At 40.6% G+C, this 121896-nt stretch overlaps 1 protein-coding gene across 1 annotated transcript; it reads right to left on the minus strand.

Moving 5' to 3' along the window:
• Positions 1-20896: 20896 nt before the first annotated feature.
• On the minus strand, positions 20897-119976 carry LOC128657380 (gastrula zinc finger protein XlCGF26.1-like). The gene is made up of 5 exons (XM_053711710.1): positions 119386-119976; positions 113812-113919; positions 53269-53373; positions 52265-52372; positions 20897-22412 (listed from the first exon to the last, which is right to left on the minus strand). The coding sequence occupies exons 1-5, from the start codon at positions 119429-119431 to the stop codon at positions 21295-21297; spliced, it is 1485 nt and encodes a 494-aa protein (XP_053567685.1). The 5' UTR covers positions 119432-119976; the 3' UTR covers positions 20897-21294.
• Between the last annotated feature and the right edge of the window lie 1920 nt (positions 119977-121896).

Raw genomic sequence — 121896 nt, forward strand, 5'->3', positions numbered from 1 at the left:
ATTGCATTGTCTTGAGGAGGTGACAGGCAGAGGAAAATCCAATGTTAACAGCAGCAATGAAGAGTCCTGATTTGGAGTAGCAGGATGCAAAGTCAGATCAGCAAGTATAATTTCTACATTATCAAAGGTTAGAGTAAACACAGATTCATGCAGCAAGCATGCCTGATTCAGCAGGTTGAAATAATAACCAAGCAATTTGTGCTAGGAAAGGGAGGCTTTTGAAGCAGGTGAGATGATATCATCAGGTGTCTGTTACCTGGTGATGCTTCTTAAAGTTATATAGATATATTAACTCAGTAGGAATGTAGCACATATAGTGTGTAGCACATTTAAGGCTAGATTACAAGGGGAGCGCTAAATTTACGGGTGCCTGCAAACGGACAAATTTGCCTGTTTGCAGGCACGTGATAATTAACTAGCCATTACAAGTGGCTGGTTATTGCTACTGTGAACTCACGATAGCAATTAATGCTCCAAACATTAACCAGAGATTAGATCTCTGGTTAATTTTCTAAAAATGCCCCAAATGCCCTCAAAATAGAGGGCATTATAGTTTTTATTTAAAAAAATTGTGAAAATATTAATGTGTAAATGGATACACTGTCCTAGATTTCTCCTAGAGTTCTTCTTAAGTTTCCAACAAAACACCTCAGAAAGAAGAAACAGAGGGAGACAATAGTGTAATCCTATTAGGAGAACCAAATGCAAAATTCAGTTTTTCATTACTCATGTGGTTCTGAGCTTTTACCAAGCTCTATCGTATTGGGGCAATGTTATGTTAGGCCCACAGCCAGCCACACCTCCAGTGTATCTTCAAATATATTTATTTTAATAAAATAACAGCAATTCTCTTTTGGGCACATCAGATAACAAATGGTACTTATATTGTATCACTATTCCCAAAAATATTTTGAGGACAAAACAGTATGTCTTCATACCCAAATGTCCCTTCACTTAGCCCAGGATTGATAAATATTCCGACACGTGTTTTGCCTTTCCTGTCTTTTTCAAGTGGTTTTTGTCTTGGTGACTGGTCGGAGTATGGTACTTGTGGGAATCTAAACCTATTTGTTTATGGTGCCTTTGGAGAGTGCTTCTCCTCTGTGGAGTATGGTACCTTTAATCTGTGTGATGTGGGTAGAATCCTTTCTTTTCCAGCAGTATATTGCTGCTTCCCAGCACTATAATGAGCTTCCCCTCTCTGGGGTATGGTAAATTCCTTGTATGGTAACAGTCCAAAACAGCAGCACCGTGTGTCTAGAGGTGTGGATACAATGCACTAACCGATGTTCCCCATAAAGACAGCAATATACTGCTGGAAAAGAAAGGATTCTACCCACATAACACAGATTAAAGGTACCATACTCCACGGAGGAGAAGCACTCTCCAAAGGCACCAGAAACAAAGAGGTTTCGATTCCCACAAGTACCATACTCCAACCAGTCACCAAGACAAACATCTCTAACACAGATAGGGATTAACTCCCTCTAACGCTCCTACATACCTCACATGTATGAGGTTTAAAAAGGTGAGCAACATTTCTTTCTTTGTTGCATTATACTGTCAACTTGTATATTCATACTGCACCATAATTAGTTTTTTCTGTTTATGTTTCTTCCACTCTACGAGCGCTATAGTTTGGAATCCTCAACCTCTACCCATATATATATATATATATATATATATATATATATATATATATACACATATACATACATATATACATATACACATACACACACATACATAGAGAAGCACACTTACAGGAATGAACAACCAGCTCAATGCCATTGTTAGCCTGTTCTATGGTGATTTACCACCTAGGTTCAGCTTTGTTTTTAGCCCAGTAATGCTTTTCACAGAGTAGAACTTTCTTGTAGTATATCAGTCTGATCCCACCTATTACGGTCAGTCCAGCGCTGAAATAGCATGCCTCTCTAAACATGGAACACAGCAACCCCAGATGATTGTCTAACAATGGTATTGAGCTGGTTGTTTGTTCCTGTGAGTGCGCTTCTCTCTATATGTATTTAGTCTCCCTAAGGAAAAAGGGGGCAACCAGACGTTGACTCCTTGATCAGTGTGCTTAGAGGAATATGGCTACACCTCACTGACGAGGCCTAATGAAGGCAGAAACAATTGTCTGGATTTGGAATGGCGGATTGACAAGCTGAGCAAAAAGCTAATGTTATTAAGATGGTCTTGACAAAGGCTTAATGGACAAGCCGACTTATAATGTATGAATTTTGCATATGCTGAATAAATAATACTTGAATATGACAAGTCCTGTGAGTGCCCTCATGTTATTATTATTATTATTATCATCAGGTATTTGTAGAGCGCCAACAGATTCTGTAGCGCTGTGAACATAGTCGGTATACAGGATAGCTTTTGCAGGGATCAAGTGGGTAGAGGGCCCTGCCGAGAGTTTCACTGTTGTAGTCGGCTCTTATGAAGGCGATGTGCAAACAGCTGGGCTCATAGGCTTACATTCTAAGGGGTTCAAGGGGAAAGCAATGGAGTTAGGAAAGGTTAGTGTTGGTTGTAAGCATCCTTGAATAGTAGAGTTTTTAGGGAGCGCTTAAAGCTGTTAAAACTAGGGGAGAATCTTGTGGAACGAGGCAGGGAGTTCCACAAGATGGGGCCAGTCTGGAGAAGTCCTGTAAATGGGAATGTGAGGAAGTAACAAGAGAGGAGGAGATCCTGAGCTGATCGAAGGGGACAGGAGGGAGAGTATCTGGAAACAAGTTCTGAAATCTAGGGGGGAGCAGTGCAGTTGAGAGCTTTGTATGTCAGAGTGAGGATTTTGTGTTTAATCCTAGAGGCAAGAGGAAGTCGTACTCGATCGGGTTGATTTCCGGCGATGTCTGTCCGCCTGCTCAGAGCAGGAGGACAGGTTATGGAGCAGCAGTCTTTGTGACCGCTGCTTCATAACTGCTGTTTCTAGCGAGCCTGCAGGCACGCCAGAAACACAGGGCATCAAGCTCCATTCGGAGCTTGATACATATGCCCCCATAGGTATTATATATCGCTTAGTAAAGCCTTTATTTACCTTAGCGTCTGTTCACTGTTGCAAGCGCGTGTAGGGGAGTTGTCTGGTAACATGATGTGTGACGTTACAAGGATACACCCTCAGTAAGTTATATACTTACTAAATGGCTCACATCCTGACAGGCAATCATAACTAGAGATTGAAATTCATTAATGTGAACAGCATTCCCAGATCCTATGTGTAACATACCAATAAATCTCAAAAAGTATAAAAAAAAATGTAAATTTTTTTTGCAAATAGTCCAAGCTACGGCGCCTACTGTCCCAATCCAGAAGTTAAACAAAGTGAAGTGGGACACCGTTAATACACGCAGAGCTCAATATGATAGAAGAATGTATGAACACCAATACATATCATATCAGTATAAGAAAAAATGGGATATAAAAATAAAAGAGAATGTAAAAATATAAAAGGAAAAAGAAAATTTAAATAAATATTAAAAGGAAGGTAAGACTGCTGACTAATATTATACCCAACAAAATATGTATATCAGGACCTGGAAAAGTGTGTGAAAAAGGGGGGGGGGGGGGAGAGAAGGAAGCCCAAAGAAACTGTGAAAAAATGTGTAGGTATATACTGTATATATCTCTTTGAACATAAAGCCCTGAACAACGATCGGACATCCTTCCCTATTGAGAGAAACTTCCCTCACCAAGAATCACCTATGGGATTGAGATGCCAGGATGAAGACAAAGCGGTGGCCATGTCCTCTCCTTGTACATTTGACTTACCTCATACAATTGAGGTAATAGCGGCTAAGCGTACATCTATCTCTCTGTTTGTGGTATATCTGCACTTGAAATAGAGGTGAAGGTGAACCATATCTTTCACTATGTCTCTAAAATTATTTGCTTAGATCTCCAACAACAAGGACTACTATCTCTGTGCGCTAGTGTCTTATAGATTCTCTCTTTATTTTATAATTTTTTCAGTGTAAGGGATACACTGTGCCTCTGAGGACTGAAGTGGAGTAATTTATTCTCTTCTGTTGATTGAAGCACAGGATTTTAAACGAAAAGTTTGTTTCTCTTCACTGGAAATGCATGTAGCAATTTGGAAGCTGGATACAAATGCTGTTTTCCTTCCTTGGAATAGATTTTATTGAGCGTGTCATGTACACTTATGTGCTCAATTTAGGCTTCTAAATCATCTGTATTAATATTATATTTAGGACTATATCAAGGCTCATACTATTTTTGTATAGTATTTTTTATTTTACACTTTGTGGGTTTTTTGGGGGTTTGTTTAGGATATATGAAGAGGTATAAATAAATACTTTTTGATTAAGGATTTTTTGTGTGCTGCCTTGTCATTCTTCGATATCCATTAATATTGTGGATATCTCTTTCTGTTTTTATTTATGACACTATTAGTATATGACTGCAAGCACCTGATTAAAATCCTGCAACAAGCTAGCACACATCTGTTGTTTTTTAGTTAATAAGTTTTAAATAGTGTTTGTGATGCAGGAGGGTGGCGGTTTAGGGGTTAATAGGTAGTTTATCGGTGTTAGTGTACTATGTAACAGTTTAGTTATGAGTTTTGTGAAACATTTTTGTTACACAAAACTCATAACTACTGCTCTCAGATGGCGGTATGGATCGTGTCGGTATAGGCTGTAACACAAGCTTTTTAGCCTCACCACACAACCTGTAATACCGGCGCTATGGAAATCCCATGCATTGTGTGGGATTGACGTTGCGTTACAGGCTAAAATGCTTGCCCTATAGCTATACCGACACAACTCGTAATGGCTGCGTTACTGTTTTTACGCTAAAATTGCCATTTCTTCAGTGTTAAAAAACGTAACCCACAACTCGTAATCTAGGTGACATTTAGTAAAGGTATGAAGTTGTTCAGGGGACTCAGCTTCTAAGGTAGATTTAGGGACAGAATCAGAAAGCTCCATTATAGCATTGAACAGCATACAATATAACCCCTTAAAGAAGATCTTGAAGAATGAAAAACGTACCTCCCCTCCTAAAGAAGCTAAATAAAAGAACATACAAATTCAAAGCGCGCTAAGCCAAACTGAAAAACAACACAGGGGACAAGAAACTCCACATCTGAAGCTCAGATAATACTCAGCTGAATGGGAAGATGCGCCCAAAAACTCAACTGTTATAAGAGAGATTAACTTGCCTAAGATGACATGCTCATACCAGAGGGCATTTGTGCTCTAACCTGAAAGCTGAAATGCAGGAAAAAACTAATACCCCAGAGCTTGTACGGAAAAAAAACCCGATGTGCACAATCCCAAGGGCTTATGAGCGCTAACCTGACGCACGTTAAAAAATTCTAACTAAAGTTGTCAGTCTGGGGGGTATTTTAGGCCTTTATCAGAGGCATCATTACTGAAGAATCTGCCAAAATTAACAAAATAAGAAATAATAGGATTTTGCTGCTTAGACAAGAGATTAGTACTCTGGAAACTCAAAAACAAACTTTACCTTGGTAGTGGCTGACTCTTTGAGTAAGAAAAAACTAGAATTAGATAAAATATTAACAGATGACACTCGTAGACCTATCAAAATGATTGATGCCAATTATTTTGTTTATTCAATATAGATAGACTATTGGCACTTAAAGATATCACAAGAGCAATAGCAATACCCCAAATACAAAAACAGAATGGTAGTACAACTAATGACCTGGAGGAAATAGACACATTCACTAAATATTATCAAAAATGATATATTTATATAGTCCAGAAATAATAGTTATATAGATCAGGTTAAAACAAGGGAATTCCTATTTTAGCAATAGAGGCATTAGAGTAATTAAATTACCCCATTTCAGTATCTGAGGTGGTATTAACCATCAAAAATTTGAAACCCTCCAAGGCCCCGGGACCTGATGGTTTCTCAGGCCTATTCTATAAAACGTTTTCAGCAGATTTAGCCCCACATTTGACTGTATTCTATAACCACATTATGAAAGGAGGGGAAATTCCTAAGGAACTATCAACAGCTACAATTGCTGTGATTTCTAAACAAGGAAAATATAAATGTCATTGTCAGCATTACAGACCTATCTCTTTTATCAATCAGGACCTCAGACTGTTTACTAAAATACTTGCCACCCTAATAATTTTTTACCGGACCTAATATTGTTAGACCAAGTTGGATTTATTAAATAACGAGAAGCCACTGATAACATTAGAAAAGTGATAGATCTAGTGGATTATGCAACTAAAAAAAAAGATGCCTTCTCTGTTTCTTTCCTTAGATGCAGAGAAGGCATTTGATAGGGTCTCATGGACATATATGTTTCAAGTATTGGATGCATTTGGTATCAAGGGACCTTTCCAGGACGCTATAAAAATCGATCTATTCTCTCCCAACAGCATTTATAAAAATAGCAGGATATCAATCACAAACAATTACTATTAGGAATGGTACAAGACAGGGGTGCCCGCTATCCCCTCTCCTATTTGCCCTTAGTATAGAGCCTTTAGCTGCAAAAATAATATTAGATCCCGATATTTCTGTTAGAGAAGAGATCTAGACTAACTCCTTTACAAGTACTAATCCCTGAAGTGGGTAAGGAAGTTTTTAATATATGGGCAAAGGATTGTACCACATTGCGGACTGTTTAAAACAAGAACACCCACTCACACATATACAATATTAGGAACTACTACCTAGCTCACCTGATGCCTGGTTTCATTACTTGCAATTATTTACAAAAATTAGAAAAGTAACACAATTGGAGAATACTCTAAGATTTACTTGGAATTTCTATGTTTATCCAACTCAAGAGTTAAGGTGCTATTTCTGGCCTCTTTCCCATTTTTAACAACCACAATGACACCAATAAGTTAACTTATATGACTAAATGGGAAACAGATCTACAAGTTTCAGACTCACTCCCAGAATGGTTGAAGAATATACATAGAGGAGAGGCGCTAACCTCATGGAGAATTACATTAAGGTACTTTATCATTGGTACATGAGCCCAGTGAGGTTAAATCATATTTTTGCAGATATACCATCTAGCTGTTTCAGAAGATGCCACGACACAGGTACTTATTTTCATATGTGGTGGACTTGCCCCTTAGTGAGTCATATATGGGAAAAAGCATCAAAACTAATTGGGGAAATACTAGACCAAGATTTCTCTCTTACACCAGCTCAAGCCTTACTACACTTCCCAGTTAGGGGGATTATTAATAGGCCAATTAACAAACTCGTTTCTTTAATATCTACAGCTGTGCACACTACAATAGCTAGATTCTGAAAAACATTGATTTCTGATTTTGAAGTCGTAATGAACAAAATTAGGTTTTATCGATCAATGTCAGAACTATCCTGTATATTTTTGGATAACAAAAAGCAAGAATTAGCTATCTGGGAGAGATGGATTGCATGGGAGGAAGGGGAGAGGAGAAACAGAACAGCTTTATAAATATACAAATATTTCTCATAACAAAAAAAGTGGCTACATAGAAGAAGGGGAAATTTCTACAAAAATCCAGGTTGGGCAATAAGATTGTTGAAAACTGAAACCCCTCTCTCTGAAGAATCAAATACACATCTTAATTCTTCAACCACCTCCAGCGGGGGCAAAGACAAGACTGAGGTACCTGCAAGGTGGGAGGGGTTTTATCGAGCTCTTGGGAACCTTTGCCTCCTCCTAGTGGTAAGGAAGGGTAATTCCCCGGAGTAATGGATCATGGACTCTCAGCACCTGTTTCAAAGAAATTATGTTTCTACTCACACACAAACATATAGTATAGGGGTGCTATACTAGGAGCAGAGTCTCCATTTTTAACTGCTTGGGAATACTTATATTCTATTTTTACTTTATATCTAATGCAGTGTTTTTGCATACCCTTGTGATAACACTACAATACAATGGTAACATTAATATAGCTCCCGCATTGTATCAGCTTAGCCTTACATAGGGGCTGAACTACAGGTGATGCAAACCGTGCAGTGGCGGTAGGGCACGAGTGTGAGAGGGCCCCAGCAAGCAGGACATCAGCATGCTTTTCACTTGCACCCAGAACAAACATTTTTAAAAATGTTAATTACCTACATGCAGGCACAGAGATAGAGTCTTTGTGGTGAAAGTAGAGGTGGGTGGTGCACTCTCTCTCCGTCACAGTGCAGCTTAGATGTCTCCTGCTTTGCACACACCCTTACCTCCCCAGTCCCCCTCCAGCATAGAGCCGTCATTGTCTGTTGTGAGTTTGACATACAGAGCAGGAGTGATGTATTATGCAAGACGATACTGAAGGTAAGAGCTGTGTCTGCTGTGTCTTATACTTTGAGCAGTGGCTCAGAATACTTTTCTTTACCCTTGCTGCTGTTTTTTTTTTTATTATTGCAGCCTTACTGGTCTAGAAATTATGGGTGTGTGTAAATAAATATATTTCTGTATAGATCTATAAATATATATTTAATTTATAATTTTCTATTGCACACTGTTTATTGACTATATTATACAGCTATATAATATATATCATGTATATCGATGTGTGAATAAATTTAAGAAAATTATATATATATATATATATATATATACATATACACATACATACACACATATACACATACATACACACACATATCTATAGCTATATCTACATATATATATATATATATATACACACACATCTATATCTATATATACATACATATATATCTATCTATATATATATATATATATATATATATATATATACATACATTCGTTGGGCAAATCCTCCTGTTCCCTTTCTATTTCAGCTTGACGTATGTACTTTGTTTTGCCTGCCACTCTACGCTGCATTAACCTGACCTCTCGCTGTATACCTGCTCTTATTTCTGCTTGAGTGACTTTACTTATTTTCATCTGCTTTACCTATTAACAGCTTACAACCGCATACCGCTTGTTAATGCTCTTATGACGACCTGCTCTATTTCTGCTGTTGGGCACCTAATCAAGTAGTGCATTATCTACCTTGGGGACTTTGCATCAGTCACTATGGCATTAGTCTGGAGGACTGTTTAACATCTTAAGTCCCTAAAGGAATCCACTTTGAATACATCATTTATGCCTACTTGATCAATATTTTATATTGATTGCTTTATGTTTGTGCTGTGCTATTACATCTTGTCATGCTTTGAGCTTATTCTGCTTACAACTGTTATTATAAGTATGACAAGTACTGTATTCTGGAACGTAAGTTGCTCTGTCTATAGGTGTCTCAGTTTTCACTAAAACCTCTATTAGGTCTGATGCACACCAGAGAGCCTCCCTTCCACCTACAGCACTATGTTGAGCTAATTGCTTCACATGCTAACTATATTTGTGTCTAGCTCTATCCTGCATGGGTAACACTTGGGCCGGCCCACTGGTGTAATTATTTATGTTGACTATAGGTTAACTAATTGTTACTATATATTTTGGTTCTGGTTTGTACTATCTATGCTACTGCCTGGGTAGATCTGGCCTGGTCCGGACCTACTGGCTACACAATAAAACCACTTTTTTGAAAGTAATGTTTCCACAAGTGTCTTATTTAAAAGAGTGCTGTATTCCCAGTCTTTTGTGAATGTCACTATTTTGTGCCATTCTTCTCTATTTGTTATTGTTATTATTGTGATATATATATATATATATATATCAAAATAACAAGAGTATTGCATTGAGCAATGATACTTTTTTTATTGGACTAACTATACATTAATAAGTTGACAAGCTTTCGGAAGAGTTCCTTCCTTTATCAAGTCTGAAGCAATACTGACCAATTCAATGGAATTTACAGATTGTATCTTAAAACACAGAATAGCTAAGAAGACAGAAAGTGCAGGGAGAGGAGGAGGTGTCGTAAAAATCATGAGGGGGGTTTAGGTAACAGGCAGACAGTGTCCAGTGTAGGAGAACAGACAGGGGAAATATATAGCTTTACATGGAGCATATACTGACATAAAGTTATATATCAACATTGAATCAATATATATAAAGATGTGAAATTGTATATACAGGGGGAATACAAAAGTTAAAAAAAGACAAAAGTGTGGACATAGGCTTACCTGTGTACCTATGTATAAAGAATGTGGAATATACAATGTAATTGACTAAATGAAAGTACATTACAAAAAATGTTGATAATGTGTTAAGAATCCAGAGTCCACATTTAGTCCAGAATTAAACAGGTTGAAGTGCATTATCATTTTCATTTCAAAGGTTTTTCTTTCCATGGTGTTTTTGAAGTTGCCTCTGAGAATTTTGAGGTTTTGGATGGAGTGGTCAGGTTGGGTGAAATGGTGACCAACAGGGGTGCAGTATTTTGTTTCACAGTGGTTTTTGATTGAGTGTCTGTGTAAGTTCATCCGAAGGTGCAGTTTTTGGCTTGTTTCTCCAATATAGCATCCCACTTCACATGCAGTGCAATGTATCATGTATACCACATTTGCAGATATACATGAATATGCCCCTTTAATGTTATAAGATTTATTATTGTGATTTGCTGTGCTGCTTTCACAAACGTGTTGACACAGTTTGCAGAGAGCTTTATAGCAGCACTTGGTTCCATTCTGAGTGTTCTTTTTCTCAAGGGGTAGCTTCCTATGTACTAGTTTCTGCTTTAGGTTAGGTGGTTGTCTGTATGCCAGGATTGGGGGTTTTGGAAAGATTTTTTTGAGTGTGGGATCCTCTAAGAGTAGTGGCTGTAAGTCTTTTATGATTTTTCGTATCCCTTCCACAGCAGGGTTGTATTTGACTACTAGTGGGATACGTGATATGTTTTTCTTCTCCCTGTATTGTAGTAAGTGTTCACGTGGAGTATTGAGGGCAGAGTTAATTTTTTTTATTTATAATCCTTGTTTTGTAACCTTTTTCTCTGAATGATTGGGACAGTGTGATGAGGTGTTTGTCACGGTCCTTGGTATCTGAGCAAATTCTGTGGTATCTTGTAGCCTGACTGTAGATTATGGATTTTTTAATGTGATTGGGGTGGGAGCTGGAGCTGTGGAGGTAGCTGCATCTATCTGTTGGTTTCCTGTATACAGATTAGTGCAGTTTTCCATTTGTGATGGATATTGTTGTATCCAGGAAGCTGACACAGTCTCTAGAAAAGTTCATTTTAAGCTTGATTGATGCATGAAATTGATTAAATGATTTATGAAAATGTTCAAGGTTTTTTTCTCCTTCTGTCCATATGATGAAAATATCATCGATGTAGCGAAAGTATTTGAAGGGTTTGTGAGGGTGAGTGGCTAGGAATCTCTGCTCTAAGTCAGCCATGAAGAGGTTTGCGTACTGTGGTGCCATTTTGGTGCCCATGGCTGTTCCCATGATTTGTAAGTAGATGGAGTGGTTGAAGATGAAATAATTGTAAGTATAAATTCTGTAAGTTTACTGACTGTAGAAGCACTATATGTCTGGTTAGGGCTGTTGGAGGAAAGAGAGTTTAAGCAGGCATCAATACCATCTTTATGTGGAATATTGCTGTACAGGAATTCCACATCCATTGTCACAAGTAGAGTATCCTCTGGCAATTCTGTTATCTGGCTGATTTTGTTAAGAAAATCAGTGGTGTCTTTTATAAAGCTAGTGGTGTTAATAACTAAGGGCTTAAGAATATTCTCCACTAGGCCCGATAGTTGCTCAGTCAGAGTGTCCATGCCTGTTATTATTGGTCTTCCTGGGTTCCCTGGTTTGTGGATTTTTGGGAGCATGTAAAATGTCCCTATGCTAGGGTTAGAGGGCACCAGTTTGTCCATTTAAAACACCAAATGCAAGATAACAGAGCTCCAGGTGACAGATCAACTACAACAACAAATGACCAAACTTCCACAGACAATAACAGCACCTCATTCAAAACACAAACTGTCAGCAACCAAGAAAACCACACAGAAAACTCAGGGATTGTGAACCTTTCAAACTACCACCTGTCAGGGCCAGAGATATCAGTACTGTGTAAAGGATTATCATTCTGTCCAAGTACAAATCTAGACAAAATCCAACTGTACTCAGACTTAGAAGAATTCTTCAGGAGATTGCGGCTAAAAGAATTCTTCTATGACAAAGAAAATACCAGCACTATGGAGGACTACAATGGAAAGAAAAAGAACACAATCTTCACACCTGCACCAGGACGCAACACAAAATTGGACAGCTATATTGAAAGCTTCCGGTTGAGAACTGCATCTCTACTCAACACACAGCAGAAAAAAATAATGTATAACCTCTCACACTTAGAAAAAAATGCTATAAAAAAACTTAAGAAATAATGAAAATATTACCATTAAGCCTGCGGACAAGGGAGGAGCAGTGGTGATCATGAATACACAGGACTACATCACAGAGGGAAATAGACAATTATCAGATCAAACTTATTACAAAAACTGGAAAATGACCCCACCCAGAAATACACTTTGCAACTTAGAAAACTAATTAAAACATTTCCTAAACACACGCAACATAAAATGGACAAACTGGTGCCCTCTAACCCTAGCATATGGACATTCTACATGCTTCCAAAAATCCACAAACCAGGGAACCCAGGAAGACCAATAATAACAGGCATAGACACTCTGACTGAGCAACTATCGGGCCTAGTGGAGAATATTCTTAAGCCCTTAGTTATTAACACCACTAGCTTTATAAAAGACACCACTGATTTTCTTAACAAAGTCAGCCAGATAACAGAATTGCCAGAGGATACTCTACTTGTGACAATGGATGTGGAATCCCTGTACAGCAATATTCCACATAAAGATGGTATTGATGCCTGCTTAAACTCTCTTTCCTCCAACAGCCCTAACCAGACATATAGTGCTTCTACAGTCAGTAAACTTACAGAATTTATACTTACTCACAATTATTTCATCTTCAACCACTCAATCTATTTACAAACCATGGGAACAGCCATGGGCACCAAAATGGCACCACAGTACGCAAACCTCTTCATGGCTGACTTAGAGCAGAGATTCCTAGCCACTCACCCTCACAAACCCTTCAAATACTTTCGCTACATCGATGATATTTTCATCATATGGACAGAAGGAGAAAAAAACCTTGAACATTTTCATAAATCATTTAATCAATTTCATGCATCAATCAAGCTTAAAATGAACTTTTCTAGAGACTGTGTCAGCTTCCTGGATACAACAATATCCATCACAAATGGAAAACTGCACTCATCTGTATACAGGAAACCAACAGATAGATGCAGCTACCTCCCCAGCTCCAGCTCCCACCTCAATCACATTAAAAAATCCATAATCTACAGTCAGGCTACAAGATACCACAGAATTTGCTCAGATACCAAGGACCGTGACAAACACCTCATCACACTGTCCCAATCATTCAGAGAAAAAGGTTACAAAACAAGGATTATAAATAAAAAAATTAACTCTGCCCTCAATACTCCACGTGAACACTTACTACAATACAGGGAGAAGAAAAACATATCACGTATCCCACTAGTAGTCAAATACAACCCTGCTGTGGAAGGGATACGAAAAATCATAAAAGACTTACAGCCACTACTCTTAGAGGATCCCACACTCAAAAAAATCTTTCCAAAACCCCCAATCCTGGCATACAGACAACCACCTAACCTAAAGCAGAAACTAGTACATAGGAAGCTACCCCTTGAGAAAAAGAACACTCAGAATGGAACTAACACGGCTACTCCAATCAACGTATATATATATATATATATATATATATATACACACACACACATATATATATATATATATACAATATATATATATATATATACACACACACACACATATATATACACATATATATAGACATTATATATATATATATATATACACATATATATATATATATATATATACACATATTTATATATATACACACACACACACACATATATATATATATGTTACAAACTGCTGTTTGTAACTGGCCCTTTAAATGAAAAATTGCCCTGCTTCCCTGGATTTTGGAGAAGCCTATTTGCCAGCCTCCTTCCACATGACTATGGCCCCTGGAAGATTGTGCCCCTGAGGACATATTGACTTTTGTTGGGTGTGTGTGGCCCTTTAAGAACCATCTGGGGACATATTGTGACTTTGATGAACAATGCCCCTTTAAGACTATGTCCCCAGACCTGTGAAATGACTTGTCCCTGGCTTTCTCCCACTTGGTTCAGTTTCATTGTGTGCCATTAAGAGTTAAATTTTGTTCAGCTTCAAGAAACCTATTCTAAATACAAGTCTGCTGGGATTAGCTCTAATTAGGTTTAGTGATCAACTTTCCCATTGTCTAATCAGACTAGTATTGATAAGGTGGACTGCATTGTTTTATTGTGTGTAATGTTATCTGCTGAAGTAAATGTTGTGGCCTGTCAAAGGGAGTGTCTCTCTATCTAATATCAAATGTGTGATGGGGGATTTTATGCCTCCCCCTGAGAGTGTCCTGTTTGCATGTAACCTGAATAAAAGCAGGCTGTGTGCTCCAGCACATCAGACCTATTTCTGACCCTCTAACTTGCAGCTTTGACTCATGTTTGTAGGGGACAGCTTCAGCTATAATCACTACAGGGATTGCTATGCTTTTCATACTCCCTTAGCTACAGGGATTGCTACAGAAGGAAGAGGTTCACCTACTGGAGCCTGGTCGTAGGTCCAGGGCGCAGAGCAGACGGCGAGATACCAGCCCAGCAGCGGTGGTTCGTGGAGTCTGCGTTACTTATGGTGGCTACGCAGCAGTTATAGTGTCTACGGTGCTGCTGCTCCTTTGGTGAGTGCTAGGAGCATCCTTTTCTACGGTCCAACTTCCAGCCAGCCTGGAGGCAACCGTAACATTTGGCGGCAGCGGTGGGATTGGCGTCCTAGCGCAAGGAGCAGCACCACAACAGCACTGGTATCGTAGGAGAGTAATTGAGGGCAACGCTAGCCACTGCGCAGCGTCCCTACCTACAGCAGCATGGAGCTGACAAGATACTGGTCAGAACCATGTGAAGAGCACCTCAACCGGATCCGTCGCTATGAGGGCGCGGATTTCGTTCCAGAGGTAAAGAGGCGGCTAGTCCGATATGGTCCAGACCCTGCGCAGGAGGTAGTCAGTCGCATCATCCGGGAATTGGATACGGAGAACAAAGCGGCACGAGCCTTTGAGCGCCAACTGTGGAGTTTGAGGGTATGGACACCTGGTCTCTCTCCCCAGCCACAGCATGTTCCACAGGGAGAGGGGAGCAGCGACCTCCCTCCCCAGCGGCAGTATACTGTGCAGAGGGAAGAGACAACCGGTCTCCTTCCCCAACCCCAAACAGAGATACCAGAGGCAGCAGGCCTCATAGACTGGTCCTGGGAGGACCCCCAGCAGGCAGGTGGAGATGGGACCGCAGTCTCTCTACCGGCTCTACAGGGATGCTGGGCAGGCGGCCCAGATCCCCAGCGACAGACCCAGCTACAGGGAGGGGAGAGCATCGACCTCCCTCCCCAGCCGGAGTGTGCCTTCCAGGGAGAGGAGACAACCGGTCTCTCTCCCCAGCCGCAGCATGTTCCACAGGAAGCGGAGAGCATCGACCTCCCTTCCCAACGGCCGCCGGAGTATCAGGAGGAGGAGGTAAGCCAATCTCCCCCTCCCCAGCTAACTCCTAACTTGGGCCCAGGGTTAACAGTGGAGATGTTGGCCCCCACTGACCCCCACGTTCCCTTTGCCACCGGGCAGGACTATGCCCCAATTCCCCCAGCAGAAGAGCTGGCATCAGGACAGAGCGCTGCTGGCCTCTGCCCTACAGACCTTGTCCTTGTTACAGAACTGACCTGCAAACCCCTCACCCCAGCAGAAGCGCTGGCACCAGGGCAGAGTGCCGCTGGCCTCTGCCCCCCAAGTACCATCAGCTATTTGCCCAGCTGCGCCAGGAAGGCCGAGGATGCTGCACTTTCATCCTGCAACCTGGAACTTACAGGCCAGTACTACGTATTGTGGGGGGGCTACTTTGCTGCTAGCGATTATTTGTGGGTGGGTTGCGAGACTAACTTGGGCACTGACCGGCAGAAGGTCAGGTGCCTGGTTAGTCTCCCTCCAAAAGGGGAGATATGTTACAAACTGCTGTTTGTAACTGGCCCTTTAAATGAAAAATTGCCCTGCTTCCCTGGATTTTGGAGAAGCCTATTTGCCAGCCTCCTTCCACATGACTATGGCCCCTGGAAGATTGTGCCCCTGAGGACATATTGACTTTTGTTGGGTGTGTGTGGCCCTTTAAGAACCATCTGGGGACATATTGTGACTTTGATGAACAATGCCCCTTTAAGACTATGTCCCCAGACCTGTGAAATGACTTGTCCCTGGCTTTCTCCCACTTGGTTCAGTTTCATTGTGTGCCATTAAGAGTTAAATTTTGTTCAGCTTCAAGAAACCTATTCTAAATACAAGTCTGCTGGGATTAGCTCTAATTAGGTTTAGTGATCAACTTTCCCATTGTCTAATCAGACTAGTATTGATAAGGTGGACTGCATTGTTTTATTGTGTGTAATGTTATCTGCTGAAGTAAATGTTGTGGCCTGTCAAAGGGAGTGTCTCTCTATCTAATATCAAATGTGTGATGGGGGATTTTATGCCTCCCCCTGAGAGTGTCCTGTTTGCATGTAACCTGAATAAAAGCAGGCTGTGTGCTCCAGCACATCAGACCTATTTCTGACCCTCTAACTTGCAGCTTTGACTCATGTTTGTAGGGGACAGCTTCAGCTATAATCACTACAGGGATTGCTATGCTTTTCATACTCCCTTAGCTACAGGGATTGCTACAGAAGGAAGAGGTTCACCTACTGGAGCCTGGTCGTAGGTCCAGGGCGCAGAGCAGACGGCGAGATACCAGCCCAGCAGCGGTGGTTCGTGGAGTCTGCGTTACTTATGGTGGCTACGCAGCAGTTATAGTGTCTACGGTGCTGCTGCTCCTTTGGTGAGTGCTAGGAGCATCCTTTTCTACGGTCCAACTTCCAGCCAGCCTGGAGGCAACCGTAACAATATATATATATATATATATATATATATATATAGATATATAGCAAAAAAGGATTCCGGAGTCCCAAAGAAAAAGAGGGGTCTAAAGCCCATAGTTTAGGGCACACATTTCCAAACTTTAGTAGTTGTTATCAGGTATAGACACTATGCACACTGCACTTAGATAAGATAAACATAGAAAATTTATTGCAGATAATAGTATAAAAAACTACTGGATGTTGAAGTACAATGGATTTTTAGGTTGGAAACAAAAGAACCAAAAGGTATCAATCTTAGGTGGGACCTTGATCTATACCAAGGAATGTAATTATTATCTAAGAACCAGTGAGACACTACAGTGAGGATAAACAAGGTGAATTTTTTCACCCAAGTAATTAAGTACTAGTCTATATCACTCAAATATGTAGTTTATCTCCTTTTTGTACTAATAGGAAATTGCACTGCTCTTTGATTTAAACTGAGCCCAAAAAAAGGCATTATATATTGCTCTCTTTATTCGAGGATAATCTGAATTATTCCTATTTCTCACTATCACTATTATTTTTATGTATGTAAAATAATTTTTTTCTCTCCAATTGGAGTTTTTACAACATTATGATAATTGTTTTCCTTTTTGCACTGTTGTTTGCTATTTTGTATCAGCAGCTCTGTATGTGCTGATTCTTAGCCGCGTGGACGGCGGCCATTGGTCTCCCAGGAATAGAGAGTTTTCTTTGTCCGTTTACCTTACTACCTATATTTATATAGATATATATATATATATATATATATATATATACATACACACATACATATTTATACAACACTATAAGAGAAGAAAAAAAGCCTCAATCTAATATTAGGCCTTTAAAAAGACAGGGAATACAGCACTCGTTATATTTATATAAACACATATTTATTGTTACACAGTTCTAATTCCAGAACTGAAACAAATCAAGCAAATATTGGTAAAGCTGAACAAATATACATATATATATATATATACACAAAGTATCAAGTACTCACACATTGCATTCATTCAACATACATACTAAAACACACTATGCATCAGCATTGAAATCTATACCTAATCACAAAAATCTTATGTGGCCACAATGACTAGGAAATAACAGCGCTGTTACTTTAAGAAGAAATCTTTGCAAAGATAATAAAAAACTGCAAACAGTCCATTTCCAAAAAGTAATACTATAGTAGTGTCTAATAGTAACTTTATGTTGATGAAGTCAAAATAGGTCTCCAAGCATGTGTGTCAGGAAAAGCATTAGTATGGTGAACAGGCAAGCAGGATAATAAGCAGAAAATAAGCATTTAAATGTCCAGCTCCTTATTGCAATGCTTTTTAAGCCTTATAATAAGCGTTAATATGAAAAAACAGGCAAGCAGGTTACTGAGCAGGAGATAAGCATATGTATGTGCAGTTCCTTATTACAATGCTTCTTAAGCTTTATGGTGTATATATTGTGAAAATAGGGACCGTTACCTTCCGCAACTGGGCTTCACAGGAATTTACCACAATGTGTCTCATAACATGGTATGATATTACCTGGAACCTCCAGCCCCTTCCTTTGCCACACCTTTGATTTTAAGTTCTGTTACCTGCAGTCTCTCTCCAAGAGTTTAAACAAACGCACTGCTTAGCCTGTACCTCTATCTTCCAAATGCTTCCAGCGTAGTCTTGCCAGACCTGTTATTCATGTAGCTCCACTTCACAGCAGCAAACTTATTTCTTCAACTCTGTGAAAAAACTCCTTGTGGAAGCTGCATTCATGTGAGAACTTCACAATCAAATCCAAAAACAGCCAACATACGTTTCTCCCAGAATCCTTTGCAAAAAAGGGCTTCATCAGGGCTGTCCATCAACCTGTGTGCTAGTTTTTTAAAGAGTAAAACTCCTCCTCTTCTTTCTTTTACATTGTTACTTCTACAAAAAATGGGGAGTAGCTACTCTCACCATCAAACAAACACAGGTTAAAAGCTTTTTTTCCCCTTTCATTCAAAACTTACACATTCACACTAAGAATCAAAATCTCTTTATTTTGTAAACACTTCTTTTTGAACATATCACCATTTCCTCTTTATAGACATTTTAAGGATAGAATACACTTGTATAATCTTATATTACTGTATGCAATACCATACATAGAGAACCATTCTATTATATGTCCTTTTAATAAACATACAAATAGCTCTATATTTATTTAGATGCATCATATCCAATGCTAAATAGGTACATACACCTTTAAAATATCCAATATTGAAAAATACACTCCTTCAAAATTACATTTTGTATGATGCTGTATGAGCATATTTAGATATGTTAAAAAACAACAAATCTAACCTTAATGTAACTCTTTAATGGTGATTTTATATATATTCAAAGGAAATAGTATTGGAAGTGCATAGTAAGTTCTTATATCTAATTCCTATTACATTTAGTCTAATGCTGTATGAGTATACTTACGTATCTTAAAGGGACAGTCTAGGCCAAAATAAACTTTCATGATTCAGATAGAGCATGTAATTTTAAACAATTTTCCAATTTACTTTTATCACCAATTTTGCTTTGTTCTCTTGGTATTCTTAGTTGAAAGCTTAACCTAGGAGGTTCATATGCTAATTTCTTAGACCTTGAAGCCCACCTCTTTCAGATTGCATTTTAACAGTTTTTCACCACTAGAGGGTGTTAGTTCACGTATTTCATATAGATAACACTGTGCTCGTGCACGTGAAGTTATCTGGGAGCAGGCACTGATTGGCTAGACTGAAAGTCTGTCAAAAGAACTGAAAAAAGGGGCAGTTTGCAGAGGCTTAGATACATGATAATCACAGAGGTTAAAAGTATATTATTATAACTGTGTTGGTTATGCAAAACTGGGAAATGGGTAATAAAGGGATTATCTATCTTTTAAAACAATAAGAATTCTGGTGTAGACTGTCCCTTTAAAGCAACAGGTCTAAGCTTAATGTAATTTTTTAATATTCATTTTGTGTATATTGAAAGGAAATAATATATTTATTTAGATGCATCATATCTGATGCTAAATAGGTACATACACCTTTAAAATATCCAATATTGAAAAATACACTCCTTCAAAATTACATTTTGTATGATGCTATATGAGCATATAGCATCATATATGTATAACACTGCTGATTTGCATTCTCAATTCCTTTAATATCTTTTTATATCCCTTTCCTGTTTTATACAGTTCAACTACCTTTTCCCGCAGATCCTTTGACAATTCTTTTGCTTTCCCCATGACTCAGAATCGTCAGTGCAGCACTGGATGAAAGATGCAAGGGTCTGTCAGGACTCCAGAAACTCATTGACCTTTTTTACACACAAACACTCTAATTACAAGAAAACAGATCACAGGTGAGGATGGTTACCTTTAATAGCCATTCAAACCCCTTTGTGTCAACTTGTGTGCATGTTATCAGGCCAAAATCACCAGGGTATGTGAACTTTTGATCAGGGTCATTTGGGTAGTTTCTGTTGTCATTATGATTTAAAAAGAGTAAACACAGTTGATTGATAATAAATGGCTTCAGCCAAACACTAACCATGAGTGAAAGAAAAGTTTTTGTGTTATCATTCACATTCTCTGAAAAATGGCAAAGAAATCAAATTCTGCCAGGGTATGTAAACTTATGAGCACAACTGTATATATACACACACATATTAAATCGACTGTACATAACATGCCCCATAGCATGCAAATATCTGATACACTAGTAATGGAGCAACAAATGTTTCAGGTAATTATATATGTGTACATGTATGTAAAGATTGTCTTTAATAATATCTAATACAGTTCTGAATTCATGCTATAGGTTCCAATTTATTTACTTACACCCCTGGAACATTAAATAAAAATAAAATAAAAAGGATAACAGATATAGATGTAAGTGCACATGGTTTTATACATTTTTATAATGTTGTCTTTATACATATATACATACAAACATACATATATATATACATAAACAAGTGATATGCTTTTATGCAAGTGCAGGATGTCTTGGCAAGCTCAAAAAAAAATTCTTGCACCAGGGCCCTCTGTCCATTAGGTCCACCACCGGCCTTAGATCAGCTTTTATTCTTGTGATAACAATTTCAAATGTATATAGAGACCCTGGATCTTCCTGGGGATAATTAATAAAATCGGCCACCTGGTAACCGCTTGAGGTGCAGAAGGGACCTCAAATAATTCCAAAATGTGTGCCCCCAGAGGACAACATGTAGTCATTATCAGCACTAGGTATTGTGTGGGTGACAACTACGTGTCCCTCTGAACTTAAGAGGTTAAATTCTGGTTTTCTTGATTTCCTTTAATATGAATTTTCTGATGCCTTAAAAGAGTTGCTTTCAGAGTAAAACATTTCCCACATTCAGAACATGAAAATCTTTTTTCTCCTGTATGAATTTTCTGATGAGTAACAAGATGTTCTTTACGGTTAAAACATTTCCCACATATAGAACAGGAAAATGGCATTTCTCCTGTATGAATTTTCCGATGTCTATAAAGATGTGATTTTTTAAGAAAACATTTCCCACATTCAGAACATAAAAATCCCTTTTCTTCTGTATGAAATTTCTGATGAGCAACAAGATGTTCTTTACGATTAAAACATTTCCCACATACAGAACAGGAAAATTTATTTTCTCCTGCGTGAATTTTCAGATGTCTATAAAGATGTGATTTGCTGAGAAAACATTTCCCACATTCATAACATAAAAATTCCTTTTCTCCTGTATGAATTTTCTGATGATCAACAAGATTACCTTTACGGTTAAAACATTTCCCACATATAGAACAGGAAAATGGCGTTTCTCCTGTATGAATTTTCTGATGAGTAATAAGTGTTGATTTCAGAGTAAAACATTTTCCACAGTCAGAACATGAAAATGCTTTCTCTCCTGTATGAATTTTCTGATGGACAATCAGATATGATTTCCGAGTAAAACATTTTCCACATACAGAACATGAAAATCCTTCTTCTGCTGTATGAATTTTCTCATGAACAACAAGATTTTCTTTACGGTTAAAACATTTCCCACATATAGAACAGGAAAACTTATTTTCTCCTGTATGAATTTTCAGATGTCTATAAAGATTTGTTTTATAAAGAAAACATTTCCCACATTCAGAACATGGAAATCCATTTTCTCCTGTATGAATTTTCTGATGAGCAACAAGACTTCCTTCATGGTTAAAACATTTTCCACACTCAGAACATGGAAATATTCTCTCTCCTGTATGAATTTTCTGATGACTAATAAGATGTGATTTCTGGGTAAAATAAATCCCACATTCAGAACATAAATGCCCCATGAGGCTTCTTTGATTTTGAAGAAGATTTAAAGAATCATTTGTACTTTGACCATGACTAGGATTAATGCTTGTGAATTCACCTGTTGATAAAAAACACAATGGGAGCAATGTTATTTATTAATGACATTTATTTTATCTTGATAACATTTTAACTGTGACCTATACAGCTTTTATTGGACATTAGGAATGATTTTTTTAAGGATTTCCATGTATACCCTATTAGTCAACCACTAAACTAAATAAAATTAATGTTGTAATTTTCTACCTATTATTTTTCTTTAATGTATTTAGAACTTTTAAATTTGTGCTCACAGAAAAGATTAGTAACACAATTATTGTAGTCCCAAAACTATTCTTTATAACTACTGCTTGTGTCAAAACAAGGGTGATTCTAGGGGGTGGAGCACAGTGTTCCAGACAGCATGGCTATTTTAAGTATTTTGCCTTATTTTTGAAAATTATTTTCAAATACTTCCCAACAATTCTTAAACAATTTTTTTCTGCAAATTATTTTTACTTAATAAGCCCTTTTAGAATATACACAGATCTCAACCTGTTTTATGGCACTTTAAAGGGACATTATAAACTAATTTTTTCTTTGCATAAATGTTTTGTAGATGATCTTTTTATATAGCCCATAAAGTTTTTTTGTTTTTTTTAAATGAATAGTTTTGTTTATTTTTAAATAACATTGCTCTGATTTTCAAACTCCTAACCAAGCCCCAAAGTTTTATGAGAATACCGTCAGCTACCTACTCCAGCTTGCTCCCGTTTGTGTAAAGGGTCTTTTCATGTGCAATAGAAGGGGGAGAGGGGAGTGCCTTATTTCCCACTTGCAGTGGGCTTTCCAACTACCGTTTCAACAGAGCTAAACTGAGAGCTTCTAAGTAAGTTTTTAAACAGTTTTATACTGGATTTTTATATCAGTATCGGTGCATTTTATTCTTTATAGTACTGTCTATTACATGCAGTTATATGAAAAACATAATTTATGTAAGAACTTACCTGATAAATTCATTTCTTTCATATTGGCAAGAGTCCATGAGCTAGTGACGCATGGGATATACATTCCTACCAGGAGGGGCAAAGTTTCCCAAACCTCAAAATGCCTATAAATACACCCCCACCACACCCACAATTCAGTTTAACGAATAGCCAAGAAGTGGGGTGATAAGAAAGGAGCGAAAGCATCAACAAGGAATTGGAATAATTGTGCTTTATACAAAAAAAATCATAACCATCACAAAAGGGGTGGGCCTCATGGACTCTTGCCAATATGAAAGAAATGAATTTATCAGGTAAGTTCTTACATAAATTATGTTCTCTTTCATGTAATTGGCAAGAGTCCATGAGCTAGTGACGTATGGGATAGCAAATACCCCAGATGTGGAACTCCACGCAAGGGTCACTAGAGAGGGAGGGATAAAAATAAAGACAATTCCGCTGAAAAAAGAATCCACAACCCAAATCAAAAAGTTTTAATCTTTATAATGAAAAAACTGAAATTATAAGCAGAAGAATCAAGCTGAAATGGCTGCCTGAAGAACTTTTCTACCAAAAACTGCTTCTGAAGAAGAGAAAACATCAAAATGGTAGAATTTAGTAAAAGTATGCAAAAAAGACCAAGTTGCTGCTTTGCAAATCTGATCAACAGAAGCTTCATTCTTAAAAGGAATGTAGAAACTGACCAAGTAGAATAAGTCGTAATCCTCTGAGGCGTGGATTTACCCGACTCCAAATAAGGATGATGAATCAAAAGCTTTAACCAAGACGCCAAAGAAATGGCAGAAGCCTTCTGACCTTTCCTAGAACCAGAAAAGATAACAAATAGACTAGAAGTCTTTCTGAAATCTTTGGTAGCTTCAACATAATATTTCAAAGCTCTTACCACGTCCAAAGAATGTAAAGATCTTTCCAAAGAATTCTTAGGATTAGGACACAACGAAGGGACAACAATTTCTCTACTAATATTGTTGGAATTCACAACTTTAGGTAAAAATTTAAATGAAGTTCGCAAAACCGCCTTATCCTGATGAAAAAACATAATTTATGTAAGAACTTACCTGATAAATTCATTTCTTTCATATTAGCAAGAGTCCATGAGCTAGTGACGTATGGGATATACATTCCTACCAGGAGGGGCAAAGTTTCCCAAACTTCAAAATGCCTATAAATACACCCCTCACCACACCCACAAATCAGTTTAACGAATAGCCAAGAAGTGGGGTGATAAGAAAAAAGTGCGAAAGCATAAATATAAGGAATTGGAATAATTGTGCTTTATACAAAAAAATCATAACCACCACAAAAAAGGGTGGGCCTCATGGACTCTTGCTAATATGAAAGAAATGAATTTATCAGGTAAGTTCTTACATAAATTATATTTTCTTTCATGTAATTAGCAAGAGTCCATGAGCTAGTGACGTATGGGATAATGACTACCCAAGATGTGGATCTTCCACGCAAGAGTCACTAGAGAGGGAGGGATAAAATAAAGACAGCCAATTCCGCTGAAAATAATCCACACCCAAACAAAATTTAAAACTTATAATGAAAAAAACTGAAATTATAAGCAGAAGAATCAAACTGAAACAGCTGCCTGAAGTACTTTTCTACCAAAAACTGCTTCAGAAGAAGAAAACACATCAAAATGGTAGAATTTAGTAAAAGTATGCAAAGAAGACCAAGTTGCTGCTTTGCAAATCTGAACAACCGAAGCTTCATTCCTAAACGCCCAGGAAGTAGAAACTGACCTAGTAGAATGAGCTGTAATCCTTTGAGGCGGAGTTTTACCGGACTCGACATAAGCATGATGAATTAAAGATTTCAACCAAGATGCCAAAGAAATGGCAGAAGCCTTCTGACCTTTCCTAGAACCGAAAAAGATAACAAATAGACTAGAAGTCTTTCGGAAATTCTTAGTAGCTTCAACATAATATTTCAAAGCTCTAACTACATCCAAAGAAAGCAATGATTTCTCCTTAGAATTCTTAGGATTAGGACATAATGAAGGAACCACAATTTCTCTACTAATGTTGTTAGAATTCACAACCTTAGGTAAAAATTTAAAAGAAGTTCGCAACACCGCCTTATCCTGATGAAAAATCAGAAAAGGAGACTCACAGGAAAGAGCAGATAATTCAGAAACTCTTCTGGCAGAAGAGATGGCCAAAAGGAACAAAACCTTTCAAGAAAGTAATTTAATGTCCAAAGAATGCATAGGTTCAAACGGAGGAGCTTGAAGAGCCCCCAGAACCAAATTCAAACTCCAAGGAGGAGAAATTGACTTAATGACAGGTTTTATACGAACCAAAGCTTGTACAAAACAACGAATATCAGGAAGATTAACAATCTTGCTGTGAAAAAGAACAGAAAGAGCAGAGATTTGTCTTTTCAAGGAACTTGCAGACAAACCTTATCCAAACCATCCTGAAGAAACTGTAAAATTCTCGGAATTCTAAAAGAATGCCAGGAAAAATGATGAGAAAGACACCAAGAAATATAAGTCTTCCAGACTCTATAATATATCTCCCTAGATACGGATTTACGAGCCTGTAACATAGTATTAATCACAGAGTCAGAGAAACCTCTTTGACTAAGAATCAAGCGTTCAATCTCCATACCTTTAAATTTAAGGATTTGAGATCCTGATGGAAAAAAAGGACCTTGTGACAGAAGGTCTGGTCTTAACGGAAGAGTCCACGGTTGGCAAGAGGCCATCCGGACAGGATCCGCATACCAAAAACCTGAGAGGCCATGCTGGAGCCACCAGCAGAACAAATGAGCATTCCTTCAGAATCTTGGAGATTACTCTTGGAAGAAGAACTAGAGGCGGAAAGATATAGGCAGGATGATACTTCCAAGGAAGTGACAACGCATCCACTGCTTCCACTTGAGGATCCCTGGATCTGGACAGATACCTGGGAAGTTTCTTGTTTAGATGAGAAGCCATCAGATCTATTTCTGGAAGACCCCATATTTGAACAATCTGAAGAAATACCTCTGAGAGAAGAGACCATTCGCCCGGATGAAACGTGTGGCGACTGAGATAATCCGCTTCCCAATTGTCTATACCTGGGATATGAACCGCAGAAACTAGACAGGAGCTGGATTCCACCCATACCGGAATTCGAGATACTTCTTTCATAGCCAGAGGACTGTGAGTCCCTCCTTGATGATTGATGTATGCCACAGTTGTGACATTGTCTGTCTGAAAACGAATGAACGATTCTCTCTTTAGAAGAGGCCAAGACTGAAGAGCTCTGGAGTTCCAAAATATTGATTGGTAATCTCACCTCCTGAGATTCCCAAACCCCTTGTGCTGTCAGAGACCCCTACACAGCTCCCCAACCTGTAGGACTTGCATCTGTTGAAATTACAGTCCAGGTCGGAAGAACAAAAGAAGCCCCCTGAACTAAACGATGGTGATCTGTCCACCACGTCAGAGAGTGTCGTACAATCAGTTTTAAAGATATTAATTGAGATATCTTTGTGTAATCCCTGCACCACTGGTTCAGCATACAGAGCTGAAGAGGCCGCATGAAAAACGAGCAAAGGGGATCGCGTCCGATGCCGCAGTCATAAGACCTAGAATTTCCATGCATAAGGCTACCGAAGGGAAAGATTGTGACTGGTTTCGACAAGCTGATATCAACTTTAGACGTCTCATGTCTATCAAAGATAGAGTCATGGATACTGAATCTATCTGAAAACCTAAAAAGGTTACCTAAGTCTGAGGAATCAATGAACTTTTTGGTAAATTGATCCTCCAACCATGATGTTGAAGAAACAACACAAGTCGATTCGAATGAGATTCTGCTAAATGTGAAGACTGAGCAAGTACCAAGATATCGTCCAAATAAGGAATACCACAATACCCTGTTCTCTGATTACAGACAGAAGGGCACCGAGAACCTTCGTAAAAATTCTTGGAGCTGTAGCTAGGCCAAACGGCAGAGCCACAAACTGGTAATGCTTGTCTAGGAAAGAGAATCTCAGAAACTGATAGTGATCTGGATGAATCGGAATATGCAGATATGCATCCTGTAAATCTATAGTAGACATATAATGCCCTTGTTGAACAAAAGGCAGCATAGTCCTTACAGTTACCATTTTGAATGTTGGTATCCTTACATAACGAATTCAATATTTTTAGATCCAGAACTGGTCTGAAGGAATTTTCCTTCTTTGGTACAATGAAGAGATTTGAATAAAACCCCAGTCCCTGTTCCAGAACTGGAACTGGCAAAATTACTCCAGTCAACTCTAGATCTGAAACACATTTCAGAAATGCTTGAGCCTTCGCTGGGTTTACTGGGACACGGGAAAGAAAAAATCTCTATGCAGGAGGCCTTATCTTGAAGCCAATTCTGTACCCTTCTGAAACAATGTTCTGAATCCAAAGATTGTGAACGGAATTGATCCAAATTTCTTAGAAAAAACGTAATCTGCCCCCTACCAGCTGAGCTGGAATGAGGGCCGCACCTTCATGTGGACTTAGGAGCTGGCTTTGATTTTCTAAAAGGCTTGGATTTATTCCAGACTGGAGATGGTTCCCAAACTGATACCGCTCCTGAGGATGAAGGATCAGGTTTTTGTTCCTTGTGGTGACAAAAGGAACGAAAACGATTATTACCCTGGAAAGAAAGGGAAAGCAGAGTAGACTTAGAAGACATAACAGCATTCCAAGTCTTAAGCCATAAAGCTCTTCTAGCTAAAATAGCTAGAGACATATACCTGACATCAACTCTAATGATATCAAAGATGGCATTACAAATAAAATTATTAGCATGTTGAAGAATAAAAATGCTATGAGAATTATGATCTGTTACTTGTTGCGCTAAAGCTTCTAACCAAAAGATGAAGCTGCAGCAACATCCGCTAAAGATATAGCAGGTCTAAGAAGATTCCTGAACACAAGTAAGCTTTTCTTAGAAAGGATTCAATTTTCCTATCTAAAGGATCCTTAAGGAAGTACCATCTGCCGTAGGAATAGTAGTACGCTTAACAAGAGTAGAGACAGCCCCATCAACTTTAGGGATTTTGTCCCAAAACTCTAATCTGTCAGATGGCACAGGATATAATTGCTTAAAACGTTTAGAAGGAGTAAATGAATTACCCAAATTATTCCATTCCCTGGAAATTACTTCAGAAATAGCACTAGGGACAGGAAAAACTTCTGGAATAACTACAGGAGATTTAAAAACCTTATCTAAACGTTTAGATTTAGTATCAAGAGGACCAGAATCCTCAATTTCTAATGCAATTAGGATTTCTTTAAGTAAAGAACGAATAAATTTCATTTTAAATAAATATGAAGATTTATCAGCATCAACCTCTGAGACAGAATCCTCTGAACCAGAAGAACCATTATCAGAATCAGAATGATGATGTTCATTTAAAAATTCATCTGAAAAATGAGAAGTTTTAAAAGACTTTTTACGTTTACTAGAAGAAGGAATAACAGACATAGCCTTCTTAATGGATTTAGTAACAAAATCTCTTATGTTATCAGGAACACTCTGAGTATTAGATGTTGACAGAACAGCAACAGGTAATGTAACAGTACTAAAGGAAATATTATCTGCATTAACAGTTTGACATGACAAAACAGTACAAACAACAGCTGGAGGAACAGATACCATAAGTTTACAGTAGATACACTTAGCTTTGGTAGCTCGAGCCCCAGGCAGCGATTTTCCAGAAGTATCTTCTGACTCAGTTTCAACGTGGGACATCTTGCAATATGTAATAGAAAAAACAACATATAAAGCAAAATTGATCAAATTCCTTAAATGACAGTTTCAGGAATGGGAAAAAAATGCCAGTGAACAAGCTTCTAGCAACCAGAAGCAATAAAAAATGAGACTTAAATAATGTGGAGACAATAGTGACGCCCATATTTTTTTAGCGCCAAAAATGACGTCACATCCGGAACGCCGACACTTTTGGCACAAAAGAACGTAAAAAATGACGCAACTTCCGGAGACACGTATGACGCCGGAAACAGAAAAAAAAATTTGCAGCAAAAAAGTCCGCGCCAAGAATGACGCAATAAAATGAAGCATTTTCAGCCCCCGCGAGCCTAACAGCCCACAGGGAAAAAGTCAAATTTTTAAGGTAAGAAAAAAAAAATGATTTATTCATATGCATTATCCCAAATATGAAACTGACTGTCTGAAATAAGGAATGTTGAACATCCTGAGTCAAGGCAAATAAATGTTTGAATACATATATTTAGAACTTTATAAAAAAGTGCCCAACCATAGCTTAGAGTGTCACAGAAAATAAGATTTACTTACCCCAGGACACTCATCTACATGTTGTAGAAAGCCAAACCAGTACTGAAACGAAAATCAGCAGAGGTAATGGTATATAAATAAGAGTATATCGTCGATCTGAAAAGGGAGGTAAGAGATGAATCTCTACGACCGATAACAGAGAACCTATGAAATAGACCCTGTAGAAGGAGATCATTGAATTCAAATAGGCAATACTCTCTTCACATCCCTCTGACATTCACTGCACACTGAGAGGAAAACCGGGCTCCAACCTGCTGCGGAGCGCATATCAACGTAGAATCTAGCACAAACTTACTTCACCACCTCCATAGGAGGCAAAGTTTGTAAAACTGATTTGTGGGTGTGGTGAGGGGTGTATTTATAGGCATTTTGAGGTTTGGGAAACTTTGCCCCTCCTGGTAGGAATGTATATCCCATACGTCACTAGCTCATGGACTCTTGCTAATTACATGAAAGAAATCAGAAAAGGAGACTCACAAGAAAGAGCAGATAATTCAGAAACTCTTCTAGCAGAAGAGATGGCCAAAAGAAACAATACTTTCCAAGAAAGTAATTTAATGTCCAGAGAATGCATAGGCTCAAACCGAGGAGCCTGTAAAGCCCTCAAAACCAAATTAAGACTCCAAGGAGGAGAAATTGGCTTAATGACAGGCTTGATACAAGCCAAAGCCTGTACAAAACAATGAATGTCAGGAAGATTAGCAATTTTTCTGTGAAACAGAACAGAAAGAGCCGAGATTTGTCCTTTCAAGGAACTTGCAGGCAAACCCTTATCCAAACCATCCTGAAGAAACTGTAAAATTCTAGGAATTCTAAAAGAATGCCAAGAGAATTTATGAGAAGAACACCATGAAATGTAAGTCTTCCAAACTCGGTAATAAATCTTTCTAGACACAGATTTGCGAGCCTGCAACATAGTATTAATCACTGAGTCAGAGAAACCTCTATGACTAAGCACTAAACGTTCAATTTCCATACCTTCAAATTTAATGATTTGAGATCCTGATGGAAAAATGGACCTTGAGATAGAAGGTCTGGCCTTAACGGAAGTGGCCAAGGTTGGCAACTGGACATCCGAACAAGATCCGCATACCAAAACCTGTGTGGCCATGCTGGAGCCACCGACAGTACAAATGAACGCTCCATTATGATTTTGGAAATCACTCTTGGAAGAGGAACTAGAGGCGGAAAGATATAAGCAGGTTGATAATTCCAAGGAAGTGACAACGGATCCACTGCTTCCGCCTGAGGATCCCTGGACGTGGACAGATACCTGGGAAGTTTCCTGTTTAGATGAGAAGCCATCAGATCTATTTCTGGAAGCCCACACATCCGAACAATCTGAAGAAACACATCTGGGTGAAGAGACCATTCTCCCGGATGTAAAGTCTGGCGACTGAGATAATCCGCTTCCCAATTGTCTATACCTGGGATATGGACCGCAGAGATTAGACAGGAGCTGGATTCCGCCCATGCAAGTATCCGAGATACTTCTTTCATAGCTTGAGGACTGTGAGTCCCACCTTGATGATTGACATACGCCACGGTTGTGACATTGTCTGAAAACAAACGGTTCTCTCTTCAAAAGAGGCCAAAACTGAAGAGCTCTGAGAATCGCACAGAGTTCCAAAATATTGATTGGTAATTTCGCCTCTTGAGATTTCCAAACCCCCTGCGCTGTCAGAGATCCCCAGACAGCTCCCCAACCTGAAAGACTTGCATCTGTTGAAATCACAGTCCAGGTTGGACGAACAAAAGAGGCCCCCTGAACCAAACGGATATTAATTGTGATATCTTTGTATAATCCCTGCACCATTGGTTCAGCATACAAAGCTGAAGAGGTCTCATGTGAAAACGAGCAAAGGGGATCGCATCCGATGCTGCAGTCATGAGACCTAAAACCTCCATGCACATAGCTACTGAAGGGAATCACTGAGACTAAAGGTTCCGACAAGCTGAAACCAATTTCAGACGTCTTTTGTCTGTTAGGGACAAAGTCATGGATACTGAATCTATTTGGAATCCTAAAAAGGTTACCCTTGTCTGAGGAATCAAGGAACTTTTTGGTAAATTGATCCTCCAACCATGTCTTTGAAGAAACAACACTAGTTGATTCGTGTGAGATTCTGCAGAATGTAAAGACTGAGCAAGTACCAAGATATCATCCAAATAAGGAAACACAGCAATACCCTGCTCTCTGATTACAGAGAGTAGGGAACCGAGAACCTTTGATAAGATCCTTGGAGCTGTTGCTAGGCCAAAAGGAAGAGCAACAAATTGGTAATGCTTGTCTAGAAAAGAGAATCTCAGGAACTGATAATGATCTGGATGAATCGGAATATGAAGATAAGCATCCTGTAAGTCTATTGTGGACATGTAATGCCCTTGCTGAACAAAAGGCAGAATAGTCCTTATAGTCACCATTATGAATGTTGGTATTCTTACATAACGATTCAAAAGTTTTAGATCCAGAATTGGTCTGAAAGAATTCTCTCTCTTTGGAATAATGAACAGATTTGAATAAAACCCCAGACCCCGTTCCAGATATGGAACTGGCACAATTACCCCGGATAACTCCAGGTCTGAAACACACTTCAGGAAAGCCTGAGCCTTTACTGGGTTCACTGGAATGCGTGAGAGAAAGAAACTTCTCACAGGCAGTCTTATCTTGAAACCTATTCTGTACCCTTGAGAAACAATGTTCTGAATCCAATGATTTTGGATTGAATTGATCCAAACATCTTTGAAAAATCGTAGTCTGCCCCCTACCAGCTGCGCTGGAATGAGGGCCGCACCTTCATGTGGACTTGGGGGCTGGTTTTGATTTTGTAAAAAGCTTGGATTTATTCCAGACTGGAGAAGGCTTCCAATTGGAAACCGTTCCTTTAGGGGAAGGGTCAGGTTTCTGTTCCTTATTCTAACGAAAGGAACAAAAATGGTTAGCGGCCCTAAATTTACCCTTAGATTTTTTATCCTGAGGCAAAAAGGCTCCCTTCCCCCCAGTGACAGTTGAAATTATAGAATCCAACTGAGAACCAAATAATTTATTACCTTGGAAAGATAGAGATAGCAACGTTGACTTAGAAGTCATATCCGCATTCCATGATTTAAGCCATAAAGCTCTTCTAGCTAAAATAGCTAAAGACATATACCTGGCATCAATTCTAATGAAATAAAAATGGCATCACAAATGAAATTATTAGCATGTTGAATTAGCTTAACAATGCTATACACATTAGGATCTGGTACTTGTTGCGCTAAAGTTTCCAACCAAAAAGTTGAAGCCGCAGCAACATCAGCCAAAGAAATAGCAGGCCTAAAAAGATGACCTGAACATAAATAAGCCTTCCTTAGATAAGATTCAAGCTTCCTATCTAAAGGATCTTTAAAAGAAGTACTATCTGCCGTAGGAATAGTAGTACGCTTAGCAAGAGTAGAGATAGCCCCATCAACTTTGGGAATCTTTTCCCAAAACTCCAATCTATCAGTCGACAAAGGGTACAGTCTCTTAAACCTTGAAGGAGTAAATGAAGTACCCAGACTATTCCATTCCCTAGAAATTACATCTGAAATAGCATCAGGAACTGAAAAAACCTCTGGAATAACTACATGAGGTTTAAAAAAACGAATTTAAACGTTTACTGGTTTTAATATCAAGGACTAGTCTCCTCCATATCTAATGCAATCAACACCTCTTAATAAGGAACGAATATACTCCATTTTAAATAAATATGAAGTTTTGTCAGTGTCAATATCTGATGCAGAATCTTCTGAACCAGATAGATCCTCATCAGAGATAGATAAATCAGAATGCTGTCGGTCATTTAAAAATTCATCAAATTTATGAGAAGTTTTAAAAAACCTTTTACGTTTATTAGAAGGTGGTATAACAGACAGGGCCTTCTGAATAGAATTAGAAACAAATTCTCTCACATTAACAGGAATATCCTGAACATTAGATGTTGAAGGAACAACAACAGGTAATGGACATATTGTCTGCTTTTGAAAGTTTATCATGACAACTAACACAAACTACAGCCGGAGGAACAGTTACCACAAGTTTACAACAAATGCACTTAGCTTTGGTAGAACCGACATCAGGCAGCAGCATTCCAGAAGTAGATTCTGAGACAGGGTCAGATTGAGACATCTTGCAATATGTAATAGAAAAAACAACATATAAAGCAAAATTATCAATTTCCTTATATGACAGTTTCAGGAATGGGAAAAAAATGCAAACAGAATAAGCCTCTGGAAACCAGAAGCAAAAATACATGAAGACTTAAATAATGTCAAAAAGTCTGGCGCCAAATATGACGCCCACAACTGACAAAATATTTTTTGGCGCCAAAAACGTCTAACAAACACGAGCGTCAGATGACGCAACTACGCGAAAATTCTCGGCGCCAACTAAGACGCCGGAAATGACGAAAATACGTCAACAAACGTAATTCTCGCACCAAGAATGACGCAATACATTATAACATTTTGCGCACCCGCAAGCCTAACAGCCCGCAATGTAGAAAAAAAGTCAATATGAAAAATTTCAGGTAAGAATTTTTTTTTTTTTTTTTTTAATATGTGCATTTCCCAAAATGAAACGGACAGTCTGCAAAAAAGGAAATATACTGATAAACCTGAATCATGGCAAATATACATTTACATTTAAAGTGCCAAACCATAGCTAAGAGTGTCTTAATAAAGGAAAACATACTTACCAAAAGACACACATCTACATAAAGTAGATAGCCAAACCAGTACTGAAACGAGAATCAGCAGAGGTAATAGTATATAAGAGTATATCGTCGATCTGAAAAGGGAGGTTAGGATGACCATTGCATTCAATAGGTAATACTCCCTTCACATTCCTCTGTCATTCACTGCACTCTGAGAGGAACCGGGCTTCAGCATGCTGAGAAGCGCATATCAACATAGAAATCTAGCACAAACTTACTTCACCACCTCCATAGGAGGCAAAGTTTGTAAAACTGAATTGTGGGTGTGGTGGGGGGTGTATTTATAGGCATTTTGAGGTTTGGGAAACTTTGCCCCTCCTGGTAGGAATGTATATCCCATACGTCACTAGCTCATGGACTCTTGCCAATTACATGAAAGAAATGAGTGTATACTGTCCCTTTAAGGACCAGGCATTTCAGAGTAAAACTTCCCCAAAAGACTAGATCATTTTTAGCATTTTTGCCATCACTACATTTAAACAGAAATAGAGCCTTTTTATTTATATTTACCTATCAAAACTATATATATTTTTTTTAGTAGACAACCCAAATTATTGATCTAGACCCATTTCGGTATATTTCATGCCACCATTTTACCACCAAATGCAAAAAAAAAAACAAAAACAAAAAAAAAAACTTTTTTGGCAAACTTTAGGTTCTCACTGAAATTATTTACAAACAGCTTATGCAATCATGGCACAAATGGTTGTAAGACTTCTCTGGGATCCCCTTTTTTCAGAAATAGCAGACATATATGGCTTTGCCATTGCTTTTTGGTAATTAGAAGGCCGCTAATTGCAGCTGCGCACCCAACTTTTATTATTCCCAGCAGTGAAGGGGTTAATCAGGTAGTTTGTAAGGTTAATTTTAGCTTTAGTGTAGATTACCCTCCCATCTGACACTTCCCACCCCCTGATTCCTACCTGATCCCTCTCAGTCTGCAAAAAGGAAATATACTGATAAACCTGAATCATGGCAAATATACATTTACATTTAAAGTGCCAAACCATAGCTAAGAGTGTCTTAATAAAGGAAAACATACTTACCAAAAGACACACATCTACATAAAGTAGATAGCCAAACCAGTACTGAAACGAGAATCAGCAGAGGTAATAGTATATAAGAGTATATCGTCGATCTGAAAAGGGAGGTTAGGATGACCATTGCATTCAATAGGTAATACTCCCTTCACATTCCTCTGTTATTCACTGCACTCTGAGAGGAACCGGGCTTCAGCATGCTGAGAAGCGCATATCAACATAGAAATCTAGCACAAACTTACTTCACCACCTCCATAGGAGGCAAAGTTTGTAAAACTGAATTGTGGGTGTGGTGGGGGGTGTATTTATAGGCATTTTGAGGTTTGGGAAACTTTGCCCCTCCTGGTAGGAATGTATATCCCATACGTCACTAGCTCATGGACTCTTGCCAATTACATGAAAGAAATGAGTGTATACTGTCCCTTTAAGGACCAGGCATTTCAGAGTAAAACTTCCCCAAAAGACTAGATCATTTTTAGCATTTTTGCCATCACTACATTTAAACAGAAATAGAGCCTTTTTATTTATATTTACCTATCAAAACTATATATTTTTTTTTTAGTAGACAACCCAAATTATTGATCTAGACCCATTTTGGTATATTTCATGCCACCATTTTACCACCAAATGCAAAAAAAAAAACAAAAAAAAAACAAAAAACTTTTTTGGCAAACTTTAGGTTCTCACTGAAATTATTTACAAACAGCTTATGCAATCATGGCACAAATGGTTGTAAGACTTCTCTGGGATCCCCTTTTTTCAGAAATAGCAGACATATATGGCTTTGCCATTGCTTTTTGGTAATTAGAAGGCCGCTAATTTCAGCTGCGCACCCAACTTTTATTATTCCCAGCAGTGAAGGGGTTAATCAGGTAGTTTGTAAGGTTAATTTTAGCTTTAGTGTAGATTACCCTCCCACCTGACACTTCCCACCCCCTGATTCCTACCTGATCCCTCTCTAACAGCTCTCTTCCCTCCCCGACCCCCCCCATCTTAATTACTGGCAGAAAGTCTGTCAGTATGAAAATAAGACAGCTGTCTGCAAGTACTCAGTATGCTATAATTTTTATTTGTTTATTAAAACAAAAAAGTTTTTCTGTAGTGTAGCTGTCTCCCTCATTTCCCTACCCCCTCCCTCTTCCAGATCGCTTTCCCACCATCTAATCCCCTTTCCACTATAGGAACCCACCCTCTCCCTGCTTCCCCTCCTTTCCACTCACTGCCACTCTACACATTTTATTTCTGTAGCGTAGCGGTTTGATCCGCTCCTGCACCCTTATAGCGATGGGCTGCCCACCTGCCTCCCTCCTAACCCTCCCACACCACCAACGATCTGCACCACCGCTGTCCGATGCAGAGAGGGCCAATCGGTAACTCTGTTTGTCTATTTCTGCACTACCCTACTCGTGGGACATGCAGAAAACATAATTTATGCTTACCTGATAAATTTATTTCTCTTGTAGTGTATACAGTCCACGGATCATCCATTACTTGTGGGATATTCTCCTTCCCAAAAGGAAGTTGCAAGAGGATCACCCACAGCAGAGCTGCTATATAGCTCCTCCCCTAACTGTCTTATCCAGTCATTCGACCGAAAACACGGAGGAGCAACAGGTTTAAACACAGGCTTAATTCTAACCAAAGCCTGGCAAAATGCCTGAACGTCTGGAACCTCTGCCAGACGCTTGTGCAAAAGAATAGACAGAGCAGAAATCTGTCCCTTTAAGGAACTAGCTGATAATCCTTTGTCCAAGCCCTCTTGGAGAAAAGACAATATTCTAGGAATCCTAACCTTACTCCATGAGTAATTCTTGGATTCACACCAATAAGGATATTTACTCCATATCTTGTGGTAGATTTTCCTGGTAACAGGCTTTCGTGCCTGTATTAAGGTATCAATGACTGACTCGGAGAAGCCACGCCTTGATAGAATCAAGCGTTCAATCTCCATGCAGTCAGTCTCAGAGAAATTAGATTTGGATGATTGAAAGGACCTTGTATCAGAAGGTCCTGTCTTAGAGGCAGAGTCCATGGTGGAAAGGATGACATGTCCACTAGGTCTGCATACAAAGTCCTGCGTGGCCACGCAGGTGCTATCAGAATCACCGATGCTCTCTCCTGTTTGATTTTGGCAATCAGTCGAGGGAGCAGAGGAAACGGTGGAAACACATAAGCCAGGTTGAAGAACCAAGGCGCTGCTAGAGCATCTATCAGCGTCGCTTCTGGGTCCCTGGACCTGGATCCGTAACAAGGGAGCTTGGCGTTCTGGCGAGACGCCATGAGATCCAACTCTGGTTTGCCCCAACGATGAATCAATTGAGCAAACACCTCCGGATGGAGTTCCCACTCCCCCGGATGGAAAGTCTGACGACTTAGAAAATCCGCCTCCCAGTTCTCCACGCCTGGGATATGGATTGCTGACAGTTGGCAAGAGTGGGACTCCGACCAGCGATTATTTTTAAGACTTCTAACATCGCTAGGGAACTCCTGGTTCCCCCTTGATGGTTGATGTAAGCCACAGTCGTGATGTTGTCCGACTGAAATCTGATGAACCTCAGTGTTGCTAACTGAGGCCAAGCCAGAAGAGCATTGAATATCGCTCTTAACTCCAGAATATTTATTGGAAGGAGTTTCTCCTCCTGAGTCCACGATCCATGTGCCTTCAGGGAGTTCCAGACTGCACCCCAACCTAGAAGGCTGGCATCTGTTGTTACAATTGTCCAATCTGGCCTGCGAAAGGTCATACCCTTGGACAGGTGGACCCGAGACAACCACCAGAGAAGAGAATCTCTGGTCTCTTGATCCAGATTTAGCAGAGGGGACAAATCTGTGTAATCCCCATTCCACTGACTCAGTATGCATAATTGCAGCGGTCTTAGATGTAGGCGCGCAAATGGCACTATGTCCATTGCCGCTACCATTAAGCCGATTACCTCCATACACTGAGCCACCGAAGGGCGCGGAATGGAGTGAAGAACACGGCAAGCATTTAGAAGTTTTGATAACCTGGACTCAGTCAGGTAAATTTTCATTTCTACAGAATCTATAAGAGTCCCTAAGAAGGAGACTCTTGTGAATGGGGATAGAGAACTCTTTTCCTCGTTCACTTTCCACCCGTGCGACCTCAGAAATGCCAGAACTATCTCTGTATGAGACTTGGCAACTTGAAAGTTTGACGCCTGTATCAGGATGTCGTCTAGATACAGAGCTACTGCTATGCCTCGCGGTCTTAGAACCGCCAGAAGTGAGCCCAGAACCTTTGTAAAGTTTCTCGGGGCTGTAGCCAACCCGAAGGGAAGAGCTACAAATTGGTAATGCCTGTCTAGAAAGGCAAACCTTAGAAACCGATGATGGTCTTTGTGAATCGGTATGTGAAGGTAGGCATCCTTTAGGTCCACTGTGGTCATGTACTGATCCTCTTGGATCATGGGTAGGATGGTTCGAATAGTTTCCATTTTGAAAGATGGAACTCTGAGGAATTTGTTTAAGATCTTTAGATCCAAAATTGGTCTGAAGGTTCCCTCGTTTTTGGGAACCACAAACAGATTTGAATAAAATCCCTGTCCTTGTTCCGTCCGCGGAACTGGATGGATCACTCCCATAATTAGGAGGTCTTGCACACAGCGTAGGAATGCCTCTTTCTTTATCTGATTTGCAGATAGCCTTGAAAGATGAAATCTCCCTTGTGGAGGGGAAGCTTTGAAGTCCAGAAGATATCCCTGAGATATGATCTTGAACATCTCTTGCCCATGCCTGGGCGAAGAGAGAAAGTCTGCCCCCTACTAGATCCGTCGCTGGATAGGGGGCCGTTCCTTCATGCTGTCTTAGAGGCAGCAGCAGGCTTTCTGGCCTGCTTGCCTTTGTTCCAGGACTGCTTAGGTTTCCAGGCCTGCTTAGATTGAGCAAAAGTTCCCTCTTGCTTTGAAGCGGAGGAAGTTGATGCTGCACCTGCCTTGAAATTTCGAAAGGCATGAAAATTAGACCGTTTGGCCTTTGCTTTGGCCCTGTCCTGAGGAAGGGTATGACCCTTACCTCCAGTAATGTCAGCAATAATTTCCTTCAAACCAGGCCCGAATAAGGTCTGCCCCTTGAAAGGAATGTTGAGTAATTTAGACTTCGAAGTCACGTCAGCTGACCAGGATTTAAGCCATAGCGCCCTACGCGCCTGGATGGCGAATCCGGAATTCTTAGCCGTTAGTTTAGTCAAATGAACAATGGCATCAGAAACAAATGAGTTAGCTAGCTTAAGTGTTCTAAGCTTGTCAATAATTTCAGTCAATGGAGCTGTATGGATGGCCCCTTCCAGGGCCTCAAACCAGAATGCCGCCGCGACCGTGACAGACGCTATGCATGCAAGGGGCTGTAAAATAAAACCTTGTTGAATAAACATTTTCTTAAGGTAACCCTCCAATTTTTTATCCATTGGATCTGAAAAAGCACAACTGTCCTCAACCGGGATAGTGGTACGCTTTGCTAAAGTAGAGACTGCTCCCTCCACCTTAGGGACCGTCTGCCATAAGTCCCGTGTAGTGGCGTCTATTGGAAACATTTTTCTAAATATAGGAGGTAGGGAAAAAGGCACACCCGGTCTATCCCACTCCTTGCTAATAATTTCTGTAAGCCTTTTAGGTATAGGAAAAACATCAGTACACACCGGCACCGCATAGTATTTATCCAGCGTACACAATTTCTCTGGTACTGCAACTGTGTTACAGTCATTCAGAGCAGCTAATACCTCCCCAAGCAATACACGGAGGTTCTCAAGCTTAAATTTAAAATTAGAAATCTCTGAATCAGGTTTCCCCGAATCAGAGACGTCACCCACAGACTGAAGCTCTCCGTCCTCATGATCTGCATATTGTGACGCAGTATCAGACATGGCCCTTACAGCATCTGCGCGCTCTGTATTTCTCCTAACCCCAGAGCAATCGCGCTTGCCTCTTAATTCAGGCAACCTGGATAATACCTCTGACAGGGTATTATTCATGATTGCAGCCATGTCCTGCAAGGTAATCGCTATGGGCGTCCCTGATGCAATTGGCGCCATATTAGCGTGCATCCCCTGAGCGGGAGGCGAAGGGTCTGACACGTGGGGAGAGTTAGTCGGCATAACTTCCCCCTCGTCAGAATCTTCTGGTGATATTTCTTTTATAGTTAAAGACTGATCTTTACTGTTTAAGGTGAAATCAATACATTTAGTACACATTCTCCTATGGGGCTCCACCATGGCTTTCAAACATAATGAACAAGTTGTTTCCTCTGTGTCAGACATGTTTAAACAGACTAGCAATTAGACTAGCAAGCTTGGAAAACACTTTAAACAAGTTTACAAGCAATATAAAAAACGTTACTGCACCTTTAAGAAACACAAATTTTTGCCAAAATTTGAAATAACAGTGAAAAAAGGCAGTTACACTAACAAAAATTTTACAGTGTATGTAACAAGTTAGCAGAGCATTGCACCCACTTGCAAATGGATGATTAACCCCTTAATACCAAACACAGAATAATAACTGACAAAAACGTTTTTTTTTTTTTTTTAAATAGTCACAACAACTGCCACAGCTCTACTGTGGCTTGTTACCTCCCTCAAAAACGACTTTGAAGCCTTTTGAGCCCTCCAGAGATATCCTGGATCATGCAGGAAGAAGCTGGATGTCTGTGTCTGTAATTTTTGCTGCACAAAAAAACCCCTCCCACTCATATTACAACAGTGGAAAGTCAGGAAACTGTTACTAGGCAGAATTCAAGCCAGCCATGTGGAAAAAAACTAGGCCCCAATAAGTTTTATCACCAAACATATATAAAAACGATTAAAAATGCCAGCAAACATTTTATATTACATTTTTATAAGAGTATGTATCTCTGTTAATAAGCCTGATACCAGTAGCTCTCACTGCATTTAAGGCTTTACTTACATTAGTTCAGTATCAGCAGCATTTTCTAGCAAATTCCATCCCTAGAAATATATTAACTGCACATACCTTATTGCAGGATAACCTGCACGCCATTCCCTCTCTGAAGTTACCTCACTCCTCAGAATATGTGAGAACAGCCATGGATCTTAGTTACTTCTGCTAAGATCATAGAAAACACAGGCAGATTCTTCTTCTAAATACTGCCTGAGATAAACAGTACACTCCGGTACCATTTAAAAATAACAAACTTTTGATTGAAGAATAAACTAAGTATAAAACACCACACTCCTCTTACGACCTCCATCTTGGTTGAGGCTTGCAAGAGAATGACTGGATATGACAGTTAGGGGAGGAGTTATATAGCAGCTCTGCTGTGGGTGATCCTCTTGCAACTTCCTGTTGGGAAGGACAATATCCCACAAGTAATGGATGATCCGTGGACTGGATACACTTAACAAGAGAAATAGCGAGATCTCGCTATTTTTAGTGAGATTGCGGCAGAGAGAGGCCCAGGACAGCAGCATCATACAGGGTACGATGCTGGTCCTTAAGGGATAACGACCACGGTCGGAAAGCGTACAGCACTGGTCGTTAAGGGGTTAAAAGGTAAATTAAAACAAGAACATGGGTAATAAATAATAAAGGTAAAACAATACTTAATCAGAAATCTAGCATTTTTAGATTTACTGCTAAGGCACAGGGTAACCTCTGCAGGGCAGTGCCATATTGTAACTTAGGTTTAGCTAACGCTCTATAGCACATAGGCAAATGATGAATGTCATAAGGTTGTTCATAGTGGCGATTAGTAACTAGTAAAAAGGAGACTTGCTTGCGGGTTTAGGACTAACAAACAAGGTACTTCTTTAAAAAATGTGTTTATAATGCTATTTATGGATGTGTAACTTTACTTGGCGTACTTGGTTGTTACTGTTTAGTGTCCCTTTAAAACACTACTGCAATCCATAATTACTGCACTGATTTAAGCAATGTGTGTCTGTACACTCGCAGTATTTACTTGACCCTTTAGTTGCCCAGAAGATCCCACAAGAGTAATCTAACCCCTGCTTGTCCTAACACACATGGGCAATCACAGCTTTAAATCACACAAACAGAAGTGTGTGTGTGTGTATGTATGTGTTTGTGTGTGTGTGTGTGTGTGTGTGTGTGTGTGTGTGTGTGTGTGTGTGTGTGTGTAGCACACAAGAATAAACTGACCTTTACTTCTGGGTCACACATGGCAAAAATAGTTAGAGGGAACAGAGCATTGGGTATGTCTGCTGCAAGGAAAGACAGAAGCTGGGAAGTGACAAGTGTCAGAAGTACAGGCAATGCAAAGGGGAGAGGTGTGGCTGTCCTGGAGCAAAGATCAAAGCATTTTCCCGGTGCAAGAGCCCATTTTTGCAGACACTGCTGGCACTGCGGTTAATCTAGCCCTTGGCAATTATTCTAGACTTGCTCCTGGTTTAAACTCTATGGTATTTATATTTTGACTGAGATTATAACAAATTAATCCACACAGTGTAGAGGAACTGAATGTGGTGGCATACCCGAGGGTTTACAGCATGTGCCTGTTGTATTCATTCCAGTTTTCAGCAATAATTCTAAAGAAAAGTGTGTCTTTTTGGAAATAATATAAACATTTTCAACAGTGTTGACATTTTAGAAAGTCTAAACCAAATTAAAGGACCATTAAACTTGACATTTCATTAACACATTAAAACAGAATTTATGTTTACCTGATAAATTACTTTCTCCAACGGTGTGTCCGGTCCACGGCGTCATCCTTACTTGTGGGATATTCTCTTCCCCAACAGGAAATGGCAAAGAGCCCAGCAAAGCTGGTCACATGATCCCTCCTAGGCTCCGCCTACCCCAGTCATTCGACCGACGTTAAGGAGGAATATTTGCATAGGAGAAACCATATGGTACCGTGGTGACTGTAGTTAAAGAAAATAAATTATCAGACCTGATTAAAAAAACCAGGGCGGGCCGTGGACCGGACACACCGTTGGAGAAAGTAATTTATCAGGTAAACATAAATTCTGTTTTCTCCAACATAGGTGTGTCCGGTCCACGGCGTCATCCTTACTTGTGGGAACCAATACCAAAGCTTTAGGACACGGATGAAGGGAGGGAGCAAATCAGGTCACCTAAATGGAAGGCACCACGGCTTGCAAAACCTTTCTCCCAAAAATAGCCTCAGAAGAAGCAAAAGTATCAAACTTGTAAAATTTGGTAAAAGTGTGCAGTGAAGACCAAGTCGCTGCCCTACATATCTGATCAACAGAAGCCTCGTTCTTGAAGGCCCATGTGGAAGCCACAGCCCTAGTGGAATGAGCTGTGATTCTTTCGGGAGGCTGCCGTCCGGCAGTCTCGTAAGCCAATCTGATGATGCTTTTAATCCAAAAAGAGAGAGAGGTAGAAGTTGCTTTTTGACCTCTCCTTTTACCGGAATAAACAACAAACAAGGAAGATGTTTGTCTAAAATCCTTTGTAGCATCTAAATAGAATTTTAGAGCGCGAACAACATCCAAAGTGTGCAACAAACGTTCCTTCTTTGAAACTGGTTTCGGACACAGAGAAGGTACGATAATCTCCTGGTTAATGTTTTTGTTAGAAACAACTTTTGGAAGAAAACCAGGTTTAGTACGTAAAACCACCTTATCTGCATGGAACACCAGATAAGGAGGAGAACACTGCAGAGCAGATAATTCTGAAACTCTTCTAGCAGAAGAAATTGCAACCAAAAACAAAACTTTCCAAGATAATAACTTAATATCAACGGAATGTAAGGGTTCAAACGGAACCCCCTGAAGAACTGAAAGAACTAAATTGAGACTCCAAGGAGGAGTCAAAGGTTTGTAAACAGGCTTAATTCTAACCAGAGCCTGAACAAAGGCTTGAACATCTGGCATAGCTGCCAGCTTTTTGTGAAGTAACACAGACAAGGCAGAAATCTGTCCCTTCAGGGAACTTGCAGATAATCCTTTTTCCAATCCTTCTTGAAGGAAGGATAGAATCTTAGGAATCTTAACCTTATCCCAAGGGAATCCTTTAGATTCACACCAACAGATATATTTTTTCCAAATTTTGTGGTAAATCTTTCTAGTTACAGGCTTTCTGGCCTGAACAAGAGTATTGATAACAGAATCTGAGAACCCTCGCTTCGATAAGATCAAGCGTTCAATCTCCAAGCAGTCAGCTGGAGTGAAACCAGGTTCGGATGTTCGAACGGACCCTGAACAAGAAGGTCTCGTCTCAAAGGTAGCTTCCAAGGTGGAGCCGATGACATATTCACCAGATCTGCATACCAAGTCCTGCGTGGCCACGCAGGAGCTATCAAGATCACCGACGCCCTCTCCTGATTGATCCTGGCTACCAGCCTGGGGATGAGAGGAAACGGCGGGAACACATAAGCTAGTTTGAAGGTCCAAGGTGCCACTAGTGCATCCACTAGAGCCGCCTTGGGATCCCTGGATCTGGACCCGTAGCAAGGAACTTTGAAGTTCTGACGAGAGGCCATCAGAACCATGTCTGGAATGCCCCACAGCTGAGTGACTTGGGCAAAGATTTCCGGATGGAGTTCCCACTCCCCCGGATGCAATGTCTGACGACTCAGAAAATCCGCTTCCCAATTTTCCACTCCTGGGATGTGGATAGCGGACAGGTGGCAGGAGTGAGACTCCGCCCATAGAATGATTTTGGTCACTTCTTCCATCGCTAGGGAACTCCTTGTTCCCCCCTGATGGTTGATGTACGCAACAGTTGTCATGTTGTCTGATTGAAACCGTATGAACTTGGCCCTCGCTAGCTGAGGCCAAGCCTTGAGAGCATTGAATATCGCTCTCAGTTCCAGAATATTTATCGGTAGAAGAGATTCTTCCCGAGACCAAAGACCCTGAGCTTTCAGGGATCCCCAGACCGCGCCCCAGCCCATCAGACTGGCGTCGGTCGTGACAATGACCCACTCTGGTCTGCGGAATGTCATCCCTTGTGACAGGTTTTCCAGAGACAGCCACCAACGGAGTGAGTCTCTGGTCCTCTGATTTACTTGTATCTTCGGAGACAAGTCTGTATAATCCCCATTCCACTGACTGAGCATGCACAGTTGTAATGGTCTTAGATGAATGCGCGCAAAAGGAACTATGTCCATTGCCGCTACCATCAACCCGATCACTTCCATGCACTGAGCTATGGAAGGAAGAGGAACGGAATGAAGTATCCGACAAGAGTCTAGAAGCTTTGTTTTTCTGGCCTCTGTCAGAAATATCCTCATTTCTAAGGAGTCTATTATTGTTCCCAAGAAGGGAACCCTTGTTGACGGAGATAGAGAACTCTTTTCCACGTTCACTTTCCATCCGTGAGATCTGAGAAAGGCCAGGACTATGTCCGTGTGAGCCTTTGCTTGAGGAAGGGACGACGCTTGAATCAGAATGTCGTCCAAGTAAGGTACTACAGCAATGCCCCTTGGTCTTAGCACAGCTAGAAGGGACCCTAGTACCTTTGTGAAAATCCTTGGAGCAGTGGCTAATCCGAAAGGAAGCGCCACGAACTGGTAATGCTTGTCCAGGAATGCGAACCTTAGGAACCGATGATGTTCCTTGTGGATAGGAATATGTAGATACGCATCCTTTAAATCCACCGTGGTCATGAATTGACCTTCCTGGATGGAAGGAAGAATAGTTCGAATGGTTTCCATCTTGAACGATGGAACCTTGAGAAACTTGTTTAAGATCTTGAGATCTAAGATTGGTCTGAACGTTCCCTCTTTTTTGGGAACTATGAACAGATTGGAGTAGAACCCCATCCCTTGTTCTCTTAATGGAACAGGATGAATCACTCCCATTTTTAACAGGTCTTCTACACAATGTAAGAATGCCTGTCTTTTTATGTGGTCTGAAGACAACTGAGACCTGTGGAACCTCCCCCTTGGGGGAAGTCCCTTGAATTCCAGAAGATAACCTTGGGAGACTATTTCTAGCGCCCAAGGATCCAGAACATCTCTTGCCCAAGCCTGAGCGAAGAGAGAGAGTCTGCCCCCCACCAGATCCGGTCCCGGATCGGGGGCCAACATTTCATGCTGTCTTGGTAGCAGTGGCAGGCTTCTTGGCCTGCTTTCCCTTGTTCCAGCCTTGCATTGGTCTCCAAGCTGGCTTGGCTTGAGAAGTATTACCCTCTTGCTTAGAGGACGTAGCACCTTGGGCTGGTCCGTTTCTACGAAAGGGACGAAAATTAGGTTTATTTTTGGCCTTGAAAGGCCGATCCTGAGGAAGGGCGTGGCCCTTACCCCCAGTGATATCAGAGATAATCTCTTTCAAGTCAGGGCCAAACAGCGTTTTCCCCTTGAAAGGAATGTTAAGTAGCTTGTTCTTGGAAGACGCATCAGCCGACCAAGATTTCAACCAAAGCGCTCTGCGCGCCACAATAGCAAACCCAGAATTCTTAGCCGCTAACCTAGCCAATTGCAAAGTGGCGTCTAGGGTGAAAGAATTAGCCAATTTGAGAGCATTGATTCTGTCCATAATCTCCTCCAAAGGAGGAGAATCACTATCGACCGCCTTTATCAGATCATCAAACCAGAAACATGCGGCTGTAGCGACAGGGACAATGCATGAAATAGGTTGTAGAAGGTAACCTTGCTGAACAAAGATCTTTTTAAGCAAACCTTCTAATTTTTTATCCATAGGATCTTTGAAAGCACAACTATCCTCTATGGGTATAGTGGTGCGTTTGTTTAAAGTGGAAACCGCTCCCTCGACCTTGGGGACTGTCTGCCATAAGTCCTTTCTGGGGTCGACCATAGGAAACAATTTTTTAAATATGGGGGGAGGGACGAAAGGAATACCGGGCCTTTCCCATTCTTTATTAACAATGTCCGCCACCCGCTTGGGTATAGGAAAAGCTTCTGGGAGCCCCGGCACCTCTAGGAACTTGTCCATTTTACATAGTTTCTCTGGGATGACCAACTTGTCACAATCATCCAGAGTGGATAATACCTCCTTAAGCAGAATGCGGAGATGTTCCAACTTAAATTTAAATGCAATCACATCAGGTTCAGCCTGTTGAGAAATGTTTCTTGAATCACTAATTTCTCCCTCAGACAAAACCTCCCTGGCCCCATCAGACTGGGTTAGGGGCCCTTCAGAAATATTATTATCAGCGTCGTCATGCTCTTCAGTATCTAAAACAGAGCAGCCGCGCTTACGCTGATAAGTGTTCATTTTGGCTAAAATGTTTTTGACAGAATTATCCATTACAGCCGTTAATTGTTGCATAGTAAGGAGTATTGGCGCGCTAGATGTACTAGGGGCCTCCTGAGTGGGCAAGACTCGTGTAGACGAAGGAGGGAATGATGCAGTACCATGCTTACTCCCCTCACTTGAGGAATCATCTTGGGCATCATTGTCATTATCACATAAATCACATTTATTTAAATGAATAGGAATTCTGGCTTCCCCACATTCAGAACACAGTCTATCTGGTAGTTCAGACATGTTAAACAGGCATAAACTTGATAACAAAGTACAAAAAACGTTTTAAAATAAAACCGTTACTGTCACTTTAAATATTAAACTGAACACACTTTATTACTGCAATTGCGAAAAAACATGAAGGAATTGTTCAAAATTCACCAAATTTTCACCACAGTGTCTTAAAGCCTTAAAAGTATTGCACACCAAATTTGGAAGCTTTAACCCATAAAATAACGGAACCGGAGCCGTTTTTAACTTTAACCCCTTTACAGTCCCTGGTATCTGCTTTGCTGAGACCCAACCAAGCCCAAAGGGGAATACGATACCAAATGACGCCTTCAGAAAGTCTTTCTAAGTATCAGAGCTCCTCTCACATGCGACTGCATGCCATGCCTCTCAAAAACAAGTGCGCAACACCGGCGCGAAAATGAGGCTCTGCTTATGCTTTGGGAAAGCCCCTAAAGAATAAGGTGTCTAATACAGTGCCTGCCGATATCAATATATCAAAATACCCAGATAAAATGATTCCTCAAGGCTAAATATGTGTTAATAATGAATCGATTTAGCCCAAAAAAAGTCTACAGTCTTAATAAGCCCTTGTGAAGCCCTTATTTACGATCGTAATAAACATGGCTTACCGGATCCCATAGGGAAAATGACAGCTTCCAGCATTACATCGTCTTGTTAGAATGTGTCATACCTCAAGCAGCAAGAGACTGCACACTGTTCCCCCAACTGAAGTTAATTGCTCTCAACAGTCCTGTGTGGAACAGCCATGGATTTTAGTGACGGTTGCTAAAATCATTTTCCTCATACAAACAGAATTCTTCATCTCTTTTCTGTTTCTGAGTAAATAGTACATACCAGCACTATTTCAAAATAACAAACTCTTGATTGAATAATAAAAACTACAGTTAAACACTAAAAAACTCTAAGCCATCTCCGTGGAGATGTTGCCTGTACAACGGCAAAGAGAATGACTGGGGTAGGCGGAGCCTAGGAGGGATCATGTGACCAGCTTTGCTGGGCTCTTTGCCATTTCCTGTTGGGGAAGAGAATATCCCACAAGTAAGGATGACGCCGTGGACCGGACACACCTATGTTGGAGAAATGTTTCATTATTGCAAGTGAAACATTATTGAAATATACATTCATTATTTATTTTGCTGCCTTTTGTTGTAAAATACATCTAAAATTTGTGCTTGTTTTACTTTCTCCAAGGAAGTTTTGGGTTATACTTAATACTTATAGGTAATTTATGCAAGATTTTGTTTACTTCACCCTCCCCCTACGATGCCACATGTTTGTAAAGGGTGGATTATCAGTATTGCTTCAACAATCATGATGTGAGAATCATTCTTTGCAATAGTAACTAGGTTGAATCAGTGCTATACCCCCTTAGGGGAAGAGATAAGGGCAGGGTTCCTCAGTCTGCCTCAACTGCACATGTGCAAACAGAGTTTATGCTATATCTGAATATTAGTTTGTGATTGGTTAGCAAGGATTCTTTAGTTCTGGGGGACAGGGAAATCAGTGAAATGAACACACATAAAACAATATACTCATCTGACAAAATAAAGCTGCATTTTTTATTGTAAAATTATTCTTAGTTATGAAGGTTCAAAATCATGTAGTTTACAATTTGTGTTTAGTAGTCCTTTAATAGTATTTAAAAAAAAAGAGGAAGGAGCAAATAACTGACATCCAATTGATAAAAATAAATGGCAAAGTAGCAAATTGTATATTTAAGAAAAAAAGTGGGCTATTGATTTAATCAATTTGACAATTATTATGTTAGATGCTTTAAAAGTAGGTAAGCACTACACTAATACAGCAGGAAAAGCCAGCAGGATAGTAGGTTGTAAATAAAGTGGAATAGCAGAAAAAAGTGAGACACTTCATAGATTACAAGATCTAGAGACACCATTTATAGAAGCAGATACATTATAAATTCTATAAAGGGAGGCTTCTAAACAGAACATGATTTCTAAACTATTTATAAAGAAGGACTTAAAGGGACAGTCAATACCAGAATTTTTGTTGTTTTAAAAGATAGATAATCCCTTAATTACCAATTCCCCAGTTTTGCATAACCAACACAGTTATAATTATACACATTTTACCTCTGTGATTACCTTGTATCTAAGCCTCAGCAGACTGCCCCCTTATTTCAGTTTTTTTGACAGACTTGCATTTTAGCCAATCAGAGCTGTCTCAATGGTAAATTCACGAGAATGAGCTCAATGTTATCTATATGAAACACATGAATTAATGCCCTTTAGTGGTGAAAAACTTTCAAAATGCATTTAGATTAGAGGCGGCCTTCAAGGTCTAAGAAATAGCATATGAACCTCCTAGGTTTAGCTTTCAACTAAGAATACCAAGAAAACAAAGCAAAATGTGTGATAAAAGTAAATTGAAAAGTTGTTTAAAATTACATGCCTTATCTGAATCATGAAAGTTTTTTATGGACTTGACTGTTCCACATGTATAGCATGGGGCGACAGAATGTACAACAGTGATATGACAGAAAATGTCACATATATCAAGGGTTTTATAAAGTCCCTCATACACAACACAGGTGCACTCACCTGTGCCCTGCGTGTCTCAGACACATCAAAGAGGTCTCACATGAATACTCACCTGTTCCCTGCATCTCTCAGGGCTGTCACACGTAAGACACCTGTGCCCTGCATCCCTCAGACTCATCACACACACGTACATTCACCTGTGCCATGCATCCCTTAGACACATACACTCACCTGAGCCCTGCAACTCTCAGACACATTAGACACACACCCTTACCTTGGCCCTGCATCCCTCAGACACACACACTCACCTGTAACCTGCATCCCTTAGACACACACTCACATACACTCAGGATCTACATTAGACACACCCCTTCCCCTCAGGTTAAACATATATGTACCTGTGTGTGTGTGTAATTTGTAATATGAGCAATAATAGCACATTGTGCACTATCTTTTTAAAGTATAGGGAGCACTAAAAATAATGTTGGTTACATTAAAATGCTCTGGTAAACCTTTTTAACCTTTCACTTATAATACCAGATTGTGCGCTAATGGGCTAATGTACCCTGTGCTATCGATTGCACTCCATTTGTTATCTAGCCCTAAATAGTTAGGAATGGAGCACAGTTACACTTGAATTATTTTAACCCTTTCCACTGGGACCTCCTGGCAAAAACTATATTTTTATTTTTATTTTTTTAAGTAGACAACTCAAGGTATTGATCTTGGCCTATTTTGGTATATTTCATGCCACCATTTCACCGTCAAATGCTATCAAATAAAAAAAATGGTACTTTTTTCACAAACTTTGGGTTTCTCACAGAAATTATTTACATACTTCATGTGCAATCATGGCACAAATGTTTGTAAAAGTTTCTCTGGGATCCCCTTTGTTCAGAAATAGACATATATGGCTTTGCCATTGCTTTTTGGTAATTAGAAGGCCGCTAATTGTAGCTGCGCACCACACTTCTATTATTCCCGGAAGTGATGGGGTTAATTAGGTAGTTTAAAAGGTTAATGTTAGCTTTAGTGTGTACCTGACACCCCCTGATCCCTACCTGATCCCTCCCAAACAGCTCTCTTCCCTCTCCCACCCCCCCCCCCCCCCACTGGTAACCCCATCTTAGGTACTGGCAGACAGTCTGCCAGTGTGAAAAAAATAAGGCTTTTTTTATTAATAAAATGTTTTTTTGGGTTTTTTTTTTTTATCCAGTGTAGGATTCCCCCCAACAGCTCTCTAAACCTCCCCCCTCTAACTGTTAGGCGCCATCTTAGGTACTGGCAGCTGTCTGCCAGTATCTATAAAACCGTTTTTGTTGTTTTAATTTTTTGTTGTTTTTTTTATTTTTTATTTTTAGCCTAGTGTCCTATCCACACACCCCCCCCCACCCGAGATCTTTTATTTAGGGCCCCCACACCCCCAGATCCCCTGCTTTAGGTAGCGTAGCTGCTCAATCCCACCTTGTCCCTGTATTATGATTTTTTTCCATAGCGTAGGCCCCCTCCCATTTCCTCCCGCTTCCCCTGTTGGGCCACCCACCCGCCTCCCGCTCACACCTCCCGCCGGCACCAACAGAAGATCGTTACAGACTGACAAACACAGTGTCACCGTCTTTAACGATCAGGCATCTTTCCTCATATAGAGGCGGAGCACCGATCGCGCTCCGTCTCCATATGCGGCAGATGCCTGAAGCTTCAGGAGCTCCAGCTCTCGTTCGTGAAGCGACAACGTATATACACGTCATGCGGTACGATAGCCAAAGTAACGCACAATGTATATATACGCCGTATTGGGTTAAGGGGTTAAATTCTTAAGCTGCACATTAACCTCTGTCTGCTGTGTAACTGTCTATTAAATATAACTGTCATTTACACTAGACAAAATATCACCATCACAGAGTCTTCCCTTGACTTAATATGCGCTAATCACCTGTATTTATAGGAACTTCATCTTCCTCAGTCTTCACCTGAACACACACATATGGTTCTCCTCCGTGCTCAACCACTGAGTCATCTGAAGGCATCACATCCATATAACCTGTACAGTGAGAATGCACGTTTGTGTAAGTAGTTTTTAGTGTCTGTGGAATTCATTAATATATCTCTCCTTATATATATAAAAATCATTTAAAATTACCCAGAAATTACTATGGGCATCTGAGAAAATTATTTAGTAGATCATCACACTTACTATGCACATTCGCCTATGAACCAAAAACCTGACACAACAAAAAAGTTAACACTCACCTGTAACCCACGTACCTCACACACAGTAAATGTGGACACTTACCTGTTACCCACGTACCTCACACACAATGACCTAAATTACAAGTGGTGCCCTAACACTTGAACACAAGCAAAATCGGGATTAGAGTGCTCAAATTACAATTTGAAAGTAAACTTCTAACCAGCGTACCTCACACACAATATAAGAGCACACTCACAACTTGTGTATCTCAGACACAACAAATGTACCCACCTGTAACCTGCATCCCTCAGACACAATATACATGCACACAACTGTAACTTGCATCCCTCATAATCACTTGTAACCTGCGTCCTAAAGACACAACACAACACAAGTGCACGTTCACATAGGCTTATATTGTCACTGGTTTCCTCATCTGTAACTCATGTGCTTCACACACACAATATGCATGCACACTCATCTGTAACTCGTATTCCTCAGACACAACATAAAATACACATTAATTTGTAAACCAGATACCTCACACACAACAAATGTGCACACTCACCTGTAACCCACGTACCTCACACAACAAACATGCACAGTCACCTGTAACCCAGATACCTCATACACACACACACACAACCCGTGCACACTCACCTGTAACCTGCATATCTTAGACACAACACATGTGCACGCTAACCTGTAACCTGTGTACCTCAGATACAACACACATGCACACTCACCTGAGTTGATGCTGTCACTGGTTTCTTCATCTGGTGCTTCCAGCTGATGCCTCAAACACAGATCTTCTGTTATCTCAACTTTCACTATATCAGAGGTATCTGCGTCTGTACAAATAAAGCAGATTTGTTTTTATATCACATTATCTATTTTTTATAACTTTAGCATAAAGCAGTTTGTGTATTGGGAGCGGAGCTGAGCGGTGACCAAAGATGGTCACATAACATGGAGCTTCAGTGCCAGGAGAGGACTAAGAGCTCCTTGAACAGCAGTACCTACATGCACTTTGTAGCACACAGACCGCGGAAAGTCCAGTAATGGTGGTGGTTCATTTAGCCACTCTCCACAGCCCCTGTATGTCTGTTCTTAGCAGGTAATGAAGCACAGTGCGGACACTGCCTAACCACGCTACTAGAGACCACATGGCTCTACAAACACTTTGGAGCCATCACTTCTATGGACACCATCTTACACTGAAGTATGTACACTGTCTATTCCTTTATAGGAAATTATTAGGAACTGTCACGAATACCTCAGGATTCAGCTAAGAAAGGGTTAATTCCTGTTCAGCTTGTGAACTAAGAACCATTGTTTGTCTTTTAAAAATAGCTGTGTCCTGGGTTTGTGTTTCTTTGAAGTGCCAGGGGCATCATAAATGCTTGGCAGTGTAAACAGGATAGAATTTTATGGCTTAGACTGTCAGGAGAATACATGATAGAAAACAGGGCATCAGTCACAGAAAACTTATAAGGTCACTAAAAACAGAATTTATGTTTACCTGATAAATTACTTTCTCCAACGGTGTGTCCGGTCCACGGCGTCATCCTTACTTGTGGGATATTCTCCCCCCCAACAGGAAATGGCAAAGAGCCCAGCAAAGCTGGTCACATGATCCCTCCTAGGCTCCGCCTTCCCCAGTCATTCGACCGACGTAAAGGAGGAATATTTGCATAGGAGAAACCATATGATACCGTGGTGACTGTAGTTAAAGAAAATAAATTATCAGACCTGATTAAAAAACCAGGGCGGGCCGTGGACCGGACACACCGTTGGAGAAAGTAATTTATCAGGTAAACATAAATTCTGTTTTCTCCAACATAGGTGTGTCCGGTCCACGGCGTCATCCTTACTTGTGGGAACCAATACCAAAGCTTTAGGACACGGATGAAGGGAGGGAGCAAATCAGGTCACCTATATGGAAGGCACCACGGCTTGCAAAACCTTTCTCCCAAAAATAGCCTCAGAAGAAGCAAAAGTATCAAACTTGTAAAATTTAGTAAAAGTGTGCAGTGAAGACCAAGTCGCTGCCTTACATATCTGATCAACAGAAGCCTCGTTCTTGAAGGCCCATGTGGAAGCCACAGCCCTAGTGGAATGAGCTGTGATTCTTTCAGGAGGCTGCCGTCCGGCAGTCTCGTAAGCCAATCTGATGATGCTTTTAATCCAAAAAGAGAGAGAGGTAGAAGTTGCTTTTTGACCTCTCCTTTTACCAGAATAAACAACAAACAAGGAAGATGTTTGTCTAAAATCCTTTGTAGCATCTAAATAGAATTTCAGAGCACGAACAACATCCAAGTTGTGCAACAAACGTTCCTTCTTTGAAACTGGATTCGGACACAAAGAAGGCACGACTATCTCCTGGTTAATGTTTTTGTTAGAAACAACTTTCGGAAGAAAACCAGGTTTAGTACGTATCAACGGAATGTAAGGGTTCAAACGGAACCCCCTGAAGAACTGAAAGAACTAAATTGAGACTCCAAGGAGGAGTCAAAGGTTTGTAAACAGGCTTGATTCTAACCAGAGCCTGAACAAAGGCTTGAACATCTGGCACAGCTGCCAGTTTTTTGTGAAGTAACACAGACAAGGCAGAAATCTGTCCCTTCAAGGAACTAGCAGATAATCCTTTCTCCAAACCTTCTTGAAGGAAGGATAGAATCTTAGGAATTTTTACCTTGTCCCAAGGGAATCCTTTAGATTCACACCAACAGATATATTTTTTCCATATTTTGTGGTAAATGTTTCTAGTTACAGGCTTTCTGGCCTGAACAAGAGTATCAATGACAGAATCTGAGAACCCTCGCTTTGATAAGATCAAGCGTTCAATCTCCAAGCAGTCAGTTGGAGTGAGACCAGATTCGGATGTTCGAACGGACCTTGAACAAGAAGGTCTCGTCTCAAAGGTAGCTTCCATGGTGGAGCCGATGACATATTCACCAGGTCTGCATACCAAGTCCTGCGTGGCCACGCAGGAGCTATCAAGATCACCGATGCTCTCTCCTGATTGATCCTGGCTACCAGCCTGGGAATGAGAGGGAACGGTGGGAATACATAAGCTAGTTTGAAGGTCCAAGGTGCTACTAGTGCATCTACTAGAGTCGCCTTGGGATCCCTGGATCTGGACCCGTAGCAAGGAACCTTGAAGTTCTGACGAGAGGCCATCAGATCCATGTCTGGAATGCCCCACGAGTGATTTGGGCAAAGATTTCCGGATGGAGTTCCCACTCCCCCGGATGAAATGTCTGACGACTCAGAAAATCCGCTTCCCAATTTTCCACTCCTGGGATGTGGATTGCAGACAAGTGGCAGGAGTGAGTCTCCGCCCATTGAATGATTTTGGTCACTTCTTCCATCGCCAGGGAACTCCTTGTTCCCCCCTGATGGTTGATGTACGCAACAGTCGTCATGTTGTCTGATTGAAACCGTATGAACTTGGCCTTTGCTAGCTGAGGCCAAGCCTTGAGAGCATTGAGTATCGCTCTCAGTTCCAGAATATTTATCGGTAGAAGAGATTCTTCCCGAGACCAAAGACCCTGAGCTTTCAGGGGTCCCCAGACCGCGCCCCAGCCCACCAGACTGGCGTCGGTCGTGACAATGACCCACTCTGGTCTGCGGAAGCTCATCCCCTGTGACAGGTTGTCCAGGGACAGCCACCAACGGAGTGAATCTCTGGTCCTCTGATTTACTTGTATCGTCGGAGACAAGTCTGTATAGTCCCCATTCCACTAACTGAGCATGCACAGTTGTAATGGTCTTAGATGAATGCGCGCAAAAGGAACTATGTCCATTGCCGCTACCATCAAACCTATTACTTCCATGCAATGCGCTATGGAAGGAAGAGGAACAGAATGAAGTATTTGACAAGAGTTCAGAAGTTTTGATTTTCTGGCCTCTGTCAGAAAAATCCTCATTTCTAAGGAGTCTATTATTGTTCCCAAGAAGGGAACCCTTGTTGACGGAGACAGAGAACTTTTTTCTACGTTCACTTTCCACCCGTGAGATCTGAGAAAGGCCAGGACAATGTCCGTGTGAGCCTTTGCTTGAGGAAGGGACGACGCTTGAATCAGAATGTCGTCCAAGTAAGGTACTACTGCAATGCCCCTTGGTCTTAGCACCGCTAGAAGGGACCCTAGTACCTTTGTGAAAATCCTTGGAGCAGTGGCTAATCCGAACGGAAGTGCCACAAACTGGTAATGCTTGTCCAGGAATGCGAACCTTAGGAACCGATGATGTTCCTTGTGGATAGGAATATGTAGATACGCATCCTTTAAATCCACCGTGGTCATGAATTGACCTTCCTGGATGGAAGGAAGAATAGTTCGAATGGTTTCCATTTTGAACGATGGAACCTTGAGAAACTTGTTTAGGATCTTGAGATCTAAGATTGGTCTGAATGTTCCCTCTTTTTTGGGAACTACGAACAGATTGGAGTAGAACCCCATCCCTTGTTCTCCTAATGGAACAGGATGAATCACTCCCATTTTTAACAGGTCTTCTACACAATGTAAGAATGCCTGTTTTTTTATGTGGTCTGAAGACAATTGAGACCTGTGGAACCTCCCCCTTGGGGGAAGCCCCTTGAATTCCAGAGGATAACCTTGGGAGACTATTTCTAGCGCCCAAGGATCCAGAACATCTCTTGCCCAAGCCTGAGCGAAGAGAGAGAGTCTGCCCCCCACCAGATCCGGTCCCGGATCGGGGGTCAACATCTCATGCTGTCTTGGTAGCAGTGGCAGGTTTCTTGGCCTGCTTTCCTTTGTTCCAGCCTTGCATTGGTCTCCAGGCTGGCTTGGCTTGAGAAGTATTACCCTCTTGCTTAGAGGACGTAGCACTTGGGGCTGGTCCGTTTCTGCGAAAGGGACGAAAATTAGGTTTATTTTTGGCCTTGAAAGACCTATCCTGAGGAAGGGCGTGGCCCTTGCCCCCAGTGATATCAGAGATAATCTCTTTCAAGTCAGGGCCAAACAGCGTTTTCCCCTTGAAAGGAATGTTAAGCAATTTGTTCTTGGAAGACGCATCCGCTGACCAAGATTTTAACCAAAGCGCTCTGCGCGCCACAATAGCAAAACCAGAATTTTTCGCCGCTAACCTAGCCAATTGCAAAGTGGCGTCTAGGGTGAAAGAATTAGCCAATTTGAGAGCACGAATTCTGTCCATAATCTCCTCATAAGAAGAAGAATTATTATTGATCGCCTTTTCTAGCTCATCGAACCAGAAACACGCGGCTGTAGTGACAGGAACAATGCATGAAATTGGTTGTAGAAGGTAACCTTGCTGAACAAACATCTTTTTAAGCAAACCTTCTAATTTTTTATCCATAGGATCTTTGAAAGCACAACTATCTTCTATGGGTATAGTGGTGCGTTTGTTTAGAGTAGAAACCGCCCCCTCGACCTTGGGGACTGTCTGCCATAAGTCCTTTCTGGGGTCGACCATAGGAAACAATTTTTTAAATATGGGGGGAGGGACGAAAGGTATACCGGGCCTTTCCCATTCTTTATTTACAATGTCCGCCACCCGCTTGGGTATAGGAAAAGCTTCGGGGGGCCCCGGGACCTCTAGGAACTTGTCCATTTTACATAGTTTCTCTGGAATGACCAAATTCTCACAATCATCCAGAGTGGATAACACCTCCTTAAGCAGAGCGCGGAGATGTTCCAATTTAAATTTAAATGTAATCACATCAGGTTCAGCTTGTTGAGAAATTTTCCCTGAATCTGAAATTTCTCCCTCAGACAAAACCTCCCTGGCCCCCTCAGATTGGTGTAGGGGCCCTTCAGAACCAATATCATCAGCGTCCTCATGCTCTTCAGTATTTTCTAAAACAGAGCAGTCGCGCTTTCGCTGATAAGTGGGCATTTTGGCTAAAATGTTTTTGATAGAATTATCCATTACAGCCGTTAATTGTTGCATAGTAAGGAGTATTGGCGCGCTAGATGTACTAGGGGCCTCCTGTGTGGGCAAGACTGGTGTAGACGAAGGAGGGGATGATGCAGTACCATGCTTACTCCCCTCACTTGAGGAATCATCTTGGGCATCATTTTCTCTAAATTTTGTGTCACATAAATCACATCTATTTAAATGAGAAGGAACCTTGGCTTCCCCACATTCAGAACACAGTCTATCTGGTAGTTCAGACATGTTAAACAGGCAAAAACTTGATAACAAAGTACAAAAAACGTTTTAAAATAAATCGTTACTGTCACTTTAAATTTTAAACTGAACACACTTTATTACTGCAATTGCGAAAAAGTATGAAGGAATTGTTCAAAATTCACCAAAATTTCACCACAGTGTCTTAAAGCCTTAAAAGTATTGCACACCAAATTTGGAAGCTTTAACCCTTAAAATAACGGAACCGGAGCAGTTTTTATATTTAACCCCTTTACAGTCCCTGGTATCTGCTTTGCTGAGACCCAACCAAGCCCAAAGGGGAATACGATACCAAATGACGCCTTCAGAAAGTCTTTTCTATGTATCAGAGCTCCTCACACATGCATCTGCATGTCATGCTTCTCAAAAACAAGTGCGCAATACAGGCGCGAAAATGAGACTCTGCCTATGATTAGGGAAAGCCCCTAGAGAATAAGGTGTCCAATACAGTGCCTGCCGGTTATTTTACATAATTCCCAAGATTAAAATAATTCCTCAAGGCTATGGAGTATAAAATATAAATCGATTTAGCCCAGAAAATGTCTACAGTCTTAGAAAGCCCTTGTGAAGCCCTTTATTTCTTTCTGTAATAAAAATGGCTTACCGGATCCCATAGGGAAAATGACAGCTTCCAGCATTACATCGTCTTGTTAGAATGTGTCATACCTCAAGCAGCAAAAGACTGCTCACTGTTCCCCCAACTGAAGTTAATTCCTCTCAACAGTCCTGTGTGGAACAGCCATCGATTTTAGTAACGGTTGCTAAAATCATTTTCCTCTTACAAACAGAAATCTTCATCTCTTTTCTGTTTCAGAGTAAATAGTACATACCAGCACTATTTTAAAATAACAAACTCTTGATTGAATAATAAAAACTACAGTTAAACACTAAAAAACTCTAAGCCATCTCCGTGGAGATGTTGCCTGTACAACGGCAAAGAGAATGACTGGGGAAGGCGGAGCCTAGGAGGGATCATGTGACCAGCTTTGCTGGGCTCTTTGCCATTTCCTGTTGGGGAGGAGAATATCCCACAAGTAAGGATGACGCCGTGGACCGGACACACCTATGTTGGAGAAAGGACATTGGTATTATGTATATATGTGTTTAAAACTGTTATGACATTAAATGAAGGGAAATCTGTCATATCTGGTATCCAATTGATTCTCCCAATGAAACCAAGAGAGTACCAATCAGTATATCCGACTATAGAGTGGCCTATCAGAAATTATAATGGGTTCTATAATTTCAGGCAAAAAAAACTTAGTTTACTGAAGGTCATAAAGACAGGGGGGTTTCTTAGCCCACCCAGGAGGGTGTGGTCAGGCAACTTGATCTATGGAAAAGAGGTATAAGAATCTTTTTCAGCTATGAGAGCCATTCTTACAAGGGGAGCTGTTCCACAGAGTGAGAATCCATCGCTTCATGCCAGACCCTGGCACAGATCTTGAAACTAGGAAAGTATTAAATTCTGTTTTTCTCCTTTTTTATTTTAAACACTGTTTGCTAATGTGTTATTTTATTTGTACCAACTTTTTATTAATAATGCATTGTGCATAATATTTTTGGTATAATAAATAATTCTTTTATTAAGTTTGGCCTTTGTCTAATAATTGAACCACGTTACTGAAAGAGACTGGAATATTAGAACTGTATAATTTAGGTTATTTTTCTGCTAAATTGTACCCAGAGAGTTAATGTGTAAGTCTGGGTTTTTCTTTAGGATTTTCCCTTTAATACAATTTAAGTGGTGGCAGCTGAGATATTGTAGTTAGTTAGTGTGGGTGGCATTAAAGGAGTTTTGGGGCATTTCTTTTACGTCTAGTACAGACTGGAGAGTGTTGTTAACCCTTGCACCCACTGAACTAAATCACAAGCTGGCCTGGTGTGGCTAGATTGTGACCTATCAGTGAGAGTAAAAGGGGTCTGATAACCCTTTCTGTGCCAAATAAGTGACTGGCGCAGGGTTGGATAACCTTGGTTCGTCACAAATTGGTGGGCAGCGGTGTAGATAATTTTTGTTATTAGATTTTAGTGCCTGTGGATTTGCTAGGGTGAAAATCCCGGTACTAAAAGAAATTGTTTCTTACAATTTCCAAAGGCTAAAACTCAGTGCATTATATAGTCACACATTGCAGTCCCCTTCCCTATTCTCTGTTTTTCTTTTCTATTTTATTTTTGCTATGGAATCATACGAGCAACAGACTAAAGAAGCGTTGGCACTCTTATGCCAGGAGCGTGATATTCCAACACGTGGAAAGAACAAAGATGTACTAATACAAGCTCTTCTTGAATATGATAACAGCCAAATCACACCAGTTGAGGTCTCAGGAGAGATGTCTGCAGCTGGGGGCAACAATTTATCAGGATCTGGGGATCCATTGGACTTATTTGCAAACTGTTTTTAAACATATGGGCTCAGTGGATGCAAGTTTGCGCATGGAACTGATTACAAAATGTTATGAGAGACAAGCTGCTGTGGCTGAGAGACAGGCTGCTGTGGCTGATACACAGGCGGCTAGGGAAGCTGAGAGAGAGTCTCTGGCAGCTGAAAGACAGGCTGCTGAACGACAGGCGGAGAGAGAGTATCAGCTACAGCTTGCATGGTTGGAGAGAGGGATGGTCTCCCCTGTTAGTGAACCTAGGGACCCACCTGCTCCAGAGTGCGTGTAGAGAATTTTCCCACTCTGGAGAAAGATGGAGATGTGGATGTATTCCTACGTAGCTTTGAGAGAGTTTGCAGACAGTTCCAGTTGCCAAGGGAGCAGTGGGCCAAGTACCTTACCCCTGGCCTGAAAGGTCCTGCACTGGAGGCGTTTGCTGAACTACCCCCAGAGTTTGATCAGGACCATGATTCCATTAAAGCTGCACTGCAGAGGAGGTATAATCTTACTCCTGAGGTGTAGAGGAAGAAATTCCGTTCTCTGCAGAAAAGTTTGTCAGAGAGCTATACCACAGCTGTTGGGGACTTGATGACAGCCTTTAAACAGTGGGTCAGAGGATTAAAAGTTGCCACTATGGAGGGGCTGGAGGATTTGATCGTGAAGGAGCAATTTATGCAGCTGTGCCCAGCAGAAGTTCAAGAATGGGTTTTGGACCGTAAACCCATAACAGCATTGGAAGCTGGTGAGCTGGCAGATTTTTACACAGCCAACAGGTCACCAGGGAATGGGAGAAAATCCTTTTCTAAGGGGGGATCCACCTGGAAAGGAGCTGCTGCATGACCCCCCTTCACAAAACCTGCTGCGCGTTTGTTTCCTGTGTCTTTTCCCCCTGGGAAAGGAGGGGCGAGTGCTGCATCTGGGCAGGGGGATACCCGCAGATGTTTTGCTTGCAACAAAGTGGGCCACATCAGCTCCACTTGCCTAGAGAGGATTAACTTGGAGCAATCAGCTGGAGGGGGTAATCCCTCAGAAGTACCAGCATCTGTTTTGTTTGTTTCCCATCCAGAGGAAAACAACCATGAGAACTTGCAACCTGTGACTGTTGGAGACAAGGTAACCTTGGGGCTTAGGGACACGGGTGCAGAAGTGACTATTGTGTGTCCAAAGCTAGTGAACTCTGAGAACATTATCCCTGGAAAGACTAGCAGTTAAAGGGATTGGGGGAATGAAACTTGCAGTGCCTATGGCACATGTTTATCTTGATTGGGGAGCGAGGAGAGGTTTAAGAAATGTGGGGGTATCTGAAAATATTCCTAATGATGTTTTACTGGGTACTGATTTGGGTAGATTGTTATCTCTTTATGTGCCTGACAATGCTACATGTGACCTAGGGACATTAGTTGTAGATCCTTATGTGAAAAGGGCTGTGTGTGGAAATGCTCAGAGACATTATGACCAGGAGAGAGGACAGAGTGCATGGGTGCAAAGTGCTGTGCCTGAACTGGGGGTGTCTGTGCTGAGATGTGAAACTGTACAGTGTGAGACTGATGGTGGAGAAAGGCAGATAGATGGTGTGGGTCTGCCTGTGCCTGAATCGAGTTTAGCTGTACAGGGAGAAACTGTCTGTGAGAGGAGGCAGATGAGTGGTGAGTGTCTGTTTGTGATTGAATCAGTGGATTCTATAGAAGGAGGTGAGATTGACGGGGGAGAGAATGACTGGGTGACTGGGCTGCTGGATGATGTGTGCCAGTCTGTGCCAGGGCCAATTCAGTTCCCTGGGAAAAGACACAATATAGGGGATAAATGGCAGAAGGAAGATGTGTGCTTGTCTGCACCAATGTCAGAAGGATCCCATATGCTGTGTGAGGACGCAAAGTGGCAGACTGACTGTGAGAGAGAGCAGGGGGGCAAGCTAGCCCACTCTATGACAGAAGCCGCAGAGCCACAGAATTCGGAGTGTGTGGGGGAGGAGGGTACAGGATACTCTTTGAGGGACCCCCAGAGTGAGTGTGAAAGATTGTGGGTGACAGAGACCCCAGTAACCTCAGCTGTGACCTATAAACAGACTGCACAGACTAGGGGACAGAGACTGACACAGACTGCAGGCACGGGGGGGGGGGGAGTACAGAGAAGTGTATTTACACAGCCCCACAGTGCCATTCAGCAAATACATTGATAGGTGTGCAGCATCGGAGTCCCCAGCAGGCTCAGCTACTAGGACCCACAGTGGAGAGGAGGGGGGCAGTTAGTCAACCCCCTACCAACCATAACAGAGTGCAGGAGTACAGGAATTCTACTCCAGTGGGAGGGCAAGAGCCCGTGGTAGTTAAGCAGCAACTGACAGCACACAATATGTTCAGAGAGCACACAATAGGTAACAAGACCCTAGGTTTCACAGGCACCTCGGTAACAGGGAATGATGTGTTATTCAGGGATAAGATGCAAGCCTTATTGGTGGAGGTACCTGCAAAACCCAGAGATGCCATATTCCCACAAAAACAGTTGCAGGATTTTACTGCCAGAGAGGGAGTATATGAGATGGGGCAAAATGTTCTGGTACTAACACCCATGAGGCAGAACCAGCTACAGGCTGCCTGGCAGGGGCCCTGCAATATATTGAATCTGTTGGGTAGAGCAACTAGTGTGTCACTTTTAAAAGGAGGGCATCCTGCTGGCAAAACTGCTATGTGCAATTTGTCTGGCAATGGTATTATCACCGCAAGGGGAAACTCCCTTTGATACGCATCGGGAGTGGCTCATAGCCACCCCCTTTTGCGTCTCTTATTGAGGGAGGTGTCACGAATACCTCAGGATTAAGCTAAGAAAGGGTTAATTCCTGTTCAGCTTGTGAACTAAGAACCATTGTTTGTCTTTTAAAAATAGCTGTGTCCTGGGTTTGTGTTTCTTTGAAGTGCCAGGGGCATCATAAATGCTTGGCAGTGTAAACAGGATAGAATTTTATGGCTTAGACTGTCAGGAGAATACATGATAGAAAACAGGGTGATCAGTCACAGAAAACTTATAAGGTCACTAAAAGGACATTGGTATTATGTATATATGTGTTTAAAACTGTTATGACATTAAATGAAGGGAAATCTGTCATATCTGGTATCCAATTGATTCTCCCAATGAAACCAAGAGAGTACCAATCAGTATATCTGACTATAGAGTGGCCTATCAGAAATTATAATGGGTTCTATAATTTCAGGCAAAAAAAACTTAGTTTACTGAAGGTCATAAAGACAGGGGGGTTTCTTAGCCCGCCCAGGAGGGTGTGGTCAGGCAACCTAATCTATGGAAAAGAGGTATAAGAATCTTTTTCAGCTATGAGAGCCATTCTTACAAGGGGAGCTGTTCCACAGAGTGAGAATCCATCGCTTCATGCCAGACCCTGGCACAGATCTTGAAACTAGGAAAGTATTAAATTCTGTTTTTCTCCTTTTTTATTTTAAAACACTGTTTGCTAATGTGTTATTTTATTTGTACCAACTTTTTATTAATAATGCATTGTGCATAATATTTTTGGCATAATAAATAATTATTTTATTAAGTTTGGCCTTTGTCTAATAATTGAACCATGTTACTGAAAGAGACTGGAATATTAGAACTGTATAATTTAGGTTATTTTTCTGCTAAATTGTACTCAGAGAGTTAATGTGTAAGTCTGGGTTTTTCCTTAGGATTTTTCCTTTAATAAATTTTAAGTGGTGGCAGCTGAGATACTGTAGTTAGTTAGTGTGGGTGGCATTAAAGGAGTTTTGGGGCATTTCGTTTACGTCTAGTACAGACTGGAGAGTGTTGTTAACCCTTGCACCCACTGAACTAAATCACAAGCTGGCCTGGTGTGGCTAGATTGTGACCTATCAGTGAAAGTAGAAGGGGTCTGATAACCCTTTCTGTGCCAAATAAGTGACTGGCGCAGGGTTGGATAACCTTGGTTCGTCACAGGAACCATAAGGCGCTATCAGTACCCAATATCTATACAAAGGACACTTTCTTTATATGCAACCACAAGTTCTCTAGGAATATCTGAAACCCATGTACTGTTTATGCAGCTTATATTTTTTCTCTCCTTCCTTTTACACAAGTGCTGCCTCTAACACTTATTCTCTATGCAACTTATACACAAGGAGATAGTATATGAAATAATTAAAGTATGTCCTCCAAAAGGCACTTCTACGATGCTGTGGGGAAAAATACCTTTTTTTTTAAAAAAACACTTTTAGACCTTTTGACAAGCTACTCCTAAAAAAAAGCCACTAGAGGTCCCTGTACCCTTGGTATCTTAACCCCTTAAGGACCGACGACGTACAGGGTACGTCGTACAATAAAACAGTCGTTAATGACCAACAACGTACCCTGTATGCTGTCAAGGAATTCAAGCGGTGGAAGCGATCAGCCACTTTCATGCTATTGCAGTGAATAAAACAAATTTAGGCACCCGTTGGTGGGTGGGAGCAGCAGCAGGGAGGCGGGTTGGTAGCCATCTCTGGTAGTTATCTGGCAGAGGGGGGCGGGATCACGTGCGGGGCACCAGGCGTGCGGGCACGCAAGCAGGTGAGCACATGGGCGCAGGAGTGGGTGGGAACCCTACACTATAGAACTAAGGAGGGAGAGAGGAGGGGGGGAGAAATTGGATCTAAGCGATCTGGGAGGGGCTTGGGGGGTAGGTCATTGGGGGGGCAGCTACACTACAGAAAAGTTTAGTTTTTTCATTATAATGCAATAGAAAAACAACTAATTATATGCAAAATGGGTAATGGCAGACATCTGCCAGTACCCAAGATGGCTGACAATAAGGTAGAGGGGGGAGGGATCCTACACAGCAGAATATATCTTTTTAAAAAAAAAAAAAAACACCTTTAATTTTATTACTGGCAGACTTTCTGGCAGTACTTAAGATGGTGGGGACAATTGTGGGGTTGGGGAGGGAAGAGAGCTGTTTGGGAGGGATCAGGGGTGGGATGTGTCAGGTGGGAGGCTGATCTCTACACTAAAGCTAAAATTAACCTTTCAAGCTCCCTACAAGCTACCTAATCAACCCCTTCACTGCTGGGCATAATACAAGTGTGGTGCACAGCGGCATTTAGCGGCCTTCTAATTACCAAAAAGCAATGCCAAAGCCATATATGTCTGCTATTTCTAAACAAAGGGGATCCCAGAGAAGCATTTACAACCATTTGTGTCATAATTGCACAAGCGGTTTGTAAAAACTTTCAGTGAGAAACACAAAGTTAGTGAAAGTGAACGATTTTTTTTATTTGATCGAATTTGGCGGTAAAATGGTGGCATGAAATATATCAAAATGGGCCTAGATCAATATTTTGGGTTGTCTACTACACTACACTACAGCTAAAATTAACCCTACAAGCTCCCTAATTAACCGCTTCACTGCTAGGCATAATACACGTGTGGCGCGCAGCGGCGTTTAGAGGCCCAATTACCAAAAAGCAATGCCAAAACTATAAATGTCTGCTAATTCTGAACAAAGGGGATCCCAGAGAAGCATTTACAATCATTTGTGCCATAATTGCACTAACTGTTTGTAAATAATCTCAGTGAGAAACCTAATGTTTGTGAAAAAGTGAACAATTTTTTTTATTTGATCGCATTTGGCGGTGAAATGGTGGCATGAAATATAACAAAATGGGCCTAAATCAATACTTTAGGTTGTCTACTAAAAAAAAAAAGATATATTCATGGATTCCTGACAGATATCAGTGTTCCAATGTAACTAGCGCTAATTTTGAAAAAAAAAATGGTTTGGAAATAGCAAAGTGCTACTTGCATTTATTGCCCTATAACTTGTGAAAAAAGCAAAGAACATGTAAACATATTTCTAAACTCAGGACAACATTTAGAAACTATTTAGCCTGGGTGTTTTTTGGTGGTTGTAGATGTGTAACAGATTTTGGGGTCAAAGTTACAAAAAGTGTTTTTTTTCCATTTTTTCATTATATTTTATAATTTTTTTTATAGTAAATGATAAGATATGATGAAAATAATGGTATCTGTAGAAAGTCCATTTAATTGCAAGAAAAACGGTATACAATATGTGTGGGTACAGTAAATGAGTAAGAGGAAAATTATATTTAAACACAAACATCGCAGAAATGTAAAAATTGCCCTGGTCCCAAACGGTCAGAAAATTGAAAAGTGCTGTGGTCCTTAAGGGGTTAAAGGGATAGTCTTGTCAAAATTAAAAACTGATTCAGACAGAGAATACAATTTTAAGCAACTTTGTAATTTACTCCTATTATCAATTTTTCTTTGTTCTCTTGGTATCTTTATTTGAAAAAGCTGGAATGTAAGCTTAGGAGCCGGCTCATTTTTGGTTCAGCACCCTAGGTAGTACTTGCTGATTAGTGGCTACATTTAGACACCAATCAGCAAGCGTTACCCAGGTGCTTAACCAAAAATGGTCCAGCTCATAAGCTTTCATTCTTGTTTTTGTCAAATAAAGATACCAAGAGAATGAAGAAAAATTAATTGGAGTGAATTACAAAGTTGCTTAAAATTGCATGCTCTGTCTTTAATTTTGGACTAGATTATCCCTTTAAATAGTGTTTAACTTTTTATGTATTAGCCACTAGTTACTACATCAGGACTGCCATTTTTACGCAATCTCAGCAATCACAAATTGATTTCACTAAATAACTGCTTTCTGAAGCAAGTACAGACATTACTAGCTAATTTACTCTACAAAACACTGTATTAATATGGCCTCTAAAAAAAACATCTAAACTAGAAAAGTCTTAAAGGTTGACATCTTCCAATATGACTACATTCTACAGATCCTCCATGTCTACAGGGACCCCAGGTGGTCAAACTGACACTGCTTTAACCCCAGCATTTTGAGGGTGCACAGGTGGAAGATTTCTCTGCAATTCTTACTAAAGCTGACTTACTGGCTCTACACGCCCAAGCAGATATGGAAGATATGATCTCCAGAGTTGTACAGTGCCTTAAAGGGACACTGAACCCAATTTTTTTCTTTCATGATTCAGATAGAGCATGCAATTTTAAGCCTTCTAATTTACTCCTATTATCAATTTTTCTTCGTTCTTTTGCTATCTTTATTTGAGAAAACATAATTTATGTAAGAACTTACCTGATAAATTCATTTCTTTCATATTAGCAAGAGTCCATGATCTAGTGACGTATGGGATATACATTCCTACCAGGAGGGGCAAAGTTTCCCAAACCTCAAAATGCCTATAAATACACCCCTCACCACACCCACAAATCAGTTAACCGCATAGCCAAGAAGTGGGGTGATAAGAAAAAAGTGCGAAAGCATAAAAATAAGGAATTTGAATAATTGTGCTTTATACAAAAAAATCATAACCACCACAAAAAAGGTGGGCCTCATGGACTCTTGCTAATATGAAAGAAATGAATTTATCAGGTAAGTTCTTAAATAAATTATGTTTTCTTTCATGTAATTAGCAAGAGTCCATGAGCTAGTGACGTATGGGATAATGAATACCCAAGATGTGGATCTTCCACGCAAGAGTCACTAGAGAGGGAGGGATAAAATAAAGACAGCCAATTCCTGCTGAAAATAATCCACACCCAAAATAAAGTTTAAATCTTATAATGAAAAAAACTGAAATTATAAGCAGAAGAATCAAACTGAAACAGCTGCCTGAAGTACTTTTCTACCAAAAACTGCTTCAGAAGAAGAAAACACATCAAAATGGTAGAATTTAGTAAAAGTATGCAAAGAAGACCAAGTTGCTGCTTTGCAAATCTGATCAACCGAAGCTTCATTCCTAAACGCCCAGGAAGTAGAAACTGACCTAGTAGAATGAGCTGTAATCCTTTGAGGCAGAGTTTTACCCGACTCGACATAAGCATGATGAATTAAAGATTTCAACCAAGATGCCAAAGAAATGGCAGAGGCCTTCTGACCTTTCCTAGAACCGGAAAAAAAAACAAATAGACTAGAAGTCTTTCGGAAATTCTTAGTAGCTTCAACATAATATTTCAAAGCTCTAACTACATCCAAAGAATACAAAGATCTCTCCTTAGAATTCTTAGGATTAGGACACAATGAAGGAACCACAATTTCTCTACTAATGTTGTTAGAATTCACAACCTTAGGCAAAAATTTAAAAGAGGTTCGCAACACCGCCTTATCCTGATGAAAAATCAGAAAAGGAGACTCACAAGAAAGAGCAGATAATTCAGAAACTCTTCTAGCAGAAGAGATGGCCAAAAGAAACAAAACTTTCCAAGAAAGTAATTTAATGTCCAGTGAATGCATCGGTTCAAACGGAGGAGCTTGAAGAGCCCCCAGAACCAAATTCAAACTCCAAGGAGGAGAAATTGACTTAATAACAGGTTTTATACGAACCAAAGCTTGTATAAAACAATGAATATCAGGAAGATTAGCAATCTTTCTGTGAAAAAGAACAGAAAGAGCAGAGATTTGTCCTTTCAAGGAACTTGCAGACAAACCTTTATCCAAACCATCCTGAAGAAACTGTAAAATTCTCGGAATTCTAAAAGAATGCCAGGAAAAATGATGAGAAAGACACCAAGAAATGTAAGTCTTCCAGACTCGATAATATATCTTCCTAGATACAGATTTACGAGCCTGTAACATTGTATTAATCACAGAGTCAGAGAAACCTCTTTGACTAAGAATCAAGCGTTCAATCTCCATACCTTCAAATTTAAGGATTTCAGATCCTGATGGAAAAAAGGACCTTGCGACAGAAGGTCTGGTCTTAACGGAAGAGTCCACGGTTGGCAAGAGGCCATCCGGACAAGATCCGCATACCAAAACCTGTGAGGCCATGCTGGAGCCACCAGCAGAACAAACGAGCATTCCTTCAGAATCTTGGAGATTACTCTTGGAAGAAGAACTAGAGGCGGAAAGATATAGGCAGGATGATACTTCCAAGGAAGTGACAATGCATCCACTGCTTCCGCCTGAGGATCCCTGGATCTGGACAGATACCTGGGAAGTTTCTTTTTTAGATGAGAAGCCATCAGATCTATTTCTGAAAGTCCCCACATTTGAACAATCTGAAGAAATACCTCTGGGTGAAGAGACCAATCGCCCGGATGTAACGTTTGGCGACTGAGATAATCCGCTTCCCAATTGTCTATACCTGGGATATGAACTGCAGAAATTAGACAGGAGCTGGATTCCGCCCAAACCAGTATTCGAGATACTTCTTTCATAGCCAGAGGACTGTGAGTCCCTCCTTGATGATTGATATATGCCACAGTTGTGACATTGTCTGTCTGAAAACAAATGAACGATTCTCTCTTTAGAAGAGGCCATGACTGAAGAGCTCTGAAAATTGCACGGAGTTCCAAAATATTGATTGGTAATCTCACCTCCTGAGATTCCCAAACCCCTTGTGCTGTCAGAGACCCCCAAACAGCTCCCCAACCTGTCAGACTTGCATCTGTTGAAATCACAGTCCAGGTTGGAAGAACAAAAGAAGCCCCCTGAACTAAACGATGGTGATCTGTCCACCACGTCAGAGAGTGTCGTACAATCCGTTTTAAAGATATCAATTGATATATCTTTGTGTAATCCCTGCACCACTGGTTCAGCATAAAGAGCTGAAGAGGTCGCATGTGAAAACGAGCAAAGGGGATCGCGTCCGATGCAGCAGTCATAAGACCTAGAATTTCCATGCATAAGGCTACCGAAGGGAATGATTGAGACTGAAGGTTTCGACAAGCTGAAATCAATTTTAGACGTCTCTTGTCTGTCAGAGACAGAGTCATGGACCTGAATCTATCTGGAAACCTAAAAAGGTTACCCTTGTCTGAGGAATCAATGAACTTTTCGGTAAATTGATCCTCCAACCATGATCTCGAAGAAACAATACAAGTCGATTCGTATGAGATTCTGCTAAATGTGAAGACTGAGCAAGTACCAAGATATCGTCCAAATAAGGAAATAACACAATACCCTGTTCTCTGATTACAGACAGAAGGGCACCGAGAACCTTTGTAAAAATCCTTGGAGCTGTTGCTAGGCCAAACGGCAGAGCCACAAACTGGTAATGCTTGTCTAGGAAAGAGAATCTCAGAAACTGATAGTGATCTGGATGAATCGGAATATGCAGATATGCATCCTGTAAATCTATTGTGGACATATAATGCCCTTGCTGAACAAAAGGCAGGATAGTCCTTATAGTTACCATTTTGAATGTTGGTATCCTTACATAACGATTCAATATTTTTAGATCCAGAACTGGTCTGAAGGAATTCTCCTTCTGTGGTACAATGAAGAGATTTGAATAAAACCCCAGCCCCTGTTCCAGAACTGGAACTGGCATAATTACTCCAGCCAACTCTAGATCTGAAACACATTTCAGAAATCCTTGAGCCTTCGCTGGATTTACTGGGACACGGGAAAGAAAAAATCTCTTTGCAGGAGGCCTTATCTTGAAGCCAATTCTGTACCCGTCTGAAACAATGTTCTGAATCCAAAGATTGTGAATTGAATTGATCCAAATTTCTTTGAAAAAACTTAATCTGCCCCCTACCAGCTGGGCTGGAATGAGGGCCACACCTTCATGTGGACTTGGGAGCTGGCTTTGGTTTTCTAAAAGGCTTGGATTTATTCCAGAATGGAGATGGTTTCCAAACTGATACCGCTCCTGTGGGTGAAGGATCAGGCTTTTGTTCCTTATTGTGACGAAAGGAACGAAAACGATTATTAGACCTAAATTTACCTTTAGATTTTTTATCCTGTGGTTAAAAAGTTCCTTTCCCTCCAGTAACAGTTGAAATAATAGAATCCAACTGAGAACCAAATAATTTATTACCCTGGAAAGAAAGGGAAAGCAAAGTTGACTTAGAAGACATATCAGCATTCCAAGTTTTAAGCCATAAAGCTCTTCTAGCTAAAATAGCTAGAGACATATACCTGACATCAACCCTAATGATATCAAAGATGGCATCACAAATAAAGTTATTAGCATGTTGAAGAAGATTAACAATGCTATGAGAATTATGATCTGTTACTTGTTGAGCTAAAGCTTCTAACCAAAAAGTTGAAGCTGCAGCAACATCCGCTAAAGATATAGCAGGTCTAAGAAGATTACCTGAACATAAGTAAGCTTTTCTTAGAAAGGATTCAATCTTCCTATCTAAAGGATCCTTAAAGCAAGTACTATCTGCCGTAGGAATAGTAGTACGTTTAGCAAGAGTAGAGACAGCCCCATCAACCTTAGGGATTTTGTCCCAAAACTCTAATCTGTCAGATGGCACAGGATATAATTGCTTAAAACGTTTAGAAGGAGTAAATGAATTAACCAAATTATTCCATTCCCTGGAGATTACTTCAGAAATAGCATCAGGGACAGGAAAAACTTCTGGAATAACTACAGGAGATTTAAAAACCTTATTTAAACGTTTAGATTTAGTATCAAGAGGACCAGAATCCTCTATTTCTAATGCAATTAAGACTTCTTTAAGTAAAGAACGAATAAATTCCATTTTGAATAAATATGAAGATTTATCAGCATCAACCTCTGAAACAGAATCCTCTGAACCAGAAGAATCATTATCAGAATCAGAATGAAGATGTTCATTTAAAAATTCATCTGAAAAATGAGAAGTTTTAAAAGACCTTTTACGTTTACTAGAAGGAGAAATAACAGACATAGCCTTCTTAATGGATTTAGAAACAAAATCTCTTATGTTAACAGGAACACTCTGAGTATTAGATGTTGATGGAACAACAACAGGTAATGGAACATTACTAAAGGAAATATTATCTGCATTAACAAGTTTGTCATGACATTCATTACAAACAACAGCTGGAGGAACAGATACCACAGGTTTACAGCAGATACACTTAACTTTGGTAGATCCAGCACCAGGCAGCGATTTTCCAGAAGTATCTTCTGACTCAAGGTCAATCTGGGACATCTTGCAATATGTAATAGAAAAAACAACATATAAAGCAAAATTGATCAAATTCCTTAAAAGACAGTTTCAGGAATGGGAAAAAATGCCAGTGAACAAGCTTCTAGCAACCAGAAGCAATAAACTAAGAGACTTAAATAATGTGGAGACAATAGTGACGCCCATATTTTTTAGCGCCAAAAAAGACGCCCACATTATTTGGCGCCTAAATGCTTTTGACGCCAAAAATGACGCCACATCCGGAACGCCGACACTTTTGGCGCAAAAAAACGTCAAATGACGCAACTTCCGGCGACACGTATGACGCCGGAAACGAGAAAAAAAAAATTTGCGCCAAAAAAGTCCGCGCCAAGAATGACGCAATAAAATGAAGCATTTTCAGCCCCCGCGAGCCTAACAGCCCACAGGGAAAAAAAAGTCAAATTTTAAGGTAAGAAAAAAATTGATTTATTCATATGCATTATCCCAAATATGAAACTGACTGTCTGAAATAAGGAACGTTGAACATCCTGAGTCAAGGCAAATAAATGTTTGAACACATATATTTAGAACTTTATATAAAGTGCCCAACCATAGCTTAGAGTGTCACAGAAAATAAGACTTACTTACCCCAGGACACTCATCTACATGTAGTAGAAAGCCAAACCAGTACTGAAACGAAAATCAGTAGAGGTAATGGTATATATAAGAGTATATCGTCGATCTGAAAAGGGAGGTAAGAGATGAATCTCTACGACCGATAACAGAGAACCTATGAAATAGACCCTGTAGAAGGAGATCATTGAATTCAAATAGGCAATACTCTCTTCACATCCCTCTGACATTCACTGCACGCTGAGAGGAAAACCGGGTTCCAACCTGCTGCAGAGCGCATATCAACGTAGAATCTAGCACAAACTTACTTCACCACCTCCATAGGAGGCAAAGTTTGTAAAACTGATTTGTGGGTGTGGTGAGGGGTGTATTTATAGGCATTTTGAGGTTTGGGAAAGTTTGCCGCTCCTGGTAGGAATGTATATCCCATACGTCACTAGCTCATGGACTCTTGCTAATTACATGAAATAAAGAAGGCATCTAAGCTAAAGAGCCAGCCTGAATTTGTGGTTCAGAACCATGGACAGCACTTGTTTATTGGTACTGTCCAATCAGCAAGGACAACCCAGGTTGTTCACCAAAAATGGGCTGGCATCTAAGCTTACATTCTTGCTTTTCAAATAAAGATACCAAGAGAATGAAGAAAATTTGATAATAGGAGTAAAATAGAAAGTTGTTTAAAATTGCATGCTCTATCTGAATCACAAAAGAAAAAAATTGGGTACAGTGTCCCTTTAAGGAGGAGTTGGATAACCTTAAACACAACAACATCAATTAACTAGGTTTTCAGGTACAGGTGCTTGAAGATGAAAGGGAATCTTTTGCTAAAGACATTGACTCCACTGTCACCCTAGTGGAAAAACATGATCAAATTATTCAGAATTGAAAGATAAGATAGATGATCTGGAAAATCGAAGCCGGATAATCAATTTAAGAATTCGGGGAATCCCAGAATCTTTTCCTCCTGACTCACTTCAGACAGACATCGATAGCATTTGTATAAAGAGGATTCATGGAGCTCTTCGACAGCGACCTAAAAAACAAAATGTATGCTTACCTAATAAATTATTTTCTTTCCTGGCATGGAGAGTCCACAAATTCATTCTAATTACTAGTGGGAATTCAACTCCTTGCCACCACGTGGAGGTAAAGAACACCCCAGAAAAGCTTTAAGTATCCTTCCACTTCCCACAATCCCCAGTCATTTGGCCGGGGTCGTGGACTCTCCATGCCAGGAAAGAAAATAATTTATCAGGTAAGCATACATTTTATTTTAAAAATATATAAAAATATAATTAGTGCGCCAACGGTCTAGATGTTGCTAACACTATAAATGTGATTATAAAGTGTATATAGAAAAGACAATCAAATAGTGATGGTTGCAAAAATAAAACTAAATAAAATTGAATAAAGTGATTCCTAGGTCAAAACTCAAATAACATTGAATGCTAGTGAATTAATGTGATCTTAACAATATACTCCTTATCATAAAAGGGGTACTAACATTAAAATGCAAAGCAATGGTCAGTAGTAAACACAATGATATAGTGTTATCGTCCCAAAAACAAAGTTCTTATGATTGTAAATGTGGTGGGTATATTGTCCAAATCACAGGAGGCAAGCACTTCTTCAAACGATCCCTGTTGGTGGCCCAGGGGTAGATACTAGATAGAAAAGGAGATAAAAGAAGGCGCCAACATAGTGCGATTACCAATGAGATGGGACACGCAGTGCAAGTAAAATCATATACTCACAGGATAAAGGACACATGAAAAGTGTCACAAGTGCATCCTGGACCCTCAGAGTCGTCCAGCTAACTCCCACTCCACTGTGGTAGTAAGAAACCGCTCATCACTGCCAATCGAGGTAGCTACGCTGGTGGTCTCAGCTACGCTGGTGGTCTTGGCTGCAGTCAGTGTTACAAAGGGACTGACTAAAGATCCACTTGATTCAGGATGTAACAGTTCTAATCCGTATTCTCCAAAGAGGAGTTAGACAGCAAGGCAAATTTGAAATTAGTAATAAGATGACAAAATCAAATTTTACCAATGGTAGAAAAGAAAGTTCGTGGCTACAATCTTAAAATGTATAAGACTTTAACCCCTTAATGACAAGTGACGTACCAGGTACGTCCTGCAAAAACTTGCAGTTAGTGACAATGGACGTACCTGGTACGTCACTTGTCTAAGAGAGTGCTGGAAGCGATCGCAATCGCTTCCAGCAGCTCTCAGGGTATTGCAGTGATGCCTCGATATTGAGGCATCCTGCAATACCCTTTAGAAAGCATCCGATGCAGAGAGAGCCACTCTGTGGCCCTCTCTGCACCGGTAGCGATGCGGCCGGTTCGTTGGTGGGTGGGAGCGCAACAGGGAGGCGGGTGGGCGGCCCATCGCTACCCGGCATCCGGCTCCTGTTAGTGCAATGTGCACGCCGGGTGCCGGGAGCGTGCGGGGGCGCGCGTGCGCGCGCGCGATTACCTACCCACACTGACACCAATGAGTGGGAAGAGGGGGGAAAAATTAAATATATGAGGATCTGGGAGGGGGAGGGGGTTGGGGTATTGTGGGGGGCTGCTACACTACAGAAAAAATTAAAATGGTATTAAAAGATAATATAAAAAACACTTTTTTGGGGGGCAAATTGGGTACTGGCAGACAGCTGCCAGTACCCAAGATGGCGGCAATTAGGTAGGGGAGAGGGTTAGAGAGCTGGGGGGGGGGGATCATGGAGGTTGGGGCTAAGGCAGGAGTCCATCACAGCTAAAACATTTTTTTTTTTTTTATTAAAAAAAAGAAAAACTCCTTTTATTTAGTACTGGCAGACTTTCTGCCAGTACTTAAGATGGCGGGGACAATTGTGGGGTGGGGGAGGGAAGAGAACTGTTTGGGAGGGATCAGGGGGTGGGATGTGTCAGGTGGGAGGCTGATCTCTACCCTAAAGCTAAAATTAACCCTGCAAGCTCCCTACAAGCTACCTAATTTAACCCCTTAACTGCTGGGCATAATTTACGTGTGGTGCGCAGCAGCATTTAGCGGCCTTCTACTTACCAAAAAGCAACCCCAAAGCCATATAAGTCTGCTATTTCTGAACAAAGGGGATCCCAAAGAAGCATTTACAACCATTTGTGCCTTAATTGCAGAAGCTGTTTGTAAATAATTTCAGTGGGAAACCTAAAGTTTGTGACAAAATTTGTGAAAAAGTGAACTTTTTTTTTTATTTGATGACATTTGGCGGTGAAATGGTGGCATGAAATATACCAAAATGGGCCTAGATCAATACTTTGGGTTGTCTTCTAAAAAAAAATATATACATGTCAAGGGATATTCAGGTATTCCTGACAGATATCAGGGTTCCAATGTAACTAGCGCTAATTTTGAAAAAAAGTTGTTTGGAAATAGCAAAGTGCTACTTGTATTTATGGCCCTATAACTTGCAAAAAAAGTAAAGAACATGTAAACATTGGGTATTTCTAAACTCAGGACAAAATTTAGAAACTATTTAGCATAGGTGTTTTTTGGTGATTGTAGATGTGTAACAGATTTTGGGGGTCAAAGTTAGAAAAAGTGTGTTTTTTTCAATTTTTTCCTCATATTTTATATTTTTTTTATAGGAAATTATAAGATATGATGAAAATAATGGTATCCTTAGAAAGTCCATTTAATGGCGAGAAAAACGGTATATAATATGTGTGGGTACAGTAAATGAGTAAGAGGGAAATTACAGCTAAACACAAACACTGCAGAAATGTAAAAATAGCCATTGTCATTAAGGGTAAGAAAATTGAAAAATGGTCCGGTCATTAAGGGGTTAATGGCACAACGTTTCTCGGTCTGTACGTGACCGTTTCCTCAGGTGCATAAGTGTATAATTATACACTTATGCACCTGAGGAAACGGTCACGTACAGACCGAGAAACGTTGTGCCATTAAAGTCTTATACATTTTAAGATTGTAGCCACGAACTTTCTTTTCTACCATTGGTAAAATTTGATTTTGTCATCTTATTACTAATTTCAAATTTGCCTTGCTGTCTAACTCCTCTTTGGAGAATACGGATTAGAACCGTTACATCCTGAATCGAGTGGATCTTTAGTCAGTCCCTTTGTAACACTGACTGCAGCCAAGACCACCAGCGTAGCTGAGACCACCAGCGTAGCTACCTCGATTGGCAGTGACGAGCGGTTTCTTACTACCACAGTGGAGTGGGAGTTAGCTGGACGACTCTGAGGGTCCAGGATGCACTTGTGACACTTTTCAAGTGTCCTTTATCCTGTGAGTATATGATTTTACTTGCACTGCGTGTCCCATCTCATTGGTAATCGCACTATGTTGGCGCCTTCTTTTATCATACATTTTATTTTCTTTCCAATGGCATGGAGAGTCCACAAATCCATTCTAATTACTAGTGGGAACCAATACCCAAGCTAGAGGACACAGAATGGAAGGGAGGGAGAACAAGACAGGCGGACCTAAACAGAAAAACAGAATTTATGCTTACCTGATAAATTACTTTCTCCAACGGTGTGTCCGGTCCACGGCGTCATCCTTACTTGAGGGAATATCTCTTCCCCAACAGGAAATGGCAAAGAGTCCCAGCAAAGCTGTCCATATAGTCCCTCCTAGGCTCCGCCCACCCCAGTCATTCGACCGACAGACAGGAGGAAAAAAACAGGAGAAACTATAGGGTGCCGTGGTGACTGTAGTTAGAGAAAATAATTCATCAAACCTGATTAAAAAAAACCAGGGCGGGCCGTGGACCGGACACACCGTTGGAGAAAGTAATTTATCAGGCAAGCATAATTTCTGTTTTCTCCAACATTGGTGTGTCCGGTCCACGGCGTCATCATTACTTGTGGGAACCAATACCAAAGCTTAAGGACACGGATGAAGGGAGGGAGCAAATAAGGTTACCTAAACAGAAGGCACCACGGCTTGCAAAACCTTTCTCCCAAAAATAGCCTCTGAATAAGCAAAAGTATCAAATTTGTAAAATTTGGCAAAAGTGTGCAGTGAAGACCAAGTCGCTGCCTTACATATCTGATCAACAGAAGCCTTGTTCTTGAAGGCCCATGTGGAAGCCACAGCCCTAGTGGAGTGAGCTGTGATTCTTTCAGGAGGCTGCCGTCCTGCAGTCTCGTAAGCCAATCGGATGATGCTTCTAAGCCAAAAGGAAAGAGAGGTAGAAGTCGCTTTTTGACCTCTCCTTTCACCAGAATAGACGACAAACAGAGAAGAAGTTTGTCTGAACTCTTTTGTAGCTTCTAAATAGAATTTTAGAGCACGGACTACGTCTAAATTGTGTAACAAACGTTCCTTCTTTGAAACTGGATTCGGACACAAAGAAGGTACAACTATCTCCTGGTTAATATTTATGTTAGAAACAACCTTTGGAAGAAAACCAGGCTTAGTAAGTAAAACAACCTTATCTGGATGGAACACCAGATAGGGCGGAGAACACTGCAGAGCAGATAACTCAGAAACTCTTCTAGCAGAAGAAATAGCAACCAAAAACAAAACTTTCCAAGATAACAACTTAATATCTATGGAATGTAGAGGTTCAAACGGAACCCCTTGAAGAACTGAAAGAACTAGATTTAAACTCCAGGGAGGAGTCAGAGGTCTGTAAACAGGCTTGATCCTAACCAGAGCCTGAACAAATGCTTGAACATCTGGCACAGCTGCCAGTCGTTTGTGTAATAAGACAGATAAAGCAGAAATCTGTCCCTTTAGAGAACTCGCTGATAATCCTTTATCCAAACCCTCTTGAAGAAAGGAAAGGATCTTAGGGATTTTGATCTTATTCCATAAGAATCCCTTGGATTCTTTGGAGTTCCGGGGGAGGAGCAATAGCAGAAGGTCACGCAAATGATTGCTCCCTGACTCCCAGTGAGCTGTTGGCAGAGAAAGCTTGTGCCGAAAACCTTGGACCTAAGGCGGCTCACCTAGCAGCAGCATTCTGCTACCGATACTCCAGCAGTGCCAGAACATCGCACAGAATGTTTGAAGGACTCTATACGCCCCTACCACCTCTGGGCTAGAGTAACACCTAATCAGAGACTTACCTCCCCCCTTGTTACCCACATATGGGGAAGGGGGCTGACAGCAATCTTATGGCGGATCCCTGATATCAATCTAGATACAATCTAGTTCGGAAGCCGATTAACCCTCTCTCTCCCAGAGCCATAGGAGTGAAGCACCTGGGTAAAATCAATCTGACTGTACGTCTCCCTCTGGATTAGACTCACATGCTGATACACTGCCTTGTACAGAGCGCCGCAAACTTGTGACACACCAGGCTTAAGTGAAAACACTGAAAGACTCCCTGTGCTGAAATACGGCTCGATACAAGCTACTTCTGAGCCGATATTAGAGAGCAGGAGTGGCGCCTTTGTCCCTTCCCTCCCACCGGTGTTGCGAGAGGGAGGGCCTACCTGCCGCGGCCTCCGGTGTGGCTGTGTCCTCTCGCTGCTTGGCGTGCACGGGAGTGGTGCGGTACCCCTCTTCCTTTACTATTACTGCAGAAGGGGGGATCTATCTGGCACGTATCGGCACTACTGTGTTTCTTACTTACCTGGTCTGCCTTTGCCTTGGATGGGATCTGCACCTGGCTGTTGAACTCACCACCTGGCGCTAAGTGGCTATCTGCCTGTGGATCGATAGGAGTGGCTCCGGGAACCGTGTTGGAAATCACGAGCGGTTTGTGCCTCTGCTTTGGAGCCTATACTAGGGACTAGGAGCGGTGCTCCGTCCCCTCCCTCCCACCGGTGTTGCGAGAGGGGGGGCCCTCCTGCCACGGCCCTCGGCACTGCTGCCTTTCTTTGCCTCGTATACGCTGGAACGGTGTTCCTTTCCTCCCCTCCCACCGGTGCTGCGAGAGGGGGGGTTTACTTGCCACGATTGCCGCATCTTCTCCTTGCCTGGTTCACCCTTGCCTCGGATCTATCTGGTTGCTGAGGCAGGCCTGCTCTGTTTTCTACCTCCATCTCAAAGGTGCTGTAAGAGGAGCTCCTGGTACGCTCCTGAAACTGAAGGCTTTGAATCCTGGTTCTGATCGTCAGTAAAGTTTATTCATCTCCCTGAACTGGGTCAGGTACTGTTACCTTTTTTTTTTAAGGTCAAATGTGAACTGAGTACTCTGGGCCATATTAGGACTGGGCCGCAAGTCGAGTGTTAAAGTGGAAAACCAATTCTATCCCTCTCTGTCGACCCTGGGCTTTTTGGGAGTTATTAGAAAGTAACTTCTTCACTATACTTCAGGTGTGGTATCCTGGATTGTGGTTTTGCATACCTAAGACTCATAATATCATTCAGCTTCTTTGATACTGGGATGAAGATTGTTCTTTTGTATATATCTGGTTATTTAAAAATTGACTGTATGGTTAAATTGTTACCCCATCTAACTAAACTTCCTGGAGGCTGGGTATAACTCACTTAGAGAAGGGCTGGCATGCTGTGTTTATACTGTCACCAACGACATAATAGTTCTTAGTTGGTGTCGAATTTAAAGTATTAAAGGGGCATCATACTTATAGTTGTATTAAAAGGGCACTAGACTCACTGTCTCCCTCTTTTAGTTCAAAGGGAGTAAACAAATTTGCAAGCGTATTCATCATTCGATAGTCATCTCCCTGTCTCCACCATGACTGTCATCCGTCACTGATTCACTTTTGCTTGATTATATATACACATATTTTTTTTTTTTTTTTTTTTTTCTTCACATCACCCCACCCCTGTAATTATTAATCCTTCCCTTTTCACTTCTCTCCAACCACCAAGGCACGGTTCACAATCCTTCACCTTTGCACTTCCATTGCACCATCAGTCATGATGTTTAGACAAGGGAATAAAAAATAAAAATCATTAAAAGTAAAACTTATAAAATACATAGACACTCTTAACCCCCCTTTAAATATTCTAAACTATTGTTGATACTACAGTGAATGCTCGGCAAATTGTATGGATAAATACTTAGAGTCATTTAAGATGACCTCAAAAAGTAAAACAAGTGATAGAAGGGCTAAACAAAACCCTGAAACACAAATTACGGCCCAACCACCCTCGCCAGGTATAAATGTGAACATGAGTGAAACTCATATCATAGTTCAACAAATCTCTTCACTGTTTCTACCAAAGATAGAAAGTCTCCAGAAAGGCGTAGATAATATCTCTGAGGAACTTAAACAGTTCTCAGTGAGAATGCTTGAAATAGAAGAAAGAGTCTCTGAGTTAGAGGATACATCCGTTACAAACGCAAAAAAAATGGAAGATTTGAATCTTCAAAATATTATATTACACCAGCGCCTAGAAGATCTTGAAAATAGATCCAGACGCAATAACCTGCGTTTGGTGGGTATACCAGAAACTATAAAGAATAATGAGCTTCTCACCTTTGTGGAAAACACTATCCCCACTCTATTAGGCTTAGAGTCTGCCCCTTTTAAACAAAGTGTGGAAAGAGCACATAGAATTGGACCTGAGAGGTCTGTGGAGAAAGGTAATTACCCTCGCCAAGTAATGGTTAGATTTCTACACTTTCAGACGAAATTAGTTATTCTAAGAGCATATCGTCTTACGCCTGCTATAATGTATAACAATGCAAAAATCTCCCTATTTCAAGATTACTCGGTAGAAGTATCAAAACGCCGTAGGGAATTTTCACCAATATGTACTTCTCTTAACAAAGAGGGTCACAAGGCTTACTTGCTCTACCCAGCAAAATTGAAATTACTTACGTCAACGGGCCCCAAATTCTTCGATTCTCCTGGAGAGGTTACAGAATATCTTAGATCCATTGAAACCCCCCCTAGACGCTCACCCAATCAGGTCACGCAGAATGAATTAGGTTGATGAGAATACATTATTTTGAAAGATCAACCCTCACTAGAGAGGGATATATCCATGATCTGTCATAAAGAGTAAAATGGTTATAAGAGAAATGTTAATTTTAAAGTTTGATTTATGGTTATGGTTGATGATTAGGGATCTTACTGTAGATTGTAACAAATGTGCTCTGAAATGTTTCTTTAAAGAAGATGCACATCAGTCAGAAGTCAGTATAGTGATTTGGGCTTGTGTTTTTTTTTTTTTTTTTTTTTTTTTTTTATTTTATCTCTCCTCTCCCTTCTCCTGGACCCCCCCCCTTTCACTTATGGAGCAACCCCCCTTCCTCCTTCTTTCAATTACTAAAGATATATGATAATTAAATTTTGCTCATGGAACGTTGCAGGAATCCACTCACCGATAAAAAGAAAAGCAATCTTGACACACATGCGCAGACTTAATGTAGATGTAGCGATGTTACAGGAAACTCACCTCGATGATAAAGAGCACGAAAAACTAAGGAAGGACTGGGTAAGTGAGCTCCAATATGTATCATACACTAAGGCTAGTAGAGGTCTAGTAATTCTGTTTGGAAAAAGAAAATCAATTGTTATTCTACAAAAGATAACCGATCCAGAGGGTAGATATTTAATTGTCCAAGCTAAGATAGACACTCATATATACACCTTATGCAATATATATGCCCCTAATAAAAAAGATAAATCTTTCTGGCACAATCTTACTCAAAAAATGATGCCATTCTTGGGCACACATATGATCATGGGGGGTGATTTTAATCTAACCCCGAATCCATTGTGTGATAGGATGTCGGGTCTTCGAGGTTTTAAAGTGGGCAGCAGCTCGACAGGTAAATTCGAAAAATCAGTCTTTGCTAGGCTTTGCTCAGACCTATTGGTTAGCGATATTTGGAGACTAAGACACCCTACAGATAGAGATTTTACGTGTGTATCAAAGGCATGGGCTTCAAGCTCACGCATAGACCTATTTTTAATATCGGATGCTTTGATTCCGAACGTACACTCGGACAAAATACATAACGTTTTTTTATCAGATCATGCACCGGTTGAATTTGCTCTTGCATACAATGGCCCAATATCAAATAGAAACACACTAAGATTCCCCGTGCATCTATATAGATCAGATGCCTTTCGTGAATTCCTATTGCACGCCTGGACAGACTTCATCACTGACAACAAAGAACATATCGCATCCCCAGAGTTGTTTTGGGAGACTGCTAAAACGGTGTTAACCGGCAACATAGTTTCACATATAGCACACATACGCCGAAAAGCACAAACAAGATTTACTATCTTGAGTAAAGAGGTAACACATACATATCAGAAGTTTTGTGAAACTAAATCTAGATCTCACTTTAACCTATACACAGAAGCTAAGATATCCTTAGATACCTTTGTAAAATGTCAAGCAGCTCAGGGACTTCTTAAAAGAAATGCCGCATATTTACGATATGGAAATAAGGCAGGTAAGCTTATGACCGCCTTAGTAAATAAAAGATCTACAAAAAAAAAACATTGCTCTTATTTCTCATAGAGGGAAAACTTTCACAAAAACCCAGGATATCCTTACCTGCTTCGAAGATTACTATAAGCAATTATATACTAGACAGGTAGATAGTGATCAGACTAGCAAGGTACCGTTCTGGGAAAATGTTAGATTACCCCAATTAACACAAGAACAATTATCTAACTTAAATACTCCTATCACTATACAAGAAGTAAATAATACAATATCTTCTCTCGCACTGGGAAAAACTCCTGGGCCTGATGGCCTTCCAATTGAATTTTATAAGATTTTACAATCGCAGCTATCTGATTCTTAACTTAAACTGTTTAACACATACTTCATAGAAAAGGCCACTCCATCGGTATTTTTCTCATTAGCCAATATCACTCTTATTCCAAAAAAAAACAAAGATCATACAATGACCGAAGCATATCGGCCGATTTCACTTCTTAACTCAGATTACAAAATATACATGAAAATACTAGCTTCTAGGTTACAACCACTTTTACCAGTTATGTTACACGATGATCAGACGGGCTTTGTCACAGGCAGATCCTCGGTTGTGAATCTGCGTAGAGTGCTACATATAATTAATCACTATTGGGCTAGCAGAAATGAATCAGATACACTGGTCAAGGAGGCCTTCCTGCTATCCTTGGATGCAGAGAAGGCCTTCGATCGCGTGGAATGGCAACACCTTTTGAAGACCATGAGACTCTTTAACATACAGGGTCCTTTTTTACAGGCTGTTGCCAATATCTACACAGCACCAAAGGCAAGAATAATGGCCAATGGTTTTTATTCAGGTGATATTCTCCTCCAAAGAGGAACCAGACAAGGCTGTCCACTCTCACCCCTCCTCTTTGATTTAGCACTTGAACCCTTGGCCCATAAACTACGTCAAACATATGAAGGAATCAACATTAAGGATTCCTATCACCACTTAGCACTCTATGCAGACGATATGTTACTTTTTGTAAATAATCCTGCAGAATCCATTCCCAAAATTCTCAATATTATAGAAGAGTTTGGCACCTTTTCAGGTTATAAAATAAACATATCAAAATCTGAAATATTATGGTTAAGAAAGTGGCCGCATAGTAAGACAACCTACCCTTTCAAAGAAGCCACCCCATTTCTAATCTATTTAGGTATCTCTCTCCATCAGAATCCCAACCTTATCTATCAGTTTAATATTACCAAACAATGCATACATAGTGCCCAGCAGCTTGATAGCTGGTCGTTGTTACCGCTATCCCTGTCAGGCCGTATTAACTTAATTAAAATGGTCATACTACCACGAATTTTATATACTCTATCTATGCTTCCTTTTACACTTCATAGAAAGGATCTCCTACTATTGAATCAAGCTATTAGACGTTTTCTCTGGAAAAATAAAAAATCACGTATAGCAGTGGGAAGACTCCGTCTTCCATACCTTGATGGTGGATTGGGTCTACCAGATTTTAGACTCTATAACTGGGCACTTCTTTTAAGACTGGTATTCGACTGGCAACTGAATACTGCACATTTCTACCACAAAGATTTGGAACAGGCCGCTCTGGGGGATATCAATATATCTTCCTTACCCTACATGCACAATACTAAACTCCCGCCAGTGGTTAGAAACAACATCTTATACAAGGATCCACTACGAGCTTGGAAACTAGCTCTTAAACATTTGAGTATCTTTCAACCTGATCCTAAATATATACCTTTAATAGGAAATCTGGACTTCCCTACAGGCACAGATTCTGCTCCATTTCGTGTATGGGAGAGTAAGGGGCTAAACATGGTTGGCTGTTTTTTGGATCAGTCTACTCACACTCTGAAATCTTTTCAGGAATTAAATGAACAATTTAACATACCTCATACTCACTTTGTTGCCTATTTACAGACAAGACACTACATTAATAATCTCAAAGACAAAAATAAAAACTTTTGGTCTCCGTCACCATTTGTACCCATACATACTGCATTCAAAGGTGGACGATACTCAATTACACTAATATACCAAATTTTATTGCGTAAAAATGTATCAGAATTTCAAGAATCTCTTTTAGACAAATGGAAGCTAAGGATTGGTAATATAACTACGTCACTTCTCAAATCAAGCCTAGACAAGACTAAAAAAGCTACTCTATCCTCACAACTGAGAGAGTCTCAGGTTCGCATGTTGAACCAAGACTACCTTACCCCTAAACGTATCTCATATTGGAAACCTTCAATTCTTAATCAGTGTGTTAAATGTGCAGCCTCTGCCCCAGACCTTTATCATTATTTCTATGATTGCCCTCGTATTAAGAACTTCTGGAGCAGATTACAATACTGGCTAGTAATAACCTTTAAGCTCAAACTCACTATTGGGCTAGAGACGATTTGCTTCTTAAATTGGGATACTAGTCTCAACAGGCTTTGTCCTATTCTATCTTTAATTTTTCTTCTAGCCAGGAACTGTGTTCTATCTCGGTGGATAGAGAGAAAAGGCCCTATGATAAAACACCTTATTCACAAACTGTGGATACATTTACTCACTGAGCAATACGATGCTCAATTGGACTCAAAACAACGCTCACTACAGTTTCTTAAAAAATGGGAATGCTACATAAAAACGTTAGACACACCAAAACAAAAACAAATACTCTTTCCCTTTCTACAAACTGAGTACATGCTTAATGCCCACTTGAGAGGTGAATGGTCCTTGGTGTACAAGGATTGAGAGAGAATGGATCAGTGTCTATATAACCTGCGGCGTGGGGGGGGGGGAATGGGGGGCCGAGGAGAAGGAAATCTATATCACTATGCTTCTGTGCTTCTGTTAATTTTTCTTTCTGGGTTTTGTTGGTTTTTTTGTTTTGTTTTTTTTTTATTTTATTTTTTACTCCTCTGTTTCATAGTGGATTCACTGATTAAGATAGCTAAATACACTAACCAATATCTAATACCTAGATAGGGCACAAGGGGAAGGGAACAGAGGGGGAAGGGTAAAGAGGGAACCTGGTTACTACTCCGAAGGTATTACTACCCAAGGAGAGGATATCTATAAATAAAAAAATAAAAAAAAAGGGGAATAAGGAAATTTATAAGAGGACTCAGGCAGCATAAGGATAAATGGGTTAATGTAAATAATCATAGATTCAAGCTTGTATTGACTAGTTATTGTATCATTTCTTAACTCAGTGAATGTGAAACTGAACAACTGTCGAAATGTCATTTTATTTGTCTTGTTCTTTATGTTCGTATCTTAAGACATGCTGTATACCGGAAACCTCTTTAATAAAAAAGGAATTTAAAAAAAAAAAAAAAAAAAAAGAATCCCTTGGATTCACACCAGCAGATATATCTTTTCCATATTTTATGGTAAATTTTTCTAGTTACCGGTTTTCTGGCTTGAACTAGAGTATCTATCACAGAATCTGAAAACCCACGCTTTGATAGAATCAAGCGTTCAATTTCCAAGCCGTCAGCTGGAGGGAGACCAGATTTGGATGTTCGAATGGACCCTGTACAAGAAGATCCCGTCTCAAAGGTAGCTTCCATGGTGGAACCGATGACATATTCACCAGGTCTGCATACCAAGTCCTGCGTGGCCACGCAGGAGCTATCAAGATCACCGAGGCCCTCTCCTGCTTGATCCTGGCTACCAGCCTGGGAATGAGAGGAAACGGTCGAAACACATAAGCTAGGTTGAAGGTCCAAGGCGCTACTAGTGCATCCACTAAAGTGGCCTTGGGATCCCTGGATCTGGACCCGTAGCAAGGAACCTTGAAATTCTGACGAGACGCCATCAGATCCTTATGTGGAATGCCCCATAATTGAGTCAACTGGGCAAAGTCTTTCAATTCTGCATTACACAGTCTTGTTAGAAATATGGCTAGTCATACCTTAACCAGAAAAGTCTGCTAACTGTTTCCCCCAACTGAAGTTACTTCATCTCAACAGTCCTATGTGGAAACAGCAAACGATTTTAGTTACTGTCTGCTAAAATCATCTTCCTCTCACAAACAGAACTCTTCATCTTTTTCTGTTTCAGAGTAAATAGTACATACCAGCACTATTTTAAAATAACAAACTCTTGATAGTAGAATAAAAAACTACAACTAAAACACCACATACTCTTAACCATCTCCGTGGAGATGTTGCCTGTGCAACGGCAAAGAGAATGACTGGGGTGGGCGGAGCCTAGGAGGGACTATATGGACAGCTTTGCTGGGACTCTTTGCCATTTCCTGTTGGGGAAGAGATATTCCCTCAAGTAAGGATGACGCCGTGGACCGGACACACCAATGTTGGAGAAAGCACCATCTATAGAAAAACTTCCTCCCAAAAGCAACCTCAGAGTGGCAAAAACCTTGAAATTGAAGAATTAGGAAAAAGACGCAACAAAGACCAAGTGGCCGCCTTGCAGAATTTACCACAAAATCCTTGTTTTGAAAGGCTCAGGAAGAAGAGACCGTCCTAGAGAATAGAGCCATAATCCTCTCCGGAAACTGACACCCAGCTGTCTCATAGGATAACCAAAAGACACTCCTCAACCAAAAGGAAAGAGGAGTTGACGCGGCAATCAGGCCCTCACTCAAGAAAATACTACAAAATGGGTAGAAGAGAAACGAAAATCCTTAGAAGCTTAGAGTCCAGGATGAGAAAAAGACAACTCTTCCAATAAGAAGAAAGGAAGAGACAAAGAAGGAACCCTTAGAAGGGATCCTAATCTGCAATAACAAATCTTATCCGCATGGAAAAAGGATAAGGAATCACACCGTAGAGCCGAAAATACAGAGACTCTACTTTCTTTCCAAGACAATAATATCAGAGAAAGCCTAAGCTCAAATTGAGCCTACTGCAAAACCTGAAGAACAAAATTAAAATTCCAAAGTGGAGCAACAGGAAAATAACAGTCCGGATTCTGACCAGGGTCTGAACCAAGGACCGAACATGAGGAAAGTCAGCCAAACTCTTATGTAATAGGACAGAAAAGATAGTCAGTTTCTCGGTAGGATCAGTTTTCTAACAGGCCCTTCTCCAGACCCTCCTGGAGAATATAGGTACTCTAACTTAATACAAAAGGAAAGCCCAGAGGAACGCACCAGTAAAAGAATGTGCGTCAAATCCCTGGAAAATCTTGCGAGAAACCGGCATACGAGCCTGGATTAAGCATCAATAACTCATGCATAAAAAAAACCTAGTTTATACTCAAACTAGGCATACAATCTCCATGCAGTCAGCATCAGAGATTTAGATTGGACGTAGCAAAGGACCGTGAATGGCAATAGTGAGACTATAATCACCAAAGGATGCAAGATACCTCCATCATCGATAAGGAACTCCATGTTCCTCCCTGATAGATGATATAAGACACCACAAAGAGTTGACCAATGAAGACTGATAAACCGGACCAAACTCAGTTGGGACCCGGCTATTAGGACAAAGAAAATTGTTCTCAGCTATATAAAATTATCGGAAAACCAGACTCCGACCGAGTCCAGATTCCCCGAAACATTAAAGGACCAAACCGCTCCCCAGCCTAAAGGCCGTCACCGGTAGGAACAATCTTCCAATGATTCAATGAGCATAAGTCTTGAGACAAAAGATCCTGGAACAAGCCACGAGGACAGATAGTCTCTCGTCGGATTGTCAAGGACCATCCACTGAGGAAGGTCTGAGTGGACTCCATTTCGGAGAGAGAAAAAACGCTACCTAAGTCAAGTAGGCCAGTTGAGAGAAGGGAAATATTACTGTGATATTCATGGAGAATATCAGCTACTATACTAGCACATACTCTTCCATCTCAGAAAATGCCTAAGAAGGTATTAAACCCAGGGCGGATGGATAATTACTGCTGGACTACCAGGGAAAGAAAAATAGGCAGGTAGACTACCTGTTCCTAAGAGGAAAAATAAGATACTTGTTAGCACCTGGATTCAAAAGAAAGCATGACCTAGACGTGATCCGAACACGTCACCTTCTGATCTTGATTCAGACACACTATCGTTGCGCTACAAGGTCTGACTTCAAGAACTAACTAGGCCTGACCCTGCTCAGCTTCCGAGATCAGACTAAATCGGGCGCATTCAGGGAGAAATCGCCGTAGGCCCCCGCAAAAGAAATGTATCTGATATACATTAGCTATATAGAAAAAAAGGAGGAATAAAACATGAAATGCTTAAATCCCTAACAACTACCATAATATTAATAGTAGGAAAAAAAACATAGAATAAGCAGACATAATGCTTATAATAATATTCAGAATATACCTCTACTGTAAAAATATAGGGAAGAAAACATGAAAAAACATGCTTACATTCCCTAAAGACACACATTAATATGTATGCAAGAAAGATGTCAAAAAAATATACCTCTGAGACAGAGGAATTTGTTTTAGAATATGTACAGTAGAAGAGGGACAAGATAAGCAGAAACGTTGCGTATAACAATATTCAGATATACTATAATAAAAAGGTAGGGATGAAACATGAAAAGGCTAAAAAATCTGTACAAACACACAATGAACAAGTACAGAATAAAAGATACGATAAGCAAACATATATATATATCACATCAGAATATTATGATGTCATAGATATTAAAGGACAAACAGCCCCAGCAGTTGGAGACAAAACAACAACCCTGGAAATGCCAGCCCTAAAAGTGTCCTAAGGGACCAGTGAATGTCATTTTTTAAACAGCTTGTGAACCCACATTCAATGTGCAAGTAGCTGCAGCTGGTTTCAAACTGCAAACCTTCTGCTTGTTAGGCTGCTAAGCTAACCATCAGGTTACTACAGCTGGCTCCGACCATAGAGAATATCATCTCAACATGAGAAGGATTATAATATTGTATTCCTATAAACAAAACATAGAAATTAATATACTAGTGTCTTAAAAACACTAACACCTAGATTTAGAGTTCTGCGGCCAAAGGGGTGCGTTAGCTATGCTGGCTTTTTTCTGGCCGCACCTTTTAAATACCGCTGGTATTTAGAGTTCACAGAATGGCTGCGTTAGGCTCCAAAAAAAAAAAAACGTATAGCATATTTACTGTGTCAGGATTCTATCGATGCATGCATTTACCTTTAAATTTCTACCTGCTTTCCTTAAGCCCTGCCTACAGAGTCTTTAAATCACCTGTTCCTGCAAGCGCAGGTGCTTAGTATTTTGTTGCTATGTCTGAGTAACTGCTGCTCATACTGAGCTCTCTTATTCTTATCAGAATAATTAGCTTTTTCCAACTATCTGTGGATTACAAATTCCTTCACAGTGTTTATTTATGCTTGCAGTTCCCTTACCAATGGAAGAATCATTTCCTTGCAACTCACTGCCTCCGTTTTCTACTACTGCGGCTCTTGCCGTCTCAAACAGAGGATTCGCTACACTACTGCTTACCTATGTGTTTTAAGAGAGATTGACTTCCACTGAAAGTCAAGCTTCCGTCCCCTCTGGGAATCTTTCCAGCAGCTCAACCGAGACTCAACTAGCCACAACCGGCTTCCACTGAATACCGGGACAAGGGAACCTCCTGCGCTGTCAATCAACCAGCGCGTCTGTTTAAAGTCTCCTCCCCGCTCTGTTACTTTCAGTGCGCTGAACGCTGCTTGCTGCAGCTACAGAGGTATTGGAACTGTTTATTTTCTCGTGTGAAGATTTCTATTGGATTCATTTCATACAACAGCTTCATTCTGTGTGCTAATCTCCAGAGGGGATCCTCTAAGACGAACTGTCCTCTCTCATAAGCCAGTACTGATAACATTTAATAATTGTCCTTCATCCTGTGAATCTGATTACGCCTTGGGTCAAAGAATACAGATCTGTTATTTTCACCACTCTCTTACATTTGAGTGAGACTGAATCTTTCCCTAAGGCAGTGCAATTTCATATAATCATATTAACTCACTCTCTTATCAACACCTGATATCACTACCAATTATAGTGATACCAAACCAAAAGGGGTGAAACATTTTATTTACTATATCTAATCTCTGCAGTTGTGTTCCACAATTCAAAAGTCCATTGTGCCATTACATACCGCAACTTCAACTCTCGATACCAGCGGTGCTTACGGACGCGGCCAGCTTCAAAAACGTGCTCGTGCACGATTCCCCTATAGAAAACAATGGGGCTGTTTGAGCTGAAAAAAAACCTAACACCTGCAAAAAAGCCGCGTTCAGCTCCTAACGCAGCCCCATTGTTTGCTATGGGGAAACACTACCTACGTCTGCACCTAACACTCTAACATTTACCCCGAGTCTAAACACCCCTAACCTTACACTTATTAACCCCTATTCTGCCGCCCCCGCTATCGCTGACCCCTGCATATTTTTTTAAACCCCTAATCTGCCACTCCGTAAACCGCCGCTACTTACATTATCCCTATGTACCCCTAATCTGCTGCCCCTAACACCGCCGACCCCTATATTATATTTATTAACCCCTAATCTGCCCCCCACAACATCGCCTCCACTTATTAACCCCTAATCTGCCGAGCGGACCGCACCGCTATTATAATAAAGTTATTAACCCCTAATCCGCCTCACTCCCGCCTCAATAACCCTATAATAAATAGTATTAACCCCTAATCTGCCCTCCCTAACATCGCCGACACCTAACTTCAAACATTAACCCCTAATCTGACGACTGGAGCTCACCGCTATTCTAATAAATGTATTAACCCTTAAAGCTAAGTCTAACCCTAACACTAACACCCCCCTAAGTTAAATATAATTTAAATCTAACGAAATAAATTAACTCTTATTAAATAAATTATTCCTATTTAAAGCTAAATACTTACCTGTAAAATAAATCCTAATATAGCTACAATATAAATTATAATTATATTATAGCTATTTTAGGATTTATATTTATTTTACAGGTAACTTTCTATTTATTTTAACCAGGTACAATAGCTTTTAAATAGTTAAGAACTATTTAATAGCTAAAATAATTACAAATTTACCTGTAAAATAAATCCTAACCTAAGTTACAATTAAACCTAACACTACACTATCAATAAATTAATAAAATAAAATACCTACAATTACCTACAATTAAACCTAAACACTACACTATCAATAAATTAATTAAATACAATACCTACAAATAACTACAATTAAATAAACTAACTAAAGTACAAAAAATAAAAAAGAACTAAGTTACAAAAAATAAAAAAAATATTTACAAACATTAGAAAAATATTACAACAATTTTAAACTAATTACACCTACTCTAAGGTGACGTATGGGATAATGAATACCCAAGATGTGGATCTTCCACGCAAGAGTCACTAGAGAGGGAGGGATAAAATAAAGACAGCCAATTCCGCTGAAAAATAATCCACACCCAAAACAAAGTTTAAATCTTATAATGAAAAAAACTGAAATTATAAGCAGAAGAATCAAACTGAAACAGCTGCCTGAAGTACTTTTCTACCAAAAACTGCTTCAGAAGAAGAAAACACATCAAAATGGTAGAATTTAGTAAAAGTATGCAAAGAAGACCAAGTTGCTGCTTTGCAAATCTGATCAACCGAAGCTTCATTCTTAAATGCCCAGGAAGTAGAGACTGACCTAGTCGAATGAGCTGTAATCCTTTGAGGCGGAGATCTACCCGACATAAGTATGATGAATCAAAGACTTTAACCAAGATGCCAAGGAAATGGCAGAAGCCTTCTGACCTTTCCTAGAACCAGAAAAGATAACAAATAGACTAGAAGTCTTTCTGAAATCTTTAGTAGCTTCAACATAATATTTCAAAGCTCTAACTACATCCAAAGAATGCAACGATCTTTCCTTAGAATTCTTAGGATTAGGACACAATGAAGGAACCACAATTTCTCTACTAATGTTGTTAGAATTCACAACCTTAGGTAAAAATTTAAATGAAGTTCGCAACACCACCTTATCCTGATGAAAAATCAGAAAAGGAGACTCACAAGAAAGAGCAGATAATTCAGAAACTCTTCTAGCAGAAGAGATGGCCAAAAGAAACAAAACTTTCCAAGAAAGTAATTTAATATCCAGCGAATGCATAGGTTCAAACGGAGGAGCTTGAAGAGCCCCCAGAACCAAATTCAAACTCCGAGGAGAAATTGACTTAATAACAGGTTTTATACGAACCAAAGCCTGTACAAAACAATGAATATCAGGAAGACTAGCAATCTTTCTGTGAAAAACAACAGAAAGAGCAGAGATTTGTCCCTTCAAGGAACTTGCAGACAAACCTTTATCCAAACCATACTGAAGAAACTGTAAAATTCTAGGAATTCTAAAAGAATGCCAAGAAAAATGATGAGAAGAACACCAAGAAATGTAAGTCTTCCAGACTCGATAATATATCTTCCTAGATACAGATTTACGAGCCTGTAACATAGTATTAATTACGGAGTCAGAGAAACCTCTATGACTGAGAATCAAGCGTTCAATCTCCATACCTTCAAATTTAAGGATTTGAGATCCTGATGGAAAAAAGGACCTTGCGATAGAAGGTCTGGACTTAACGGAAGAGTCCACGGTTGGCAAGTAGCCATCCGGACAAGATCCGCATACCAAAACCTGTGAGGCCATGCTGGAGCCACCAGCAGAACAAACAAACGTTCCTTTAGAATCTTGGAAATCACTCTTGGAAGAAGAACTAGAGGCGGAAAGATATAGGCAGGATGATACTTCCAAGGAAGTGACAATGCATCCACTGCTTCCGCCTGAGGATCCCTGGATCTGGACAGATACCTGGGAAGCTTCTTGTTTAGATGAGAAGCCATCAGATCTATTTCTGGAAGTCCCCACATTTGAACAATCTGAAGAAATACCTCTGGGTGAAGAGACCATTCGCCCGGATGTAACGTTTGGCGACTGAGATAATCCGCTTCCCAATTGTCTATACCTGGGGTATGAACCGCAGAAATTAGACAGGAGCTGGATTCCGCCCATTGCAGTATTCAAGATACTTCTTCTTTTATAGCCAGAGGACTGTGAGTCCCACCTTGATGATTGACATATGCCACGGTTGTGACATTGTCCATCTGAAAACAAATGAACGACTCTCTCTTTAGAAGAGGCCACAACTGAAGAGCTCTGAAAATTGCACGGAGTTCCAAAATGTTGATTGGTAATCTCGCCTCCTGAGATTCCCAAACCCCTTGTGCTGTCAGAGAAACCCAAACAGCTCCCCAACCTGTCAGACTTGCATCTGTTGAGATCACAGTCCAGGTCGGAAAAACAAAAGAAGCCCCCTGAACTAAACGATGGTGGTCTGTCCACCACGTCAGAGAGTGTCGTACAATCGGTTTTAAAGATATTAATTGAGATATCTTTGTATAATCCCTGCACAGCATACAGAGCTGAAGAGGTCGCATGTGAAAAAGAGTAAAGGGGATCGCGTCCGATGCAGCAGTCATAAGACCTAGAATTTCCATGCATAAGGCTACCGAAGGGAATGATTGAGACTGAAGGTTTCGACAAGCTGAAACCAATTTCAGACATCTCTTGTCCGTCAGAGACAGAGTCATGGACACTGAATCTATCTGGAAACCTAAAAAGGTTACCCTTGTCTGAGGAATCAACAAACTCTTTGGTAAATTGATCCTCCAACCATGTTCTTGAAGAAACGATACAAGTCGATTCGTATGAGATTCTGCTAAATGTGAAGACTGAGCAAGTACCAAGATATCGTCCAAATAAGGAAATACCACAATACCCTGTTCTCTGATTACAGATAGAAGGGCACCGAGAACCTTTGTAAAAATCCTTGGAGCTGTTGCTAGGCCAAACGGCAGAGCCACAAACTGGTAATGCTTGTCTAGGAAAGAGAATCTCAGAAACTGATAGTGAGCTGGATGAATCGGAATATGCAGATATGCATCTTGTAAATCTATTGTGGACATATAATGCCCTTGCTGAACAAAAGGCAGAATAGTCCTTATAGTTACCATTTTGAATGTTGGTATCCTTACATAACGATTCAATATTTTTAAATCCAGAACTGGCCTGAAGGAATTCTCCTTCTTTGGTACAATGAAGAGATTTGAGTAAAACCCCAGCCCCTGTTCCAGAACTGGAACTGGCATAATTACTCCAGCCAACTCTAGATCTGAAACACATTTCAGAAATGCTTGAGCCTTCACTGGATTTATTGGGACACGGGAAAGAAAAAATCTTCTTGCAGGAGGCCTTATCTTGAAGCCTATTCTGTACCCTTGTGAAACAATGTTCTGGATCCAAAGACTGTGAATCGAATTGATCCAAATTTCTTTGAAAAATCGTAATCTGCCCCCTACCAGCTGGGCTGGAATGAGGGCAGCACCTTCATGTGGACTTGAGAGCTGGCTTTGGCTTTCTAAAAGGCTTGGATTTATTCCAGACTGGAGATGGTTTCCAAACTGATACCGCTCCTGTAGGGGAAGGATCAGGCTTTTGTTCCTTATTGTGACGAAAGGAACGAAAACGATTAGCAGACCTAAATTTACCTTTAGATTTTTTATCCTGTGGTAAAAAAGTTCCTTTCCCCCCAGTAACAGTTGAAATAATAGAATCCAATTGTGAACCAAACAATTTATTACCCTGGAAAGAAAGGGAAAGCAAAGTTGACTTAGAAGACATATCAGCATTCCAAGTCTTAAGCCATAAAGCTCTTCTAGCTAAAATAGCTAAAGACATATACCTGACATCAACCCTAATGATATCAAAGATGGCATCACAAAAAAAGTTATTAGCATGTTGAAGAAGATTAACAATGCTATGAGTATTATGATCTGTTACTTGTTGTGCTAAAGCTTCCAACTAGAAAGTTGAGGCTGCAGCAACATCCGCCAAAGATATAGCAGGTCTAAGAAGATTACCTGAACATAAGTAAGCTTTAGCAAAAGTAGAGATAGCCCCATCAACCTTAGGGATTTTGTCCCAAAACTCTAATCTGTCAGATGGCACAGGATATAATTGCTTAAACCGTTTAGAAGGAGTAAATGAATTACCCAAATTATTCCATTCCCTAGAAATTACTTCAGAAATAGCATCAGGGACGGGAAAAACCTCTGGAATAACTACAGGAGGTTTAAAAACCGTATTCAAACGTTTAGATTTAGTATCAAGAGGACCAGATTCCTCTATTTCTAATGCAATTATGACTTCTTTAAGCAAAGAACGAATAACTTCCATTTTAAATAAATATGAAGATTTATCAGTATCAACCTCTGAAACAGAATCCTCTGAACCAGAGGAATCATTATCAGAATGATGATGTTCATTTAAAAATTCATCTGAAAAATGAGAAGTTTTAAAAGACCTTTTACTTTTACTAGAAGGAGGAATAACAGACATAGCCTTCTTAATAGATTTAGAAACAAAATCTCTTATGTTAACAGGAACATCCTGAATATTAGATGTTGATGGAACAGCAACAGGTAATGGAACATTACTAAAGGAAATATTATCTGCATTAACAAGTTTGTCATGACATTCATTACAAACAACAGCCGGAGGAACAGATACCACAAGTTTACAACAAATACACTTAACTTTGGTAGATCCAGCATCAGGCAGCAATTTTCCAGAAGTATCTTCTGATTCAGGGTCAATCTGAGGCATCTTGCAATGTGTAATAGAAAAAACAACATATAAAGCAAAATTGATCAAATTCCTTAAAAGACAGTTTCAGGAATGGGAAAAAATGCCAATGAACAAGCTTCTAGCAACCAGAAGCAAATAAACAATGATACTTAAATAATGTGGAGACAATAATGACGCCCATATTTTTTAGCGCCAAAAAAGACGCCCACATTATTTGGCGCCTAAATGCTTTAAGCACCAAAAATGATGCCACATCCGGTAACGCCGACATCTTTGGCGCAAAAACGTCAAAAAAATGACGCAACTTCCGGCGACAAGTATGACGCCGGAAATGACAAAGAAAATTTTTGCGCCAAAAAAGTCAGCGCCAAGAATGACGCAATAAAATGAAGCATTTTCAGCCCCCGCGAGCCTAACAGCCCACAGGAGAAACAGTCAAATTTTAAGGTAAGAAAAATTGATTATTCAAATGCATTATCCCAAATAATGAAACTGACTGTCTGAAATAAGGAATGTTGAACATCCTGAATCAAGGCAAATAAATGTTTAAACACATATATTTAGAACTTTATATAAAAGTGCCCAACCATAGCTTAGAGTGTCACAAAAATAAGACTTACTTACCCCAGGACACTCATCTACATGTAGTAGAAAGCCAAACCAGTACTGAAACGAGAAACAGTAGAGGTAATGGTATATATAAGAGTATATCGTCGATCTGAAAAGGGAGGTAAGAGATGAATCTCTACGACCGATAACAGAGAACCTATGAAATAGACCCTGTAGAAGGAGATCATTGAATTCAAATAGGCAATACTCTCTTCACATCCCTCTGACATTCACTGCACACTGAGAGGAAAACCGGGCTCCAGCCTGCTGCGAAGCGCATATCAACGAAGAATCTAGCACAAACTTACTTCACCACCTCCATGGGAGGCAAAGTTTGTAAAACTGATTTGTGGGTGTGGTGAGGGGTGTATTTATAGGCATTTTGAGGTTTGGGAAACTTTGCCCCTCCTGGTAGGAATGTATATCCCATACGTCACTAGCTCATGGACTCTTGCTAATTACATGAAAGAAATATAATATTGTATTCCTATAAATAAGAATATCATCTCAACACTGACATAATTGAATCCCATGATCCTTAAAAGTATATGTATGTGACAAAGAAATGATACAAAGTCACAGACCTTAGCCGAAATTTCCCCAATAAGAGGAAAAATAAATCAGCAACATATAACATTAAGGATAAAAAAACAACATAAGATCACTAATAAATAGATCTATGTTATGAAGCGTGTCACATACATTAGGTAGAGATTATCTTGTAGAGACTCTATACTAAAATAGGGTAACAAATAAAAATAAGTTAGTGTCCTATTACCACTAAATATAGATATATATGTATGTCACCTAGGACAATTCCTTATGACCACCTCAATATGAGGGATTACAATTCATATACATAAAATGTGAAAGGTATGACCAAGATTAGGATATAGAAGGATAACATAGAAAAAACATTATTATGAATAATGTACAGATATAAAACGTTATCCTAACAGCGCGTCAATCCCAAACTATGAAAGAGATTGAAATAGGCTGCACACACACAAAATATAAAAATTTTAATTAATTATAATAGACACCATCAAGAATGGTATTGCACGTGTAGCAATTAATCTTACTTAAAAACTACATATTAAGGCAAGGGACAACACCCTCAAAATATTACAACTAATTACACTAGCACAGAATACCCAACAAGAAATGGCTTTGGTCTCAACGGACGCAGAAAAAGCCTTTGACAGGGTGGACTGGGATTTTCTCAGGGCCACCCTGCGGGGCATGAATATAGGCGAAAACTTTATAGGAAAGATCTTCTCATTGTATTCCAACCCAACAGCAAAAGTTAACGCTAACTCAGTCCTATCCAGACCTTTCAAAATCAGTAACGGTACACGGCAGGGCTGCCCACTTTCACCCATATTATTCGCAATTTCCATAGACGTACTAGCATGTAACATAAGAACTAATGGGGATATCAAAGGTGTACATACTAAAGAGAGCGAATACAAATTAGCAATGTACGCTGATGACGTACTTCTAACACTAACAAATATTGACAAATCACTACCAGCACTACTAAAAACATTAGAAGAATATGGCAAATTGTCAAATTTCCACTTAAATCTAAACAAATCAGAACTGCTTAATATCAGTGCCCCGACACACATATTAAACGAGGTAAGGAAAACATGTCCCATCAAATATCAACCGACACAATTAAAATACTTAGGAATACTAATCACGCGCAATACACAAGACCTACTCTCAGCAAACTACAGACTACTGTTAAAAGAAATAACAAATGACCTCTCACGATGGAAGAATAAAATCATCTCATGGATAGGAGGATACATGTAATAAAAGTGAATGTGCTCCCCCGCATACTTTATATCTTACAGATAGGGATGCACCGATACCGATACTAGTATCGGTATCGGTACAGATACCAAGTATTTGCATGAGTACTTGTACTCGTGCAAATGCACCGATACTTAAACCGATACCTCCACTGCCTACCTTCCTACCCATACGCTATCTTGTGGTGTTTTTTCAAACTGTATGTTCCCATTTAAATTTAAACTGGAGAGGATACTAAACTAAAAATTGTTTACTACTGTTCTGCCAATACAAATTGCTGTTATTTGTATTATTGTAGGAGAGATCACTGTACCTCGTTCAGACAAACCCCTGAAGTACTGGGCAGTTAAACAGATGTCCAGCTCTGGCTGAAATGGCCCAAAAATATGTTTCTGCATCATGTAGTAGTGTGGAAAGGGAAAGACTGTTCAACTTAGAGTCGAACCTCCATACACATGTCAGATTGATGTTATATAACAGCCCTACAACCCAATTGTATCACCCCTTTAAATTTAATATTTTATTGTAATATTTTTTATTTATTAACATGTTCAGTGAACTTTTTTATTATTTCATAATGTCTTTTGAATTACAGTCCTTTATAATTATAAAGAAGGAATCTTAAATAATTAGTCTGTATTGTGTTTGGTAAACTGTCACATGACATAAAAAAAGAAGTATCGGTAATTGGTATCGGCGAGTATTTGAAAACAAGTATCGGTACTTGTACTCAGTAATAAAAAAATGGTATCGGTGCAACCCTACTTACAGACATTACCGATACCAATGACGACAGATTACCTCTCCCAAATACAACATAACAGAGCAATTCATCTGGAATGGAATTAAACCAAGGGTACCAAGGAAAACGCTGCACATGACAAGAGATAATGGGGGACTGGGGCTACCAGACATAAAAAAATACAGATTAGCCACGCTGATACAAAGGATAATCGATTGGAGCCATAACTCCGGGTCCAAACAGTGGATCCAAATAGACAGAAATATTGCAAATAGGGAATGCAGGCTGGTTAGCATGGCTTCAGGCAAAACATAGACCTAACATTATTAAGAAGTTCCCATTACTGGAGGAGCTCTTCACCCAGTGGGATGCTCTGATAAATACTAACTCAAATGTCACTACCAGACCCGCACCATTAACACCATTGTTAGCAAACCCAGAAATGCCCTCTATACTACAGGCTAACATTAAACCAGGAGATGCACCACATCTGAAGGACTACATAATCAAAAACATTCTGTCAGGAGAAAAGGTAATCCCATGTGAGGAATTAGCGACAATAACAGGGGACACGCCACTAATCTGGTTTACGCATGCAGAAATGTCACACTACATAAAAATGCATAAACAAAAGCCCAGCATGACGAGACAACTTACTCCGTTTGAAACCTTGTGCACATCATCACACTACCCCCGACACATAGTATCAAAGCTATATAAAATGCTCCTCACTATAGAAGGGGAACAGCTCCCTTCCTACTGCTATAAATGGCATAAGGAACTACACATAGATCTAGAACACACAAAATGGTCAAAGATATTTCGAAACCATAAGAAAGCTTCGGTTTCAGCCAAAACACAAGAAACTAATTTCAAATTTCTGTCCTGCTGGTACCTCACACCAGTGAGACTTCAAAACATTTACAAGCAAGCTAATAGCCAATGCTGGAGAGGTTGTGGAGAGAGAGCAGACATGTATCACGTGTGGTGGGGGTGCGAGAGGGTGAGAACCTTCTGGGGAGACGTAATAAAACACATTAGCAAAATATTAGACACAAAAATACCTGATGACCTCAGTTTGTTACTGTTTCATGACATCCCGAACCTAAAAGATGAGGTAAAAAGGAACTTACTGTTTGTCATGCTCAATAGCGCAAAAGCGCTTATACCTCTAAAATGGAAATCCACAGAAGTACCCGACATAATAATATGGAAACAGCAGGTAGAACAACAACTCATCATGGAAAGATACCATTTCCTCAAAATAGGCAAAATAAACACACACGAATATATGACTTTAAGATGGAATGCGCACAAGGATAGCGGTTAGACTAAGTAATAGACTCAATGACAACACCTTTAGTCCCTGTAGATCCATAACAAATACTATACCAAACACTTAGACACCGGGGTTAACGACAAACAAGCAACTAAAAAAAATATGCGCGGGCCCCCAGAATACCATTAAGCAGATACAATCACTGGAACATTACACTTGCACTTCTAACCCCCTCCCTCCTTTTCCCACCCCCCCATCCCATTTATGTATATAAAAGTATCTAAATACAAATTTTTCACACTAGTCTTATAGAAATGTTTACAATGTTTACATGCAAAAAAAAAAAAAAAAAGAAGAAAGGAAAGAAGTCCTCCTAACATACCCGCTCATTCCCAAGCTATGGACAATCAGACTTTGACCCATGAGTGGTCAAGTAATATACCAATGAGTGCGGTAAAGGGATCACCTTAAGCTCTATGTAGAACTACAAACTCAAGTGGGCCATGCCAACTTTTGCAACCTTAGTTCAGCAAGATGTTTAGACTATACTCAAGATGTTATGATAAAGAACGGCTCACATTGTAACCCGAGCCCAGTTTGTACCTTAATAAGTTTTTCCAATAAAGCTCCTTCGAAAAAAAAAAAAAAGGAAGTTTACTATGAAATCTCATGAGAGTTAAGTGAAATCTCATGAGATTACAGTAAAAGAGTTCATGACCTCAGCACTGTTGATGCCGATTGGCTGCTGTTCATTTCTTCATTTTACCTGCAGCTGAAGTATAACTTTTTACACAGAACTTACTCTGGTGAGCTGAGGAAATTGGGAGGTAAAATATCTTCCTTTTTTACATAGAGATGCTCAGGTGATATTTTCCTGTCAGCTTGTTACAGTTATACTGCATCAGTTAAAAGTGATTTAGCATATGAGTATTATGTCCCTTTAAGCAAAATTTGGATACAGCTTGAACCATTTTTCCTAGTAAACCTTATCTGTATGAGTTACATGACAGAGAATAAAGAGTATGCATTAGCATTGAGGTGCTACCAGATGGCGGCAAATACTAGGAAAACACTATTTTCCATGAGAAATACGTCCTGAAAATTAAAACTGCAGGAACATATATTTTCTTTATATTATTTTTATCTTTTATACAAATTCACTCCAATGTTCTTGTGGCAGAAATGAACATATTATCAGTACCCAAAAGCTGAATAAATAACTAGGATGAATTGAGGCTCAGACAAAGATCACACTGAACACTCCGTTCAGAAGCAATTTAAAATGCTATCAAACCTCACTGCTCGAGGTGGGAAATAGGATTGCTATTTCCCAAAATGGCGCCAATACATATCTGCAGTCAGTGGATCTAACATGAAGCAAAATAAGTTGCTGATTAAAAAACAAATGCAAACAGTTTTTTTTCTGAGTAAAACTCAACTCATAAAAGGGATCCTTAATACTGAGCGCACCCCTGCACTGACAAAGATGCGCTGTTGCATCCGCCTACAATGGCGGTTCTCCCTAGAATAAGGATATGTGCATACTGCCGTAAGGAGCAATAAGTGCTACATAAACACACCATAACATGATTAGTGACTGTACACTGAGCGTAATGTGTCTCTCACTAGATAGCCGAGGAGGGGATATCTGACAGGCATAGCAGATTAGCAGTTTGAGTGCAATCAGCCATAGCCTGCGCAACAACTATCAGGCGCTCCGATAACTGTGCCATAAACAGTCCAAATCAAAAATAGGGACATTAAACAATCCCAAAAATTACTGTGCCCATTAGAACATCTTAAAAATCTGTAAAAACGGATCGTGCAGGGAAGACAAGTGAGAATGAGAATAGCACCATGACACTCAGGGGCTATAGCTGACCACAAACCCTCTTAGTTCCAAGGGCAGCCGTATCCCACACACCATAAGCTTGGCCTTAACTGTAGAAATGCCCGGAAATGGAAGCGGCAAACTCCCCTGTCCCTGGCATAAAGCCGCACCATATCCCATAACGGATATATAAAAGTAAACCAACCCCTTCTGAGGGTAGCAGGTCCCACTAGGTCCCTGATTTCCCACTCCTTCTTGATATCTTCCATCCTGTGAAATATATATTAAAAAGAAAGACTTACCCTCCAGGGTATTCTACTGTGGAGCAGTCACAGCAGCTCCAGGTCTGTTAGTCTCACCTGACGGCTGACAGGGACCTGAAGCTACAAGAAAAACAGAGTAACCAACCCTGGTTTTCTATATAGGGGTTAGCGTATATTGTTGAAGTTAAAGTAAGGACTACCTCACCGACCTCCAACAGCTAATAGCCACCATTACTCTTACTAAAGATGATTACATGGACACAGCATTTCCCCAATCCTTGCTTCCAGGGAAAAGTACCCATTAAAGGATTAAAATTTGATTTTCTTCAGACACCATCTTCGCACACCACCTACAATGTACACACGCAAAGAATGACTGGGAATTGTGGGAGAACACTTAAAGCTTTGCTGGGGTGTTCTTTGCCTCCACCTGGTGGCCAGGAGTTGAATTCCCACTAGTAATTAGAATGGATTTGTGGACTCTCCATGCCATTGGAAAGAAATGGCCAACCACCCAGAGATGTTATTGCCCATTTTTTTTATTTTTCTAACAAAGAAAACATTATCCTTGGCAAGAAAAAAACTTGAACTTTCAGTTTCAAAACAAACAGATACAAATATTTTCAGATCTTTCCTCTTTCACTCTTCAACGTTTAAAAGAACTCTCCCAATTGTCCACTATATTAAGAGATAAGTAAATTCCATATCGCTGGAACTTTCCATTTATTTTGTCTGTTCTCCACATGGGGAAGAGACTACCATGTAAAGCTCCCTCAGAGATTCTGAACTTTTGCTCCTTGCTTGGGCTACAACTACCAGACCCACAACATCGAACCACTTCTTCTCAACAAACAGCTTCATCACCACCTAACTAAACCAGTGCCCCCTCACAGTCTTCCGTAGATTCTTGAAACAGGAGTATTTTTCTCTATTTGTTCCAAGAGCTAGCTATTATTATATACCTACTTTAACTAGCAGTTAATTAAAAAATGTGCCATTTAGTCACTTTATAGAGACTGACCCTGTTTTCACAGTTTTTCTATTTCCCCTATCCGAATACCTTCCCACTTCTCTTTTCCCCTCCTACACCCCTCTCATGAAGCAAAGGAGCCTTGGCCTACTACCTGGATACTACATCCCTTTTTTCAGGCACTCCATTATTATGGTATGCTTGCGTACTATGCACTATTTCCTTATTTCTAATTCTTGTTTTTTTCAGTTTGTTGTTTCTGTTCTTGGTTTTACTTAAAGCTAGTAGTGGGCGTGCAAATAAAACATTATGGGACAAGACTACATTATGCGTTTATACTGTAATGCTTTTGGTCTTTACAATGGTATGTGTTTTATCCACAGGCCTCTCTGATATCAATTGCATTCCCTATTCTCATCTCCATCAGGTCTTTTAGCCATTGGAAACCTCAGATCAGAGATCACTCCAACTTATAACTGGTTAAATTATGATGCTTCCTCACACTACTACATCCACTAAAATTTAAATATTTACACTCCTCAAACGCTCAATAGCACTTTATGACTTCAGTAAGAAAAGAGCAGATACACCTACTAGAGTCTCATCACAAACACATATCAAAATATCATTTCCCCACACAATTTTATAGTTCCAACTCTATGAAGACAAAAACGGGGTAGAAATATTTTTTCATAAAGATATACCATTTGAAACATTCACCTTAGACGCAGATATAGAAGGGAGTCAATATATGCCCCACACGCAGCCCATGATCCTTTTTCAAACAAGTTATGAATAGAGTAAGGACTTGGTTAAGGGCCCTCTGTTCAATGGAGGGGATTTCAATCTACCCCTTATTCCTAGTCGACAACTACAATGGTAGATTCCATCTATCTAAAAACTCTATTAAATCTGTGTGGAAGGCCCTGTTAACTATCCCCATTTTTTTTGGCGCACCTTGCATTCCAACAAAAGAGATTATATTATACCCCCCCCCCCAAAATGCTACTTCCTTATTTATTTACAGACCCCACGGGTCTTGCTTTAGTGTCTAAATCTCATCTCTCTCATACAACGTGGTCTGATCACTTCTCCATGTCCTGCTCTCTTGATTGGCCTACAGCCCCGGCTAACAAATATATCTGGAGACTAGACAATTCTATTTTCTTAGACCCTCAGATTACTCATCACATACATACTAACCTTCAAGAATTTTTTTCTATAAATGACCCAGCAGATACTGATCACTTTAACAACTGGCAGGCCCATAAATGCACAATAAGGGGAGACTTAAAGGGACAGTCAACACAAAAATTACTATTACTTATTTAGATTAGTTAATTAATGATCTTTACATCAAACTCTAGCCCAATTTTCATCTAAAAAATCTTTGGCAGAAAATACACTTACTAGATCTCATGTAGCTGTTTTGAAATGGCCACCTGACTCCTCCTTCTCTGACGTCTCCCAAAAGCTTGAACTTCAGCACTAGTGTTCAGGATTCTCTGGAGTCTCGTCCCTGCGCGCTCCTTTCAATCAGTTCAGTGAGACGCCCCCCTCACACTATTTCCTCTCACTTCCTTTCAGTTCTGTCTGCACAAACACACCCACACGCTTACGAGCAGCAGAAGTATGATGGAGAGGCAGGCAATGGTTGTCTTTATATAATTTTTACTCAAATATATGCTCAAACCAAAAGTAAAGACATGAATGGACAAAAATCGTTACTGTATGTGAACTATTGAAAATATGTTCTGACATTTGCATTGTAACGCAACGTAACAGTGACACCCTCTCCGGTTATTAGTTTGTTACCAGAGCTGCTGTATTCATATTACAGTATCACCTCAGTCACTTGTCATTTGTAAACAGAACATGTTGCTCAGCGTTGTTATAGTGGTGCGCAGCCTGTGACTCTGGTTTGTCCTTGCTAGATGCCGGTAAGTACACAGAGCTGTCACTGAAATACTGAGATATAATAAATAGGGTGTTCGGACTTATTGTGTATTATTTGCATAATGCGGCTGGTATTAATTTAACATATTAATAAATAGGGGGTTCGTTACCAGCCGCATTTTTGTCTGTCAAACAGTATTTCTCTAATAGTGGAAGTTAGGGTGATGCCCCTTGTTTTTTTACAGCTACATCTACAGCTAGCAGCCTTAGCAATCTGTTTAGCTAGCAGCCTTGGTTGTTCACAGAGCGCATTATGCAAATAATACACAATAACTCCGAACACCCTATTTATTATATCTCAGTATTTCAGTGACAGCTCTGTGTACTTACCGGCATCTAGCAAGGACAAACCAGAGTCGCAGGCTGCGCACCACTTAGCGATCTGTTTAGCTAGCAGCCTTGGTTGTTCACAGAGCGTGTGGATTCCCTTCCGTTGCCTCCACCCCGTTTACCCTTGTTACTCCTCGTAGAAGCGGCTTTTAAAATCCTTCAGCAAAATTACCATAATTCTAAATATTCCAGTGAAGGATTTTAAAAGCCGCTCTATATGTAAAACACAGACAAACATACTTTGTGGGTGACAGAGTTTACAAAATTGCATAGCAGCAGGTGCAAGCGATTTTTGGGTGAATTTATCAAACCGACTATTTTTGTTTTTCACCAGCTAAGAAGTTGTGTTTCCTTGTCAGTCTGTCCTTATCCCGTGACAACTAGTGTCCCCAAACTAAAGTCCAGGCAAGACACCTTGCGAGCTGCTTACCTGCCTGCCCTGTTCCTTGAGCCATGCCTGGCTGCCTAATGGTCCAGCTTAGCCCATAACCCGACCCATAATCAATAAAAAGCTTTAGGTGGTTTGAGAAGCAGAATATTCTTGTGTATTTAGATCTTAGAATTATTCACCCTGGTGTGTAAGTGAATTGCACATAAGAATTCAACACTAAAACCAGTAGCTTTCTGCACCAGATCAGAAGCGAGATCTCCCTTCACCTCCCCAGTTCCCTTTATCAAAACTTCCAGCCCAGTAGAGCAGAGTTTTTTCTGTGGCTTTTGTTGTTATCTAAACCGTTTAGTTTTGGATGGTTGCTCTTAGATCTTAAAAACCAGCGGGGGGAAACAGGACACTCAACCGGGAAGAGAGTGCAGGAGGCTGGTCAAGTCTCGTGGTTGGGTTATGGGCTAAGCTGGACCATTAGGCAGCCAGGCATGGCTCAAGGAACAGGGCAGGCAGGTAAGCAGCTCGCAAGGTGTCTTGCCTGGACTTTAGTTTGGGGACACTAGTTGTCACGGAATAAGGACAGACTGACGAGGACACACAACTTCTTAGCTGGTAAAAAACAAAAATAGTCGGTTTGATAAATTCACCCAAAAATCGCTTGCACCTGCTGCTATGCAAGTTTGTAAACTCTGTCACCCACAAAGTATGTTTGTCTGTGTTTTACATATAGAGCGGCTTTTAAAATCCTTCACTCGAATATTTAGAATTATAGTAATTTTGCTGAAGGATTTTAAAAGCCGCTTCTACGAGGAGTAACAAGGGTAAACGGGGTGGAGGCAACGGAAGGGAATCCACACGCTCTGTGAACAACCAAGGCTGCTAGCTAAACAGATCGCTAAGTGGTGCGCAGCCTGCAACTCTGGTTTGTCCTTGCTAGATGCCGGTAAGTACACAGAGCTGTCACTGAAATACTGAGATATAATAAATAGGGTGTTCGGACTTATTGTGTATTATTTGCATAATGCGCTCTGTGAACAACCAAGGCTGCTAGCTAAACAGATTGCTAAGGCTGCTAGCTGTAGATGTAGCTGTAAAAAACAAGGGGAATCACCCTAACTTCCACTATTAGAGAAATACTGTTTGACAGACAAAAATGCGGCTGGTAAGGAACCCCCTATTTATTAATATGTTAAATTAATACCAGCCGCATTATGCAAATAATACACAATAAGTCCGAACACCCTATTTATTATATCTCAGTATTTCAGTGACAGCTCTGTGTACTTACCGGCATCTAGCAAGGACAAATCAGAGTCACAGGCTGCGCACCACTATAACAACGCTGAGCAACATGTTCTGTTTACAACTGACAAGTGACTGAGGTGATACTGTAATATGAATACAGTAGCTCTGGTAACAAACTAATAACCGGAGAGGGTGTCACTGTTACGTTGCATTACAATGCAAATGTCAGAACATATTTTCAATAGTTCACATACAGTAACGATTTTTGTCCATTCATGTCTTTACTTTTGGTTTGAGCGTATATTTGAGTAAAAATTATATAAAGACAACCATTGCCTGCCTCTCCATCATACTTCTGCTGCTCGTAAGCGTGTGGGTGTATTTGTGCAGACAGAACTGAAAGGAAGTGAGAGGAAATAGTGTGAGGGGGGCGTCTCACTGAACTGATTGAAAGGAGCGCGCAGGGACGAGACTCCAGAGAATCCTGAACACTAGTGCTGAAGTTCAAGCTTTTGGGAGACGTCAGAGAAGGAGGAGTCAGGTGGCCATTTCAAAACAGCTACATGAGATCTAGTAAGTGTATTTTCTGCCAAAGTTTTTTTAGATGAAAATTGGGCTAGAGTTTGATGTAAAGATCATTAATTAACTAATCTAAATAAGTAATAGTAATTTTTGTGTTGACTGTCCCTTTAATCAAAGCAAAAGCAACCTTAGAAGGGACAGTCAACACAAAAATTGTTATTGTTTAAAAAGATAGATAATGCCTTTACTACCCATTCCTCAGCTTTGCACAACCAACATGGTTATATTAATATACTTTATAACCTTTAAACCTCTAAATGTCTGTCTGTTGTCATGCTGGAGGGTGTATGGATAGGAGGGGTCACTGTGTCATATTTGGTGGGATTGCAGGGTGCTTAAGCCTTATTGGTCTCAAATAATTCAGGATATGTAAACTATTTTAAATTGCTCAATAGACCCCTCTCCAATGACTTTTCTACTTAACCTTTAGCGCCGAAGGACGGAATACATCCTAACCGCTTGGCTTTCCTAAAGCCACTGGCGCTTCCCTGATGGGATCGCTGTCTGGAGGGCGTGCCTAGCATCATAGGGATGCCCCCTGACGCAATCCCATCATTGAAATCTCATGATCACGTGCACAATCGCGAGATTTCAATTTGTTTACATCGGAACAGTTGTTCCGATGTAGACAGTTAACCCGGCATGAAAGGGTTAATTACCCCATGGAAATTAGATGTAAATATAAACTCAATTTGTTCAAGATAATGTATAATCGTCGTTTCTTTATATTTTGCAAGTCCATTTTTATTTCTAAAAAAAAAAATGTAATAAAAATAATTCAATTATATAAAAAAAAAAAATAGTCCTAAAGCCCGTGTACACGGGCCAATTTTTGCAGTACAGCTGTTCCACCCCTTGCTCTCTCTCTATCCCCCCTCTCTTCTGCTCTCTCCCCCCCTCTCTTTTGCTCTCTCTCTCCCCTCTCTTTTGCTCTCTCTCTTTTACCCCCTCTCTTTTGCTCTCTCCCCCCCTCTCTTTTGCCGTCTCTCTCCCCCTCTTTTCTCTCTCTTTTGCCCTCTCTTTTGCCCTCTCTCTCCCCCCTCTCTTTTGCTCTCTCTCTCCCCTCTCTTTTGCCGTCTCTCTCCCCTCTTTTCCTCCGTCTCTCTCCCCCCTCTCTTGCTCTCTCTCTCCCCCCTCTCTTGCTCTCTCTCTCCTCCCTCTCTTGCTCTCTCTCTCCTCCCTCTCTTGCTCTCTCTCTCCTCCCTCTCTTGCTCTCTCTCTCCTCCCTCTCTTGCTCTCTCTCTCCTCCCTCTCTTGCTCTCTCTCTCCTCCCTCTCTTGCTCTCTCTCTCCTCCCTCTCTTGCTCTCTCTCTCCTCCCTCTCTTGCTCTCTCTCTCCTCCCTCTCTTGCTCTCTCTCTCCTCCCTCTCTTGCTCTCTCTCTCCTCCCTCTCTTGCTCTCTCTCTCCTCCCTCTCTTGCTCTCTCTCTCCTCCCTCTCTTGCTCTCTCTCTCCTCCCTCTCTTGCTCTCTCTCTCCTCCCTCTCTTGCTCTCTCTCTCCTCCCTCTCTTGCTTTCTCTCTCCTCCCTCTCTTGCTTTCTCTCTCCTCCCTCTCTTGCTTTCTCTCTCCTCCCTCTCTTGCTTTCTCTCCCCTCCCTCTCTTGCTTTCTCTCCCCTCCCTCTCTTGCTTTCTCTCCCCTCCCTCTCTTGCTCTCTCTCCCCTCCCTCTCTTGCTCTCTCTCTCCTCCCTCTCTTGCTCTCTCTCTCCTCCCTCTCTTGCTTTCTCTCCCCTCCCTCTCTTGCTTTCTCTCCCCTCCCTCTCTTGCTTTCTCTCCCCTCCCTCTCTTGCTTTCTCTCCCCTCCCTCTCTTGCTTTCTCTCCCCTCCCTCTCTTGCTTTCTCTCTCCTCCCTCTCTTGCTTTCTCTCTCCTCCCTCTCTTGCTTTCTCTCCCCTCCCTCTCTTGCTTTCTCTCCCCTCCCTCTCTTGCTTTCTCTCCCCTCCCTCTCTTGCTTTCTCTCCCCTCCCTCTCTTGCTTTCTCTCTCCTCCCTCTCTTGCTTTCTCTCTCCTCCCTCTCTTGCTTTCTCTCTCCTCCCTCTCTTGCTTTCTCTCTCCTCCCTCTCTTGCTTTCTCTCTCCTCCCTCTCTTGCTTTCTCTCTCCTCCCTCTCTTGCTTTCTCTCTCCTCCCTCTCTTGCTTTCTCTCTCCTCCCTCTCTTGCTTTCTCTCTCCTCCCTCTCTTGCTTTCTCTCTCCTCCCTCTCTTGCTTTCTCTCTCCTCCCTCCCTTGCTTTCTCTCTCCTCCCTCTCTTGCTTTCTCTCTCCTCCCTCTCTTGCTTTCTCTCTCCTCCCTCTCTTGCTTTCTCTCTCCTCCCTCTCTTGCTTTCTCTCTCCTCCCTCTCTTGCTTTCTCTCTCCTCCCTCTCTTGCTTTCTCTCTCCTCCCTCTCTTGCTTTCTCTCTCCTCCCTCTCTTGCTCTCTCTCTCCTCCCTCTCTTGCTTTCTCTCTCCTCCCTCTCTTGCTTTCTCTCTCCTCCCTCTCTTGCTTTCTCTCTCCTCCCTCTCTTGCTTTCTCTCTCCTCCCTCTCTTGCTTTCTCTCTCCTCCCTCTCTTGCTTTCTCTCTCCTCCCTCTCTTGCTTTCTCTCTCCTCCCTCTCTTGCTTTCTCTCTCCTCCCTCTCTTGCTTTCTCTCTCCTCCCTCTCTTGCTTTCTCTCTCCTCCCTCTCTTGCTTTCTCTCTCCTCCCTCTCTTGCTTTCTCTCTCCTCCCTCTCTTGCTTTCTCTCTCCTCCCTCTCTTGCTTTCTCTCTCCTCCCTCTCTTGCTTTCTCTCTCCTCCCTCTCTTGCTTTCTCTCTCCTCCCTCTCTTGCTTTCTCTCTCCTCCCTCTCTTGCTTTCTCTCTCCTCCCTCTCTTGCTTTCTCTCTCCTCCCTCTCTTGCTTTCTCTCTCCTCCCTCTCTTGCTTTCTCTCTCCTCCCTCTCTTGCTTTCTCTCTCCTCCCTCTCTTGCTTTCTCTCTCCTCCCTCTCTTGCTTTCTCTCTCCTCCCTCTCTTGCTTTCTCTCTCCTCCCTCCCTTGCTTTCTCTCTCCTCCCTCCCTTGCTTTCTCTCTCCTCCCTCCCTTGCTTTCTCTCTCCTCCCTCCCTTGCTTTCTCTCTCCTCCCTCCCTTGCTTTCTCTCTCCTCCCTCCCTTGCTTTCTCTCTCCTCCCTCTCTTGCTTTCTCTCTCCTCCCTCTCTTGCTTTCTCTCTCCTCCCTCTCTTGCTTTCTCTCTCCTCCCTCTCTTGCTTTCTCTCTCCTCCCTCTCTTGCTTTCTCTCTCCTCCCTCTCTTGCTTTCTCTCTCCTCCCTCTCTTTCTTTCTCTCTCCTCCCTCTCTTGCTTTCTCTCTCCTCCCTCTCTTGCTTTCTCTCTCCTCCCTCTCTTGCTTTCTCTCTCCTCCCTCTCTTGCTTTCTCTCTCCTCCCTCTCTTGCTTTCTCTTTCCTCCCTCTCTTGCTTTCTCTCTCCTCCCTCTCTTGCTTTCTCTCTCCTCCCTCTCTTGCTTTCTCTCTCCTCCCTCTCTTGCTTTCTCTCTCCTCCCTCTCTTGCTTTCTCTCTCCTCCCTCTCTTGCTTTCTCTCTCCTCCCTCTCTTGCTTTCTCTCTCCTCCCTCTCTTGCTTTCTCTCTCCTCCCTCTCTTGCTTTCTCTCTCCTCCCTCTCTTGCTTTCTCTCTCCTCCCTCTCTTACTTTCTCTCTCCTCCCTCTCTTACTTTCTCTCTCCTCCCTCTCTTACTTTCTCTCTCCTCCCTCTCTTACTTTCTCTCTCCTCCCTCTCTTACTTTCTCTCTCCTCCCTCTCTTGCTCTCTCTTTCACCCCTCTCTTGCTCTCTCTCTCCCCCTTCTCTTTTGCCGTCTCTCTCCCTCTCTTTTGATCTCTCTCTACCCTTTCTTTTGCTCTCCCTCCCCCCTCTCTTTTGCTGTCTCTCTTCCTCTCTCCCCTCTTTTGATCTCTCTCCCCCTCTCTTTTGCTGTCTCTCTGTCTCTTTTGCTCTCTCTCTATCCCCCCTCTTTGGAACTCTTTTGAGCTCTCAGCACGGACAGCACGGCCACGCCCACATCCGGCCGGCCCGTTACTCACTCTGCAGTGTTGAAGGCCAGGTGTGTTTGTCCTCGCGCGCAGTGTCTACTGTGCATGACAGCTTCAGACAAACACACTTGGCCTTTTATTATATAGGATAAGCCGTTTGTGTATTTCCCAGACGGACAATAGCACTAAAAACCATACATTCTGCGCATATTCCCGGTTTTGTTTTTTTTACAATCAAATTTTTATCTGCGCTTATAAACTAGAAAGTAACTGTGCGCACAGCCCCGGCAGACACTCACGTATTACTACTCACCGTCAGGGAGGGAGCAATGTATTTCAGTCTGATGACTATTCATGTCATCGGTCTCATTCTCTTCCTTCACATTTAATATCCCAGTGCCCGAGTTTTCCTCTAGACGCCCTGTAATTACAGCACAAATCTAACTGATAGTACACAGTACGGGGTATAACCTAAACTTATATAACAAACGATTGAACTTTTTTTAAAAAAACACAGTTCCTACGAGTACAAATCCCCGAAATCCAGAATTCCAAACTTATTCTGAAATCCAAACTTTTTAATTAATATTTTTTTTTTTAAATAAAATATTTAAAAAATACTATTTTTCTCTGCCTGTAAGTCAAAATATCCTCTGTGTCTTAGTTTGTTATTTAGTTTGTTCTAAAATGCAAATAATACACTATATTTATTTGAAACAACAAATATTATCTTTCCGAGTACAGTACAGTACTTTCTTTCTAACGGTACTATGTATATGCAAAAGTATTAAAAATGATATAAAACTACCTTTAGGTTACATGTATAAGCTGTCTTATGAAAAGTAAATATTGCCTAAATGTAGCCAACAATCAGCAAGTGCTACCCAGGGCGCTGAGCCAAAAATGGTCCGGCTCCTAAGATTACATTCTTGCTTTTCAAATAAAGATACCAAGAGAACAAAGAAAAATGGATAATCCCTGCTCACTTATCATGGTTAACTCTGCTCTATATAAGTCCATAATTGGTTTTATCAGATAACAACTGCAAAGCAATTAACTTTATCCCAACATTACGAAGGTGACTAGCCTTATTGTCTGCCGACTAAAGCCCAGATTGGCCCTGCCAAATAAGACAAAATGGTGGGCGGAGTTTGCAGTAATTGGAGTAAAAAGGATGTTAATTTAATATAAAAACGTTAAGACTTGGCTGATATATTATTCAATAGCAACACAACAGAAATGTATTGTAATTACAAGGTGCTTTCTGTCCCTTTAACTAAGAAGAGGACTCTTACTATTCTGCCCTTAATCTATATAAGCAACACTACTTCTCTACTCTTATCTCTACTCTTTCTTCAAACTCAAAACGTCTGTTCTCCACATTCAATACTCTTCTCCGCCCACCCCCACCTCCCACCACAACTTCTCTCAGCCCAAGATTTTGCCAGCTACTTCAACAACAAAATCGACATACCGGTCTCCCACCCTCTCAAAAGCTCACAATCATCCAAAACCCACATAGCCATAAATTTAGCTCTTTTGCCCCTGTTACAGAGGATGAAGTTTCTGCCCTTAAAATATCCTCTCACCTCACTACCTGTCCCCTCTACCCCATCCCCTCACAACTACTCCCCTCCCTCTCTTTTACCCTTACCCCTATACTCACACACATCTTCAACCTCTCCCTCAGCACTGGTATAGTTCCCACATCTCTTAAACATGCATTAGTCACACCTATCCTCAAAAAACCTTCTCTCGATCCAACCTCCCCAACCAACTACCGCCCTATTTCCCTACTACCTCTTGCCTTAAAGCTTCTTGAAAAGCTAGTATATGCACGTCTATCCCATTTCCTTACATTAAACTCCCTCCTTGACCCACTGCAATCTGGATTTCGCCCCCTTCACTCAGAGACAGCAATTGTTAAGGTTACCAACGATCTACTTATAGCAAAATCAAAAGGCCACTTCTCTCTACTTATCCTCCATGATCTGTCTGCAGCCTTTGATATTGTCGACCACCCTCTTTTGCTCTATACCCTCCAATCCTTTGGCATCTGTGACACAGCTCTCTCTTGGTTCTCTTCCCATCTGTCTAACCGTACCTTTAGTGTAGCCTTCTCTGGGGTATCCTCTGCCCCATTACCTCTTTCTGTTGGGGTACCGCAAGGCTCTGTCCTCGGTCCCATTCTCTTCTCAATCTACACGTCCTCACTAGGTTCCTTAATAAAGTCCCACGGGTTTCATTATCATTTGTATGCCGACGATACCCAAATCTACCTCTCTGCACCAGAATTATCTCCTTCCTTGCTAACCCGTGTCACTAACTGTCTCTTTCATATCTCATTTTGGATGTCCTCTCACTACCTCAAGCTAAATCTCTCCAAAACTGAGCTCCTTATTTCCCACCTTCTTCAAAAATCTCCACCCCCCATGTCTCTATAACTGTTGACAACTCCATCATTACCCCAACCTCAGATGCCCGATGTCTTGGGGTCAGGGGTCACACTTGACTCAGATCTTTCTTTCACTCCTCACATTCAGCCCTTGGGTAAAGCCTGCCGCTTCCACAATAAAAAAATAAAAAAATAAAAAATCGCTAAAAATTAGACATTTCCTTACACAACACAACAAAAATTTTAATCCACTCTCATCCTTTCCTGCCTCGACTACTGCAACTCTATCCTCTCTGGTCTCCCTAGCTCCTTTACAATTCATAATGAATGCCTCTGCCAGGCTCATCTTCCTTGCACGTCGCTCTTCATCTGCCGCACCTCTCTGCCAATCCCTTCACTGGCTTCCTCTTGCCTCAAGGAATAAACACAAAATTCTCACTCTGACACACAAAGCCCTCAATTGCATTGCTCCCCCTTACATCTCAGACTTTGTCTCCAGATACTCTGCCTCCCGTCCCCTTCGCTCCGCTCACGATCTCCTACTCTCCTCCTCTCGTTATCTCCTCACATTCCCGTCTACAAGATTTCTCAAGACTGGTTCCCATCCTATGGAACTCTCTGCCTCGCTCCACAAAAATCTCCCCTAGTTTTAAAAGCTTCAAGTGCTCCCAGAAGACTCTACTATTCAGGGACGCTTACAACCTACACTAACCTTCCTATCTCCACTGCTATCCCCTAAAACTCCATAGCATGTAAGCCTATGAGCCCAGCTGTTTGTAGTTCACCTTCATAAGAGCCGATTACAACAGAGCAACTCTCGGCAGGACCCTTCACCCATTTGATCCCTGTAATCGTTTTTTTATATAACACCCATGTTCATAGCGCTGCGGAACCTGTTGGTGCTCTACAAATACCTGATAATAAAAGAGGCCCATTGAGAAATCCTTTTGATTGGTAAATGTGTGTTATTAAAACAGTGTGTATTATGCCAATAGCCCTTCCTCTCTGATGAAGCTCCCTGCATGTAACAGTCTATACTAGTGTGCTGTGAGGTTTTACATAACTGATATAACAAAGGCTGCTGAGCAAACCTAAAGGGAAAGCTTGCTGCCTGTTTTCCTTTTGTATCTCTGTACACCTATTGTAGTTTGGGATATACACAATACAGGGCTTAGCAAGTGATCCTAACAGAGATGTCCGTGTGCAGTAAACCCAGGAGGCTGAAAAGTTAGTAACACTATTAGGATATTGGTAAAGTCAAGTGGCATTAAAGGAGTAGGAAAGCCAGGCCCAGACCTACACAGAAGTGGTGTGCTGTGCTCACCAGAAAGGATTAACCAGTAAGCAGTGTACTAGTGAGAGGAAGTACTGGCTACACTCCAACACAATATGACAGGAAACAGAGGGATAGAGAAGAACACCTTCAGCTCCACACATACTTCTGCCCCCAGCTACGCACTGAAGTGCTGCACCATATTGTATATAATAAGTTTATGTAACCAGCGGTAACAGAATATTAGATGCCTCAGTGCTACACACAATGACATTGTCTGTAGACGCACACAGCTAGGGGAAAAACATTGCAATGCTTCTTATGTTATTACGTTTACCTTTTTCATAATAGAATACCTAGATATGATAAGGAGCACAATATGTATAATGTTATTACAAGCACTGCAGTCATATATAAAGTACGCTCCTGAGACAACCGCAGTATGCACTCATGACAAGCACTACTACCATATATAGAGCAAGCTCTTGTGCCTACCTCAGTATGCTTTCATGACAAGTACTGCTACTAGACACAGTGCACACTCCTGTGCCTACCTCAGTATGCTCTCATGACAAGCATTACTGCTATATATAGTGCACGCTTAGACCAAGAGAAAAAGAGGTAAAAGTAATAACAGAAATTATTATTTTTTTTAGTTTAATTGCATGCTCTGTCTGAATTATGACATACACACAACAAATATTATTCAGTTTGATTTTCCTTTTTGTCATGAGCAGATTATTTCATCAGGTAAATTTGATTAAAGGGACATAAACTGCTGGGTACAACTACAGTTTCAGGGTCACTACTCACTGTGTCATTATTTGTCCTCCTATGTCTGATGCTCTCTTCAGAGCTATTTACCAATTTTAACCCTTTACATAGAGTAACAATACATGAGCTACAAGATGGCAGCTTCCTGTATGAAGACGCAGAGCTTTACCAAATAGCACCTGCAAAGGGCTAAAATAATAGTAGTTGTGTCAGAAATGTAATGACCCTTTAACACTATATGGTAAGGATAATTTACGTGCTGATATGAGATGAATCTGTAATAAGCTAAATCTATGACAGAATTAAACCGCAGTGGGATCATAACAGTAAGGTTGGAAACATCAGTAGAACATAAGATGTAAATGTGTTACCCCTGATATAGTGCTCCCTGTATGTGACCAACAACACCACATACACATTATAGTAACTACACAGCTCTGTACCTATAAACCGTATTAAACCCCTGATTTAGTGCTCCCTGTATGTGACCAACACCACATACACATTATAGTAACTACACAGCTCTGTGCCTATAAACCTCATTAAACCCCTGATTTAGTGCTCCCTGTATGTAACCAACAACACCACATACACATTATAGTAACTACACAGCTCTGTGCCTATAAACCTTATTAAACCCCTGATTTAGTGCTCCCTGTATGTGACCAACAACACCACATACACATTATAGTAACTACACAGCTCTGTGCCTATAAACCTCATTAAACCCCTGATTTAGTGCTCCCTGTATGTAACCAACAACACCACATACACATTATAGTAACTACACAGCTCTGTGCCTATAAACCTCATTAAACCCCTGATTTAGTGCTCCCTGTATGTAACCAACAACACCACATACACATTATAGTAACTACACAGCTCTGTGCCTATAAACCTTATTAAAACCACTGATTTAGTACTCCCTGTATGTGACCAACAACACCACATACACATTATAGTAACTACACAGTTCTGTGCCTATAAACCTTATTAAACCCCTGATTTAGTGCTCCCTGTATGTGACCAACAACACCACATACACATTATAGTAACTACACAGCTCTGTGCCTATAAACCTTACAAAACCTTACTGTGCAATGAAAAGTGCATAAAAATAACACAAAAATGTTCTTAGACATTTTGAATAGATGAAATCAGCAACATGTGCAATTGCGGACTGCCAGGTACTTTGTGCACAGAGCTTACCTACCAACCAGCATTCCTTTAAGCACACAGATTGACTATGCAACAAGGCTAAAGCAGGTTTTTAAATGCTGCTTTGCAGAAACGTATGTACAGCACCAGCACACTACCGGTTATTAAATCTCTTTAAAGCAATCATGGTTTGTTTGTGTAAACATCCTTGTTTCTGGTTTGGTAGTGTAAATATAATCCCATTCTGATGACAAAACCAGGTGACATGCACGTGACATCCTTCTTACCTCTGTGTGCATCAGGAAGCTCTGAGGTTTGGTTCTTGTCAGACATTGTCTTGTTCAGCAACTGAATCTGTCAGATATTCTTATAAATGTTCCTCCTTTACTGGCAAAGGTAGTGATGTGTATTGTACGTGATCTTCACAGTAACAGCAGCCTGAACACAGAGAGAGAGAGGGTCTAATGTACAGTTCATTGCCACAGGGGAAAATTTTAGTTCACAGACAAAAATGTGAATAAGAAGCATCCAACACCCACATCTGAGCATCATCAACAGATCTGGATTCAAGTGTCCCTCTCCTAAAACCATCAATCAGTTTTATATAAAATATAAATAAACTGCTCTAATTATATTTTGTCACTAATTACAAATCTTTAACCCTTTAATGTCTAAACAATTTGATACCTTGTGCTGAAGCAGTTTCCAACCATTTGCACGTAGAAATTAGTTGCATTGATATCAGAGGTGGTGGACCATGTTGAAAGCATAAGCCCAAATTGGTGAGAAATCCTCTAAAACAAAAATTCATTTGTGTATCCATGTACAGTTTTACACTATACTCAAGTGGGTTATAACGTAAATATCCCACCCCAAAGTTATTTATTTTTGCACACGGCCGCTGCAGGGGGTGTAGTAGACATTAGTGGCCATGTAGAGAATGTAATATTACAATTTTATTTTAAGTTATATGTAGTAATAATAATACATTTTTATACACATTGTCAATGTCTGCTGCATCCCCTTTATCTGTCTCACCCACACACCTCCTTCTTAGAACTTAACCCTATAGAGAGATTTGCTCTGTCTCACCAATATACCTCCTCTGCACCATATATACACTTAACCCTATAGAAATTCCTTCTGTCTCACCCATATGCCTCTCCCCAGCACCATATACACACTTAACCCTATAGAGGTTCCTTCTGTCTCACCCATATGCCTCTCCCCAGCACCATATATACACTTAACCCTATAGATTCCTTCTGTCTCACCCATATGCCTCTCCCCAGCACCATATATACACTTAACCCTATAGAGATTCATTCCGTCTCACCCATATGCCTCCTCCCCAGCACCATATATACACTTAACCCTATAGAGGTTCCTTAAGTTTCACATATATGCCTCTCCCCAGCACCATATACACACTTAACCCTATAGAGATTCATTTTGTCTCACCCATATGCCTATCCCCTGCACCATATATACACTTAGCCCTATAGAGATTCCTTCTGTCTCATCCATACACCTCTCCCCAGCACCATATATACACTTAACCCTACAGAGGTTCCTTCTGTTTCACCCATATGCCTCTCCCCAGCACCAAATATACACTTAAAGGGACAGTCAACACAATTTTTTTATTGTTTTAAAAGTTAGATAATCCCTTTATTACCCATTCCCCAGTTTTGCACAGAAAACACCATTATATTAATACACTTTTTAACTCTGTGATTACCTTGTTTCTAAGCATCTTCTGACGGCCCGCTGATCACATGACTATCACATGACTTGCATTTAAGCCAATTAGTGCTCCGTTGTTAAAATACACAGCATCAGCACAATGTTATCTATATGGCTCACATGAACTAGCTTCCCCTGATGTGAAAAGCAAATACAAAAGCATGTGATCATGTGGCTGTCTTTAGGGACTTAGACAGAAATTTAGAGGTTTAAAGGTTATAAATATATTAATATAACCATGTTGGTTGTGCAAAGCTGGGGAATGGGTAGTAATGGCATTATCTATCTTTTTAAACAATAACAATTTTTGTGTTTACTGTCCGTTTAACAATATAAAGATTAATTTTGTCTTACCCACGACTCCTCCCAAGAACCCTATATACAGACACTTAAACCTATAGAGAGGTTTTCTCTGTCCCACATACACACAAGGCAATACCCAGTACAGTACATACAGATTCATAATACTAAAGAGATCCCTCACACACAGTCCCCTTCTACAGCACCTTAGTAAAGATATGCAACACTATAGATAGGTTTCTTATGTTTTAAACAGAAGTTCGATCTGGATCACACACACAACCCATCCCTGTACCTTATATACAGATATATAATATTATAGAGAGGCTCCCTTTGCCTGAGACACAAACACCAACCCCTTCCCAGTAATTTGCATACAGATATATAATATTGCAGACATTTCCTCCACTTGACCGACACACAACAACCTTCCACTACCTTATATTGAGGTATAGATAAACATTAGAAAGGTTCCCTCTGCCTCACACACACACAGACCCTACTCAGAAGCTTATATACAGATATATATTATTATAATGGAGGTTCCCTCAGCCCCACCCCAGTACCTTATAATTAGATTATAAATATTTATTATAAAGAGGTTCCCTATGCCTCACACATACAGCCCTCTCCCCAGTACCTTATATACAGATGTATAATATTATAAGAGGTTCCCTCTGTCTCAAACACACATGCAGCCCTTTCTCCAGTACCTTATATACAGATATTTAATTGTATCAAAAAGTTCCCCC

The sequence above is a fragment of the Bombina bombina genome, chromosome 4 (genome assembly GCF_027579735.1).
Source record: "Bombina bombina isolate aBomBom1 chromosome 4, aBomBom1.pri, whole genome shotgun sequence".
Lineage (NCBI taxonomy): Eukaryota > Metazoa > Chordata > Amphibia > Anura > Bombinatoridae > Bombina > Bombina bombina.

Coding starts and splice junctions, on each gene's coding strand:
- LOC128657380 (XM_053711710.1), bottom strand. CDS start 119,431: ATGTCTGACAAGAACCAAACCTCAGAGCTTCCTGATGCACACAGAG. Junction 113,920..119,385: donor GCTTCCTGATGCACACAGAG/GTAAGAAGGATG, acceptor CTGTAATTACAG/GGCGTCTAGAGGAAAACTCG. Junction 22,413..52,264: donor TGAAGTTCCTATAAATACAG/GTGATTAGCGCA, acceptor TTTTATCAACAG/GTGAATTCACAAGCATTAAT.